Source organism: Hyaena hyaena, unplaced genomic scaffold (genome assembly GCF_003009895.1).
Source record: "Hyaena hyaena isolate Hyena2069 unplaced genomic scaffold, ASM300989v1 scaffold_82, whole genome shotgun sequence".
In the NCBI taxonomy this organism is placed as follows: Eukaryota; Metazoa; Chordata; class Mammalia; order Carnivora; family Hyaenidae; genus Hyaena; species Hyaena hyaena.
In genome coordinates, this window is record NW_024080713.1 from 3,684,453 (window position 1) to 3,828,631 (window position 144,179).

A 144,179-nucleotide genomic window follows, 5' to 3' on the forward strand; every position below is an offset into this window, starting at 1 on the left:
GGTCCCGTTCTTTCTAACCTCTGAGTCTTGCATATTCTGATCCCTTGGCTCAACATGTCTTTCCTTCTTCCTTGCCCACTCCCATCTATCCATGCCTCCAGTTTCTTTCTTGTTCTCTCCCAATTGTGTACTTTCTCAATGGCATTAGTCAGTGCTGTCTTGTCTTTTGTATGGTAGCCACTTGACTTCTTACATTCTCTGGCCATGAGGTCATGGGAACACCGCTCACATTCATGTTCTAGTGCAGGTTTGACCAGACTGCCTGGGTTTGCATTCCGGTTTTACCTTTTACTAGTCATATAAGTTCAGGCCAGTTACTCTTTGTGTGTCTCGGGTTTCTAGTCTGTGAAACTGGGATGACAGTTGCTACCTCAGAGGGTAGTGAAGAGGAGGAAATGAAATCATGCATGTGAATCATTTGACACAATGCATAGGACACAGGAAGCATGCTGTGCCGCTGTTGCCGCTATTCTGATAGTGCCTTGTTTATAGCACCCGTATCTCTGTGTGTCAAATTGGCCTGTGTTTTGGAAGTGGTTGGTGTTGTGTTTTCAGGGGTTGGAAGCAAGGACAGGAGGTGATGAAAGTTTAAGTCAGGGTGCTGTCCAGGGAATGGGGAGGAGGAGGTACTGTCATCACATTACTGGCTCCTGTGTCTGCTCAGCCTCCACGGCCCCCAAACAGACATGTTTACCTGACATCCTCAGGCTGGGGAAGGCTGTGCCACTAGAACAGCAAGCCCCTCTGGGCACCGTGGTCCTTGTACCTCAGTCTGGCCTGAATCATATCGTCTCATCCAGGGGCTAAACTTTTATTTTTTATAGTTTATTTATTTTGAGAGAGACAGAGAGAGTGTGTATGCACACACATGCACACAAGTGGGAGAGGGACAGAGAGAGGGAGAGAGAGAATCCCAGGCAGGTTCTGCACTGTCAGCGCAGAGCCCAATGTGGGGCTTGAACCCATGGACCATGAGGTCACGACCTGAGCTGAAGTCAGACACTTAACCAGGTGCCCCGGGGCTAAGCTTTTAAACTTACACTCAGGCAACAACACAGATGTCAGTGTACAGTACAGGGCCTTGTGCAAAGTAGGTACTTGATGAGGTGTTTTTTTTTTTTTTTTTTTTTAATTAATGAGTACCTACTGCATTCAGAAACTTGATTTGGGAGCGAAGGAGATACTGACATAATTGAAGGTTGCCTTGGGTTGGAAGTGCAGGGTCTGGGTTCCAGTCGTCGCTGTGAAGATGCATAATAATCTTAAGAAATGTAACTGACTTATTGTGTGGCTATTAGGTAACACCAAGTCTCCTACTTGTCTTATAGCATTTATCTCTTTATCTCCTTATAATGTATTGAGCAGGCACCATTTCTGTCTTCATCTAGGTTAAGGACATTGAGGCTTATGTGGCACTGCATCCTAAGCCATAAAGCAGACCTTGGCTTTGAATTCAGGTCTTCCCAATGTCACATCTGGACCTTTTGTCTCTATACTTATGCAAACCTCGCAAAATTCCTGGGCCCCAGCTTCTTCATCTGTAAAATGAGGTGGCAGTGCTTGGTGGTCCTTAGAATTGATACCAAATGCTCCAACCCACCTAGTCCCTAAAGCTGAGCAGACAAGCATTCGGAGGGCACTTCAGGCCCTTGCTGCTGTTGGGTCATTGTGAACATCGTTGAGATAATGTAGACAGAAAAGGCCTTGGTGCCCAGCTGGCCTCCTTGCTCCTTAGTTTCCCTTTCCTTCTTTTGGCTCTAAATTCTTTGACTCTGTGATGCCAAAGAAATATGATAGGTTGCTGTTTCCCAAAATCCGGTCTGCAGGGTTTGTTGGCTCCTGACAACATTTCTACTAAGGGTTGGTGATGAGAAAAATGAGGACAAGGAAGTGAACTGTTCAAAAAGATAAACTGATTCCATTTTAATAGTCTATAAAATGGCAATGATTAATAAATCGTGTCTTTAGCTTTTCCAGGTGTTATACACAATTTATAAATTTAGGTCCAATGGCCCAAATATTTTCCTGGATTTTCACTGGTCCATAAAAGCAACTAATTGTCTAGGAATCTAGGAATAACAGTTGGGGGAGGTGTTTTACACTATCGATGCTAAAGAGAATTTTTTAAAATTTCTGCTACGTCACTTACTGAGATTTTTGTAACTTAAGATACAAATGAATTACAAGAAAGACAAAATGAAAAACCACGCATACACAAATACCCACTCCATTTTTTAATTATCGGGGTCAAAGGACATAAAATTATTCTGTCAAGTTCAGCAAACCCTTCCAATTTTAGTACGTATTTCCTTGGCGACTGGCGACAACAGGCTTACAGAGCACACTTGGAATGGCACATTTGAGAGGGAGGCTGCCAGGAAATTTTGGAGCAAAGCTCTTAACCTGGGATTCATGGATGTAATTCAGAAAGCAAGTGAACTTAGGAAGGGCAATATTTATGTATTTTTTCTTTGCTAAAATCCAGCTGAAATTTGGTATGCCTTTCAAGTATAAAGTGAGGTCACAGACACTAGTAGTGTTAGAAGCACCTATGAATTTGGTTCCAAGAGAAGCCACAGTTACTTTTATATCATATTTTGAAGGTAATAGCAAGATACTAGTTACACTTATCACTATTTTGAGATTATAATAGTTGTTGGTCCTGATGCTAGATTTGTTAGCTAATATATCATTCAAGAAACACATGCATTATTATATTGCAATTAAATAATATATTCTAGTTACTAATTCAGTCGAATTTGTTTTCTTTGTATCCTTATGTATTTTGTCTCATGCTTTTGAAAATGTAATTTTAGGGGTGCCTGACTGCCTTAGTTGGCTAAGCATCTGACTCTTGATTTCAGCTCAAGTCATGATCCCAGTGTCATGGGATCAAGCCTCGAGTCAGGTTTTGCGCTGACAGGGATTCTCTCTCACCACCTCCTGCCCTCCACCTCAAAATAAATAAATAAATATTTTTAAAAGATAAAACATAAAAATGTAATTCTAGGAGAGGTCCTTAGGAGACACCAGATTGCCCAATGACCTCCATAGCACAGAAATGCTTGCAGACAGGTCTTCTAGGGACAAGAAAAGAAGAAAACTATTTTTAAAACATTTCCAAAATTATTTCCTCCAAATCACAAATCAGCAGATTGTGTTAATACATGTCAGTGGGACACTGCAATGGTTTACTTTTTTGCTTCTTATCATCTACTGGTTGAGTCAGTCTGTGTTCCTCTGCGAGGCACCTGAGCTCACTGTCCCCTGCTAAATTCAGCACCCGGAGGGGTCAGAGAGGGTCAGGGCAGTCACATCTCCCTCCAGGTTCTTTGGGATGTTCTCCGAAGAAAACCATGATTACTAATTAACTAGTGAGCCTGATCCTGAGAATGAAAGCTGGGCAGTCATTTGCATCTAAAACCCATTAACATGAACACAGTAACCACTCACCAGGGCTGTGGCTGCACTCTGTGGACTGTGCTCCTTGTTTTTGTCACTAGGCCATCCTTGGGGGACAGCGGGAGCAGTGGCAGTAGGCGATGAGGTAGGTGTGTGAGCCGTGTATTCATCTATGGCTCTAGAGGTGTGTGTGCAAGTGTGTGTGGATGGGTGCTGATCTCCTGTAGTCAGACTGCCCTTGCAGTTGGTGAAACACAGAACTAAACAGCAAACATAATTACACAAAAACACACTTACAACAAGATTCAGCTCATTTAATTATTTTCTTGCTCTGTGTGTGTGTGTGCGCGTGCGCGAGCATGCATGAACATGCCCACTTCTAGACCAAGGCTGGGTCTACAAGCCCTACTGTAGCTAAACCTTCGCGCATGTGTGTGTCGTGTGTGTGTATGTGGGGGAGGGTGATGAAAGAGTTAGTATTCGGGGTAGCAATTCTTCCTGATTCAGGACATGAGTTGGGGGAAGGGAGGCAGAGGGGTTAGAATAGAGCCTGTAGGAATATTCCTTCTGAAAGGATGCCGAGTTGTGATTAGCGAGTCCACTGTGGTCAGGAAATTGAGAAATCTATTGCTATCTCCATGAGTTGGGCGCCTTAGTGATGGAATAAAGAATTATTCTTGGGAAGAGTCTCAGGTAGTGTGTGAATTACAGGGACGTGGGCAGGCGTTGGTGGGCTGAGGGCTGTGGGGAGTGTGAGAGACTTCATGTAGAGTCTGGGAGGAGGGCTTGGAGGGAAAGACACAGGGCCTGCCCTGGCAGTCACGTGTGAAACAACGGAAAGGGGTGGCTTGCTGCTGACTGCCTCTCTCCAGTAAAGCCTGAAGGAAGCTGGGTCCTCACTGGTGCTAGACCCTTGGGGACATTTCCTGGCCACTGAGGTGGGAAGGAGGGGTTTCTGTTGGGGAAAGACAGGGAGGCCCAGATCAGTGCCATGGGCTCACTAGAAAAAAACTACTAGAAAAGGCTACCAGCGATCTGGTTGGTGATACAGGTCCCCAACGGTGGCTTTTATGTGTTAAAGGGACCTCCTGCTGTCCACGCAGGGCAGGACTGTCACTGGAACAGTGAGTGCACGTGTGCTGGGCAGGGTGGGAGTGAAAGGGGAGGGGTCCCTGGTTTGTTGTGCTGGGTAGGGCCAACGTGTATCCGGGAGCAAATGGCGTGCAAGGACATTCTGTCCTGTACCCCAGTTTTAAGTAGCTCATCACTATTTCACTGACGCTTAGATAGGTGATGCCAGTGATGTTTCTGTTGTCAGCCATTGCCTTGTAAAATGAGCTTTGATGAGCTGATAAAGTTACTTTACAAACTGCTCCCTAAGAGTGTAATACCCGTGAGCAGGTGGACTTAGAAGACATTTTCTGTCTAAAGTTGGTTCAGGAGTTAGCCGCAGAAGGTGATGAGGAAGATAAGCCTTTGCACCCCCTGGTGCTGGGGTCACAGTAGGCCATACCTGTCTTCTAGATATGATCCCTTTGTGGTCCAGATGGGGAAACTGAGGCCAGGAGGGGTTAGACAGTGGCTGGTTGGCAATGAACCAACCCAGTAAGTTTTGCCCAGGAATTTTGAGGAATAGCCATGACTGGCTGGACTCTTCTTTGAAAGTTCTTCTTAGTCTCTGTGAAACTAACCCTCTCTTTCCCACTAGATCTCTTGCCTTGTGTTATCAAAGGATTTTTAAAAGAAAGGCTTCATTATCATATGCAAATACAGGCACTGTATTTAGAAAATATGACAATTGATTATCCAGTTTTCTGAAATTACTTTTGATAGCTATTTCAACAGTTTGGGCCCCTACCTGGTTCATCTACTTGCTCTGCCTAAATAGTTATAAAAGTAACAGGAAAATGACCTTGGGCAATTATTCATATAATCAGTTTGTTTTATTTTTAGAAATGTTTATTTATTTTTGAGAAAGAGAGGGAGATCAGGGGAGGGACAGAGAGAGAGACAGAGGATCTGAAACAGGCACTTTGCTAAGAGCAGAGAGCCCGATGTGGGGCTCAAACTCACGAACTGTGATATGATCACCTAAGCCAAAGTCAGAAGCTTAACTGATTAAGCCACCCAGGTACCCATCATATAACCATTTTAATTCAGGAGGAAAAAAATTACTGTTGGAGTCTGCACAGTTTATGTAGATTAATAATTTGAACCTTCCAGTCAGCTTTTCCATGAACAGTCCAATTGAAAGTACAACCCTCACCCCCACTTTCCTCATCTTCCACCCTGTTTTATTTTTCTCCATAGCACCTACCACAGCCTAACCTAGAGGACAGGTATACTAATTTTGTTGATTGCATTTTTTTTTTCTAGTCACAAGAGCATAAGTCCCATGAGGGAAAGAGTTTTTATATGTTTTGTTTGTTGCTGTAGAACCAGCTCCTAGAAGAATGCTTGGCACATTGCGGGAGCTTAATAAATAATTGATGAGTGAATAAATAAACTGCTATCAGATCATCAGATCTACCTCCCCCACCAAAGACATAGCATTGATAACTCAGTGATGAATAGTCATGCAAAGCAAGCATCAGCTGCTTGTTCTTGGTCTCTTGGAGAATTTAATGCAGTGCCGTGGGCCATACACTTAAAGTGAATTGACTTCTATGAATGTTTACAAAAGCACTTTTAAATCCCCCAGGTGCTGTGGGGACTGAAATGTTGCAGAATTTTTGTTTCCTTCTCTTTCCATAAAGCTTCCAACCCCATGATTATCTCTGCAAAAACACAGCCATCTCCTGTCCATCGTACCTCCTCTTAATTTAGTGGCCTTAATTATTCAGAAATATATAAGTTTCCTGCATTGCATGACATTTGGAGTCAGACTCTCTGGTTTGAAGCTGAGCTCTGAGTGCTGACCCTTGGGCACCCTAACTTCTATCAAGCTCAGTTAAGTATTCGTAAACTGGAGATAATAACAGTTCCTCCTCGTAAAGTGGTTGTGAGGACTGATAGAAATAATGCACGTAAGTGCTTAGCCTTGTACTGTGCACATTCTGAGTACGTAGTTAATGACCCAGATACTATCTGATAAAACCTCAATCTCACAAAAAGCCTGAGCTGGTGTACAACATGGGGCATTATGACATCGACTACAGAGTAATGGTTGAAAGTTCCGGCTGTGGAGTCCAAAGGCCAGGTGTTGAAATTGTGGCTTTGCTTCTCTTATCAGCTATGTAGCATCAGGCAAGTTATTTGACCTTGCTAAAATTTTAATTTCCTCATCTGAAAGTGGGGCTGTCACAGTAATTAACTTGGGACTGTCATGAGGATTGCATGCAACAAATTATGTAACCTTTTAGCACATTCACTCAATCATCATTAGTTCTTTTTATCATTATTATCAAATTGTACACTTTTTGTTGTATGGAATAGAATATTTATTTAATTTATTTAAAATTTTTTATGTTTATTATTATTGAAACAGAGATAAACAGAGCATGAGTGGGGGAGGGGCAGAGAGAGGGAGACAGAATCAGTAGCAGGCTCCAAGCTCTGAGCTGTCAGCACAGAGCCCATTGCGGGGCTCGAACCCACAAACCATGAGATCATGACCTGAGCCGAAGTCAGGCGCTTTACTGACTGAGCCACTCAGGCACCCCTGGAATAGAATATTTAAAGATTGATAACAGACTGTCAAGTAACAGGTTGTTTAACATTTTTCTTTTAAAAGCAAGTAAGCAATTTAGATTACTTTCTTATTGTCTTTGCCTTTTGCCATTTGTCTCAATTTCATTTTCCTAAGTTGCATTCCTAAATTAGATTGTAGATTTCACCATCAAGATCCCTGTGATTCAGAAAGTAATGTCAGCTAGATGATGCTGAAGGTTTTTTGGTTTTTTGTTTTTGTTTTTTTTTAAGGTTTAAAGAAATGTTTCTCTTCCATAGTAGAAAATAATTATTGTTGTTCCAGGGGTACCTGGGTGGCTCAGTTGCATAAGCATCTGACTGTTGATTTCACCTAAGATCATGATCTCATGGCTCAAGGAGTCAAGCCCTGCATGGAGCTCTACACTGACACAGTGGAGCCTGCTTGGGATTCTTTGTCTCCCTCTCTCTCTCTCTCAAAATAAATAAACTAACATTAAAGAAATGTTATTATTGTTCCATAGAACAGGTAACCATATTTAAATATATGACACAGAAAGACTTTTGATAAGAGGCAGAAAGATTTTTTTAATGCAAGTGATACATTATTCAAGAAATCTTATTTATCCATGCCTATTAATTATTGATTGCTGCATGATAAATTACTCCTAAATTTCACAGCTTGAAACAAGAAATATTTTTTATTCCACAGTTTCTATGGGCTAGAAGTGCAGGAGCAGCTTAGCTAGGTGTTTCTGGGTCAAGGTGTCTCATGACATTGCGGCCAAGATGTCACCAGGGACTGTTGTCATGAGAAGGCTTGCCTGGGACTGGAGAACCCACTTCTGAGATGTTGCCCTTCCCTGGCTATTGGCTAACCCTCTCAGTTTCTCGCTGGTTGTTGGACCTTTACATAGGCCTGCTTGAGCGTCACTGTGATGTGGAAGCTGGCTTCTCCAAGAACTGAGCCAAGAAAAAGAGCAAGAAAATGATTCAAGAGAAATAGAAAGGAAGAAGCTGTACTGCCTTTTCCATCCTAGTTTTGGGAGTCACACACCATCCCCTCCGCCACATTCTGTTTGTTAGAAGTAAGTCACTGAGTCCATCCAACTCTCAAAGAGTGAGGGACAGAGGATTTGACTCCATCTCTGAAGGGAGGAGTATCAAAGAATTTGTGGACTTTTTTAAAAACCACCATATCAGGGGCACTTGGGTGGCTCAGTCAGTTAAGCATCTGACTTTGACTCAGGTCATGATCTCCTGGTTCATGAGTTCAAGCTTCCTGTTGGGCTCTGTGCTGACAGCTCAGAGCCTGGAGCCTGCTTTGGATTCTGTGTCTCTCTTTCTCTCTGCCCTCCCCTGCTCACATTCTGTCTCTCTGTCTCTGTCTCTCTCTCTCTCAGAAATAAACATTAAAAATTTTTTAAAAATGCACCATATCATAATTTTGAAAAATAATGAATTTTATTTTATTGCACACTTTCCTCAGTCTGTTCTATAGATATTTACACTGTTCTCAGTCTTTTGCTGTTATATATGTTTCATATCAGCCAAAATGAAAAACCCTTATCTGTACCTCGATGTACAAGTGTATTTGTGGGCTAAATGTCTACAAATGAAATTCTAGATTGAGTGTATGTCGTTTTAATAGTTTTTGTCAAATCTTCATTAAGTGTATGGTATTTACGGTTTGACTGTGTGTACAATGTGTGGGTACCTTTTATTTCACAGTGTCTCATACAGTGTGTTTATAAACATTGGAGAAACCAAAGATAAGCAATCTCCTATCTCATAGCTACTAGCAACCATCAAAGGGAAGAAGATATGACCACTTAGATGGGCATTCTGATAACTCCTGTCCTTGCCAGTGAACATGAGATCACTCTTTACCTCATTAGCCAACTTCATTATATCAGGCATGAAAGGTTATTAATTTTTATGGAATTTTATATGCAAGATCAATATTATGGGAGATTAATATTATAGGCCTTTGGGAGTATGAAGTGTTGGGGACAGAACAGGTAAGAAAGATTGGAATTGGGTAATTTAGGTTAGAAGACCCAAAGTCGTCCTTATAGGGAAAAGCACAGCCACATTTCCTTTCACAAATAAGAGGGTGTTATATTGACAAAGAGCAATTTCTCATCAGGGTATAGGAAGCAAATCTCTTGTCATTTAATCCTTGGGTGAAGGACTGTGCAGAATGTGGAGCTTGCATGAGGACACATTGATTGAGTGGAGAACGAAGCTGAAAGGCAGAATGAAACAGTAAGTTTAAGATTCCCAAGCTGGGAGCTTTAAGTTGGGGCCTGAGGGAAGAAGAACAGGGCTGTGATTTTTGAGTAAAGCTAGTGTGATGTACAAGGCAGCGTGGGGCAGGAGCTGTGGATGTGGGTGCAGAAAGTGGGTCTTGAACGGACAAGACAGACACTTTACCTCCCATTGTTTCTTCCTGACTTTCTGCACCTGGGCCTCAGGTAGTGAGTGACTCATCCAACACGTGAGACCCTAAAGCACTCAGCAGATAGGAGAGTAGATCAGAAAAGGTTCATAAAGGCAGCAGCCGGGAACACGCATCTGCCATTTCGTGAAACACTGAGTGAGGTGCACTGCCACACTCACTGTAAGTAAGTGAACATCTGTCTTAGGAGCATCCTGTTTCTTACCCAGCACCTACTATCTTGTCTCAGGCAAATAATAACATAATGACATGCAATGCTTTGAAATTTGAAGTGTTTTTATTTGATTTTCAATAAGAAAGTGATGATAGGTAATAATAACAATAGGTATTGTTAGTTTCATTTTTACAGGTAAGAAAACCAAGGCTCAAGGGGCACCTAGGTGGCTCAGTCATTTAAGTGTCTGACTCCAGCTCAGGTCATGATCTCACGGTTTGTGGGGTGAGCCCCACATCGGACTCTGTGCTGACAGCTCAGAGCCTGAAGCCCACTTTGGATTCTGTGTCTCCTTCTCTTTCTGCCCCTCCCCCATTCACACTCTGTCTTTCTCTCTCTCCTTCAAAAATAAATAAGCATTAAGAATTTTTTCAAAGAAAACCAAGACTTAAGGCTATTAGGGAAATTCTTTCAGCTATGACAGCAAGAAATAGTAGGGCAGGAAATCAAGTTCAAGTTCAAGTATTCTCATGCCCTATTTAGCATGTTCTTTGTTCTGAGAAGGATCACTTGGGGATAAGATGAACGAAAATACTAATGAAATATTTAGCACAGTAATCAACCAGGGAGTAAAATGTTATTGATCAATAAGTATTGATTATGCAGATTCTACCAGTAGATACTTAGGAAGGAAATAAATAGGAAGAAGCAGGCATAATTTTTATGCCTGGGATCTCACAATTTGAGGAGGAAAAGGGTATTGTAAACTTCAGGAAGTAGACACACCTTTGGGGAGACACCTTAGGAAAACTTATGCACTTGACCACAAATGAGCTGGGGGTAGAGGTAGAATGGGTACATTGACATACTAGAGGTGCTTTAACAAGTCTGATAATTTCACAAGGGGCCACCCATCCCCTATGACTCCCTCCAAATATGTTATCTGTTTTTTTGTCGTTACTGTCTCCAACTTATTTTTTGTCCCATTTTTTACTGTCCCCAATTTACACCTGCCACTCCTCCTCCCACTCAATAATATAGTGTCATATGATGTTATTAAATCCACTGATGAACTCAAAATTCCCAACGTGATTTTCAAACAGTAGTGGAGGGAACTGAATATCAAAGTCATTCGGGGAACTTTTAAAACTTACCCAGAAAGGTTCAAGATGATAGACTGATCGTAGGACTTAATTTTCCTTCCCAAACTTCCACTGATATTCTTATAAAGATGGATCAAATGAATCTGTAACACAATGGAAAAAGAAAAGCAGACATGCCCATTGTGGTGGGTACAGCAAAACAGAGAATATCTCAGCTCATAATCAGCCTGAGGAAAGGGGTCTATAGAGTTGGAGGCAGTTCTGCCCAGAAAGATCACTGGGCCCTGAGCTAAGAGTGCGGGGGGATAGAGCAACAGAGGGTATGAACCAGTGTTCAGTTATGAGTTTGCTTAATAAATGGGCTGTGAAGAGCATTATCTTCCAGAAAGTAGATTTACTAGTGTATGTTTTCTTTATAAAAAGATGGTTTACAATTCATATGAAAGCTGTTATTGATATGACAAATAGTTACAAAGGTCAGATGGAGAGGGAAGTGGCTGTGTATTCTGAAAAAAACCTCCCTAGAGATCTAGAGATACTGATTACCTCTCCTTCATACTTCAAAAATGGCTGATTAAAAGAAACCTTGGATCCTTTTGTAAAAATAAATAACTGCGTTCCAATTTATATTATTTTTTTATATCCAATTTTTTTCTTTTTCTCTTTTTCATTTGGACTCCTGTGGTTACTGGTGAGATTCCTGGGATGAAGGCATACGGTTTCTCATTTCGTCCCTCCTTTATCCCTCAGGAAAGAAGAACAAGGTCCCTGAGCAGAGACACAGACCATCTTATGGTGTTGTTTCCACTCAGTCTTGCTCCTGAGTCAACAAATACCCATTTAGAGCACTTGCCAGGGGCATCTCATGAGGGACTGTGGAGTTCTTCCCAACATTTTCCCCGTCATAGAGCACAAAGAAAATGATGGTGGCATCATCACGTTAACTGAAAGGGATCTGGATTCCCAGAAGATGCAACACTCAACAGGAGAATGGCCCAGTCCTGTGCTCTCTACCCCCGCACCACCCAGCTGCTCACAGAACCAGAGTCACTATCTCTGACTCTCAGGCTGAGAGGGATAACTCAGGGAAGGGTGAGCTACTCTCACTCACTGGCCTCTAGCAGCTTAAAACTTAGGAGAGGAAGATACACTGTCCTCAGAGTTATGAGTATAGATACAGATAGAGTGCTAGGGAGCAAGAGAGGGAAGGAGGATTAATTTTAAGTCTCAGAGGAATATTGTTTGAACTGAAGAAACACAATTCTGGTAAGTGTAGAAGGTAGGGTTGGGGGAGGGTGTGGGTTTTCCTGCAGTCATGAAGAGACCTATGCCTTTGGAACATAGACTTAGAGTGAATTTCAGCTCTACTGTTTATCATAGTTGATAAGTTTTATACCTTTCTGACCTCAGTTTCATTGCTCATAAAATAGAGATGGATAATACCTGTATTTCAAGATTATAAAGATTACCAGTAATATCTGGAACATACCTGGCATACAGAAGCACCAAACCTTAGCTAGAGTGATTATTAAGAGTTAGATTATAGGGATGCCTAGGTGGCTCCGTTGGTTAAGTATCCTACTTCAGTTCAGGTCATGATCTCATGGTTTTTGGGTACAGACTCCACACTAAGAATGTGGACCCTGCTTGGGATTCTCTCTATCTTTCCCTCTGTCTCTGCCCTTCTCCTACTTGCTCTCTATCTGTTTCTTTCAAAATCAATAAACTTTAAAAGATTTAGACTATAGATGATACCATTTCATCTTTAAGTAATGGAAGCCATTACAAGCTCTTGAGGCCTCAAAACCAATGGCCAATGGAAGCAATTCTCCTACTCTGCTCTTCTCCTCCCTTTTACTTTACACTTTTCACTAAGACTGATTCAAGATTCTGCTGATGTACAGTCTCCTATAACTTAAGGGGACACAAGAAACTAGATCAATGAAACTTATTTTAGAAATCATTCCATCATACTACCCAACTTGACAATGGATTTGTTCACTACTTCTATGTAAGATCTTATAGGGGAATTTCTCCATTCTGGCTGTGTATTGATTGTGACTCATCAGCTTCACTCTCTTGAGTGACACATTTCTGCATTATAGTATAGCTTCACAGGGTCTTTCGTGCTTTTGAAGCAGTGCTATATCTGTGTCTATAGATGTACATTCTCCCCAAAAATGTGAAAGACAAAGTATGCCCTTATCTAAGAGGCAGTGTGGTCATAAGGACAATCCTTAAGGTGGAAGTGAGGATCCCGAATTGTGCTGCAGACTTGTCTTGAGCCTTGAGAGCATGTCATTTAAACACAAAGACTCCCAGTCCTTCTTTCACTCGTAAAATGGAAAATTAGCCTCGTCATTCTTATATCTCAGTATTGTTGCAAATATAGAATGCAATCTGAGTAGGAAGTTGCATTCTATCTTAGGTCTACAGATAGGGTATTTCTATGGTTCTCAAAACTTAGCTTAGCTAATGGCATGTCAAGCTTTCCCTTTCAAAGACACCAAATGTTATCTAATAAAATGCCATTGGAATTTGATACAAGCAACTAAAAGATATGACTTAGTTAATGTTTGAGAGAGAGAATAACAGAATGTTAACCTGTAAAGGGGAAGCCTTCTAGAGAATGGTAATAGCGGGTCAGAAGAAAGGTGATAAATGCAGTGGTGACCACAGTAACCCTGGGAAGGATGTGGAGTAAGTGACGGGGGAGTTATGTTCTTTTCTACTCCTGGAGGGTAGCGGCACCTCTTAAACCAGAATGAAAATTATTCTTCGCAAAGGACAAAGTCCCACAATGGAGGCACCAAGGGAAATTTCTAGAAAGGACCACCTGCAAGGCATAATCCTCATCGGAATGTGCATGGGGTGCTTCACTCCATGTCAGGAAAGAACCTTAAACATGTCTGTGCATTTCTGGTCTAAAAGAACCTGCTCAGAGACCCAGTGCCAGTGCCAGTTACAGTCCCTGTTTTAACAGCTGTGAGTTCTTCCTTCTTTCAGGTCCTGTTTCTGTGTTGATCATCGCACTCACCCTTAGGAATGTGGTATTTTATTTTTTATTAGGACATTTGCCATGTTCCTGGGCTCCGTGTCTGGACCAATGGCATCAGTATCCATCCCGGGAACAGTCTAGCTGCTCTCGGGGCACAGGTCTCCCTGTATCTTCCCCTGGTGTGAGAAGGTTGAATGAGTGAGGGCTACTTTGCCTAATCCTCCCTTATTAGTGAGAGGTGTTTTGCCTACTGTAAGTACCTCACCTTATTTATCCATAAAATGAAGGAGCTTGAGTAACTATTGGTTCCACTTCTGGTTTTAACTTCATGGACACCATTTCTTTTTTTTCCTTTTTATATAGACTTTAATTCAATTTTCCTGTTTTTTTTTTAATAGTTTATTGTCAAGTTGGTTTCCATATAACTTAACCCAGTGCTCATCCCCACAAGTGCCCTCCTCCATGCCCATTGCCACCCTCCCTCCCACACCCATCAGTCCTCAGTTTGTTCTCAGCATTCAAGAGTCTCTCATGGTTTGCCTCCCTCCCTCTCCCCCACTATTTCCCCCCTTCTTCTCCCCCATGGTCCTCCGTTAAGATCCTCCTAATCCTCCTATACGTGCAAACATATGGTATTTGTCCTTCTCTGCCTGACTTATTTCCCTCAGCATAACACCCTCAAGGTCCATCCACGTTGCTACACATGGGCAGATTTCATTCTTTCTCATTGCCATGTAGTATTCCATGGTATAGATAAACCACATCTTCTTGATCCAGTCGTCCGTTGATGGACACTTAGGCTCTTTCCATGTTTTAGCTATTGTTGAGAGTGCTGCTATGAACACTGGGGTACATGTGCTCCTATGCCTCAGCATTTCTGTATCCCTTGGGTAAATTCCTAGCAGTGCTATTGCTGGGTCCTAGGAGAGTTCTAGTGTTAGTTTCCTTAGGAACCTCCACACTGTTTTCCAGAGGGGCTGCACCAGTTTACATTCCCACCAAGAGTGTAGGAGGGTGCCCGTTTCTCCACATCCTTGCCAGCATCTGGAGTCCTCTGATTTGCTCATTTTAGCCACTCTGACTGGCGTGAGGTGGTATCTCGGTGTGGTTTTGATTTGTATTTCCCTGATGAGGAGGGATGCTGAGCATCGTTTCATGGGTCTGTTGGCCATCTGGATGTCCTCTTTGGAGAAGTGTTCATGTCTTCTGCCCATTTCTTCACTGGATTGTTTGTTTTCCGGGTGTGGAGTTTGGTGAGTTCCTTATAGATTGTGGATATTAACCCTTTATCTGATATGTCATTTGCAACTATCTTTTCCCATTCTGTTGGTTGCCTATTAGTTTTATGGATTGTCTCCTTTGCCTTGCAGAAGCTTTTAATCTTGATGAGGTCCCAATAGTTTATTTTTGCTCTTGATTCTTTTGCTCTTGGGGATGTGTCAAGTAAGAAATTGCTGCGATTGAGGTCAAGGAGGTTGTTTTCTGCTTTCTCCTCTAGGGTTTTTATGGTTTCCTGTCTCACATGCAGGTCCTTTATCCATTTTGAGTTTACTTCTGTATATGGTGTGAGAAAATTGTCTAGTTTCATTCTTCTGCATGTTGCTATGGACACCATTTCTTAATATAGTTTTGCCTACTAAAATATGTTTATTATAATTTATAAGCCTATAATAAGATCACTGTTTCTGAAAAATAGTTGCATATCAGAATTATTTGTGGATTTTTAAAAAATCAGGTATCTAGACCTTAACCCCAGAGATTCCACATGCTGAGTATCTGATTTAAACTTCTTGCCAAAATATTTTAATCCCTACTGAGGATTTATAACAACTTTTGACATAGGTAAATGTGTTCTTTCTGTATTTGTTTGAACTTGACCATTCTCCCTGGGAATTCAGAGGTAGCCATCTGGTTAAGATGACCCATCAGTTACATTTAGTTGTAGCATTCACCACTTCTCATCCAAACTGTGGTCTCTAAATATTGTTTCCACTGAAAAGAACAAAGCTGCCTTGGAGATGTTTGATTAGAGACTGGGGGCAGGAAATGTGCAAAATGAGCCTAGGTCACCAGTTATAACAGAGAGCAAGGAAACTATCAAAGACTACCAGGGACCAACTTGAGCATTAATGATGATATCAATGGGTGGGTACAGATGTGTTTAAACCCATGAGTTCATAAAAACATTGGACACATATTCTCACTGGTCCTCTTTGGAGGATGGTAAGGCAACAACTCCTTATCTGAAGGCCAGAAAATAGAGTCAAACATTGATACTACTTCTTCTATATGAACTGTACCTTTATTTTTTATTTTTATTTTTTTTTACAGATATATGTATTTTATTTTTTTAATAGTTTATTGTCAAGTTGGTTTCCTGTACCTTTATGATCTAAGTAATATGAGGGGAATTTCTCTCCACAGTAATATTTCATCTAGTCTATGGTAGAGTCATAGTACCACTGTCACAACAAATTGAATAATGGATCTAAGAAATGCTTGCCAATGGCTATTAATATGACAAAGGGAGAATCTGCTAGATTTTATGTGTCTCCTGCTGATTGCATACCAGCTGTGAACTGTTCTTGCTAAAAAATCAAACCTGTATCTGGTCAAAACTCTAGAATCTTATCATTAATTTACAGGAAATATAAGAGTAGAGAAACATGTTAGTATACACACAGTTGCAATCGACAAAATCCAGATTGTAGGGAAATCAACAAAACAAACCTGTTGATTAAAAAATGTTTAACAGACACAAACCAATTACAGTATATAAATCTTGCTTGCATCCTGATGAAAGTAGAACAAATTATAAAATATCAGACAATGAGGGAAATTTCAACATTAACTAGATATTTGATGATTAAGGAATTACTTAAAAAAAATTTTTTGTATAGCAACAGTATGTTATTTGGCTTTAATAAAATTTATTTTTAATGCTTAAATATTAAAGAAAAAGATTTTTATGTAATCTCTATACCCATCATGAGGCTCAAACTCATAACATTGAGATCAGGAGTCTCATGCTCCACTGACTGAGCCAGCCAGGTGCTCTGATACTTTAATATTTTCAGATTTAAAGCTATCTAAGATTTGCTTTAAAATAATCCAGAGTTAGGGAGAGAAGTAACTGGGAATAAAGAAAAAATGAGATTGGCCATGAATTGATCTATTTTTTTTTCTAGGAGAGAGAGAGAGAGAGAGACAGCGTGAGCAGGGGAGGGTCAGAGAGAGAGGGAGTCACAGACTGAAACAGGCTCCAGGCTCTGAGCTGGCAGTGAGCACAGAGCCCGATGCAGGGCTCGAACCCATGAACCCCGAGATCATGACCTAAGTGAAAGTCGGACGCTTAACCGACTAAGCCACCCAGGCGGCCCGAATTGATTTTTTTTTTTTTTAACATTTATTTATTTTTGAGGCAGAGAATGAATGAGGAAGGGGCAGAGAGAGAAGGATAGACACAGAATCTGAAGCAGGCTCCAGGCTCTGCCTGTCAGCATAAAGCCTAATGCAGAGCTTGAACTCATGAACTGGGAGATCATGACCTGAGCCAAAGTCAGACACTTAACCAACTGAGGCATTCAGGTGCCCTTGAATTGATCATTTTTAATCCAAGTGATGGCTACATCCATAAGGGTTTGTGAGTTACTTGTTTTATGTTAGATTTGAGTTTTGCCATTAAAAAATTACCAGCTGTATATTAAATAAAACTTAAATCTTAAATTGTCCCCCCCCCCCTTTTTTTTTTTTGTAGATGGCAAGAAAGAAGTTGAAGCGTTTCACAACTTTGGAGCTTATGCTCAGTGCCCTTCTGCTTCTGATGTTTATCATCACTATTCCTCTGTTTGTGCTTTCAGCCGTGGATTCTTCAGAATCTAAAGGTAACCAGGACTCTGCTGTTCTCACTCTGTGTGTTGCTCTTCTCAGAGCAGAAACCTCAGAAACATCAGGGAAGTGATGCTCTCCTATCCGTTGGTGTGTGTGTGAGTGTGTGAGTGTGTGTAGGGAGGATATGATATGTGCCTTGCTGAGTCCCTGACTGAAATTGTGGCAGCCACTTAGGTATTCTCTGTAGGCTTAAGGTAATACTTTTATTTCCCAGTTAGCACACTGCAGGATTCCACAACTGACTCTTGAATTAAATTGAATAATTACTGAATTGCATTGAATAATTCTAACTTTGTTTAACAATAGTAATTAACCCTTATTAACTAATTACCCCTTGTATGCAAGGCAGTCAGGTAAATGTATACTCAGTTAAAGTATTTTAGGCCAAAATTCTGTTCTTTAAAAAAAAAAAAAAACACAACTACCAGAGTTATTTAATTAAAAGTTTATTGAGCTGTCGTATTCTGAAAGAGGGGCTGGGGTGTGCTGAGTGGTTCATCTAGGAACCAAGTGATGAAAGGTCAGCCTGTGGCTAGAATGTTTCTCTGTCCCCCCACCTCCATCCCAGCCCTGACAATTTCTACTTTTGTGGGGGGTTAGGTCAAATAATCTCAAAGGTTGTTCAGCTCTTAAAATCCTATGATCTTGAAGATGGAACCAAAATCCTTATGCAGAAACTGGCACAAATACAGAGTTCTCTTAATCCACCACTTTTGAATTGGAAAAGAAATAAAAGCTAATTAAGAGCCTCATTGTTTTGTCTTAATGTCCTTATTAACTTACCGCAGAGTGACTTAAAGAAATCTCACTTCCTTATTTTGGAATGCAAAATAAGTGTCTTTTTTTATCTGGCTGATTTTTAAATCTGAATCAAGGCCCCCAGGCAGGTCCTAACTGCCAGGTTTTAGATTGGTGGCCTCCCTTTACATTTTTTTGTGTGGGAGGCTTTTATATTTATGTAAGTATGTCATCACTCAGAAGTGTTCTGTTTTTAGGGAATGAATGCCTATTGACTGAGGCGCCAGAATTGAGGTTATGATGATTAGGGCAGTTACATTCAAGACAATCACATACACTGGACATGTTCTGTGTGCAAACCTATTGTGAACCGATCGCTGGGGGTGAAAATAAGGGACCAGAGCGGTCTGCAGATGTTTCTGTTTAGGGTCAGAGACTTCATACTTTAGATTTTGCAGGCCATATGGTCTCTGCCAAAACTACTTAATTTTGCCATTGTAGCAGATAGAGATAATACATTAAAAAATGGGTGTGGCTTTGTTCCAGCAGTACTATATTTGAAAATCAGCCTGTTACCTGATTTGGCCCACAGGCCATAGTTTTCTGAACCCTGGACTAGAGAAGGTGGATTTGATTCTTAGTGAATGCAGTCAGCTAGAACAAAATGAGGCTTTCTAAAGTGAAAGTGAACATTTCAAGGACACTTGAAATACTGAGTGAATTCCAATCAGTAGTGGAGTTCATACAATTGAAGGTGTTGAAAACTGTGGCGATATTGAATACCTGTGATATCTGTCTGATGGTCATTTTATGTTTGTTTATATTTGATTTTGGGATATCCCAGATCCTGGGACACCAGTTACCCCAGATCCTGGGACAGCAAGTACCACCCCGGGTTCTGCTGAGTGTCCAGTGGTCAGTGAAGTGGAACGGATAAACTGCATCCCTGACCAGCCACCAACAAAGGTTTGAATTATGGATCTTGTTTTCACAGCAGAGTTTATGCCGTTGGGTAGTTTTCGTTGTTGTTTATTTTTGTTGTTTTGTTTGTTATGTGTAACTCCCAGAGAATTGCTTGCATTGCAGCTACCGGTGGCTCACGCAGACAAATCCTGTATCTGTACTTGTATGACAGAACAGCTTTGGGAGAGGAAGAGCTAGAAAATTCCTTTGCGTTGACAGATTAAGTTAAATGTGAATTTCGGATAAACCAGGAATACATTTTTAGTATAAAGATGTCCCATGCAAGATTTGGGACTCATTTATATGAAAAATAGATTCGTCCTTTATCTGGCAACACTACTTGGTTACTGGTTCTCTCTCTTACCGCCTCCGTTTCTCACCTTTTCTGTCTCTCTTCCTCCTGTCATGATTCCAAAAGGTTATCTAGGATCTACAATAAAAAGTCATACACATGCGTGAAAAGTTATTTAAAATAAGGACAAAGTTTCAAGAGCCATGTTTTGGAAGGAAGATAATAAATACCAGATTAAAGACAGTGCTGGTATCTCAGTATTAGGGCAGTATTTCTTGATCATCTGCTGAAGTCCAGTTGAATATTAAGATTATAAAGTTCGTTGTATACACTGTGTCAGTCACTTTTCACCCTGAGAATGAATGAAAGGCAAATGTGGCCTTCTGAGTGAAGTCCACTGATGTGAAATGGCAAGTTTGTGTCAGACACAGACAGGGTATCTGCTGCATGTGATGCCTGAGCAAGTGGCACTCTCACATGTATCTCTCTAGCCAACCTGTTGTTGGTATACTCTGGAACACTCTGTGGTGCTCTTGAGATGGCGGTTTGGTTTATCTGAAGGTCCTAGTACCAAAAGACATTTTTTTTCTTCTCTATTTTTTCTCTCTCATACTTCTGGATGCTAGAAGTCCCAAGTCAAGATGCTGGCAAGGTTGGTTCCTTTTGAAGGCTCTCAGGAAGAAGTTGTCTGTGCCTCTCTTCTAGCCTCTGGTGGTAGCGGTCAATCTTTAGCATTCCTTGGCTTGTAGGTACATCACTCCAATTCTGTCTCTGTCTTCACATGGCTTCTCCCTGCGTGTGTGTGTCTTTTGTTCAGATTTCCCATCTCCGTAAGGATACTTGACATATTGAATTAAGGACTTACCCTACTTCTGTATGACCTCATCTTAACCAATTACATCTGCAACAATCCTATTTCCAAATAAGGTCACAATATGAGGTACTAAGGATTAGGACTCCAACGTGTCTTTTCTAGGGACATAATTCAGTTCATAACATGGCAAAGTCATAGACATGGGAACTGTGCAAAGGGGGAATTGTTACAACTTGAGCCTTTGGTGTTGACTGACTGGGCACAGATGCTGAGTCAGTGAGAAGCTACACAGTGAAGAGAGAACAGATGAGGTCAGTCATAAGGTGTGATGGACTGGGGTCAGGAGGACCGGGAAGTTAAGGCAGAGAAGGGAACCAGAGGCAGATGAGTAGCCTGGCCTAGAGAAGATGCCTAGGATTGGAGTGGAGCGATGGGATAAAACTAGTCAGGAAGTCCAGATGCTGTGTTGAAGGCAAGTGAGAGATCCAACCTGGTGCACAACTCAGGATCGGGAAATCCCCTGGATAGGACAACGCAGAGATCTGATCAGCTGTTACAGGGCCATAGGGCAGCAGCCTGGACATCAAGCCTGCTAAGGTAGGAAACAATTCCAGTTAGACCAAATTACCCTACCAAGACTATCATAGTGTCCAATCCCCTATAGCTTGGCATCTCGCCCTGACTGAAATGACCTTGGCCTTCTCTTGGATTAGTGAAGAGAGTTGCCTGATGGAAGTAGGAAGAAATGAAGCTGAACAGAAAAGGCGGATTTAAATTTTGGAAGACCTTGGAACTCAGATAGAGGAGGCTGGGTGTTGACGTGATACACAGCAGCTGGGAACCACCACTTCAGGCTGAATGGAATCGTGTAATAAGAAACAAAGAAAAAAAATGTAACAGACAGGAATAAAGGAAAAAGAAGATATCAGGGAGAAATAAAAAGCAGAGTGCTTTGGTAGGGGGCCATAAATGTTATAAAGTTTGGCATTAAATTAAATTTAATTAAATATTTTTCTTCTCATATATTCTTGTCAAAGAGAGAAGCCAAGTAAATAAATAACTGGAATATAAAACACAAGGTCATAATATATAAAAGAAATATGGTGAGAATCACAGAAGAGAAGAGATTATTATAAAAGAGAAGGTGACAATATGGAATTAAGTAGGATTTTGACACATATGGGAGGAAAGCAAAGTGAATTTGAGATAGAAGAAGTGTGTAAACAGAGTAACAGAAGAGGAAATTGTGGGGCACATGCATGGCATATCAAATGTCCCATATGGCCAAGATATGGGGTGGATACGAGGGAGAAGATAATGCCTGAGGCTATATGGTAGATTAGAGCTTGAATTCTGTTTCTCCCCTGCCTATTCCATTACATGTGGATTGAAGTCTGTTCCATTACATGTGGATTTAAACTGCCTTCCTGAACATGCTACTTTCATTACATTGCTACTTAAATTGAGGACTTACAGCATCCATTACTATTTATTGAGTCAAGTTCAGAAACTTTGGTCTGTCATCTATGACCCTATTCAACCAAACTTTGTGCCTCTAAAGCCACACATTGACCATTCTCCCATGCAGATGATTTTAGAAATAGCTTTCTAAACTTATCCAAAATCTATCCATTCTGAAAGAGCATATCACCTCCTACTTCTCCTACTTCCCTGTGAAGTTTTTTACCCACAATCCCAGAACCTTTTACCCCAAACTCCAGAGTTGAAAGATCCTACTGATGGCAGGGAGCAGAAAGACTTAGTCAGTTTCAGGTACCCAGCTCAGAAAAGAGACAGTAGATAGTAACTTTAAACTCCTTGATCGTCAGGATTAGAATGTATTGTATAAACACTAAAGATCAGGTTTACATGCTTAAAATAAACCAGCATGTGCTAAGTAGCATGTATAATCTGTGAGCTGGGAACAGTTTACAATCAAGTCTTTTCTGCGGATAACAGTAGTGCTAAGGTAATCTTTATGATGATGTTTGAAAAGTTACCATATTTCTTATTCACAAACTTTGTCATATTTTATAACAAACATACTTGATAATTATCTGTTTATTATTGACTTACTGGCTTGTGATACTTTTTGAAAATTTCCAAATTTTTTCCAATATATTTTGAGAATATCAAATTTTATGATATATCAGCAAGTAAATTGCATTTTATGAAGACCATTAAGGTTCTCCACCTTCAAAATCACTCTGTGTTTACAAAGCATTAGATAAGAGCCATTATGGGGTGCTGGGAAGAGCAGTGAGCTGTCAGGTCCTGCGTACAGACTCAAGTTTCTGCTTTATGCCTTGAATTGGGAGTAAACCCTTTGGGCAACAGCATGTTAGGGGAGCCCCCGTATCAGATTCCAGTTCTGGCTTGAAAAACTCTGGGACTTGCTCACAAATTCTTGTTTCCTTGCAGAATGTCAAATTTTCTGTTGGTGACATGAGGCAGTGCACTTAGGTGAAGTTATCCAGTAAACAGACGCTACTGAGCACATACCAGGGACTGTCTTCCCAAGAGTTTAGTAGAACAGTAACCTGTAATGTACCGGCAGATATTCTTTCGAACGTTCACAGTGGTATGATTCAGGGGACTGGAAAGTCTGGATCTTGGGAACTGCAGAGGTGTCATGTCTGTTTGAATGTCTATGCAGTCAGGGGCACCTGGGTGGCTCTGTTGGTTAAGTGTCCGACTTTGGTTCAGGTCATGATCTCACAGCTTGTGAGTTCGAGCCCTGCATTGGGCTCTGTGCTGATAGCTCAAAGCCTGAGCCTGCTTCGGATTCTGTCTCTATCTCTCTCTATCCCTCCCCCATTTATACTCTGTCTCTCTCTCTTCCTCAAATATAAGTAAACAGTAAAAAAATTTTTTTAAAAAGAGTCCGACTCTTGGTTTCAGCTCAGGTCATGATCTCATGAGTTCAAGCCCCATATCAGTCTCTGTGCTGACAACACAGAGCCTTCTTGGGATTCTCTCTCTCCCTCTCTTTCTGCCTCACCCCTGCTCTCTCTCTTTCAATATAAATAAATGAACCTAAAAATTTTTTAAAGAAAAATCAAGTCTATGCTGTCAGACTTCACTTTGGGATGGAAGGAAGTGCCCAAGTTAGCTTATAAAACCTGACTCAAAATACATGCACTATAGAATAGTCTGTAATCGTAGTTACATTTCACTGAGTAAGATTAATTTTACTCATTCATTCATTTGTCCAAATGTCCTGACTATAAAAATAGGCAATGTTTTGGTGAATAGAAGGTGATTTGGAACTCCTATATCATTAAGTGTTTTTTTTTAATGTTTTATTTATTTCTAGGAGAGAGAGAGAGAGAGAGACAGTGTAAGCAGGGGAGGGTCAGAGAGAGAGGGAGTCACAGACTCTGAAACAGGCTCCAGGCTCTGAGCTGGCAGTTAGCACAGAGCCCGACGCGGGGCTCGAACCCACGAACCGCGAGATCATGACCCAAGCGAAAGTCGGACGCTTAACCGACTAAGCCACCCAGGCGCCCCTCATTAAGTGTTTTTTTAACTGCTAAGATTTCTGCCACTATCTGAAAATGGTATATTCTTCCTTATTTTACGTATTCTCCTTGTACTGGGACTCTCTGGTTCTTTTTGTTCACAACATCAGGTTCTACTGGCCTTTTAGACAGTAAAGCCTTTGTTACCTGTAACAACAGAGGGCAGAAAAAATAACAAAACCAGATACTTAAAAAGTGTATTTATATTTGGGGGGCGCCTGGGTGGCTTAGTCGGTTAAGCGTCCGACTTTCGCTTAGGTCATGATCTCGCGGTTCGTGGGTTCGAGCCCCGCGTAGGGCTCTGTGCTGACTGCCAGCTCAGAGCCTGGAGCCTGTTTCAGTCTGTGACTCCCTCTCTCTCTGACCCTCCCCTGCTCACGCTGTCTCTCTCTCTCTCTCCTAGAAATAAATAAAACATTAAAAAAAAAAACTGTATAAAAAGTGTATTTATATTTGGATATAGAATCTATTTTATTTGAATTGTGCATCCAATGCTTTTGGGATCCCCTGAAGGCCGGGAATACAACTCTTGTGTGAAAAGCAGAAAAGCCATGAGCTCTGCTGCATCTTACCTACCCTCCATTCCCTCCATGTGGGACTAAACCCTAGCTTAACTAAAATGGCTCCAAGCATCCCACTTTCTTAGAGTACCGCCCCTCCATTTATCTACTTCTGCAAAGTGAGCTACCCCAGAATTTGTGGCTTACGACAACAATCATTGTGTTCTATCTCATGATTTTACGGGTCAGAGATTTGGGCAGGGATGGGGCTGGATGGTTCTCCTGTTCCACGTGGTGTTGACCAAGATTCCCTGGTGGTGCACAGTTGATGGCTTATCTGATCCAGAGGATCCAAGATGTCTTCACCCACATGCTCTGCACGTGGGTGAAGACGGCTACAGGGCTGGCCTCCCCTGGGCCCCCCTCTCTGTCATGTGGTCTTGGGGTCTCCCTCGCCATCTCAGGGGTCTTTCCCAGCAGGGTAGTTGTCCTCCTTACATGAGAGTGACAGAAGTAAAGCTGCCAGCGCTCCGGAGGCGAGGCCCTGAGCCCACACTGAGCCCACACAGCATCGCTTCTGCTGCTCTCTGCTGCTCACCTCAGGCAGAGGCCAGCCCCCATTCAAGGGCAAGGGCAAAGATCCCCCCATCCCCCTATGGGAAGTGTGTCAGAGAACAGCAGCACAGAAATGCTTATTGTGCTCAGAGTAGGTATTAGTAAGTGTAAAGCTGTCCGTGGGGTGCCCCGGATGGTATAGCTGAGCAGGATGGGGCAGCACAGGGTTAGAGGAGCCAGCACTGGGGGGAGGGCAGCTGGCGGGCCAGGTGAGCGAGACCCAGAGCAGACCAGAAAGGAGCTCGTCCCCCTTTCCTCCAGTGTGTGCTGGGAGGTTGCTCAGGCTGCTGACTCACTATGCCTGGGAGCCGTCCTTTGCACGTGTTTACATTTGCTCTTGCAACTTTGTCTTCTTGCTTTACTGAATGCTTCAGTTGCTGAGGTCCTGATTTTTTTTATACTCTTAGATCTGCTGCTTCCTAGTGACCTAATGATGCATGAATTCTAAGGCATGTGTAATCTTATCAGTAACTTATTTTCCACTCACGTTGTGGGACGCCATGTGGAATCACTTCTGGGGAAGTTTCTGGTCAATAACTGATTTCTTCTTTGGCATATACCTTTCACGGTGTCGGGTATGAGTGCCACAAAAGTTTGGGGTCTTTCCTTTCTTCCTATAACAGTAGTGGGCCATGTATTATCCTTTAGTGGTCTGCATTTTTCATCTTACTACTTCCTGTTTGCTGCTCTTTTCTGCCTGAATTGTACATGTCATGGCATTGATTTTTTTTCAAGCAGTCGTTTTGCGGTTGGGCTGCACATTAGAATCACAGTCACCTGGACTGCTTTTATAAGATACTCATTCCCAGGCTCCATCCCAGAGAATCTGACTTCATTCTCCCAGAGAGGAGTGCAGTCATGCTATTTTAAAATATTTGCCAGGTGATTCAAATGTACAGCTAAGATGAACAATTACTGCTCTAGAACAATGGTCCTGACATTGGTCTGTATCAGAATCACCTCAGGTGGGATGGAGAGGGGAACTAATAAAGACTGCCAGAGGGGTGCCTCGGTGGCTCAGCTGCTTAAGCGTGCGACTCTTGATTTCGGCTCAGCTCATGATTTCATGGTTCACGAGTTCAAGCCCCACATCGGGCTGTGTGCTAACAGTGTGGTCCGTGCTTGGGAATCTCTCTCTCTCTCTCTCTCTCTCTCTCTTTCTTGCCTTCTCCCTCTCTCTTTGCCCCTCTCGTGCTCTTTCTCTCTCTCTCTCAAAATAAATAAGTTTAAAAAAATCTGAGAAGATATTAAAAAAAAAAAAAAAAAAAAAGACTGCACAGAGTCCCAGCCTCAGTGAAATTGGATAGGGGCTGGGCTTTTGTGCTTTTACCAAATTTCCCAGGCGATTCTGACAGGGGCCACAGTTTGAGAGTTATATAAGATATATCTGACCCAAAGGGACAAGCTGTTCATTTTCCAGCAGTTCTTCAGGTTATTATGCTGGAAGGGATTCTGGTGAAAGTATGGAGTGTTTTCAGACCATCTTTTCATATTTTTTTAGGCATGATGGCTATAGACTTTTTGACAATCTGATATATAGATGCTTTGAAAATAATAATGAATTTGGGACTCAAAAAAAAGAGGGAGAAATTAAGAAAATGGGGATTTCTTTGTCATTTACACTTTAGTTTTGATCTTCTTTTCATAGTGCTTAACTTCCTTAAAAGAAGTATTAATAAGTATTTAAGATGTATAAGAATATATAACCACTATTCAGCTTAAGAAATAAAATATTATCATTAGAGAGGAAATCCTCTGTGCACCTACCCCTGTTGTCGTCTCTATTCTATTTAGATATAACCACACTTTTTTTCTTTTTAAAGTTTATTTATTTATTTTGAGAGATAGAGAGCAAGTAGGAGAGGGGCCGAGAGAGAGAGAATCCCAAGCAGGCTCTACACTGCCACCAAAGTGCCCCAGAGATAACCACATTTCTGAAGTTGTATTTATCATGTATTTCTCTGTATCTTTCCTACATACATAGATACTTGCAAAAAATATATGTGACCTATAAACAAAATACCTTTGTGCAATTTTTTTCACTTAACATTGTGACATTTACCTATGTTGGGATGTATCTCTTTTTCATTTATGCTCACTATGAAATGCTATATCAATATCTTCCTTTCTCTGGTTAATACAAGTGTAGTTCCACCCCCAATATCTTAGAACTGCAACAATGTTATTGCCAATATTCTTATACTTTTTTTACTTGTATATGTGTGACTTTGCATACACATATTCAAGTTTGCTAGACATTGCCAAACTGATCTCCAGAGTGGTTGTGCTAATTTGTTACCTCACTATCATTTCCCCAATACTGTGTGGCATTTTGCCATATAGAACATTACCAAATAGTATCTCAATGTGCTTTAGTGACAGTTCTTCTAAACACCAATGAGAGTGAACATATTTCAGTTATTTCATTTCTATGAATTTCTTCTTTCTGTCTTTTGTCCAATTTTATGTGGAAATGCTTTTCTTTGTCTTTCCTAATTGTACAAGTTTCTTGTTTGTGTTATTGTGGATTCTAATTCTTGTCTTTATCATGTATGTTGCAAATGTGCTCTATGGAGATACAATTAGAACTTTATAAATTTTATCATTACTAGCCTCTCAGCAGGAGACAAGAAGGTACTGAGGGCATTCTGAATGCTCTAAAGGAATATTCATTTTTATTATGTATTTTACTGGAATAAGTAATTCTAACAAATATGTTTTCATCAGGCTAGGATAGAAGATGGGTTTAATAATGAAATTTGTATGACTCTTAGCCTTCAACTTTAACTTTGAATGTGTTTTTCTTTTCTCCCCCCAAATTTTTCCTCATCTAATAAGGCAATTCCCCGGGGCACCTGGGTGGCTCAGTGGGTTGAGCATCTGGCTCTCGATTTCAGTTCAGGTCATGATCCCAGGGTCGTGAGATCAAGCTCCGCTTCTGGCTCTGTGCTGAGCATGAAGCCTGCTTACCTCTCTCCCTCTACCCATCTGCTCCACTCGCACTCTCTCTTCCAAAAATTAAAATTAAAAAAAAATTATAAAATAAGACAATCTCTTAACTGTTACTGACTGCCCGTTTAATCAGCTCAGATAGTCTCCCCACAGGAGCTGATAATTTGTAAACCCTGTATCTTGAGGCAACATTGGTAATCCATAAAGGGCTGAAGTGTGGATAGCTTAAACCTGAGCAGGAGAATTCAGAGCTCACTGTCGTCGTCTTTGCAATTGTAGCTGCTGCTGATGCCACAGTTAAATCCGAGGGTCAGTTCTGGGTGAACACCCCTCCCTTCCCAGGATGTCACATATTCTTTGTGGGTAAACTAACAGCCACTCTTTTCTCAATCTCCTTCACTGATTCCTCCTTTTCTTGTGACCTCTAAATGTTGCCAAGTCTCTTCTCTATCTGTACGCAATCTATGATGATTTTACCCAATGTCATGTTCTCCTCGGATGGCAACTCCCCCCACATGCTTACATACCCCAGTTTAAGTCCCCAGCTTAAATCACTTCCCAGAATTCCACATTGATCTGTGCCATTCCCAGTTTAGCATTTCCACGTGGACATCTAAAAGCTATTTCAAAACAAACATGTCAAGGGGCACCTGGGTGGCTTAGTTGGTTAAGCGTCCGACTTTCGCTTAGGTCATGATCTCACGGTTCATGGGTTCAAGCCCCGCGTCGGGCTCAGTGCTGACTGCCAGCTCAGAGCCTGGAGCCTGTTTCAGCCTGTGACTCCCTCTCTCTCTGACCCTCCCCTGCTCACACTGTCTCTCTCTCTCTCTCTCCTAGAAATAAATAAAACATTAAAAAAAAACAAACATGTCAAAACTGAACTGCTCATACACATACATACCTCTTATCTTGGTAGTGGGAACTCTGAACTTTCCTCCTTGCATTGGGAAAAAGGTCCAACTTTAAGAAGAAAATAAGGGTTCTAATATAATAATAACTACATTATAAATTTATTTCTTTAAATCTTCTTGGATTACTACCTAGTCAGTATTATGTCTGGAAATAATGATAATTTGGCTTTATTCTTTTTTTATATATTTTTACGTTTTTTTATTTTTGAGAGAGAGAAATACAGAGCACGAGCAGGGGAGTGGGAGAGAGAGAGGGAGACACAGAATCTGAAGCAGGTTCCAGGCCCTGAGCTGTCAGCACAGAGCCCAACGCAGGGCTTGAAACCATGAACTGTGAGATCATGACCTGAGCAAAAGTAGGGTGCTTAACTGACTGAGGAACCCAGGCGCCCCTTGGCTTTATTCTTTTTAGTCTTACGAATAGTATTTTTTTTCTTAGTATATTTTGTTTTTGAGACCTTCAATATAGTTTTAATTCTAAGAAATCATAAACATGGGTCACCTAGTATTTTTTAATATTTTAAAGGCAATATTTCTGACATTTCTCCATGTAGTAATATGCTTATTGTACTTATTAGGTAGATATCAACTCTCCAACTGAGGAAGTTACTTTTTATTACAGTTTGCTAAGAGTTTTAACATGAATAGCTGGTGAATTTAAATTACTGTAAGCTGTAATAAGTTATTACAGCTTTAATAAGTTATTGTGGTGAATTATGAAGGTGGGTTTTCTAATATCGAAAGATCCATGTATTTCTAGAAGGAGCACTACTTGGTCATTACTGAATATATTGCTGAGTTCTGTTGTTAATGTTGTGTGTCCTTCCTCTTTTTGGCTTTTGCATTTATGTTCGTGGATAAGACTGGGCCCTAGTTTTTCTTTACTTTCATGTCTCATTTTGGTATAAAATAGCTCCTTCTTGTTTTTTCTCTTGCTTTTTATTTAAGACTATTTTTTATGTTTAATTATTTTTTTCTTCAATAGTTTATTGTCAAGTTGCTTTCCATTAAACACCCAGTGTTCATCCTAACAAGTGCCCTCCTCCATACCCAACTACCCCCTCCCCCCGACACCCATCAGTCCTCAGTTTGTTCTCAGTATTCAAGAGTCTCTCATGGTTTGCCTCCCTCCCTCTCCCCAACTATTTTTCCCCTTCTCCTCCCCCATGGTCCACCTATACATGCAAACATATGAAGGACATCTGTCCTTCTCTGCCTGACTTATTTTACTCACCATAACACCCTCAAGTTCCTTCCACGTTGCTACACATGGCCAGATTTCATTCTTTCTCATTGCCATGTAGTATTCCATTGTATAAATAAACCACATCTTCTTGATCCATTCATCAGTTGATGGACACTTAGGCTCTTCCCATGTTTTGGCTATTGTTGAGAGTGCTGCTATGAAGATTGGGGTCCATGTGACCCTATGCATCAGCACTCCTGGATCCCTTGGGTAAATTCCTAGTAGTGCTATTGCTGGGTCATAGGGGAGTTCTAGTGTTAATTTTTTGAGGAACCTCCACACTGTTTTCCAGAGGGGCTACACCAGTTTACATTGCCACCAACAGTGTAGGAGGGTGCCTGTTTCTCCACATCCTCGCCAGCATCCAGAGTCTCCTGATTTGTTCATTGAAGCCACTCTGACCAGCGTGAGGTGGTATCTCAGTGTGGTTTTGATTTGTATTTCCCTGATGAGGAGGGATGCTGAGCATCGTTTCATGGGTCTGTTGGCCATCTGGATGTCCTCTTTGGAGAAGTGTCTGTTCATATCGTCTGCCCATTTCTTCACTGGATTATTTGTTTTTTCGGGTGTGGAGTTTGGTGAGTTCCTTATAGATTTTGGATACTAGCCCTTTATCTGATATGTCATTTGCAACTCTCTTTTCCCATTCCGTCGGTTGCCTATTAGTTTTATGGATTGTTTCCTTTGCCGTGCAGAAGCTTTTAATCTTGGTGAGGTCCCAACAGTTTATTTTTGCTCTTGATTCCCTTGCCTTTGGGGATGTGCCAAGTTAGAAATTGCTGCGGTTGAGGTCAAGGAGATTGTTTTCTGCTTTCTCCTCTAGGGTTTTTATGGTTTCCTGTCTCACATTCAGGTCCTTTTATCCATTTTGAGTTTATTTTTGTGCACGGTGTCAGAAAATGATCTAGTTTCATTCTTCTGCCTGTTGCTGTCCAGTTCTCCCAGCACCATCTGTTAAAGAGGCTGTCTTTTTCCCATTGGATACTCTTTCCCGCTTTGTCAAAATTTAGTTGGCCATACATTTGTGGGTCCAATTCAGAGTTCTCTTTTCTATTCCATTGATCTATGTGCCTGTTTTCGTGCCAATACCATACTGTCTTGATGATGACAGCTTTGTAATAGAGGTTAAAGTCTGGGATGGTGATGCCTCCCGTTTTGGTTTTCTTCTTCAATATTACTTTGGCTATTCGGGGTCTTTCGTGGTTCCATACAAATTTTAGAATAGTTCTAGTTTTGAGAAGAATGCTGGTGCAGTTTTTATTGGGATGCATTGAATATGTAGATTGCTTTGGGTAGTAATGATATTTTAACAATATTTATTCTTTCAATCCATGAGCATGGAATGTTTTCCCATTTCTTTGTGTCTTCTTCAATTTCCTTCATAAGTTTTCTATAGGTTTCATCATACAGATCTTTTATATCTTTGGTTAGGTTTATTTCTAGGTATTTTATGGTGTTTCATGCAGTTGTGAATGGGATTAGTTTCTTGATTTCTTTCTGTTGCTTCATTGTTGGTGTATAAAAATCAACCGATTTCTGTATGTTGATTTTGTACCCTGCAACTTTGTTGAATTCTTAGATCAATTCTAGTAGGCTTCTAGTGGAGTCTGTCGGGTTTTCTATGCAGAGTATCATGTCGTCTGCGAAAAGTGAGAGTTTGACTCCTTCTTTGCCAATTCTGATGCCTTTTATTTCCTGTTGTTGTCTGATGGTTGATGCTCGCACTTCCAGCACTATGTGAAACAGCAGTGGTGAGAGTGGACATTCCTGTCGTGTTCCTGATCTCAGGGGGAAAGCTCTCAGTTTTTCCCCGTTGAGGATGATGTTAGCTGAGGGCTTCTCATAGATGGCTTTTAGGATGTTTAGGTAAGTTCCTTCTATCACGACTTACTCGAGGGTCTTTATTAAGAAAGGATTCTGTATTTTGTCAAATGCTTTTTCTGCATCTATTGACAGGATCATATGGTCTTTATCTTTTCTTTTGTTGATGTGATGTATCAAATTGATTGATTTGTGAATATTGAACCAGCCCTGTAACCCAGGAATGAATCCCACTTGATCATGGTGGATAATTCTCTTTATGTGCTGTTGGATTCGATTTGCAAGTATCTTGTTGAGGATTTTTGCATTTGTATTCATCAAGGATATTGACCTGTAGTTCTCTTTTTTTTTTTTTTGCTGGATCTCTGTCTGGCTTGGGAATCAAAGTGATGCTGGCTTCGTAGAATGAGTCTGGAAGTTTTCCTTCCATTTCTATTTTTGGAATAACTTGAGAAGAATGGGTATTAATTCTATTTTAAATGTCTGGTAGAATCCTCCAGGGAAGCCATCTGGCCCAGGGCTCTTATTTGTTGGGAGATTTTTGATAACTGATTCAGTTTCTTCACTAGTTATGAGTCTGTTCAGGTTTTCTATTTCTTCCCATGTTAAATTTGGTAGTTAGTGTGTGTTTAGGAATTTGTCCATTTCTTCTAAGTTGTCCAGTTTGTTGGCATATAATTTTTCATAGTATTCCCTGATAATTGCTTGTATTTCTGAGGGGTTGTTTGTAATAAGTCCATTTTCATTCGTGATTTTGTCTATTTGAGTGCTCTCTCTTTTCTTTTTGAGAAGCCTGGCTAGAAGTTTGTCAATTTTGTTTATTTTTTCAAAAAACCAACTCTTGGCTTCATTGATCTGTTCAACTGTTGTTTTTGTTTTTTTGTTTTTTTCTTTCTATATTGTTTATTTCTGCCCTAATTTTTTATTATTTCTCTTTTCCTACTGGGTTTGGGGTGTTCTTGTTCCTCTCCTTCTAGTTCCTTTAGGTGAGCTGTTAGATTTTGTACTTGTGCTTTTTCTAATTTCTTGAAATAGGCCTGGAGTGCAACGTACTTTTCTCTTAGGACTGCCTTTGCCGCATCCCATAGAGTTTGAATTGTTGTATTTTCACTTTCATTTGTTTCCATATATTTTTTAATTTCTTCTCTAATTGCCTGATTGGCCCACTCATTCTTTAGTAGGGTATTCTTTAACCTCCATGTTTTTGGAGGTTTTCCAGACTTCTTCCTGTGGTTGATTTTAAGTTTCATAGCATTGTGATCTGAAAGTGTGCATAGTATGATCTCAATTCTTTTATATTTATTGAGAGCTGCTTTATGTCCCAGTATGTGATCTATCTTGTAGAATGTGCTCTGCACACTTGAGAAGAAAGTGAATTCCATGGCCTCAAAATGTAGAGTTCTAAATATATCTGTCAGATCCATCTGGTCCAATGTGTCATTCAAGTTCATTGTTTCTTTAGTGATTTTCTGTCTAGTTGATCTATCCATTGCTGTACATGGAATATTAAAGTCCCCTGCTATTAGCACATTCTTATCCATAAGATTGTTTCTATTTGTGATTAACTGTTTTATGTATTTATGTGCTTCCATATTCGGTACATAGACATTTATAATTATTAGCTCTTCCTGATGGATAGACCCTGTAATTATTATATAATGCCCTTCTTCATCCTTTGTTACTGCCTATACTTTAATGTCCAGTTTGTCTGACATAAATATAGCTACTCCAGCTTTCTTTTGACTTCCAGTAGCATGATAGATATTTCTCCATCCCTTTACTTTCAGTCTTAAGGTGTCCTCAGGTCTAAAATGCGTTTCTTGTAGATAGCAAATAGATGGATTTGGGTTTGTTTTTTTTTATCCATTCTGCTACCTATGTCTTTTGATTGGAGCATTTAGTCCATTTACATTCAGTGTTATTATTGAAAAATATGGGTTTAGAGTCATTGTGTTCTTTTTATGATTCATGGTTTTGGTGGTGCCTCTGGTACCTTGCATTCCTTGCAACATTTCCTTCATAGAGTCCCCCTCAGGATTTCTTGTAGGGCTAGTTTAGTGGTGATGAATTCTTTCAATTTTTGTTTAATTAGAAAGACTTTTATCTGTCCTTCTATTCTGAATGACAGGCTTGCTGGATGGAGGATTCTTGGCTGCATATTTTTTCTGTTCATCACATTGAAGATTTCCTGCCATTCGTTTATGACCTGCCAAGTTTCAGTAGATAGATCTATAACCACTTTGATAGGTTCCCCTTTGTATGTTAGGGCCTTTTTATCCCTAGCTGCTTTCAGAATTCTCTCTTTGTCCTTACATTTTGCCAGTTTCACTATGATATGTCATGCAGAAGTTCCATTCAAGTTACGTCTGAGGGGAGTTCTCTGTGCCTCTTGGATTTCAATGTCTGTTTCCTTCCCCAGATTGGGGAAGTTCTCTGCTATAATTTGTTCAAGGACTCCTTCAGTGCCTTTCCCTCTCACTTTCTCTTCTGGAATTTCTATGATACGGATATTATTCCATTTGATTGTATCACTGAGGTCTCAAACTCTCCTTTCGTGTTCCTGGATCAGTTTATCTCTCTTTTTCTCAGCTTCCTCTTTTTCTATAATTGTGTCTTCTAATTCACCTATTCTCCTTTCTGCCTCTTCAATCTGTGCATTGGATGCCTCCATTTTATTATGCATCTCATTTATAGCATTTTTAAATTCATCACAACTATTTTTAAGCTCCATAGTCTTTGTAGCAATAGTTTCTCTCATGTCTTCCATGCCTTTTACAAGAACAGCGATTAATTTTATGACTATTGTTCTAAATTCTTGTTCAGTCGTGTTGCTTATATCTATTTTGAGCAGTTCTTTAGCTGTCGTTTCTTCCTGGAATTTCTTTAGAGGAGAGTTCTTCTGTTTCATCATTTTGGTTAGTTTTCTGTCTCTTGTTATTTTTAAAAGCTTGTTATGCACTCTGCACCTGCGACTGTCCAGGGCCTGTCCATTCAGGAAGTATTCTTTGAATGGTGTCTCTTGGTCTCTCATGTTGAGACTTTGGTTATTTTATTTCCCTACTCGTAGTGGTATTTGGGACTCTCCACCATGTGTACTTTGGCTTGCTTTTTTGAGGTAGCCTTATTTCTGGAGGTTGGTGTTCCTGGTGGTCACCTTCTTCAGATGCCACTTTGATACTATGTAATGTCTACCTAAACTGCAAGCCCTCAACTGGTGCAGGAGGAGACACCAAGTCTGTCCTATGTTTAATTATTTCTGGGGGAGGGGAGTGGAGTGTGAGGTGGTGGGGACAGAGGATCTGAAGTGCAAGTTCTGTGCTGACAGCAGAGAGCCTGAGGTGGGGCTCAAGCTCTCAAACTGTGAGATCATGACCTGAGCCAAAGTTGGACGCTTAACTGATGGAGCCACCCAGTCACTCCATTACTCTTATAATTGTTAAGAAACATCAGTGTTGGGGAGGCCTCCATGAGGACTTGGGTAGAGCAGAGTTTGATCAGGTCTTAAACACTGTCATCAGCAGCTGGTTTCTCACCACTTCTGAGCCTACTTCACTTCTCTTTGTGTTGGTGTGGGAGCCTGTACCTATCCATCATGTAAAAAGTAAAATAAGCGGAAACATCTTTACATTTTTATGTACTTTGTCCACTAATTACTGAGGAGGCTCTTTAAAAATATTCCATTTTGTACCATATTCTTCAGTTTTGCCTTGTAAGATTCTTTAAAACTTTTCTGTAAACAGGTGAGCATTTTTTCTTCAGTGCATGTCAAGTCTGTCATGTCATAATTTCCTGGAGCATTGAGCCTTTTGTCATTATGTAGTGACCCTGTATCCTTACTAGTGCAATTTTACTTGAGGCCTATTTGTCAGGTAATGCTATGGTGACACGATCCTTCGGTTAGCATCCTACTCACATAGCATATCTTCCTCTTTTACATACTTTTGTGAGCTTAAATCTTAGGCATGGCATTTCAGCTGAATTGATTTCTAAGCAGTTATAGCTGAATTTATTTCTGTAAATGTAATATATCTTTGTCTTTTAAATTAAGTTTTTAAAACATGATAATTGACTTAACAGTTTTTTCTAAGGTGTTTTGCATTTGTTCTGTGTCTTTATGTCCTGCTCCCTACCCGTTCCCCATTCCATCCCCATCTACATGTTTTCTTTCCTTATTTTTTGCATGGAGATTTTTCCCCCATGAGTTTTCAATACTGTATTGGAAGTTATGCATGTTATATTATTTCAGTAGCACCTCTTAAACTTATTCTTAAACTTAAAATTTTCACATCCAACTCAAAGGGACATTTGTGTCATGGTTCTTCAGTTCTATTCATGTCATCATTTTTCATAGCTTCTGTCTACAACTATTTTCCTAGGTTTCACACGCTTTGTACTCTCTTATTCATGTGCACCAGGCTTCTCTTTCCACTTCCCATGACTGCTAGCTTCCACTGCAGGAACTGCCGCTTTCAAGTTGGCCACCAGAGATGATTCACTTTTCTGGCTGCTGCAGCCATTCTTTGATCTTTACCCTTTCCAGTTCAATGAAAACATTATTAAGTGCTGGGAAGCATGCAAAACTCATTCTGTTTAGCACCCTTTTCAACACCTTTCTCTTTTCCTGATGCACTGAGGCTTCATCTGAGTGGACATGGAAAAGAAAAAGCAAAAACTGCTGAATGAAGTTGGGTTTGCTGTGAAACCCAATTCCACAGCATATCATCTGCAGATGGACAGTTTTCCCTTCCTTAAATTGGTATCCACATAAAAATAAGCATGGGGGCACCTGGGTGCCTCAGTTGGTTAAGCATCTGACTTCTGTTCAGGTCATGATCTCTCAGTTCGTGGGTTCAAGCCCCGAGTTGGGCTCTTTGTGGTAAGCGCAGAGCCTGCTTCAGATCCTGTCTCCCTGTCTATGCCTCCCCGCCACGCTCTTTCTGTCTCTCAAAAACAAATAAATAAGCTTAAAAAAAATAAGTATGTGATTAGATCTAACTGTTCATATCTGTAAGCAATTGCTTTTTATCTTATCATTTGCAAAGCATGTCCTCCTGGCAAAATGCTTTACAGAAACTCAACCCAAAGTTAGAAAAAAGGCATCAGATACAGAGAACTAAGTTTTGGTCTTGCCTTCTCAATAGCTAACTAAACAACCTTTGGCGGGTCACCTCACCTCTGTGAACCTCTATCTGCCTCAGGTTCCTAATTTGTAAAATCTATGTAGTGGGGGTGTATTAGTTATTAATGGCATCATGACATTATCCCGAAATTTAATGGCTTAACACAAAAACATTCTTTTCTCACATTTTTTTTTATGGTCACAAATCTGGCTGTGATATAGCTGGGTGCTTTTGGCTCAGAGTCGTTTAGAAGACTGCAATCAAGGTGTCTACTGGGACTGTGACATGATACTATCCAGGCTCATTCATGTGATTGTTGGCAGGATTGAGACCCTCCAGCATTGCTGGATGAGAGTCACTGGCCAGAGACCTCCTTCAGGTCCCTGCCATGTGATTCTATCTTCAGTATGTCTCACCTTCCCAAAGCGAGGGCTGTTCTTTCTGTCATCTAATATTAACAGCAATACCCCATTGTTTTTGCATTATTCTGTTAGTTACAAATCAGTAGATCTAGTTCACACTCAGGAGGAAGAGATTTCTTTGTACTTTTTTATAGTCAACCTGGTTGCTTCTCTCAAATAAATTGGTTGATGTGAGAAAGGGATTGCATTCATTTTAGTTTCCACTGAATTCTTTTTTTTTTTTTAACTTTTTTTAATTCATTTTTTTTGAGAGACAGGGAGAACAGAGCATAAGCTGGGGAGGGACAGAGAGAAAGGGAGACAGAATCCAAAGCAGGATCCAGGCTCTGAGCTGTGAGCACAGAGCCCAATGTGGGGCTCGAACTCACTGACTGCAAGATCATGACCTGAGCCAAAGTTGGACATTCAACTGACTGAGCCACCCAGGCACCTTGTCCACTGGATTCTGTCTTTAATTGTGGTCTAAGGCAGGTACCTTTCTTAACTAAAAATAAGACTGTACTTGGGTTTCAAGGAACAATTACTTTCTACCTTGGGGGAAGTTGAGAGATTATCTATCTATCTATCTATCTATCACATATACATAACACACATATAATAGATATATTTAAAAGTCAAAGAAAAACTGATTTGATTTCAAAACTTCTGAATAAAGCAAGATCCTTTTTCTAAAAAACCAAAACCATTATAAATAAAGCTTCATTTGTAATTTTGGGTTACTGGTGATACACCTGTATTGTAGTTTAGGATATTTAAATAAATGTATCAGTTTTATTGTGATGGAAGATATGGGACTGCATTGTGGTCCTTATGTTATTATATAATCACAATAGCAGGAAAGAACATTGGCCAGAAAAGTTAGTCTTGAGTACAAGGTGTGCATTGACTGAGATATAGCACATTTCTCTAAATACCGTTGTAAAATGAGATTAATGATACCACAAGCTCAAATTTTATTTATAAGTGATAATGTTCTACAAATTACTTGACTAATCTTTTATTTCAGGCCACATGCGACCAGCGTGGGTGCTGCTGGAGACCTCAGGGGACCATACATGTGCCTTGGTGCTACTATTCTAAAAGCCATGGCTATCAAATGGAGGGTGACCTTGTGAAAACAAACGCAGGTAAGCCAGACAATGAGGCGGGAGCTCCAGATCCTCTGGAGGTTGGCTCTGCTTGTAGCAGAAGAAAGCCTTAGCGGCATGCAGAGTATCACCCTGCATGGCCACACGACTGCAGGTGACAGAAGGTGGGCGCTGCTCTAAAGCAAGGGCAATGATCTTTCAGCATCAGGGAAGAATCCAATTTTGGGAGTTAGGAGGCATGGTCTATACCTGGCTCTACCTTTATGTCCCTTGGTAACCTTGTTCAAACATTGGGAACTCTTTGGTCCCCAAGTTCCTAACTTTTAAAGTTTGTTTGTTTGTTTGTTTTGAGAGAGACAGAAACAGCACGAGTGGGAAGGGGCAGAGGGAGGGAGAGAAAATTCCAAGCAGGCTCCACACTGCCAGCATACAGATCACCATGGGGCTCGGACCCATGAAGCATGGGATCATGACCTAAGCCAAAACCAAGAGTCAGACGCTTAACTGACTAAACCACCCAGGAGCCCCCAAGTTTCTAATTTTTAAAGAGAGGAGTTTGAAGTTAGTAACCTCTGAGACTACTTACAACTCTAACATAATGTGATTTTGCTGATAGGGAAACAATTCCAATTTCATACACATTTTATTAAAGTTAGCTAGCCAATGTCAGTGTTTATGAACTAAACATCTCCTCTTCTTTCTCCCATACTAAAATGCAGAGGATAATAATGAACATTCTGGAGGTTAACAGAGGGTGACTACTTTGGGGAGGCTCTTAGCATATAGGAAGGGGCACGCTGCCTTTCCAAGGCTCTTGGCCTGATGGCCTTTTCTAATAAGGTCTCAATTCTCACCTCTCTTATCACAGAACCTGGGAGATGGTATCAGTTTATATATGACCTGGGAATGAACAGAATATATATATATATATATTCTCCTATATATAGAAGGCATCTACTGTCTTCCTTCAGTGTGATCACCTCCTGAATATATTTTATAGAGTCAACTGGTTAAACTTGGCATATATATATATATAAATATATATATATATATATATATATATACATATATAAATTGAGGGCTAAGTGTGTGAAGGGTATGTGGTTAACACAGAATGGCTGATGAACTGATTGAATGAGAATTAGGCCTTTGGTGGGGGAGAGATTGCCAGCAGATTTTGTAAGAGAGGCATGGTTTTTGGGGGAAGTGACAGCACCTAGCTTCCCGATCTGGCCCAAGGTAGTATGTGTGTAAGATAGGTATATATCTATCTCTTCTGTTTTGAGAAAAAAAAAAAAGGCTGACAATCCATTTGACATAAAGCTTAATTTTTATTGGCTATTGTTTGCTAGTTTACACTGCCAGCTGTGTAAACCTTTCCCCCTCTGCAAACTAGGATTCAAAGCCCAGTTGGAAAGGTTGCCTTCTCCATCTTTATTTGGAAATGATGTCAACAATGTCCTTCTCACAGCAGAATACCAGACAGCCAACCGTTTCCACTTTAAGGTTGTGGTTTCTTTCTTCTTTAAACATCTTTTTGAAATGTTCTTGTTGTCTACCTGATGGTTGCAGTTACTACAATATAGACAATGTTGCTAACGGAGGTATTTTTCTCTTCTGACATTATTCTTACCTAGTACCTACATGTTGAAGGCATCTACTGTCTTCCTTCAGTGTGATCGTCTCCTGAATGTATTTTATAGAGTCAACTGGTTAAACTTGGCTTTCATTCATGTGTCCTTGATACCTGAAATGTAGTCAGGAGGGAAAAGGCAAAGAATTTTCACAGCTGTGAAAACTCTGGAGATAGTCCTTCTCTGGAGACTTACAAGGTATATTTCTACCAAAAGACTAACTTGTGCCCAAGTGCTAACCATTTGAATTTGGTAATATATTGGGTGCATCTACCTCAGACATAATGCCATCTGGATCAGTGCCCGAGTTCAGTACCATGAGCATAGGCATTGGGGAGCATTGCTATTGGTAGGGAGGTTTCTATCCTGGAATTACTGAGAGGTTTCCATTTTGACTTTCTTTCCCTTCATGTCTCTGGGCAGTTAACCGACCAGAGCAAGGACAGATACGAAGTGCCCCATGAACATGTGCAACCCTTCAAAGGAAACGCTGCTTCTCCTTTGGCCTATGAAGTTGATGTCTCCAAACAGCCATTTAGCATCAGAGTGATCCGAAGAAGCAATAATCGTGTTCTGTAAGTTTGGAAAACCTTCTGGGGATCAGAGTAGGAAGGACACAGGGGAGGGAGGAAGGGTGCATGCATTTCATATTTCTGAAGGTTGTGAGCCCACTGTTGGTGTACAGACTCTCTCCAAATGTGTACTTTTGTCTACCTTCCTCTTTCCTCCCCCTTCTCCTCTTCCTCTTCCTGCTCCTTTTCTTATTGTTGTTGTTATTGCTAAGTATTTATTATACACCAGGCACTGGGCTGTGTCCTTTTTTTTCCCATTTTTCCTACTGTGTGATCATTTTTTCCTCTTTATTTTCCCCTTTCCTCCATCCATCTAACCACACGTCTGCCAGTAACTATTTACAGAACATCTCTTATAATGTAAGGATAGTATTTTGGTCATGCAGTAGAGTGTCCAAGGGAAAAAGAAGTTCTGATCTCTTGGCATCTATGGGAAAGCATCACAGAAGGGCAAATGGAACCAGTTAAATAGGGGATATTGAGTCATCCAAATGTAAAGGACACTTTTCTAAGAGGTCGTGTTCTGTCCACTCCACTTGCCCCTCTGTCCCTGCATTTTGCATTGGCGTCTAGGTTGGACTCAAGCATTGGACCACTCCTGTTTGCCAATCAGTTCCTGCAGTTCTCCACCCGACTGCCCAGTGCTAACGTGTATGGTCTGGGGGAACAGGTGCACCAACAGTACCGGCATGATATGAACTGGAAGACCTGGTCCCTGTTTGCCAGGGACACAACCCCCAATGGGGTAAGCGCTCAGGATGGGCCACTATGCACTGCAGGTCATAGCCTCATTCTTGACAGTCACTCCGAGCAGTAGAGAATAGTAGTTGAGTGAGATTCTAGGGGGGAGACTGTTGAGGTTTGAATTTTGCCTCTGCCACTGACCAGTTATGTGGTTCTGGACAAGTTACCTCTCTGTGTCCTTAGTTCCTCATCTATAAAATGGGGGGAATATACTTCCCTCATAGGGTTGTGATAGGAATTAAAGGAATTTATACATCCAGAGGCTCCAGAACAGTGTGGATAAAGATCATTGGAATGATTAAGTGATTCTTGTTATATAGTATCTCTCTTTACCAAAAGGACTCTTAAAAAAATAAGTATAATTTACTCCATTTAACAGGTGAGAAACTGAGGCTAAGAAATATCCCAATGTTAAAAAAAAAGTTTAAAGTAACAGAGATAGGATCTCATCCGTGGCCTGTCTAATGGAAAGCCCATGCCCCTTATTCTACCATATGCCTATCAGAAAGACAGAAAAGGTGATAAGTCAAAGCAGCTCACCTGTGAATGACTGGTGATGGTTATCTGATAAAGAGCCTCAGATCCATGCTACTCAAATGGGCATCATCATGTGAGAAATGTGGGCTCTAAGCTCCCTCTTCCATCTATTGAATTAGAATCTGCATTTAGGGGCACCTGGGTGGCTCAGTTGGTTGAGCATCTGACTTTTAAGTTCAGGTCATGATCCCAGAGTTATGGGATTGAGCCCCATGTGGAGCCTGCTTTGGATTTTCTCTCCCCCTCTCTCCTTCTGCCCCTCTCCTGCTGCTGCATGTGCACTCTCTCTCTCTAAAAAAAAAAAAAAAAAGAATCTGCATTTAAATACGATTCATATGTAATTTGTTTTCTTTTAAAAAATTTTAATTTTTATTTATTTTTGAGAGAGAGAGAGAGAGAGAGAGAGCCCAAGCAGGGGAGGGGCAGAGAGAGTGGGAGACATAGAATCTGAAGCAGGATCCAGGTTCTGAGCTCTCAGCCTGAATGCGAGGCTCAAATTCAGAAACTGTGGGATCATGACCTGAGCCGAAGTCGAATGCTTAACTGACTGAGCCACCCAGGTGCCCCCATATGTAATTTCTATGCACACCAAATTTTGAGAACTGCTTTTCTAGAGCAGTGATTTCAAGCATGACTACACATTGGAATCACTTGGAGAAATATAAGAAACTATCAGCACCTGCTCCACCCCCAGGAATTCTGTTTTAACTGGGCTAGGATGCAGCCCAGGTTGAGAACCACTGTTCTGAAGTCTGAAGTCTTAGAAAATCAGCTTAAGCTCTAAAGTCTACTGTTCTAAAGACTAGAAGACCGCTATCTTGAGTAGAGCTCCATCCAGTTGCACAGTAGAAAGATGCTTGATTCACAATAAGGCTTGATGGAGCTTTTGCACATGGGGTTAGATTAAGCCTCTTTGAGAGAAGAGATTTTTTGAACTACAGCTTAAAAATTCTTGTTCTCCCACATTTTAACAGATATCACAGGCTCTCACATTTCTACTAGATAAATGGTCATAACTGGCTCATTCAATAAGAGAACTCTAATTCACTTGGTCAATGCCAACTAAATGTAGACTTGACATTTTAAAGATTTATGTGTGTCTTCTTTGACAATGAGGTCCCCTTCAATTACTCACATGATTAACACTGATTTCTTAAGTCATTTCTGGCCATTTGTTTAGATTATTAGATGGTAATTTTTTTTATTTTTTATTTTCTTTCTGCAGGATGGGACTAACTTGTATGGTACACAGACATTTTTCCTGTGTCTTGAAGATGCTAGTGGATTGTCCTTTGGAGTGTTTCTGATGAACAGCAATGCCATGGGTAAGAAACTAAGGGAATATTCATGAAGACGTGGATAAAAGCAATTTTCAGCCCTATGATAAAAGGAATGGAGCTCTTTAGGAATGGCTGAACCATAGCTCAGGGGCTGGCATGTTCTCTGATTGTCTCTTGTCCCTACCTCATTACCGGTTGTTGTGTGGGAGCCATGAATAAGGCTTTGTCTTCTACATTCTGATTTTCCTGAATCTGGTTGCCTCTTTTGGAATATTTTTCTGTTGTAGAATTAAAACAACTAAGCTTATCATCCTATAATCTACTCAGAGGCAGTTTCTCCCAGTTTGTTCTTTTTCCTTCTTTAGACTTTCATCCAGTAGAGTGGTTGATATAAACTCTGGTAGGAAATAGTCAATTGCCCTGGGCCTAATGATGACAATTGCAGGCAGGGCTTAACCAGGGAGCTACAACTGAGAAGTTAATATTTCATTCAGATAATCCAAAGATAGCAAGGTAAAGTGCAGTGGCAAGGTCATCGACAGTAAGATCAGTTTGTTTAAGAACAAACATTTGCGGGGCGCCTGGGTGGCTTAGTCGGTTAAGCATCCGACTTTTGCTTAGGTCATGATCTCGCGGTTCGCGGGTTCAAGCCCCACGTCGGGCTCTGTGCTGACTGCCAGCTCAGAGTCTGGAGCCTGTTTCAGACTCTCTGACTCCCTCTCTCTCTGACCCTCCCCTGCTCACGCTGTCTCTCTCTCTCTCCTAGAAATAAATAAGAAAAAAAAAAAACATTAAAAAAAAAAAAAGAACAAACATTTGTGACATCATAGGATTCCAAAAAATAGCTATCTTCCCCATCTTTAAAAGTTTAGACTGGACCAATGATTCTTTCTGCTTATACCAATAACAGTGGATCTCATGGGTAATGAATCAATCACTACATGGGAAGAGGAGGTATATTAGAATTTCTCAGGGTTGATGGTGGGCATGAGATATTGATCCCTACCCTCTTCTCAGCTGAGAATCAATGGACTGGATAAGAGCTGCTCAAAGCATGGCTCACAAATAGTTCACAAACTAGGATGAGTCTAGAAATAAAGGAAACATCGCTATAGTATCCAAGGGCACACATGAACCCTTTTCTAGTATTTTTTCAAATTATTTTACAAAAGCATCAGGTTCCAAATAATTGCAAATTAAAAAAATAAAGCACTGATCCTTCACTACCGATTGTTTGAGACTACTCTAGGTGACCTGGGATGATTCTAAGATATCTAATAGTCTAAGAATAGACTGAGTTAGTGCAGGGATTGTACAATTATTTCAGAGTGTTGGAAGGAACGAGAAAACAAGTCAAGTGAGGCTTAAAGGGAGGGGTCCCAGGATCCTAGATATTCCATGTGAGTTGTTCTTGTGACCAAAGAGTACATTTCAGTAGATCTTGAATTTTGTTATTCTTTTATTCTCTTATTCCTAAATGCAAACCAAGGCTATGGGGAGACTTCACCTATAAGAACTGTGACTGGGGCTTAGAGGAATTTTGAATTTATAATCTCTGACTTGTTTTTAACTTAGCTTTTGCTTGATGTGAGATTAACTGAGGCTCAATGTGTCTCATTGGGTTCCATTCCTGCAGTGATGATAGGGTGTGGGGTGGAATGTCAGAGAAGAAAGACTTTTCCTTGTGCCCTCATCAGTGTAGTATTTACATGTACAACACGGGAATACAGAAGAATGCTCAGCCAAAAGTAACTCAGAGGGGTGTTTAGAATTTGGGGCTTATATTCCACCCTGATACGTAAATGGGAAGGGAAGAAAGGGAACTTCTGAAAAACAAAGGACTTTTTGGAAAGATAAATGAGCCCTCAGTGGGGAGATAGAATATTGTTGTGACGATGTCTGCTTGGGTGTGGTGCTGATGTTTTGTCTCAGGGAAGATTAGAGTTGCTCCAGGGGTGGGAATTTATGACAATCGAGTTCTGGAAGCCCAGCTTTGATGGTTGATAAGGGCCTTCGGAAACTCAAATGTTTTCAGCTTGAAATAACTTCCGTGCTGTGGACACACAGTTTCTAGTTTCTTATCTGGACCCCTTCAAGAAACTGATTGCTTTTTCATGGAAAGCCTGGGTCCTGACCTAAGGAGTGAAGACATGCCAGTCACCAGTTCCTGAGATCTGTCTCAGAACAAATGCTTTGCCTCTCCTGTGCTGCAAGGGTGGACCCAATCAGCAGAATGTGCTCTGTTGTATACAAAACTTGAGGCATTAGATTCACCTTATTACTCTTCAGATAATTGAGGATCCTGCAGTCTAAAACTTTGTATTAATACTCTACAGTAAATTCTAATATTTGAATATTTTGCTTTTAATCTTGCAAGAGGTAGCCCTCCAGCCCACCCCAGCTGTCACTTACCGCACCATCGGAGGCATCCTCGACTTCTATGTGTTCTTGGGAAACACTCCAGAGCAAGTTGTTCAAGAATATCTAGAGGTGAGCTTACGACATCATGGTTATGACTGAAGAAATAAATCCGAAATAGCACAAAGAAAAGTCAATTTAATAGGCAGGTGCGAGTCATAAAGGATCTGCTATTATAAGTCACTGCTATAAATCTGCAACTTAAAATTGACCCTGCCCTCGATGATTTATCATAGGGGCTAGGAAAATAGACTAACATTCTAACACTGAGGAAATGGTATCTTGGGAAATGGAATATGTCTTGTGCCCCCAAATCAATGCTTACAAAGTTTTGTTTAAAATAGAGTATTTGTGGGGCACCTGGGTGGCTCAGTCGGTTAAGCACCTGACTCTTGATCTTGGCTCAGGTCAGGATCTCAAGGTGGTGAGATCCAGCCAGGCATTGGGCTCTGCACTGGGTGTGAAGACTGCTTGGGATTCTCTCCCTCCCTCTCTCACTGCCCCTCCTTTGCTCATGCACTTGCATTTTCTCTCAAAATAAAACTTTACAAAAATAGAGTATTTGCTAACTTTTATTTCACATACTTCTATCAGCTCATTGGACGGCCAGCCCTACCCTCATACTGGTCACTTGGATTTCATCTCAGTCGTTATGATTATGGAACCCTACAGAGCATGAAAGAAGTCATGGAGAGAAACCGTGCTGCACAGCTCCCTTATGTAAGTAAGGCTTTAAACATCCTCCAGTAATAAAGGAATTGCCTTGGGGAATAAACACAACTGTTTATATTATCTCCCCCTGAGTTTTTTTTAAATGAATAATACAAAGATTTTTATATATTCAGAATGCTAGACATTTTGTTGGGCCAGCCATTCCTTTAAGGAACTAGTTCTTTTTAGTAGGAAATAGTAGAGATCACAGTTTTGGATTTTATTAGCAAAATTTTCTTATGCTCACTCTATTGACTACATTTATAGAATGTGTTTTGATTTGAGTTCTCAAAGGATTTCTTTCCCTAGTTTAAGTGAGCAAAAGCGTATAGTACATACACATAATAATACCATATTTTTGTATTTAGGATGGTCACATCTGAACATATCTGGTATATCACGGAGAGTGAGGTTTTTTGGAAGGTGCAATGGGAAAAGCCCAGTAGTGTCTGGATTAATACTCTTTCCTCCCCTACCCCAGACACATAGGTCCTAGAGCAAGAGTCCATTTCATTCTGGGCTTCACTATTTTCATACAGGCCAAATTAGGAAAAAATAAATGCCAAAGTGTCATAGACTCTCAGTCTAAAGTTCTTTCTTGTCTAAGCAAGAAAGCAGGACACAGGATTAAAACAGGAGATGGCTAACATCCGGGAAAAGACAAGAGTTCCGAATAAGGGTCCTTGCGCCATTTTTATTAAGATTAGAAGGCTTACAAACGCGATGGGTGTGCACAAAAAGACAATGCAGCAGTGAACATCAACTCATGGGCATAAGGGAAAGGGGGTTTTGTAGATATGCGGTGTTTGGAGTTTGGGTCACTGTAAAACAAAATCCTCGTGCCGGGCAGATGGGCAGAGGGTTGTTACCTGCAGGCGGGAGGCCTGCATCTGTTTCTCTTGGCTAGCCTAGGGGAGAAGACAGACAGGGCAACACACTTCAGGGGTCAACAAGGCACTTTTTCTTTTGTAAATCAGCTCTGGGCACCATCACCGGCAGCACAGTGTGGCGGTCTATAGTCCTAATCACCTGCTTACCTAACTTGTTCCTTCCATCCTGTGAGAGCAGCTTTCTGCTCTAGTACTAAATTGGGGGGTGCTTTGCCCTGAATGCCTAATCTTTTTTTTTTATTTATTTTATTTTAAAAAAAATTTTTTTTAAATGTTTTATTTATTTCTAGGGGAGAGAGAGAGACAGCGTGAGCAGGGGAGGGTCAGAGAGAGAGGGAGTCACAGACTCTGAAACAGGCTCCAGACTCTGAGCTGGCAGTCAGCACAGAGCCCGACACGGGGCTCGAACCCACGAACCACGAGATCATGACCCAAGCGAAAGTCGGACGCTTAACCGACTAAGCCACCCAGGCGCCCCTAATCTTTTTTTTTTTTTAAATAGTTTATTGTCAAGTTGGTTTCCTGAATGCCGAATCTTGCTTACCTCATATACCTTTGTATTGGGTGCCTCTGCACCCCTTTCTATTCTGGGGCCTTTGCCCCTCCCTCTCTATTCTGGGGGCTCTGCACCCCCTATCTATTCTGGGGTGCATTTGTACCTCCCTATCCTTGGGGGCCTTATCTTGTTTACACAAACTCGGTGTAAGCGTCCTATGGCTTTGTAATGCTTTATGCCTTGTTAACCCATGGGTGTAAACCACAGGATTCCTAAACTTATTCCCCACATCAAAGAAAAGTTGAATTACAATGAGAGAAGCAAAGAAGCAAAACGTGGGACACACAGTCCCTTCCTCACCCTTGTCTTGTGGACGGGGTAGGATTTAGGTATGGATATGTTTTTGATAGCCTTAGCGATTTGGTGTGATTGTTGTGGTTTGTTTGTTAGAATGGTTTTTAATGCCAGAGGGCCAGGCAGCGTGGCCAAGTGAAGCTGTTAACCTGATTCCAGGGGTGGAGGTCAGGCCTTAGGGAAACCATGGGTCCTCTGTTTGTGACATTACTATTGGAAAAGAAGCACCCAGATGCCAGGAACTGGTTCAGGGACCAGCACAGAGTCAGTGTGTATCGTGGCTAATAACAATAATATGACAGAGTCATTCGAACAGGGAAATTCTGGAGCACAAAGTTGTGGACTTGTGTATTCTTTCAGGACGTTCAGCATGCTGATATTGATTACATGGATGAGAGGAAGGATTTCACTTACGATCCAGTAAATTTTAAAGGCTTCCCTGAGTTTGCTAAGGAGTTGCACAGTAACGGACAGAAACTGGTCGTCATTGTGGTACGTGCTGTCCCTTTTCCTCCAGGTCAGGTTCTTGCTACGCCTTGTCATTACATCCACCCCCCTCTCCACCGCCTCCCAGTTCCCAACCTCCTTCCCATGTCTTGAGCTTGAGACTGGGTCCTTCATTGTATTTTTCCTTTTCTTAGGATCCAGCCATCTCCAACAACTCTTCCCCAAGCAGTCCCTATGGCCCGTATGACAGGGGTTCGAACGCGAAGATATGGGTGAATGCTTCAGATGGGGTGACTCCACTCATTGGGGAGGTAACTGAAGGGGGAGGTGGGGGCTGGTGCTGGCAGAGGGGCTGTGGCAGTGTGTGTGTGTGTGTGTATGTGTGTGTGTGTGTGTATAGTTGTCTTGTTGGACACTTTCAGATGCCTTATACATGCGGGGGATAAACTTGCCCCTGTTGTCTTAACCCCAGACGCCTATCAGCCATCTAACTCATTCCTCTCACAGCCAAGGCCCTTTAAACAGTAGCCTGCACACTGAATACCCTGTCCCCACCCTCACACCCCTTCCCTCCAGCTGACTGCAGGCGGCTGTCCTCTCCTCCATGTCACTGGTGCTGCCCCGACAGATGTCACCACGTACCTCCTAACCACCACATCCAATGGAACCATTTCATTCCACTTTGTACTCTGTTTCTTTGTAGCGTTTCACCGGTTTGACTACTTCTGCTTCAAACTTTTGCATGTCTATGTTTTCACAAGAGTGTTGTTTGTTGGTTCACTTCTTTTTTTTTTTCTTTTTTTAAATTTTTTTCTGAGAGAGAGAGAGAGAGAGAGAGACAGCATGAGCAGGGGAGGGGCAGATAGAAGGAGACATGGAATCTGAAGCAGGCTCCAGGCTCCGAGCTGTCAGCACAGAGCCCGACACGGGGCTTGAACCCACAAACTGTGAGGTCATGAACTGAGCCGAAGTCGATGCTTAACCAACTGAGCCACCCAGGCACCCCTCTTTTTTTTTTTTTTTTTTTTAGAGAGACAGAGAATGTGAGTCAGAGCATGGAAGAGACAGAATCTTTTTTTTTTCCAACTTTTTAAATATTTATTTATTTTTGAGAGAGAGACTGAGAGGGAGTGTGCATGAACAGGGGAGGGACAGAGATAAGGGAAGAAAGAATCCCAAGCAGGCTTCATGCTGCCAACATGGAGCCCAATGCAGGGCTCAAACACACAAACTGTGAGATCATGACCTGAACCAAAATCAGGGGTTAGATGCTCAACTAACTGAGCCACCCAGGCCCCTCCCTCCCCCACAGAGAGCAAGAATCTTAAGCAGGGTGGAGCCCAATGCATAGATCATGACTCTGGGATCATGACCTGAGCCTAAATCAAGAGTCAGATGCTCGGACTGAGCCACGCAGGTGCCCCTCTGCTGATTCACTACTTCTTCTAATTCTGGGTTGTTTTTTTTTTTTTTTTTTTTTTTTTTGTCCTGCTTGTTCACTTCTAATGCCTCTGCTGCCCCTAGTGCAGAGTGTCACAGAGAAAGTGCATACAGGGAATACAGAAGAGGAATTGATGCTGCGAACCCACAACTTGTTGACATTTTGATAGGACTCTCCTGCATTTGCTGTCCCAGGGTCTGGGCCTAGACAAACTGAGAGGGAACAGTGAAGCAGAGGTCAGAGGTGAAGATTAATGAGACAGGCCATACTAGGTCCATGGATTCATTCATTTTAGGACTTAACCATTTTTTATTATTTATTTATTTATTTTATTAAAATTTTTAAAATGCTTTTTCATTTATTTTTGAGAGAGAGAGAGTGTGTGTGAGTGGGGGAGAGACAGAGAGACACACACAACATCCAAAGCAGGCTCCAAGCTTTAAGCTGTTAGCACAGAGCCCGATGCAGGACTTGAGCCAAAAACTGCTAGATCGTGATCTGAGCCGAAACCAGACACTTAACCAACTGAGCCACCCAGGCGCCCCAAGGGCTTAACCATTTTTTAAACTACATTTTTCCTCAAGTGACCAATTGAGTCCTTCTGATGTTTACACACATCCAGAGTGCTACACATTCCTAACTGGAAAGAACTTGTACCTGGACACTGCGATTGCCGAGATCATATTAGGAATCTCCGCAAAGTACTCTGTTTTATTTTATATTTATTTAATTGACTCTGATCAATGTTTTTCTTTTTCTCCTGTAGGTCTGGCCTGGAAAAACTGTGTTTCCTGATTATACCAACCCCAACTGTGCTGTTTGGTGGGCAAAGGAATTTGAGCTTTTCCACCAGCAAGTGGAGTTTGATGGAATCTGGATTGTGAGTTCTTAATACTTCTGAATATTCAGTAAAATATTAACATGGTGTATATCTTTATCATTGAGTCAAGGAAGATACTGGGAATAGGAGGAAGGAATATGGCAAAATTTTAATATTCTCCTCAATCCTGGTATGTAAATAATCTTATCAAAACATGTAGCTTAGGATCTAAATCAGATCGTCAGACCTGGAAGTAAAATCTGAAATTAGTCCTTTATTTTCTGAGTCTAACTCTTTTAAAAATGAATGAGCTGAAAGAAGTAAAACTAGGTCATAGATGCCTTACATTGTCGCAAAGTACACAGATTGTTTGATTCCCAGTTTGGGGCTCTTTCATTTGGACACACTGGACAACTTGGTCAGAACCAAAGTACCCAGGTGCATGACCAAACTGACAGCCAGCTGTGGTAAGGACAAATGTCACATATAATACCAAAGGAAACCAAACACAAAGCAGCAGATGTTCAGCAAAATTGGGGGGGCTCTAGAGTTAAACTTTTTTCTATTTATAAGAGAAATGTAGAAAATTCTAACAAGACAGAAAGCTAAAAAGATGAAGGCAAAAATCCTCTAAAATGTTACAAGCCAAAGACATCTTTCATCGACGTTTTGGTGTGTATGTTCCTGGTCCCCTCAATTGCCCAGCTGTTGGCACAGGCTTGTCCTCTCACTCTCTCCAAATAGGTGTGTGTGTGTGTATGTGTGTGTGTGTGTGTGTGTGTGTGTGTGTGTGTGTGTGTGTATGGAGTGATATGTGTGTGTATTCGTTGCTAAATTTGGATATATAGAGAATGTGTAAGTTGATATATATGGAATGATATAAATTGAAATCTTTTTTCGCCTAATGTTTTTGGAAACTTTTCATTTTTTTTGTAATTATAGACATAGTGTTTTGAAGGGATTTTGAGAACTTTCTCGGTGAAAACTTCAATGGGTAGAGAAGACAGGAGCTTCTGTTTCCCTCCATGTGCAGAAGAACTGTTTAAAGAAGAAATATCTGGATCATTTCTTGGATTCCTCAAAAAGGGGGAGACAAACATCAGTACAACATAAGGGGGCATGTTACCTTTCCTTAGTGGTAGTTTTGTTCTTTGTCTCGTAGGATATGAATGAAGTCTCCAACTTCGTTGATGGTTCTGTTTCAGGATGTTCCACAAGCAACCTAAATTATCCCCCATTCACTCCCAGTAAGTCTTGGGGGTAGTATGATTAAAGTGGCAATGCATATTTGGCATTATTAATCCATAAGGACAGATATGAAGAATCCAGCAAGGGAGTTTGGACATAAATGTGCACAGGGAGAGGAAAATGTGAGTAATATATACAGGAGATTAGGAAAGAAAAATCGAAGCACACCATGCTTTCCTAAATGAGGTATAAATTCACAGTGGGCCGTCTGGTGTTTCTACCTACAGTCAGAGCTATTTCTAGGGGGAGGTCAAGAGAAGATCCAGTGCAGAAGCCAGAGGCTAACAGTTAGTTTGTGTTGCTCTCAAGTACATATGCCTGAAGGTCAGGGCTTACCAGAGAGAGAGCAGATACTGGGTGTGGTCTATGGATGAGGGTGAAGTCCCGTGATTTCAAGAGTGTGAAGAACAGACATGAACTGTAGGAAGAAGAAAAAACCAGAATCCATGGCCTTGAAGATCAAAGTCAGAGTCCATGACTGTGATGCTAGTGAGCTCTGATTAAACTTTGAACAACACCAATCAATGCTTAGGGTATGGCCCTAGAATTACGGCATTCATTGTAGTTTGAAGAAAGCTAGAGGCTCACAGACATATTTTAACTTGATTAAGGTAAGAATGAGGTGCTAGCATTATAGCATCTTTTGAATACTTCCAATCTGGTGAGAAAAGAGGACAATGTGGGTATCTGGGAGGCTCAGTCAGTTGAGCGACTGACTTGATTTCAGCTCAGGTTGTGATCTCATCATTGTCGTGAGATCAAATTCTGAGCTGGTGAGAGTCAGCTTAAGATTCTCTGGGGCACCTGAGTGGCTCAGTTGGTTGAATGTCAGACTTAGGCTCAGATCATGATCTCGTGATTTGTGAGTTCAAGCCCCGCGTCAGGCTTTGTGTTGACAGCTCAGGGTCTGGAGCCTGCTTCGGATTCTTTGTCTCCCCCTCTCTCTGCCCCTCCCATGCTCATGCTCTGTCTCTCTCAGTAGTAAGAAAACATTAAAAAAAAGAGAGAGAGATTCTCTCTCTCCCTGTCTCTCTGAGCCTCCCCATCTCATGCTTTCTCAGTTTCTCTCTTCCAAAAAAAAGAAAAAGAAAAAGAAAAAGAAAAAAATAAGAAATTGGGGCAAATGGGCCAGGGATTTGGATGGGGGGCTAAAGACTTAGCACTTCATTCTTTTGGTGATGGAACTATTTATGTTTTTAGTCTAAGGAAAATATGATAGTTAAATGGTTTTGGAAATATTAATCTGACATTAGTGTGCCGTATGAATTAGAAGATCAGTCGATCAGAAGTCGATCAGTTTCTTAATCAGCCATTAAGAAACTATTACAGTAGTTAAGATGCAAAGGTAATTTGGACTGGAATCAGAATGGTACAATGGGAGCAGAAAAGAATAGGCGCATGAAAGAGATTGGGGAGTCAGCCTTTATACTATCTTGTCAGTGGGGACAAGGAGTGAACCATGAATTTACACTTTCATCCAACATTTCTATTCTCAGACCACGTAATTTGGCTCAGTTTGAAGAATTCTGATTAAGTCTTGAGTCTAATCGAATCCTCCGGCTTCCAAATGCCTGCCTGTAGTCACACAAGCACGTGGGGTAGAAGAATGTGCATGGGTTGGCACAATTTATTTACATATCACAAAAACTGCTGCAAATGTATAACCTTCTGGCAATGTGGAAGCTGTATGATCCTTTACAGGATGGCCACAATAAACCCCAGAGTGCCACCGTTTCAGGTTCTGGAATAGTTAAGGCGCACGGAAGGTGCATCTCAGGCCATCATTGACTGGTCCCTGTTTTGCCCCAGGGATCCTGGATGGGTACCTGTTCTGCAAGAGCCTCTGCATGGACGCGGTGCAGCACTGGGGCAAGCAGTACGATGTCCACAATCTGTATGGCTACTCCATGGCGATTGCCACCGCACAGTAAGGCCACTGTTGCTATGAACTTAATACACAATCGAGTTATTGATCTTGTTAGATGCCAGGTGCCAATGTGTTGTTTTTAAAAACTCTGCAAGACAAATATGGTTATTAATACTGAATGAATGAATGAATGAATGAAGAAACTCCCTGGCCCACAGGGAAGAAGAAATCTGACAAATATTTGTGGAATGTATAAAATGAAAGGATGGATGAATAAATGAATGAATGGATGGTTGGAAGAAATAAAGAGAAATAACCTGACCAAGGGCAAACAGTTGGCACATTTTAAAAGCAAAATTTAAACCCAGTTTTGCATGAGACCAAGGCCCATCTATTTTCCCCTGTGCTACACTGTATAGACTGGGAGGGGGTGTGCCTCAGGGTTTTAGATACTAGCTCAGCATCCTTCTACTGGGCCATGTCCACCTTTGTGTATAGACTCAAATTCTACAGTGAGGAGTATGTCCTGAGAATTTACTGTACTTACTGTAATGGCGGCAGCAGGAAGCCAGACCAAAACCACATTTAGTCATTAGCAAAATCATAGCATAAGTTTAGCTTCCTTGAAAGATGTTTAAAATGTTATAGAGCAAAAGTTTTTAAATATATGCACAGACTTCTAAAATATAGATGATATATATATATAGTTACTTATAAAAGTACCTACATGTGCATCTATACATTTAAAACCTCTTCATATTACAAAATTGTGAGCAAAGTGTTTCTACTTCAAAAGATTTTCAGTTCCAAAAGGCTGTTTGTAAGTTCATTGGTTGGTGTATGTTTAAAATCACACAGTGTGAAAGATCCATGGACGTACGTCTAAGTAAAGTTAGATTTCACCTTTGTCCCATAAAAATTTTATACCTCTAGTTACTAACCTTTTCAAGGCTGCTTTTAAAACTCTTGGACATTACGAATGTAATAATGTACATAAAACACCCTAAGACAAAGCAAAGCAAAATGTGTACATACTTAAAGGTGCAGTCTGCTTCCACAGCATCTCTGACCCTACTAGGACGGAGCTGAAAGAGAACGAGGTATGAACTTTTTAGATCCTCAGCATTGTCACTGTATCTGCCAGGTTGAGATGCACTAAAGTCACATGTTGACTACTTAAGTTTCTCTCCCTTTCCAGAGCTGTCAATACCGTGTTCCCTAGTAAGAGAAGCTTCATTATAACCCGTTCGACCTTTGCGGGGTCTGGCAAGTTTGCAGCCCATTGGTTAGGAGACAACGCGGCCACCTGGAATGATCTCCGCTGGTCTATCCCTGGCATGCTCGAGTTCAACCTTTTTGGTATCCCAATGGTGAGTCCACATCCCAACCTCAATTCCCAGAAAGCCTCAGCCTAGAAAATTGTCAAAGCATAAAGCTCACCTGTCCTACCCTTCCTGGCCCAGGGATTTAATGTCTTGAGAACAATGGCTTCATCACATCAGTATGGCTCTGATACTACAACATTCTTTCCTGCAGTGTCTTATTAAGATAGAAAGTACAACCTTGATATGGTATCATTGGAATATTCTTCTATCAAAGTATAACATGCACACAAAAAAGTACACATACATTTTTAAGTATATAGTTGACGAGTTTTACAAGCTGAATACATCTGTGTATCCAGTACCCAGAGGAGAAAACATGACATCGCCAGGTCCCTAGAGATGGTTTTGATATCTTTTAGTTAAATTCAACATACGTATTTATGGAGCTCCTACTGTGTGCAAGGTACTAAGCTAGGTGAGCATAGTGAGGGTAGAGAAAAGTATGTTTTCTAGTTCCCCTAAAAGTTTGCAATTTATATGTGTGTGTGTATATATATATATATATATATACACACACACGCACATATATAAAATAATGTATGCTTACATATATTTATATATTATAAATAATTACATATATAATAATGATAAATATTTATATATTATTTATAAATATATATACAAATAATTATGACAAGCTCAGGACATATAAATTAAGCTTTGAGGGAAATCCTGAGAAAGAAACTTATTAATTCTGACAAAATTACAAGGAACACAGGGAATCAGGGAAGGGAGTTGGGGGGAGAAGCTTTATGGAAAATGTTACACTTGAGTTTACCCTTGAAAAGTGTGTTTATGTTATCAGACTCATGGGAAGGTCATTTTACGATTGAGAAAGAAACATGAGACAAAGCAGTCTTGAGGAGAGTTTGATGCATCTCTAAGGATTGGTTTGTAGGACAGGAGTGGTAAGTGATGCTAGAAAGGTAGGTTGGAACCACATTTTGAGGAGCCACTAGCTCACCTGTGAGGAGGCCCTGGAGAGTTTTGAATAGGTGAGTGAGACGGAATCAGATTTGGGCTTTGGAAAGTTAATTCTGATAGTGGTGTGGTCAAATTAATAATATCAACAGTATTTCTCATTCTATTCATCAAAAAGCTATTGTATGTCAAGTGTTTTACTTATATTATCCACATTATAGTATCTCATAAAACCCCGTGTAGCTAATAATGACCACTTTAACCCAGGGAGGAACTCACAGTCATCTGACAGTGAAGAGGGGACATGGGATGTAACCCATTTCTGATCACACTACATAAGTCTTCTCTGTAAAAGGTGGCACATTTCAGTCGGGAGCAGGATGATGGAAGTGTCTTTCCAGGTGGGTGCTGACATTTGTGGCTTTGCACTGGACTCCCCTGAGGAGCTCTGCCGTCGGTGGATGCAGCTGGGAGCATTTTATCCATTTTCTAGGAATCACAATGGCCAAGGCTACAAGGTGAGTCTCCCAGGAGACACGATCCAAATAAACTTGGCACACATCAGAGCTGGGTCTGTCAGCGACCTCCTCCCTGGCGCTTCACTTCGCCTAACTCGCCGTTAACCAGGGCCTCCGACGATGGCCATTAACATGCCCTGATGTCACAGGCTCTGCTATTGGCACTGCTGCATCGAGGAGATGGCAAGTCTGGGAAGGATTTTATCAAACGTCTGTGTGTTCGATCTACTTTGCTCATTTTGTAATGAGATTCAAATGGGGGAAACTTAAAAACGATTGAAAGGGCGTACTTAGCAATCCTAAGCATGATTGAGGCTGGACGAGCTGCGAGGTGAAGGGCACTTACTTGGTGAAATGATCTGCCCCTGCCCGCCTGTACTGCCCAGAGGCGAAGCTGGCACCGTAGGCCCCAGGTCCTCGGGAACGAAACTCATGGTTCTGATGAATGAGGTGTGGAGTTCTCCAGTTGCTTCTGTCATTCGTAGCTGGATCATAATCGCAACCTCTCCTTCCTCCCAGGCCCAGGATCCTGCCTCCTTTGGACCGGACTCCCTGCTATTGAATTCCTCCAGACACTACCTTACCATCCGCTACACCCTGTTACCCTACCTCTACACTCTCTTCTATCGGGCCCACAGCCGGGGCGACACGGTGGCCAGACCCCTTATGCATGAGTAAGTTCTCCTAATCCAAAGAATTTTATTTAAAAAAAATTTTTTTTACTGTTTATTTATTTTTGAGAGAGAGAGACAGAGTGCAAGCAGGGGAAGAGCAGAGAGAGAGACAGTGAGACACAGAATCTGAAGCAGGCTCCAGGCTCTGAGCTGTCAGCAGAGCCCAGCGTGGGGCTCGAACTCACGAACTATGAGATCTTGACCTGAGCTGAAGTTGGACACTTAACTGAGTGAGCCACCCAGGCTCCCACAAAAGGATTTTGTTAATGCAACTGGTGACGTGGACTGTTTCATCAAATATTGGAGTGAACAGTGAAATACTTCTTTTTTTAATGGGAATAGTCCATTGGTATTTGCAAGCCTAGTGCTGCCTACATACTATTCCTGAGGTATATATGTAGATGTAGATATAGATGATATAGATATAGATATAGATATAGATACATACGTATACATTTTCCTGAGGCATATATGTAGATATAGATATAGATACATAAGTATATGTATTCTTGAGATATATACATTTTCCCCGAGGTACATTTAAGTGTTTTAGCATCTTCCCTTGGGGATAGTAGACCAGTATCATGGGACTTTGGGGTCATTTCTTTGTTCTGCCACCAACTCTTTATCTTAGACCAATCACTGAAGTTCTGTCATCCTTCATTTCTTGATTCTTAGTTCAGAGGATTTGAGAGCTTGAACACGATGGTCTCTCCTGTAATGTCCTATGTTCAGGCCCTGGGATGAACCTGTCATTTATACACAAATAAGACTTTTACAGAGGATTTCTAGAATTCCAGCATTTCTACTGCCAGCCAGTGAGCATCTCCAACTAAACTCTAAAAAGGGCACTGAAGAAGCTTTCCTTGTCAAATTGCAGGGAACTCCCTTAGGTGTCTGATGTTCTAGACCCTCAGGCACATATCTTCCATTATTACTATTATTATTGTTGTTATTATTGTTACTCCTATTATTATACATTCATTATTTTCAATCAGTGTTTACCATCTCCTGGAATTCCCTGTTAAAAGGCAGATACCCAAAAAGAGAAGAAAGCAGAATTTTATTATCTGCTATTTGTTGTGATCACATCCAGTTCCTTCTTGATAGTCAGCTGAAGCTTTAAGCTGTATTGCTTATTTTACTTTTATTGCTTTTAAAGGGGCGTGTGACGAATAGACTTGTAGCCTGGGCCCTGCCTAGCATATGACCTGGAATAAGCATCTGTGTCCAGCCCGGGGGAGACGAGGAGGGTGCATGGGTTGGGGAGCGTGGGTCTGTCTGCCAGAGCACCAGAGGTGGCTGTAGAGAAGGTGTCCCAGAATAACTTAGGAGGTTACCGCAGGCAGGCAGCCCGCATGTTTTGGACAGTTGCGGGGAGAGATGTCAGGAAGCATTGGCCCAGATCTCAGTGAACGTCTCTCTGATCTCCAGGTTCTACAGGGACAGCAACACGTGGGATGTGCACCAACAGTTTTTATGGGGACCTGGCCTCCTCATCACTCCAGTTCTGGAAGAGGCAGGTGTCACACAGAGGCACGCAGATGGCCTCCGCCTCTGTTCCTGTTGCCCTCCAAACTCTCCTCTTCCTGGAACCATCTATCTTCTTTTTATCCCAAGCACGTTTCCAGCCTCCATGGCTGAGTCGGCCTTGAAGACAGTGTGCTGAGGTTTGGGGAAATTGGGGTTCTGTTACTTACATATATTTTTCTGAGTCTTTTTTCTTGACCAAGATTCCAACCAGTGTAGAAGCATCTACTGGTGACTCTGGGTTTATGGATGGTCCTATTCGTCATTAGATTCTCACAGCTCCTTGAGGTTGAGGCAGAATGGAGCAGAGGCCCAGCACCCTCTCTAACGTTGGATGGAATCGGGGTGTGATCGCTGCCTCTTCCTCTTAGCACCAGGTGGTCCTGGGCTGGTTCCTCATCTGGAAACGTGGGATCATGAAAGTACCTGCCACTGGGGACAGTTGGTAGGATTTCACAAGTTAATGTAAAGCTGGAATTTTGGCCACAACATGTATTTCAATATTATTATTATTATTCCTAATGTGATTCCACTGGGATTTTTCTTTGTGTTCCCAAGTTATTGCTTCTATTATTCCTATTAGAAGAAAGGCATGATTTGGTAACAGAGGAAAGAAAGGCTGTTTATGCTCTCTCAGAATATGGTGAAGAAGCTTCCTTGGGAATGCTAAGAAATTCATTTTATCCCCTTCAGCGGCTGCACCACGAAGAACAACATTTTGTTTTAATTTCAGGGTGCAGAGAAAGTGACGGCATATATGCCCGATGCCATCTGGTACGATTATGAGACTGTAAGTAGCTTTAACTTTTATTAATTCCTCATGACCACAGCTGCATAGACAGGGTGCCTCCCTGGAGAGAGGAACATCTATCCATGCACCGAAGAGTGTTTTTGATGGGTTTTCTGTAATTTCATAGCATAAGTCACTTAATGTCAGTCATGATGAGATCTGGAAAAAAACACTTTCATATACTTCATTCAACCTTAAGATAAGGGCAAATGGTGGAGGGCACCACGGGGAATTTCAGCTTGGTCAGGAGTCAGCTGAGTTGTTTAAAACTATCAGTTGATATGCGGCCTATGAACTGGCATAAATGCTCCCCCAAATTCCCAAGTGATGGCAAACACTATTGTTCTTAATTGTTTTTCCTTCCTCTTGTTCAATTGCCTGACTAGACAGTGACTCAGCTGGGTGGGAAAGGAGGGAGCTGTAGATAACTCAGCACCTGGAGAAGGAGGGGCACGGATGTGCTGTGGTAATAACGTGCTTGATTTGTGTGCCTGCCTCAGGGGGCCCGGGCGAGATGGAGGAAGCAAAGAGTGGAAATGGAACTTCCTGGGGACAAAATCGGACTTCACCTCCGCGGAGGCCATATATTCCCCACACAACAGCCCGCTGCTACCACGGTGGCCAGGTACAGTGCGGCCAGAGTTTCCTCTAAGCGGGAGGCTGCTGATAAAGCTGGTCATTGCCGTCCCCATCTGTCGCCCATGCAGAAGCTACCTGGCATGTAGGGAGGAAGGGGGTGGGGGTGGGAGGGGGTGGTCCTCAAACACTGTCCCTTGCATTTCCCTCAGCCTTTTCTGAGGAAGTTGTGATTTATAAGATGGATTTTGAAAGCACTTAATCCCTGTTCTTTCTTTCTTTTTTTTTTTTTTTAATGTTTTATTTATTTATTTCTGAGAAAGCAAGAGAGAGGCAGTGGAGGGAGGGGAGCAGAGGAGGGTCAGAGAGAGAGGGAGACACAGAATCTGAAACAGGCTCCAGGCTCTGAGCTAGCTGTCAGCACAGAGCCCGATGCGGGGCTCGAACCCACGGACTGTGAGATCATGACCTGAGCCGAAGTCGGCCGCTCAACCAACTGAGCCACCCAGGCTGCCCTCCCTTTTCTTTCTTAAACCCCCTGCATTCCTCCTCAAAAGACACTGCCTGCTGGGGTGGTCATCCTTGCTGGTTCCCAGGACCACTTGTTTTCGGACTGAAAGTTTCATGTCTCAGGAAGCATCTCATTCTGGCAAACGGGGACTGTGATCATCCTACCTGGCTGGCCAGATCACTCATCCATCGTTCTGTGCTCTTGACTCATTCACCTTCATTTCTAGGGACAGGGAGTCCACTTTCCATTCCCCTATAATCTCAATTCCCCATTTCTTTCCTCCCACAAGCCGTTTCTTTTTTATGATGCAAAGCAAAGTTCAAAAATTACTTGTTCACTTCAAATCACCCTCATACCCCTGATTTCTCCGTTCTAACTCTGATTCTGAAAGTATAGACTCCATCTGTACTAAAGAGGTACACAATCCTATCTGTCTCTAAAAGTATTAGCTTATTTGTTTTTAACAGACTGGGAGTTCTTTGGAGGTTAGAAATCTTTCTTTTCCTTTGAACTTTCCTTACTGCCTTAAATTTTCAAATTGCATACATTTTTAAATGATACTTCTACATCTAATACCAAATGGATTCTTTTTCTCTAGCCATTCAGCTTCAGGCTGTTCTGCATAGTGATACTAAAATTATCATACCAAGATGAAGATTTTTGACTTGTTACTCTCTTGCATGAAGTCCAAACTCTTTCATGAGTAAGAGTGTTCAAGGCCATTCACAATCTGGTTCCAAGTTAGCTACTGTGCCTCCTGATGCCTTGGAAGGCACACCTACAGACCAGCCACGCCCCAAATCTTGCGGGTCCCCAGACATACCCCTCTATCCAACTGTGTTTGGGCTTCTGCACTTACTACCCTCTCCAACATCCTTTGCCCGATACCTTCATAATGACTCTCCAAAGATTTCGTCTGCAAGAAATCTTCCTCAACTCTTCCAGCAGAGGGAGTGCTGCCGCTCCAAACTTTTAAAATACTGTTTTGTATACTTTTAATTATGTTTTGCTCTTTAGCTGATTTTTTTCTTTCCTTCTTTTTTTTTTTTAATGTTTACTTATTTTTGAGAAAGAGAGGCAGAGCTTGAGCGGGGGAGGGACAGAGAGGGGGAAGACACAGAATCGAGCAGGCTCCAGGCTCTGAGCTGTCAGCATAGAGCCCAACGTGGGGCTCGAACCCATGAGTGTGACATCATGACCTGAGCTGAAGTTGGATGCTTAACTGACTGAGCCACCCAGGTGCCCCATCCGTCTTAATATTTTTAAGCATTTAGATCATAGTTACTTTACACCTTGTATTTGAGAATTCTATGATCTAAAATCCTTTGGAGAATCAAATTATTTTTCATTGTTTTTGCCAACTCTCTTTCATGCTGACTTATTACCTTGTGTGCTAAGTAATTGTTGTGTATGTTTCGAATGTAGTGATCTTAAGGATCCAAAAAAAGGACCCTCCAGAATGGATTTGCCCATTTCTTCAGTTGTGAGTCAGGACTGCTGTCAACTTGAGGCCATCTTAAACTCCCTTCAAAGACCATGTGTTGGGTGGGTCTTTCAGGGTGTCTAGTGTCCTTCAGATTATCTAGTCCACCACACGGCTGGAAGTGTCATTCTGGACTCCTATAAGTCTTCCAACTTTTGTGTCACTCTTTACTTTCTGCCTGGATTATTTAGTGAATATCTTCCTTATGACATTTAAGGTCATCCATCAATAGAGTTGTGATCTATTCATCTTCCTATCCCTTAGACTTGCTAACAAACGAAAGCTACTTCATATATATGTGTTGAGTGAAAGCAGGTGATTTGGTTGATAACAGAACCTGACTTGCATAGGGCACAGTGGAGGGCTGACATGTGAAAGGAGAGAAAATGTGAGGTCAGTGATGGACCAGGGATTCCATATGAAATGGCTCTCTTTCCCCATCCTTCTCCATGCCTATCTACTTCACCACCTTTTTGAGTCATGTTTTGTGCTTCATACTCTAAAGTATGAACCAGAGAACTATAGGGTTTGATTTTGCTCTCAAAATGAAATAATAATCAATAATCAAATTAGGAAAGTTGCCATTAAGCCTTACTGAATTTTATTGCTTTCTGAGTCAAAACGGCTCTTAGGCGGGGAAAACAAATATATCCCCCCCAACCATAGTTAATACATCCCCTGCACGAATCATCTCTAAAATTAGGCTGAACCAATTATTGTCTAGGATCTCCTTCTCTTCTAATGGTCTGTTTTCTAAGGAATAGTTGCATCAGCAACTTTTATAGTAGCTATTGCAGTAATTCTGGCACTTAAATCCTGGCCTCCTACACGGATGCTTATTGCTAATGTTTGCAGTATTTCTGTCTCCTGTGATGTTATTGATTCTAGAGAAAGAGGCACCTGTTGATTTTGCTTTTGTGCCTGGAGAAAACCCAAGCCATCTGCTGCTAGTAACCTTTCCCATTTGAAATCTCATGGAAACATTCCCCGCTCGTTTGCCCAAGTTCTTTGAGTCTTAAGTCTTTGTCTCCCACCTAAACCTTGTCTCCCACAGTCGACGGAACCCTCTTGGTCTCATCATCGCCCTGGATGAGAACAAAGAAGCCAAAGGCGAACTTTTCTGGGATGATGGGGAAACTAAAGGTAAGCACTGTTATGACAACGTGCATCTGTGAGTTATGCCCTCTGGCCATTCAGCCATGGAAGAGGTCTCACCAGGCACAGCAGTGTTCATCACTCAAGACGAGAATTTTGGTTTCAGTTGCACTGTACACAGATAGTGGTAGAGCGACCACAGACAGAAGGAAAATACGTTTCTACCTTTTAGCATGCTTCCATCAGACAAGCCGTATATACAAGCTCTCATTTTATTGTCAACAGGCAACTGCAAGAGGTGTTTTTGAGACTATTCCTGCCATTCAGCAGAGATCTCTTCCCCCAAATACTTCTGCACAAATGTCAGTGATAGGAAACACATACCCATGCCAGTGAGGCAGAGTGAGACTATGTTCTTCTCATGTGCCTGGATCTGGCTGTGTTTCTTAGCACATTTTTCTGGCTCCAATATACTAACAACTCTTGTGGCTGAAGCTTAGGCAGTAGAGTCACTCCTGAGGCATATGCTTTAGAAGCACTTGGAAGGGAATCTTTTCAAGGGTAAGGTAGGAAGGAAATGGAGAATGGCAGCCTGGCCTCAGACTCTGTCTACAATCTTGCCATTCTCAGGAGGTAGCTTTCAGTGCAGCCAGGGTGAGATCTGTTCTCGGCGGGCAGGCCAGAGGCCTACTCATCTTTCTTTCACCTGCAGATACTGTGGCCAATAAAGTCTATCTCCTGTGTGAGTTTTCCGTCACCCAGGCAAGTAGCATATCTTTATGAATCCTAGGTGTGGGCTTTGTCTGACCATTAGCGCATGTATGTGTGTGTGTGTGTGATTGTTATTTATAGCTTCATATGCCCTTATGACTGTAGACGAGCACATTTCGTTTTGTTTTTGAAAATAAAAGAAATTTATTTTTTAAATTATTCTTAAAGTTTTTTTAATGTTTATTTATTTTTGAGAGAGAGAGGGCACAAGCAAGGGAGAGGCAGACAGAGGGAGACAGGATCTAAAATGGCCTCTACTCTGACAGTAGAGAGCCTGATGCAGGGCTCAAACTCACAAGTCAGACACATACGACTGAGCCATCCAGGTGCCCCTATTTTTTAAGTTCTTATTTTATTATTTTTAAAATATTTTTAATGTTTATTTATTTTGGGGGGAGAAAGAGAGCACGAGTGAGGGAGAGGCAGAGAGAGAGAAGGAGAAACAACCTGAAGCAGGCTCAAGGCTCCAAGCTATCAGCACAGAGCCTGATAGGGAGCTCAAACCCATGAACCACGAGATCATGACTTGAGCCAAAGTCAGACACTTAACTGACTGAGCCACTGAGGCTCCCCTTAAGTTTTTATTTTAATTCCAGTTAGTTCACATACAGTGTTGTATTAGTTTTAAGTGTTCAATATAATGATTCAACAATTCCGTATATCACCCGGTGCTTAGATGAATGCATTTCAACTTATGACTTAACTCCCAACATTGAATCATCCATGTTAGTAAAAAGAGCAATGATATGGATAAATCAAAGTCATCAGCCTTTTAAAATACAGTTTAAAAAACGTTCTCAGGGCGCCTGGGTGGCTCAGCGTGTTAAGTATCCGCTTTAGGCTCAGGTCCTGATCTCGCAGTTCGTGAGTTCAGGCCCCGCATTGGGCTCTAGTGCTGACAGCTCAGAACCTGGAATCTTCTTTGGATTCTGTGTCTCCCTGTCTCTCTGCCCCTCCCCCACTTATGCTGTCTCTCTCTGTCTCTCAAAAATAAATTTTAAAAAAATTTAAAAGAAATTTCTCTCTCTCTCTTTGCTCAGGGGAGTATTAAAATAAATTTGTACTCCTTGAGCTCACATGAGTAGAAACAGCTAAGGGGCATTCAAAGCAGTTTTGGGGATCTGGTCTAAGACAGAATATTTGAGTGACTTGACAATCTATAGGCAGACTTTTGTGCTTAATTGTTTTGCAGAACCGCTTGGATGTGAAGATTTTGCAGTCAACCTACAAAGACCCCAATAATTTAGTATTTAAGGAGATTAAAATTCTTGGGATCCAGGAACCTAACAATGTTACAGTGAAACGCAATGGTGTCCCAAGTCAGATTTCTCCTAATGTCACTTATGATTCTAACCTACAGGTAAAAATTCATTTTGTTGAGATAGTTTATCAAGAATTCATAGCTTATGGTGTTCCTTCTTGCCAAAGTTGCCTGGGTCCCTTCTGAAGGACCAGGGCACATTTTGAGGTCTGGGGTGGGGAAGTCAGAGGGTTAGGAGAGGAAAAAAGTAGGCAGTAGACATGAGCTAGATTGGATCAGGGAGGTACTGGAATCAGATAAAATGGCTTTTCCATCCCTATTCTTGTATTTGCCCCCTCAGTCTTCTGTTCTCTCTGACTGGGCCAGAGAGCAAAGTGAGGAGTGTGGGGAGCAGGGTTGGAGGAAAAGCGGGTCTGGATGCTGCTGGCTGAAGCAAGAAAGGCAAAGTGAGAGCTGGGATTCCCATTCATTAAAAATCTGAAGTGCATTTTTTTACATACATTTTAAAGAAATATTTCAAGTCAAATAATCTGATAAGCCTAGCTAATGCTACTTATTTGGTTAGATGATATTAAATAATAATAATAATAAACTTTTCATCATCATCAGTTATGATGAGACCTGACACTTTTGAGCAGGTTGTAATCAGTCCCTCTGGTATCTTATGTTAAGAGGAATCCTTCCCCCATCCTCCTTCACTCCAGGCCCTGTAGGTGATCAGGGAGTGGGGGCTGCTGGGTCAGCATGTTTGTGAGAGACCTTCCAAATCTGGAGTAAATGTGTAAACCTGGTATTCTCCTATAATGGTGTATCGATGATGTTGGCCATTTTGCCTTACAACATATATTGAGGATGCCTACATTGTGAAGTTAGAAATAAAGTACAATTGACCCTTGAACAGCATGGGGGGGTCACTGACCCCCCACACTGTCAAAAATCTGTGAATAACCTTTAGCTCCCCAAATCTTTGCTAATAGCCTACTGTTGACCAGAAGCCTTACAGATAACATAAATTATCGATTAGCACATATTTTGTGTGTCATATGAATTATATACTGTATTTTTACAATAAAGCAAGCTAGAGAAAAGAAAACGTTATTAAGAGAATCATTCAGAAGAGAAAATACATTTACAGTTCCGTACTGTATTTATTGAAAAAAAAATGTGCATGTAAGTGGACACGTGCAGTTCAAACTGGTTGTTGTTCAAAGGACAACTGTATTATATGGTTATTTATGTGGACAGCACAGTGCAAACCATTTGAGGAGTGCATATATGAAAACAAACTCAGTAAATATCTATTAAATAAGTTAATATAAGAACAAAGGAATTCTTAGTGCTTGAATTTGGGTGGTTGGGAGACATAATTTATACCCATAAAACTACCGGGGAAGGGGACAGACAGTCCAAAGCAACACACAGGAAATGTTAACTGATACTAATTTAAACATCAGAGCCCGATGGAGTAGCTGAGCAAAGCCATTGGGAAAGTCAGGGTTTGAGCTGGACTTTGAACGATGGCATATCAGGCAGAGATTCATTCATCTATAAGTGATAGGCAACTGAGCTAAATGGGACTTTAAACAAATTGGAATTTTCTTCCTCACGCAATAACAAGTTTAGAAAGTGGTCAGCTGCTGGCAGTGATCCAGTGGCTCAAGGCTGTCAGAGTTGATTGGAAGAGGCTGCTTAATACCAGTCACTATGGCCCTGTTCCAGCAGAGTAAAAGAAGAAGCAGGAAAGAAAAGGTGGAGGGAAGGAGCAGGCCCTTAAATCAAGAAGGAAATTCTGGGCCAGCAACTCCCAGTGGATATAGGCTTACCTATTAATGGTCACAGCTATGTTACATGGATTAAAAATTTAGTTCTTAGTCAGGAACTTCAATATTCCAAACTGAAATAGTGAGGAAGAAAGGAGCTTTATATAAGGCAGGCACTAGCAATGCATTCCACAACAGGGCACCATTTTCCTAGAAGAGCAGTTGCCTAGATAATGCTTTCAAAGCTGAGATATCAAAATAAGCCAATCTAAGGATTGAGAATAGCCTTACATTATTTAGTCTGTGAGTATTATATAGCTAGAATAGGGAGGAGATTTGTTTGGACAAATAATGTGTGGTTAGATTTGGGAGGGTCTTAGGCACCAAAGAGAGAAGGATCTGATTCTCAAAGTGTGTCATATGGATCCTTGAATCAGGGCTCTGGAGAATGGGATTTGTAGAGCAGGGAAGTTTAAGGTGAATTTAGTCTGAGAAGAGCCCTTGAAGAAGGGTGATTATCCTTAAAATGTGATTTTATAACTCTGGACAAATGCAAACGTTCACTATGGAAACTGCTAATTAAAGAAGAGATAAAAATATGTAGAAAATATTAAATATTTGAATTAGTGGAACTCAAAGAAGTAGGTTTCAGGCTTGAGGCTTTGCTCCTGGAGAAATGAAGAGGTTTGGATGTTAGAAATAGAAGGCACTGTAATGATTTTTCCAACTCCCCAGTTTTGCCTTTGCTGAAACTGAGGGCCAAAGAATTGGAATAATCTGGCTAAGTTTTCACAGCAGAATGGAGCTGAGAACCCAAGCCACATGTTCTTACTCCTGCGTTTTGCCACCACTCCAGACCAAGACGGGATCCTGGTCTGCAAAATGGAGGGCAAGAATATAAGCTCACAAGGTATGACCTCGTGAGCTTGTGCACTATGCTACAAGGGGGAATGCAGAAGACCTTCTTGACCAAGTAATAATGAGGAAGGAGAGCCAGGGAAGGAAAGAAAATGGAGGGGTGATGACAGAAGATTTTACTTGCCCTAATTCCCTTCCGAACATGATGTATAAGATTCGGACAGAGTTGGAACATTGGCTTCCTACTCCCTCCATATAGCTCTCTTTCTAGAAGCTCCAGTGGATTGTTAAGAGTCTGGTCTGGTTTCTATCTCCTCTTCTAATAGAGGTTTGGGATCTTGCGAGGGTTTCGTTCTGAGCATTAATTTCCTTGTCACAATCCCTACAGGTTGCCCTCATCACGGACGTTGATCTTGTCCTGGGCGAAGCATACACAGTGGAGTGGATCCCGAAGATAAGGGATGCAGAAAAAATAGACTGTTATCCCGATGAGACTGGTGCTTCCGCAGAAAACTGTATTGCCCGTGGCTGTGCCTGGGAGGTAACTCTGCTGACAGTGCTAACACACCTCGAATCCACAGCACTTCATCTCTGGCTTCATGCGCACAGCACCAGTCCCTGTGTCACTGCTCAAAACCCATAGATAGGAAAGATTTCCAAAAGAACCTGAGTTTTTATCTGACTGTAAAGAATCGATAGGGACTTCTCTTTTTGCAAGGAGACCAGGAATTTAAACTTAGGTTGCTACCAAAGAGTATCTGAGGCAGGGAGTGATGGTCTGGCTTTGTCTCCCTGTAAATTGCTTTTTTTTAGCCCCCTTATACTTGACCATTCTGGGACCACATGCTGAGCTGACCTTAGCTTTCCATTCCAGGTATCTAGTTCTCCCGGAGTCCCATTTTGTTATTTCGTCAATGATTTGTACTCTGTCGGCGACATTCAGTACGACTCACATGGCGCCACTGCTACCATTTCCTTAAAGTCTTCTTTCTATGCCTCCTCTCTGCCCTCGGTACCTGTGACCTCCCTCCGCGTGCAAGTGACCTACCATAAGAATGACATGCTGCAATTTAAGGTATGTGTTTATAGTACGTCTATGTATCAAGTCCTGGGCAGTTGGCAGTTCCATTACTTGCGCTAGTAAGGTTACAAAATCTAAAATAAGTGTGCCTCTCTAGCTCACCCTGCCCCAATATACTAGATCATTATCCTAGAGCACTGAGAAACCACTGATGGAACAGTGCTATCTGTTCTATTTTGAAAAGATCACTGTGTCTACTGTAAGGAAAATGGTTGGGAGAACAAGAGTGAAAAAGGAGGCTACCAGTTCAGTCATCTGTGTGGGAGACCAAGTATAGATCAGGAATAGGAAAGGAATTGAAAAGGTAGGATCACAGGATCTAGTGATGACTGCAAGTATGTGACAGGGGAGAAGGAGGCATCGAGAATGATCACCACATTTCTGGCATGTGTCTTGGTATGGATGGTGGTGCCATTACCTGGAATGGGAATGCGGGAAAGGCTTGGGCTTGGGCTTGGGCAAAATAAGGTGATGAGTTCAGTTTGGGATGCTGAATTCAGGGTATCTGTGGAATAGCCACAGAAGTGTAGTGATCTCTCTTTTCCTGTGATTTAATCACAACAACCGATTCATGACAGGCTGTTCTTATGACTATTTCTCTATTAAATTGTAAGTTTCTCAAAGACAGGAATTTCTCCATTCATCTTTGTGTTTCTGAAACTTGACATAGATCCTGGTATGTAGTTAGTACTCAGATATTTATTGAGAGAGTAAATGAAAGACATCAGGCATTGCCCAGAAGATTCTTCACGACTTGCTATCAACCTGGACTGTGGGTCCTCTTACATCTTCTAATGCAGGGAAAATGCTCTTTTATATTTTTGTCTGCACCAAAGCACTGGCTTGTGGTAGGTACCTAATGAGTTTGAAGAAAATGAATTTGGTTACATTTCCTGCTTTAATGCTTTCTTAGTCTGCCTCCTGATCATACCAGAGCTCTCTCCTCAGGATTTTTTATTTTTTAAGTTTGTCTTGAGAGAGACAGAGACAGTGGGAGTGGAGGAGGCACAGAGAGGGAGAGAGAGAAAATCCCAACCAGGCTTCACGCTGCCAGCTGTGGAGCCAGATGCGAGGCTCGAACCCACAAACTGTGAGATCATGACCCGAGCCAAAACCAAGAGCCGGATGTTTAACCAACTGAGCCACCCAGGGGCCCCAGGATTTGTCTCTTTTTGACCCTGCTTTAATACTCTGTGCTTTTGCATTTATTTCTCTATCAGGAATGACTCTATCTCCTTGCTGTGTTTGGTTAATAATAGCTGCAAAGTTTTTAACACTCAGCCTGTATTTTTCTCATGATATCTTCTCAGTCTTCCAGTAACTGGGTTAGGCATTTTCTTCTCTATAATCTCACAACACTCCTACGTAGCTCCACATTGGCACATGTCATCACCTGGGTATTGCAGGTACTTCTTTTACCTGCCCTTGGCATGTGAATTTCTTAAAAACAACAATTATTTCTTATTTGATTTAGTGTGTCTAGTGTCCAGTACAGTATTGGGCAGGAGTGAGTAGGCACTCAGTGAAACAATTTAGACCCCATTTTTAGCAAGAACATCTATAATTATTTTAATCAGGTAGAGTTGGTGTTTTTTGATGGATTTTTTTTCAATTCAGAGTAGCTTTCAGATATTCACATACACCTGCACACAAAGTAATAAATAATATATTCATACATACCAAACTGATTTCTAGACTGATTTTTCCAAGATATCACCAACGTCAAAGGGAATGTATTACTGTGAAGGGGCCTTAAAAATGATATATGACAGACTCAGATCAAAATGTTAAGTCTAATATTGTTCTTCGATATGGTAACTAAATTCCTGGTATCATGAGTTTCCAGAAGACAAAGAAATATTAGCATTCATACTCCATGTCAAAGATGCCAAGTTTCTGCTAAGGATATGGTTTTCCAAAGTATTATACTTTCCTAATTTTTCCCCAACTCACCCTAGATTTATGATCCCAACAACAATCGGTATGAAGTTCCAGTGCCTCTCAACATACCCAAGGTTCCATCCAGTACCTCGGAGAGTCAGCTCTATGATGTCCTCATTAAGAATCCGTTCGGAATTGAAATTCGCCGCAAGAGTACGGGCTCTGTAATGTAGGTGGCTCTTAATTGGATTCGGAATTGATGGTTACCTGCACATGCACTGCCAGGCCCATTGTCTTTGGAGATACCCTGGCTTAAAGCATCACACCCTCCATTTCCAGATTTATGAATACGTTACTCCTTTTGGGTGTGTTCTTATGAGAAATCTTTACTCCCCTGGCAATAATTACTGAGGCACTTACATGCACTAGGGAATCATTCAACCAATGTTTATGGGGTGGTTAGTATCTATTATCTCTATATTAGGTGGCTATAGACAACGAGGTCTCTCTTCTCATGCTAAAAATTAATGGCAGATAACAAAGATAATTTAAGTTAAAATATACACAAGGAACTTTAGATAGTGTCAACTGCTGTGTAGAAAAATAATAGGGTAGTCAAGAGTTATGGGGGGGTTGACTGCTTTTGATACTGTGGTCAGAGGAGGGCTTTCAGAGAAGGTGACATTTGAAATAGGACTTGGATGAAAAGGATCCACCCATGTGGATCAGGGAAGGGGAAGAACATGTCAGACAGATGGAAAAATAGGTGCACACGGTCATGAACAGGAGCAAGGTTGCCATATTAAGAGGTGGGGGATGTCCATTGTGGTTGGGGCACATTGTGGTTGGATCGCTCCAGATGTTATGTAGCAAATGGACTATAGAAGAGCAGCAGTGGGACCTCGGGCTGGTGTGGAGAGGTAGCAATGGAAGTGATGACACGTGATGGGATGTGGCATCCTGGAGAGAGAGCTGAAGGGAGGCAGTGGTGGAGGAAAATAGAAGAATGAGGGCTGGCTCCCGGGCTGGTAGCAAGTGCATCTAAGATCATTTTAATCAAAGAGACTTTGTGTTTGTTTGGCAGATTAACGGGGCTCTGGGTGGGAGAGGAATCAAGAGTTTTGTTGTCCTTGCAAACAGGATGTTGGCTGCTTGGAGCCAATAGGATAGCCCATTTCTTTTCCAAATACACCCTTTTGTGTTGCAGCTGGGACTCTCAGCTCCTTGGCTTTACCTTCAACGACATGTTCATCCGCATCTCCACTCGCCTTCCCTCCCAGTACATCTATGGCTTTGGGGAAACTGAGCACACAGCCTTTCGGAGAGACTTGAACTGGCACACGTGGGGAATGTTCTCCCGAGACCAACCCCCGGGGGTAAGGGCAGAGCACTGGGGATCTGTGTCTGCCTCTCTCTTCTCACACCGTGTACACTTCATGCTTCATCTTCCTGGGCTAACCTTCAATGGTCCCATTCTGCATTTAGACAAGAGGGTCGATTTGTTGCCAGCCTCCTTTGTTTTTCATGCATTTAGTTCATTGCATGGACCTTATCAATCATTTTTGTTAAGTTTCTTTCTCAGCCACGCCTTTTAACCTCTTACCACTTCTCCCCCATGACTCCCCCAGTACAAGAAGAATTCCTATGGTGTCCACCCCTACTACATGGCACTGGAGGAGGATGGCAGTGCCCACGGAGTGCTCCTTCTAAACAGCAACGCCATGGGTAAGATGATGCCAGCACCTCCCCTTATTTATGTGAACAAGTCATTCTTTTTATAAAAATTTTATTTAAATCCCAGTTAGTTAACATATAATATAGTATTGGTTTCAGGAATAGAATTTAGTGATTCATCACTTAGACACAACACCCAGTGCTCATCCCAACAGGTGCCCTCCTTAATACCCATCACCTATTTAGCCCATCTCTCACCTCACACCCCTACAGCAACCCTCAGTTTGTTCTCTGTACTTAAGAGTCTCTTATGATTTGCCTCCCTCTCTGTTTTTATCTTATTTTTCCTTCCCTTTCCCTATGTTCATCTGTTTTGTTTCTTAAATTCCACATATGAGTGGTATTTGTCTTTCTCTGATTGACTTTTTTCACTTAGCATAATATACTCTCATTCCATCCACATCATTGCAAACGATAAGTTTTGTTCTTTTTGATAGCTGAGTAATAATTCATTGTATATAAATACCACATCTTCTTTCGCCATTCTTCAGCTGATGGACATTTGGGCCCTCTCCATAATTTGGCTACTGTTGATAGTGAATCAGTCATTCTTGAATACTATTAGAATGTGTTGGACCTAGGGGTGCCTGGGCAGCTCAGTCAGTTAAACATCTGACTTTGGCTCAGGTCATGATCTCACAGTTCATGGGTTCAAGCCCCACATCAGGCTCTGTACTGACAGTTCAGAGCCTGGAATCTGGTTCAGATTATGTGTCTCCCTCTCTCTCTCTCAAAAATAAATAAACATTAAAAAAAAAAAAGAATATGTTTGACCTAGCTGCCTCCTGAAGTCAAAATTATTACCTTGGGGCAGTGTTTTTGTTTTTTATTTTCTATTTAGCCTTTCTGTTTATTTCAGTTCAGTAACATGTGGCAATAAGAGTTAACTCTTATTTGGCAAAAATATAAGAAGGGATGTAAGAAGGGATAGCAAGACGAAGCAAGTCCCAAATATTCTGGAGGTCAGCCAGCGGGAGCCATCTTTTTATTTTGAATTAGTGGTGAAGCTATGGGTAAGAGTGCTCACTAGGTGGGGTATGAGGGTGTGATTTATTGGAAAGGGGGTAGGAAATCAGGAAGTGAAGGGGAAAGCATGCATGTGAAAACTGGTGGAATCAGAGTAAGGTCTGTTCTTGACTTAATAGTCGTATATGAATGTCAGCTCCTGGTTTCGACATTATACAATGGTTATATAAGATGTTATCATTGAGGTAACTGGGTGAACTATACAAAGGAACTCTAGTACTATTTTTGCAACTTCTCATAAGTCTTAAACTATTCTAAAGTAAAAGTTGTAGCAATAATTTTAAAAGAGAAGAATGAAAAAACATATTATAAAATGATAATAAACCCAATGGCAAAAAGAAAAAAAATCCAAGGGTAGCATCCTGTAGACTTTCATTTAACTTCTTCAATTCTATGTAGGAAGAGTAAAAATACTTTTTCTTCATATTCTGTAATAAAGAGGCATTGGGGGAGAGAAAAAAATAAGAATTTTAGGGGTAATTCCTCACCTTGGAAGTTTCCAGCTTGACTGACATTTTCCTATATTTTCAGATGTGACATTCCAGCCCCTGCCTGCTTTGACGTACCGCACCACAGGGGGAATTCTGGACTTTTATGTGGTCTTGGGGCCAACTCCTGAGCTTGTCACTCAGCAGTACACTGAGGTAGGAAGGAATTAAACTGATCAAGTATTCACATAGTATATTCCTGACTTCCCAAATCCACATTTATTAGTATAGCTCTCAGACGATAACTGGAATTGTTGGTCTTTCTGGAAGATAGATAGACTATAAAATAAGGAGCAAAGAAGTATATCCCAAGAACCATTAAATTTGCAGCTTCTCAAGTGGTGCTACTGGTTGTGTTGGTAGTGGCAGTGGTGGCGGCGGTGGTGGTGACAGTGATGGCGGCGGTGGTGGTGGTAATGGTCTGTTAATGGTGATGTGTTAGAGGTGGTGGTGGTAGTGATGGAGGTGACGAGGTGGTGGAGACGTGGTAATGGTGATGGTGTGGTGCTGGTATTGCAGGTGTTGGTGATGGTGATAGTGGTGGTGTTGGTAGTAATGGCGTTCGTAGTGGCCATGACAGCAAAGCAGTAGCCACAAACATGTATATAACTTACTGTGTGTCACAGCTCATTTTACATATATTAACTCATTCAGTCCTTACAAGAACTCCATGAAGCAAATACTAGTGTTAGCCCCAATTTACAAGTGCAGGAACTGATGAATAAGAGGTTTTCACCTTCTGCATAGGGCCGCCTAGCCAGCAGGGATTGGAGCCTGGATGGTAAGTTAGGCATTTCACCTCTAGATTCAGAATTCTTAACCAGTAAGCTAGACTGACTCTAGGAATCAGAGTAAAATCAGATTTTCCAAACTTCTTAGGGAAGGAGGTAAGATCCAGCAGAAAGCTTTCTCCAAGGCATCCTTGTGGCTTTACATCCTCTCAGTTTCTCTCCGTATTTGAATTTGTTGATTATTTAGCTTGAGACACTGGAAAGATGTTCTTATTAACTTGTTGACAATTTCAATCCAGATTCTCCTTTTGAAGGACTAAATTTTCTGTCGATTTTCTAGTTGATCGGTCGGCCGGTGATGGTTCCTTACTGGGCCTTGGGGTTTCAGCTGTGTCGCTACGGATACCAGAACGACTCTGAGATTGCCAGCTTGTATGATGAGATGGTGGCTGCCCAGATTCCTTACGTAAGTTCTCAGTATATGGTGCATTGGCTCTAGAACCTCATGGCCAACACTAGCTGTCTCTGTATCTCGATTGGCTTGACTTGGGGGGGGCGGAGGTTTTAGAACTAGACAATTTTAAAACATTTAGTCAAAAACATCGTGGTATAGTAAAATGAAATGACTGTTGCTCAAACAGTCATTTTGCTTAATTAAAAATAAAATGACCCAAGTTCAGTCAGACCACTGTATGTGTAGATATAACCTCAGTTCCAACACCCTGCTGGTACAGCATGGTCTTCCTCGGCTTTGTGCTGAGGTTGTAGATAGAGCTCCAGTTTCCGGATGAAATACATATGGAAACAAATTCTGTCTTTCACTTGAGGGCAAGAGGGCTCCAATAATCAGAGAAATTGATCCCATGAACTTCTTACCTTTTTAATTTTCTTCTGCTTATTTTCTTGTTGTTTATAATTGTTGCTATTAATGATAAGCATAGCATGCAATAATCTATTTTTAATAAGAAAGCCATGTCTGAGAGCCCCCAGGATTGGATATTCCAAAGCAATTACAGGGGATTTTTTTTTTCAAAAGGTAGATTTGCCATCCATCCAGTTGTATTAGTACTGGGTAGTTTACATATATTATGTTCTCTGACAGTGAACCACTGATTGCTGGGCCCGCCATTTGGGGCAGGTCACCCCAATCATTCATACTAGCCGTTCACAAGGCACTTTCTCATCTGCTCTTTTCATTTATCCTCACAGCAGCCTTGTCAGATGGGCATTTTCATCTTTTTTTTTTTGCTAATTTGGGTTGGGGGTTTTTTTCTATTTTACAACTGAAAATTTGAAAATTTCCCAGAACGTGAAAAATTTCCCAGAAAAAGTCAAAAGGAAGTCAGCTGAAATCCACCATTAGTTAGTGGAGTGTGTTCTCACTGGGCACCTGGCCTTGTGTAACGGGGAGCCTCTCCTTTTCCTTGTGTGCTCCCGCAGGACGTTCAGTACTCAGACATCGACTACATGGAGCGGCAGCTGGACTTCACCCTCAGCCCCAAGTTTGCGGGATTTCCAGCTCTGATTACTCGCATGAAGGCCGCAGGGATGCGGGTCATCCTTATTCTGGTTAGTCCCCCTATGAGCGGGTGGAGCTTGTTGGGGAGAGTGCATGGGCTTTGGTGGAGAAAGCTTCATATGCGCTTGCTTCCATGTTACGAGCAGAGCAGAGAAGCTGAGGTTCAATGAGAAGGTGTATTTCCCAGGATGCACAGAAGCCCACAGTTCAGGTGGAAGTGTGTGCCCTCCTGTTTGAAGAGTTCTCCTTTCTTCTGTCCTGAGATGTTCTCTGGCTTTGCTCTTCTCACCTTCTTTGCTTCAATTTCAGGACCCTGCCATTTCCGGGAATGAGACACAGCCCTATCCTGCGTTCACTCGGGGTATGGAGGATGATGTCTTCATCAAAGCTCCAAATGGTGGCGGCATTGTCTGGGGGAAGGTATGATGGGAGCGGTGATCCAATAATCCCCAGCTTGGGGGTGGCCAACTGTTGGTGTGGTTGTGCATGTTGTTTTCGGGCCTTTTCCATTTGGGCTCTGAGATCAGAATGTCTCATTTTCTCAATCAGTATTTGTGCACCTAGTTGACATGTTTAGAGAATGTAAGTGTGTATGTGCATTACAGGATCCACTTTTCTCTAGATCAAAATCAAAGTATTACCACCATAGGACCCACGGTTTATAGTTTCTCAGGAAATACTATGTAAGATAAATTATCTGGTGCATTGCTTTTGAACAGTTTTCTCTCCACAGGTGTGGCCTGACTTCCCTAATGTCGTTATAAACGGGTCTCTAGACTGGGAGAGTCAAGTAGAGGTAAAGGGCCCCTTGTGGATGTGGGTGAAGTCTTGGCTGCCAGGAGGGTGCAGCTGACCCGGGAGAGCAGACATCCCTATGCCAGGGGTGGGGGCGTGGCGAGCAGTATACCCAGGGGTTTTGTCCCATGTGCTCATCTGTGTGACAGTCACTTTACATGTAATATTTTACCCCCAGCCCGGATGTAGGTATTCTCCTCCTCAACATAACTAGGATTCAGAGACCTTAAATTATTGATCCATGGTTTTAGGTGACCGAGTGATGATTTCAAAGCCAAGGCTGTCAGATTCCAAAGGCCCATGAAACTCCCACCTCCAAGAGATACTGTTTGCCCAGAAATAGTGTGTTTGTTGTTGTTCTTGTTTCTGACTCTCCGTGTTAAGCATGGTCTCCAAACCTTGTCTTTAGCAATGGGATCTTTTTCTCTGTAAATCTGTTTTCCACGGACAGCCTTCTCATCTCCACTCTTACAGATCCCTTATCCTTCCTTGGGTTTCTCAATTTTGCTCTTACCTTCAGTTTCCAGCCTAATGTTAAAACTTGCTCTCTCTGGGGAACAAGTGCTTCCTTGTCATGGCTCTTGGATAGGGATTTGAGGAGATGGACCTTGCTTCCTCTTTTCTCTGTTGCTTCTCAGAGGAAACCACTTGAAGTCTCCTGGTCCAGACCAGATGGACACAGGAATCTGTCAGGCCAGAGAAGGTCAGTGTCTCCTTGACAGACACATTCATTCATTTGTTTGTTTATTCATTCATTCATTCATCCATTCATTTATTCATTTTCTTTTTTTAGTATTTTTCCCCCTAGCACAACTGAAGTATAACTGACAAATAAAATTATGTATTTATTTAAAGTGTACAGTGTGGTGATTTGATACATATATATCATGAAATGGTGATCACAATCTGGTTAATTAACACATCCATCACCTCACATATTTATCATTTATCTGTGTGGGGTGAGAATACTTAAGATCTACAGTCACAGCAAACTTTAAGTATATAAAACAGTTTTTTTTTTAACTATAGTCACCAGGCTGTACATTAGATTCCCAGAACTTAGCATCTTAAAAATGAAAGTTTATACCCTTTGACCAGTATCTGCTCACTTCCTCCACCCCATGCCCCCTGGTAACCACCGTGCTGCTATCTGTTTCTATGAATTCAGCTTTTTTTTTTTTTTAATATTCCACATGTGAGATCATAAAGTATTTGCTTTTCTCTGTATAACTTTTTCATTTAGCATAATATCCTCTAAGTTCATGTATGTTATAAATGGCAGGATTTCCTCATTTCTCATGACTGAATACCATTTCATCACACACACACACACACACACACACACACACACACCCCACATCTTTATCCATTTATCAACTGACGGATGCTTAGGTTATTTCCACATCTTGGCAATTGTGAATAATGCTGCAATGAACCTGAGAGTACATATATCTCTAAGATACTGATTTCATTCTATTCAGGATAGATATCCAGGAGTGAGATTGCTAGATCACATGGTAATTCTATTTTTAACTTTTTGAGGAACTTCCATATTATTTTCCATAATAGCCATACAAATTTACATTCCCACCAACAGTGTGCAGGGCTCCCTTTTTCCATGTCCTTGCCAACAGTTGTTATCTCTTATCTTTTTGGTAAGAGCTATACTAACAGGTATAAGATGATATCTCATTGTAGTTTTGATTTGCATTTTCCTGATGATTACTGATGTTGTGTACCTTTCCATGTACCTGTTGGCCATTTATGTGATTTCTGTAGAAATATACCTATTCAGATCTTTTGTCTGCTTTTAAATCTGTTTATTTGGTTTTTTTTTAATATTAATTTTTTTATTTATTTTGAGAGAGAGAGACAGAGAGACAGAGAGCAGGGGAGGGGCAGAGAGAGAGGGAGATACAGAATCTGAAGCAGGCTCCAGGCTCTGTGCTGTCAAAACAGAACTCAACATGGAGCTCGAACTCGTGAACCATGAGATCATGACCTGAGCCAAAGTCGGACGCTCAACCGACTGAGCCACCCAGGTGCCCCATAATCTGTTTATTTGTTTTGCTTTATTTTTTGCTATTGAACTGTATAAATTGTATAAAAACTTGCATATTTTGGAAGTCAATTTCTTATCAGATATATATGGTTTGCAAATATTTTCTCCTATTCCCTAAGTTGTCTTTTCATTTTGTTGACTGTTTCCTCTGCTGTGCATGTGTTTTCAGTTGTACATCATCCCACTTGTTTTTTATTTTTGCTTTTGTTGCTTATGTGTATAGTGTCAGACTCCAACACTGCTTTCCTCCACCACTGCCTAGACCAATATCAAGGAGCTTTCCCCCTGTTTTCTTCTAGAAGTCTTATGATTTCAGGTCTTATACTTAAGTCTTGAAAAAATTCTTAAATGTTTTATTTATTTTTGAGAGAGAGACAGAGATAGAGTGCAAGCATGGGAGGGTCAGAGAGAGAGGGAGACACAGAATCTGATGTGGGCTCCATGCTCTAAGCTGTCAGCACAGAGCCCCACACAGGGCTCAAGCACACAAACTGTGAGATCATGACCTAACTGAAGGTGGACACTTAGCAGCCTGAACCACCCAGGTGCCCCTACGAAAGTCTTTAAAACAGGTTGAAGATTTTTTGTGAGTGGTGTAAGATAATGGTTTTGTTTCATTCATTTGCATGTGGACATCCAGTTTTTGTAACACTATTTATTGAAGAGACTGTTTTTTCCCCATTGTGTGTTCTTAGCCTACTTGTCAAAAATTAATTGATAGTATATGTATAGATTTCCTTCTGGGCTTTCTATTCTGTGTCATTGGTCTATGGATCTGTTTTTATACCAGTACCATGACATTTAAATCTTTATACTAGTAAAGGGTCCGCTTCAGCAGTGAAGAGTTTGGCTCTTACCATATGAGCCCCACGTTTCATCAGCCATTGAGAGCATTTGGAAATGTGTGGGGCAGTTTAGATTACTTCAAGGGGAGCACCAAATTTCATTTATTTAGTGGGATGTGACAAGGGATGCTCATAGTTTTGATGGCAAGGGGATGTTCCACCAAGAATTCTCCTGCCCCAAATACCAGCTGTGTCTCTAGTAAGAAGCACTCCATTAGGGAGCCATGATATGGATTTGATAGCACATGAAAGATTCTCAGTAGATAGAATAATTATGACTGTTTATATTAATGAAACCCATTTCATGAGGCCAGTGGAGACCAGAGCTCTTGATATCCAGGTCTGGTCCTGCTGAGGGGAGTATAAAACAAACAAACAAGCAAACAGCAGGAAGCCTGTGGAAAGCAGATTTCTGAGGCTGAAGCTTCGATTTACTTCAGTAAGTCTAGGACTGGGCCTTAGAATTGCATTTTGGTAGTATGCACACAGTGGGCTGTGGTAAGCGATCCTATGACTGACTACGTGCAGATGAGTGCATCATGAGCTGAGGCCAATGAAGATGAGGGCAGAAGTAATAAGGCAAGGGCTGAATATAGGAGGGAGGCAGAACCACAACTCTGGAGAATGGCAAAACATTTATTTCATGGGTAAGAGTCATCAGAGAACCTTATAGTGAGGTTAATGACTTAGCGTTGGTCAAATTTTTCACTTGGATCTCATAAGGGATTCAGTTCTGACTCTGGCATGATGGATATTGACTCTGTTTACCCTAGTCTTCCTTCCCCCTCCCCTATACCATGTTTCTAACTCTGCCTAAGCTGGAGCTCTGTTTCTAGTGGAAGGTTCTCTTGTTCTGGTTCCAAGTTTCTACCTCTATTTTCTTTTCTTTTTTTCTCCTTTTTTTTTTTATTGTTTATTTATTTTCAAGAGAGAGGGAGACAGAATGCAAGCGGGGGAGGGGAAGAGAGAGAGGGAGAGAGAATCTGAAGCAGATTCCAGGCTCTGAGCTGGCAGCACAGAGTCTGATGCAGGGCTCGAACTCAGGAACCATGAGATCATGACCTGAGCTGAAGTCAAACTCTTAACCGACTGAGTCACCCAGGTGCCCCTCTTCCTCTATTTTCTAACAAGAAGGCATCTCTGGGATGCCTCCTTTTCAAAACATTCTCAGTGATGTGGTTCCCTACCTCTCACTACTTTGTGAGCTGGACGCCTCCCTGCATTCTGTTCCATTTCTGTTATCTGCTTTGTGTTCCTATTTTGCCTTTTATCTAGAGGTATGGACTCCTACTTGCCTTTTGTCTGTTGTAAGAACTGGAGGGTTCCCAAACCAAATCCTCTTTCTGTGGTCCGCCCTCATGACTGCCCACCTCTGCCACCAGCATTACTTAGCTCTTTAACTCTTAAAATGCTCTGAGGAGCACAGAGGAAACTATTTACTGAGACACACAAAAGACCATGAGCTTCGATCACAAGCAACATGAGCTGTATAGAAATTTATGGGTATTTGCTGCTGCTCAGTGATGAGTATTCACAATTATGCACCAAACATTTATTTTATGTCAGGTTCTAAGCTAAGCACCGTGGAGGGTACAAAGCCCAGGCAGATTAGTATAAAACAAGGTCCTTGCTCTCAGAAACCTTACAATATAGTTAAGCTTTGGATCCACTCTCCAGGTTAAAATAAAGACACAGCTATTAGAGGCACCTGGGTGGCTCAGTTGGTTAAGCATCTGACTTTGGCTCAGGTCATGATCTCATGGTTTGTGGGTTGAGCCCTACATTGGGCTCTGTGCTGACAACTCAGAGCCTGGAGCTTGATTCAGATTCTGTTGTTCCCTCTCTCTCTGTTCCTCCCCTGCTCTCTCTCTCTCTCTCTCTCTCACTCTCTCTCAAGTAAATTTAAAAAACATTAAAATATTTTTTTAAAAGACACAGCTTTAAATATTTGAGAAAGACAGAGAGAAGGGGGGCAGAGTTAAACCTTCCCATTCACCTCCTCCTGTTATTTGACATTGCGATTTTCAAGTGATTCTGTAGCCGTAGAAAACATTTGCCCACTAGCTAGAGATCTTTTCCCTCATCACCTTTCCCCAGTGGGAATGAGACAGGAAAAGATCACCTGTATGTTTCTTTCCAGCCTGTTGACTGTTTCAAGCTGCAGTTTCTTCCTGGATCCTGTTTTGTCTATTTATTTGTTTGTTTGTTTAAATTCAAGTTAGTTAACATGTATGTAGTATTGGTTTCAGGAGTAGAATTTAGTGACTCATCACTTACATATAATATCCAGTGCTCATCCCAACAGGTGCCCTCCTTAATGCCCGTCACCCATTTCATCCATCTCTGGCCACCTCCCCTCCAACAACCCTCAGCTTACTCCCTGTATTTCCTGTTTTTTTTGTGTGGTTTTTTTTTGTCTTTTTTACAAATAGTTTATTGTCAAGTTGGTTTCCATATAACACCCAGTGCTCATCCCCACAAGTGCCCCTCTCCGTGCCCATCCCCCTCTTCCCCCCACATCCATCAGTCCTCAGTTTTTGTCAGCATTCAAGAGTCTCTCATGGTTTGCCTCTCCCCCTTTCCCCCGCTATTTCCCCCCTTCTTCTCCCCCATGGTCCTCCGTTAAGTTCCTCCTAATCCTCCTATACATGCAAACATATGATATTTGTCCTTCTCTGCCTGACTTATTTCACTCAGCATAACACCCTCAAGGTCCATCCATGTTGCTACACATGGTCAGATTTCATTTTTTCTCATTGTCATGTAGTATTCCATGGTATAGATAAACCACATCTTCTTGATCCATTCGTCTGTTGATGGACACTTAGGCTCTTTCCATGTTTTGGCTATTGTTGAGAGTGCTGCTATGAACATTGGGGTACATGTACTCCTATGCCTCAACATTTCTATATCCCTTGGGTAAATTCCTAGCAGTGCTATTGCTGGGTCATAGGGGAGTTTTATTGTTAATTTTTTGAGGAACCTCCACACTGTTTTCCAGAGGGGCTGTACCGGTTTACATTCCCACCAACAGTGTAGGAGGGTGCCCATTTCTCCACATCCTCACTAGCATCTCGTGTTCTCTGATTTGCTCATTTTAGCCACTCTGACTGGCGTGAGGTGGTATCTCAGTGTCATTTTGATTTGTATTTCCCTGATGAGGAGGGACACTGAGCATCGTTTCATGTGTTTGTTGGCCATCTGGATGTCCTCTTTGGAGAAGTGTCTGTTCATATCTTCTGCCCATTTCTTTACTGGGTTGTTTGTTTTTCGGGTGTGGAGTTTGGTGAGTTCCTTATAGATTCTCCTGTATTTCCTGTTTTATCCTTGAGGTGTGGTTAGGAAATTGCAGGACAGAAGTTGAAAGTTAACCATCTGGTATCTGTCCTTCTCTGCCTGACTTATTTTGCTTAATGGAGGACCATGGGGGAGAAGAAGGGGAAAAATAGTTGGGGAGAGGGAGGGAGGCAAACCATGAGAGACTCTTGAATGCTGAGAACAAACTGAGGGCTGATGGGGGTTGGGGAGAGGGGAAGGGGGTAGATGGGCATGGAGGAGAGCACTTGTTGGGATGAGCACTGGGTGTTATATGGAAATCAACTTGACAGTAAACTATTTAAGAAAAAAAGCCACAAAAAACAGAAAGTTAACCATTAGACATTAGTTAACTTATTAGACAGTGAGTTTAGGGTGTTAATTGCTACCATTCATGTTGATACAAAGAGGAAGACAGTCCACGAATGCTCCAAATGCTAAGAAGATGTCTAACTTATGGTATTGTCTCTTCTGTGCACTTATTATATTTCAAATAAGCCAAGAAGGTTATTTAGGCTCTGTTTGAATTATCTATCACTATGTAGTGCAGGGATGTGTATGAGTTATGCTCTCAGGAAGTGCCCTTTGGCTGTCTAATATCATTTTGGAGAACAAACACATTATGTTTAATTTTTACAGCAATACCGAGCTTATGTGGCCTTCCCAGACTTTTTCCGTAATTCAACTGCCACGTGGTGGAAGAGGGAGATGCGAGAACTGTACACCAATCCCCGGGATCCAGAGAAGAGCTTGAAGTTTGATGGCATGTGGATTGTAAGTGTCTGGGTTTATGTCTGTGCCCTTGTAGACAGGTGAGTTTCTGTCTTTGTGTGTCTAAGCTTATGTGATCATGATCTTTAATTAAGAGGGATAATAATCATCCAGGAAAGACTTTGGACATATCTGATTGCAGCTCCTCCAGTAAAACACAAAGGTGATTGCTAGGAATTTCTTGGAATCGAGCCCCGCCTCATACCTTGAGGGAGATTTTTTTTTTTTAATCTTCTAGCCAGTCATTCTAGAGGGCTTAATTAATCGTTCTAGTCAGTTCTCAGCTGGATTTGATGATTCTCCCTGGGCTGGCATGTACAAGATTTTTGGAAGGTTAATAATTTATTCACTGCTTCCTTGTCTCTGAGTTGACAGGATGTGATGGTTTTAAAAAGTAATATATATCTGTGTTTGACATTTCTAGGATATGAATGAGCCGGCAAGTTTTGTGAATGGAGCAGTGCCCCCAGGCTGCAGGGACGCCACTCTGAACCATCCCCCCTATGTGCCACGTAAGAGCCCTCCACCTCCCCTGTTGGCATGGCCTTGGCTACAGGCAGTGACCTGCACAAGGCCTGGCAGCCAGGGTTTATCCTGACTATACTGAGCACACCTTAGCTGTGTTGTGTTGTGTTTTATTTTTTAAATGTTTATTTATTTTTGAGAGAGAGAGAGTGTGTGAGCAGGGGAGGGGCAGATTGAGAGAAAGACAGAATCCTAAGCAAGCTCCAGGCTCTGAGCTGTCAGCACAGAGCCCGACATGGGGCTTGAACTCATGGACTACAAGATCATGACTGAGCTGAAGTTGGACTGAGCCACTCACCCAAGTGCCCTACTGGTGCTGTGGTTTTTAGGGGCCCAAGACGAGCACACATCAAGCACTTTACCCAATTGAGTGTGTACAAGTTATTGGCCCTATTGGGTGAATTTCTCAAATTTGTTAACATTAACAGTGGTAATGTCCACAAAGGATTCTAGAAGAGAGTTTCTTAATTCTTCAGGCTCATGTGAATTCTCCCACAGGAGTGTGTTGTGCTAACAGTGTGGGGAAAATAGCAGCTTCCCCTTATCATGGAGTTGATGGACTTTGGCACTAACACTTGTGTTCATATCTTGGCCCCAGAAATTAGACTCACTATGAATCGTACGACCTTCAACAGATGACTTGATGTTTCCAAGTCTCAGTTTTTTTGAATTGTAAAGGGAGATAGTGATATCGTTTTTATAGAGTTATAAGAATTATATGAAATGATTTACAAGAAAAAAGCTTAGGCTGCCTCCTGTCATGTGGTTAGGTAGGTGTTTGACAACTGTGTGTTCTCCCCCTTGCCCCTGCTTTCTTCTGGAGAACTCTGCAGGAGACTTGATGTTCAAAACACCTGTGGGTCCCATTGCAGCTCAGAACTGAGCACATTCCCCTGCCCCTGGGGAAGAAGGAGGACAGGGACCCACATAGGGGCAGATTAGTCTTGAGACCCAGTGCCCAATCCATTAAAGGGAGGTCAGGGATAAACAGGACTGGGCATGACATTTTCATCACTAGATCTTTCTCCTCAGATTTGGAGTCCAGGGACAGGGGCCTGAGCAGTAAGACCCTGTGCATGGAGAGTCAGCAAATCCTGCCAGATGGCTCGCTGGTGCGGCACTATGATGTGCACAGCCTGTACGGATGGGCCCAGACCAGACCCACCTAAGAGTGAGTGGCCCTCTCCCTTCTCTGGTCCACATGACCTGCAGATGAGGCCAGTGACTGGTGAAGTTACTCTGCTTTTCCTTTCATGCACCCTCTCAAGGGTTAAGAAGATTTTAATTATGACTATGTCACAGTTCTTATTAAGAAAACATGAGCATGGAGCCAGGCTCTGCGATCATAGTTAGGACAGATTTAAGTAAGACCTAGTTCTGCCAGTGAGAGACCTGACAGTCCTCGTGGAGAAGGCACATGTTCACACAGTGCAGCTGATGCTATGATTAATTACGAGAGGTGAAGGGAACGCAGAGGACTGGCTATCTCTTTCCTTAATTTCAAAAGTCACTCATCTCTGTTGGGTTTGTTTGTTTGTTTGTTTATAATTCTTGTTGGAGAGCTAACTAATGGACTACTGAACTAACACTATCCCATTTTGTGAGCTCAGTGAATGAATAAGAATGAATAAGAAGAATTATTCTAAAGAACCCTTATAAAGGAATTCACCTTCTTCCTCCCCAAATATCAAATCTTAGTACTTAGTAAATATGGAGTAAGATTTAGTCATTCCTCATTATTTTTAGGTGAGCTGCTAAGCTTAGTATAAAGTTCTTTGTAAAACACGCTGTAAAGGCAGAGCTGTTATTATTACCTCTATCCTCTAGAGTGAGTCAGTGGGGATGCCATTATGGCTCAGATTTCCGTATTTCCTCCAGTAATGGTTTTGTCACCACTCCTCAGAAACTCCAGGAGGAGAAGCTCTGTGGCCATTCCTCCCCTCTTCTGCCCCAAATCACTTCCTTGTTCCCCTCCATCCAGAGCTGTGCAGGAGGTGACGGGACAGCGAGGGATTGTCATCACCCGCTCCACATTCCCCTCCTCTGGCCGCTGGGGAGGTCACTGGCTGGGAGACAACACAGCTGCCTGGGACCAGCTGAAGAAGTCTATCATTGGTGCATGGGCTTTTCCAGAGGGGACTCTGCCAGTGGGAAGGGGGTTAGGAAACTTGATAAAAGACTCTTGAGTGGGGAGAAAAAGGCAGATGATGAGTACTGCCTCTGACATAGCTGTGGTCTCATTGCAGGCATGATGGAGTTCAGCCTCTTTGGCATATCTTATGTAAGTGTCGTTGGGGTCACTTCTAATCCCCAACCAGGTTGTAACATCTTTCAGAAATCAGCAACGTGCTTGTTTCATTCTACTTCATTTCAGACAGGAGCAGATATTTGTGGGTTCTTTCAAGATGCCCAATATGAGATGTGCGCTCGCTGGATGCAGCTGGGGGCCTTTTACCCCTTCTCGAGGAACCACAACACCATTGGGACCAGGGTAGGATGTTAGCTCATAGCTCAAAGGTTTTGTATCACTAGGGATACAGCTTCCAAATCTGAGCTACAATTAATGCATTCTGTATCCTCAGTGACATTTTCAACACCATTAAACCCTCATGTTTCTTGTTTGTTTTATTTGATACACTTATGTACTGTGAAATGATTACCACAGAAGGATTAGTTAACACCTCTCTCACCTCACAGAATTACCATTTCTTTCTTGTGGTGAGAACATTTAGTATTTACTTTATTAGCAATTTTCAAGTATATGATATAGTATTGTTAACTATAGTCACCATGCTGTGCATTAGATTACCAGAATATACACATCTTTTTTTTAATGTTTTATTTATTTTTGAGAGAGAGATAGAGACAGCATGAGCAGGGGAGGGTCAGAGAGAGAGGGAGACATAGAATCTGAAGACAGGCTCCAGGCTCTGAGCTAGCTGTCAGCACAGAGCCCGACACGGGGCTTGAACCCACGAACCGTGAGATCATGACCTGAGCCAAAGTCGGACGCTTAACCGACTGAGCCACGCAGGCACCCCCAGAATATATACATCTTGTATCTGGAAGTTTGTACCCTTTGACTGACACTTCTCCATTTCTCCCACCCTCCAGCCCCTGATAACCACTGTTCTGCTCTCTAATAGATTTGAGGTGATATTTCATTGTGGTTTTGATGTGCATTTCCCTGATGATACATGATGTTGAACATCTTCTCTTGTACCTGTTGGCCATCTGTATGCCTTCTTTGGAAACTGGAAACCAATAAGAGGAGGAAAACTGGAAAACCCACAAATATGTGGAAATCAAACAACCAGTGGGTCAAAGATAAAATCGAAATAAAAATTTTAAAATATCTTGAAACAGATACAAATGGAAACACAACATATCAAAACCTGCAGGAGGCAGTAAATGCATTTCTAAGAGGGAAAGTTTGTAATGATAAGCTCCTACACTAAAAAAGAAGAAAGGTTTCATATTAAAAAAAACCTGACTTTATACTTCAAGGAACTAGCAGAAGAACTAAGTCCAGAGTTACCAAAAGACCAGAAGAGAAATAAGTGAAGCAGAAAAAAGAAAAACAATAGAAAAGATCAACCAAAGAGTTGTTTCTTTGATTAGATAAACAAAATGAACAAGCCTTTAGTTAGACTTGCTAAGGAAAAAAGACAGAAGGCTCAAATAAATAAAATTATAAATGAAAAAGGAGACATTGGGACCGATACCACAGAGGCGCAAAGGGTCACAGGAGACTACAATTATAAACCAACACATTGGACAACCTGGAAGAAATGAATAAGTTCATATGAACATACGGCTTACTAAGACTGAATCATTAAGAAATAGAAAAGCTGAATAGATAAATAATGAATAAGGAGATTGAATTAGTAATCAAAAACCACCCCCCACCCCAGGAAAGCTCATATGTTTTCCCTAGTGAATTATATTGAAAATTTAAAGAAGAATCAATACCAAGACTTCGTCATCACTTCCAAAACATTGAAGAGAAGGGAGCACTCCCAAGCTCATTTTACAAGATCAGTGTTTCACTGACACAAAGGCCAGGTAAGGACACTACAAGAAAACTATAGGACAATCTCCCTCATGAATATAGATCCAAAAATTTGCAACAAAATATTAGCACACTGAATCCAACACACTGAAAGAATCAAACACCACGATCAAGTGAGATTTAACCATGGGATGTGAAGACAATTCAACAAACACAAGCAAATAAATTTGATAAATCACATTAATAGAATGGAAGATAAAATTCATATGATCATCTTAATATAGGCAGAAAAACATTTGGCAAAATATAACCTCCTTCTATGATGAAAGCTGTCAACACATTGGGTATAGAAGAAATGTACCACATCATTATAAAGGCCATATATGACAAGATACACCTGACATCATGCTTAAAGTTGGAAGCTTGAAAGCTTTTTCTCTAAGATCAGGAATAAGACAAGTGTGCCCACTCTCACTACTGGAAATCCTAGTTAGAGCAGTCAGGCAGGAAAAAGAAATGCAAAGTATTTAAATCAGAAAGGAAGTAAAATCGTCTCTGTTTACAGTTCATATGATTTTATATATAGAAAATCCAAAAGATACCATTAAAAAACTATTAGAATGAATCTATTAATTCAGTAAAGTTGTAGAATACAAAATCAACATACAGAAATCAGTTGTGTTTCTATACATGAACATCAAATATCTGAAAAAGAAGTAAAGCAATCCCTTTCATAGTAGCATCAAAACTCAATACAATTCTTAGGAATAAATTTAACCAAGGAACTGGAAGATATAAACATTGAAAACTCTAAGAAATTCGTGAAAGGAATTGAAGAATACACAAACACACAAAAGTAAAGATACTCCATGTTCAGGGACTAGAATTAACATTATCACAATGTCCATACTACCCAAAATGACTTATGTTTCAATGCAATCACTGTCAAAATTCCAATAGCATTTTTCACAGAAATACAAAAAAAAATCCTAAAATTCATATGGAACTACAAATGACTCCAAATAGCTAAAGCAATCCTGAGAATGAAGACCAAAGCTAAAGGCATCATGCTTCCTGGTTTCAAACTATATCACAAAGCTACAGTAATCAAACAGTATGCTATTAGCATAAAAATAGATGAATGAAATAGAATCAGAACTACAGAAATAAACCTTTGCACTTACTATGGTTTGAAAAGGGAGCCAAGAATACTCAGTGGAGAAAAGACAGTCTCTTTAATAAATGCTGCTGGAAAAACTAGATAATCACATTCAAAAGAATGAAACTGGGCTCCTATCTTATACCCTTCCCCAAAATTAACTCAAAATGTATTAGTAATTTAAATATATGACCTGAAATAGTAAAACTCCTAGAAGAAAACATAGGGAAAAAGCTACTTGACATTGTTCTTGGCAATGATTTCTTTGGACATGACATTAGAAACACAGACAACAACAATAAAAATAAGTAAGTAGGATTATATCAAACTCAAAGCTTCTGCCTAGCAAAAGAAACAATCAAAAAAATGAAAAGGCAGCCTACGCAATGGGAGAAAATATTTGTTGTTTTTTAATTTTTAAAAAATGTTTTATTTTTGAGAGAGAGAGAATGAGTGGGCAAGGGGAAGAGAGAGAGGGAGACACAGAATCTGAAGCAGGCTCCAGACTCTGAGCTGTCAGCACAGAGCCTGATGTGGGGCTTAAACCCATGAACCACAAGGTCATGGCCTGAGCCGACACTTAACTGGCTGAGCCACTCAGGCACCCAAATATTTGTAAACCATCTATCTGAAAAGGAGTTAGTGTCCAAAATATATAAGACACTCATTCAAATCAATAGCAAAAAGCCACAAACAATCTGATTTAAAAATGGGTAAAGGACCCACATAGACATTTTTCCAAGAAGACATACAAATGGCTAACAGGTACATGGAAAGATAGTCATGTCTAGTGAACCAGATTCCTCAATGTTGTTTACATTATTTTGTTTGTTTAGGCTGTGTTGTGCCAAATATATACCAAAAAGAATGTCTTATGGAGAAATTTCATCAGTCATCTTGGGAAAACTTCAGTGACTTCTTTCAGTATATTAAGAATATTTTAGTCTCAAAAAAAAAAAGTCTAAAAGAGATATTCTCAGTCTCATCTATAATCAATTTTAGTTTAGCTACATATGATCTTCATTCCTAATAAGCGTTCAGTGACTTCTTTAGATCCCCAGGTCCCCTTAGTGAGCTCTAAACATTCTTCTTTCCTCCTATAGAGGCAGGACCCTGTGTCCTGGAATGCAACCTTTGAGAATATCTCCAGAAGCGTCCTGCAGACCAGATACACCCTGTTGCCGTATCTCTACACTCTGATGCACATGGCCCACACGGAGGGCAGCACTGTCGTCCGGCCTCTTCTCCATGAGTGAGTGTCAAGCTGGGCTCCCAATGACTAAGGAATAATATCATTCTATATGGTGGCTCTTGAAGAAAAAAGTTCCTCCAAATTAAGTTAAAGACACAATTGCGCTTTGCCATAAGCTTTCTGGGCACAAACCATACATAATAATTCCTTTTAGCACAGTGTCCGTCATGCACTAGGTCCTTAATGAAAGACTACTGAATGAGAAAAAAAAAAAAAAAAAACTCAAAGGGATCCAATATAGCACAGAATAATTTCTTTCTACATTGGGCATATGAAGAGCTACCTTTCTTTCATAGCCGCTCAGGTCCCAAAACAAGGCCACATGTGAGGGATGAAGATGTGAGGGCTGAAGGCCATTCATGCATTTAAAACGTGCCATGGTTAATAAACATGGAGGAATTGATAGGTGAGAACATGTCTAAGTCCATCCATTTCTGGGGTTCGAAGACCATGATAGACAGAAAGTAAGTATACAGCTGGTTGAGGGAGACATAGGGAAAGAGGGAAGGAAGATGAAGAAGGCAGCTGGATTTCTGACTTGGGTCTGAACTTGAAGAGTTTCTTCAGGGTCTTGTCCTGAGGCCCTGTCTGGGTCCTGATTGTGGTACCTTGGTTTCTCTTTCCAGGTTTGTGTCAGACCGGGTGACCTGGGATGTGGACAGTCAATTTCTGCTGGGCCCAGCCTTCCTGGTCAGCCCTGTCCTGGAGGCTGTGAGTATGAAGGCTCTGATATTACAGCTGTCAGGCCCCGTGACGAGAGTGACAAGAGGCCTGGTCTGCTGGGGCTCCTGAGATGTGGTCTCTTATTCCATTAAAACACATTTTTCAGGATCGTTTGTACCATGTGCGGCATAATCGCGTTGCCAGCTAGCCCTTCCCTTCCTTCTGTAAGACATCCTCAGGAAGCAAAAGCCCTGTCTTCACTTTTTCTATTGATGTATAGACTTCTGATGAAAATACCAGCCAATTGCATTCTCCCCAAAACTTACTGCACTAATCATAATCCCTGAAGTACTGGGACCATAAAATCTACAAAAATTTTTTCTGCCCAAGACCCAAACTCAGTTTTTTCTCTTTGTATAGAATATGGGGTGACTATAAGTAAATGATTTTTCCCCAAAGTCCTGATATCCAAGGGCTTTATGGAAACTGCCAGTTTGGGGTAGGCAAATCTCCCATTTGGGGAGAAGAGAGGGAAGAAAGTCTTCCTCAACACTGCTGGCCTCTAAAGAGATGAGCATGTAGGTCCAAGTTCACTGCTATTGTTTTGATCCTTTTACTGTACAAATTGGTTACCTTGCCCAAGCCTTGTTTGTGTTTAATTTTAGAATGCCAGAAATGTCACTGCATATTTCCCTAGAGCCCGCTGGTATGACTACTACACGGTAAGTTTTTCCAATGATTCATACAACTTGGGAAAAATGATAGTGTGCACAGGCTTTAGCATCTGACAGCCCACTGGCCGAATTTCTGGTGCTATAACTCATTTGATGTATGATCTTAGACAAGCCACTTTTAACCTTGTAGCCTCAATGTTTTTCACCTCCAAGTAGTATAAGAGCACTCTCCTCACAGAATTGTTATAAAATAACTTATTTTGTGAGTGTTCTATATGTGTGAGTTTTTCTCTATACCACCTCCATTCACAATGGGTGTAATGGTAACACTAGAAGACACTTGAACTTGTTCTGTAAACCGTAGATTTTGTTCATATCGTCCCTTACGAGACTGCAGGTTCATATGTATAGAGGCCTTTCCTCTCTGTCTTTTTATTAAATGTCTCCTTCTATAGCATAGATGCTCAAGGAGTTGTTAAATGTAATCTCCTGAAATAAGCATAGTTGTAGGCAGTGTGTAAAATGCACGCGGAGGTACCGGACCCAACCCTTGTGTGCAGAAGCAATGCACGTGCATTCGGAAACGCAAGATGAACACATCATTCTCTGTCCTAGAACATTTGTAAGCTAGTCTGAGCCCAGAGACTCAGCTGGGAAAACAGGGCCTTTCAAAGGAGCCATAGGGCTGTCTACTCCCCTAGGGTCACAAGTCAGGCTTTGATTCTTGAGGGAAATCAAAGGAGGCATTTCCCCTCCTTGTAACTGGGCCTACCCTCCTGACTTTTCTGCAGAGAGCAAAGCAGAGGCCTGGAAATACAGCAAAAGGGGACCAGCAGAAAGGCAAGAGGCTGAGAATACTCTAGTTTCTTCAGTCAGTGGCTTTGCAGTGGGATTCGGGATTAGATGAAAACTATACAAGGACGATGAAAGTCTTCCTCCTCTGTTTCATGGAGCCCTGAGTCCTTCCCTGACACTCAGCCCACCACACACACTTTTTTTTTTTCTGGGCTGGATCTGCCCTCTGGATGGTCCTACATGAACCCAATCAGGGCTTTCTAGGAGGGAGCAGCCAACTAGTTTTAAGTGACCCCGCCTCTGTCCTGAATTTGCATGTTGACTGCCCCAGTCACTAACAGTCCATGATCCTGAGTACAGTGAGGATCCCTGGTGCAGCAAGTGAGGTGCCTGGGCATGAAGTTTAAAAAGGGACCCCTTCTTAAGGCTGAGCCCGCATTTGCATGACCCTGAGAGTTAGCACTGCCTTAAACTGTGCACCCTAGGCACCTGGCTTATTTCACTCTAGTCCCAGCCTGGCCCAGGTGCGAGCCACCTTACTGAGCTCCAGGTATGGGAATACTGGGACAGTTTCCCCACAGAGTTCGCCATCTAACCTGGAGCTGATATTTGCATGTCTTTAATACTAGTGCTTATGTACATAATCATATGTACTATATGAAAGAAAGTGATGTGTGAGAGCTAACAAAGGACAGTGTCCTGGAATGGCAGATTTTATACATGGCTTTTAAATAAAAGAGCTTTGGTTGAGGAAAGAAAGGGGAAAAATCACTTAGGAAGCCACAGATTGATGGAGTTAGACATTTAGAAAAAAAATTAGGTTTTGATGTAAAATTCAAATAAGATCCCACGGTTGGGATTAATGGAGAAGTGTATTCTTAGTTAATCTCCACACATTTTGGTAACTAGTTTTGTATGAGAGCAGAGATTGGCCAACTAGAAGCCACAGCCAAATCAGATTCATACCTGTTTTTATAAATAAAGTTTTATTAGAACATAGTCATGAACATTTGTTTGCTTATTATCCACAATAACTGTGCTCACAATACAACAGCAGAATCCAGTGGTTTCACCCGAGACCATCTGGCCTGCAAAGCCTAAAATACTTACTATCTGGTCCTTGATAGACAAAGTTTGCTGATTCCAGGTCTAGAGGATATACATACACTATGAGATCCAGTCCACCATCTGATCATGTGAAAAGGAACAAGTTACTTACTCAGTGTAAGGAGCACTGTGGAATGTTAAAACATGGCATCTGAATTTAGAAGAAGAGATGCAGATGTACTAGTTAAAGGATGAAAGACCCCCGGGGGAATATAAGATTGGAAAGGTACCTTGAAAGACATATAGGGAGCCACAAATACACTAGGAAAGTGGAAACACCTCCACTGGTAAAAAGCCAAACATTAGAGAAGGGCAAGCATTGGAAAATGGAAAGAGAAATTCAGCATTTTCCCTCTTTCCCAAGCCTTGGCCCCCCTTCTAAAGCTAACCCCCATTAACAGTCTGTTGTATATCTTTGCTGATAAAAATATGTAGATAGATTAGCATATGTGTATTCTTTTTTTATTTACACAAGTAGTGTCTTACTATACATGCTGTTAGGCTTCTTGATCAGTTCACTGAATAATAGTTCTTGAAGATCTTTGTATATCAGAGGGCTTGGAACTTGAACTCTTTTTGAACTTGAAGCTCTTCTCCCCTCCTTTTTAAAGCAACTTTATTATATTCCACTGTATGGAATCTTTTAGCAAACCCCTTGTGTTCTTGCTTTCTTTTTCTAAGTAATGGTACAAGGCTTCAGGAAACACCATTGTATCTGTATCTCTGTCTAAGTTGTCAGTAAGATTTCTGGGATTTAAAATTAGAAAGATATTGGCAGATTGCTTTCCAGAAAGGTTTTGCCCAGTCCTACTGACAGTTTACTGAAGCGCCAAGTAAAAATACTTAATATTTTAAAAGATGAAGAAGAAAGATGTTTTTACAGATGTTAGCAAAAGCATGGGAGAGGCTTGCACTTGACAATAAGAATGGAGACTCAAGGTGCCTGGGTGGCACAGTTGGTTAAGCGTTGGACTCTTGATTTCAGCTCAGGTCATGATCTCACAGTTAGTGAATTCGAGCCCCCACATTGTGCCCTGTGCTGATGGTGTGGAGCCTGCTTAGGATTCTGTCTCTCCTTCTCTCTGCCCCTCCCCTCCTTGTGTTCTCTCTCTCTCTCTCTCTCTCTCTCTCAAAATAAATAAATAAACTTAAAAAAGAAAAAAAAGAATAGAGACTCAGGTCCCCTGCTTGGAGCAGATGATTCAAGCACATCCTATTTCTGAACTAGGCTTCTTTGTTGTCATACAGGTTACTGTATGCTTAAATGAGGCAGGAGTTTGTGTGTAATTCATACAATTCCTGTTTCTGGAGTTAGCCTACGTCTCCATCTCTTTCATTCAACAGAACATTAAGTTAGCCTCAATTTCTGTCTTGTCTAAACAAGGCTTCCATCTTATCTACGCTGGCATGTGCTCCGCCCCCACCCATCACCCAGTAGTTACCTGAATTTCCAGACAGAGAAGAGGCTTAAAACAAGAATCCTCAAAGTAAATTGGCAACATTTCAGAAACAATTTACATTCCTATTAGCACTTCATGAGAGTGTTCATGTCCCTAAATCTTTGTCAGGTTTGACTCAGGCATTTAGTTGTTTTAATCTTTATATTCATCTTCGTATCACTCTTAAAAGCGATGTGGTTCCTAACACTCCTCACTGATTTGATTTGTGATTATCCTGGACAGGCCATTTATATTTCTGGTACCACACTATTCTTTTACTGGTTTCTTATTAATATATTTAAACTATTCATACTGATTTGAAAAGATATTTAGATATTTAGGTTGATAACATTTTGCCATATTCACTGGAAATGTTTTTCTACTTTGTCATTTGTTTTTTAATTGTTTCTAATTTTAGATAGAAATTTTAACTTTTATATAGTCAAATTAATGTTTTAAGTCACTGGAATGCATTTTATCAATAGTTAAAGGTCAGGGTATAAATTTTCCCTTCCAAATTGTCAAATTTACTAATACTTTTGCTTTGCTAAACTTACGTTATCATATACTGCTTTTTTTTTTTACACATCTCTATGTATGTGTAAAATATGTATCCTCTTTAATGCTAATGAGATTATATACAGAGACATAATGAACACATGATTTGCGTTTACACATTACATTTTTAGAGCTTATCTAAGATTTCCCTTTTCTATTTTTGATATGTTCATTTATGAATTGTTTATTCTGTCAGTACTGAACATTTTTTTAAAAATTTTAATGTTTTTTATTTATTTCTGAGAGAGAGACAGCATGAACAGAGGTGGGTCAGAGAGAGGGAGACACAGAATCTGAATCCGGCTCCAGGCTCTGAGGTGGCTGTCAGCACAGAGCCCGATGCAGGGCTCGAACCCACGAACCGTGAGATCATGACCTGAACTGAAGTTGGATGCTCAACTGACTGAGCCACCCAGACGTCCCTTTCAGAAATGTTCTTGATTGCTATTTTTGTATATTTTCCCAGATGACACTAAAACAATTTTATCAATCCAGAAAAGAGAAACAAACTTGCACTACATGATATGACATATATCATACATATCATTATATATATTATACAGTATATTAATATCTTATATATAGAAAGAAATGAAAATGTTATAGATTTATTCCTAGAGTGTATTGTCACCAAAAAAAAAAAAAAACATGTCTAAGAAGTTTTCATAGCATTACTTGTAAACTAGCAAAAAACTGGAAATAAACCAAATGATTAATAGTAAAATAGATAAACAGATTATATTCTATTTTTAAAAGTAATACAATAGGTCAGTGTAAGTAATGATCTATTGCTACGCAAGTAAAAATGATGAATATCACAACATAAGATTGAGCACTAATAGCCAGATACAGGAAAGTTAAAGCATGTATGAAATAGAAGTTCAAAAGCAGGCAAAAGTGACAGAAATCAGAGTAGTAGCTGCCTTTGATGTGGTGATTATGAGAAGAAATGGGAGAGCCTCCGGAGTGCTGGTGATATTCACTTCCTGGTCTAGTTGGTGGCTTAATGGGTATATTCACCAGTAAAATTGTACTGAGCTGTATACTTATGTTATTTCAAAGCTTACTGAGAAAATTTACATCCTCAGAGAGCTAAGAAGATGTACTGAAAACAAGAAAGCATGCTATAAGAAAAGGCATACTCACAAAACCTTGGAAATTAAAGGCATGATACAGAAATTTAAATTTTTGTTTAAAAACAAATTATAATAGCACCTATGCAGAAAATAGGACAAAAAAGCAAAGAGAAGGAAAGCAGGAGAGAAAAAATAAGGAAGTCCCATTTAGCTTTAGAACTACCAGTTTTTGCATGATTTTTTTGCTCTGTCTGATGGAACTTGGGAATAAGCAAATGTCTTGAGTGAAGGATAGATGGAGAATGTAAGACTCCTGAGGTGCCTGGGGAGCTCAGTAGGTTAAGCATCTGACTTCGGCTCAGGTCATGATCTCACAGGTTATGATCTCATGGTTTGTGAGTTGGAGCCCCACATCAGGCTTTCTGATGTCGGCACAAAGCCCATTTCAGATCCTCTGTCTCCCTCTCTCTGTGTTCCTGCCCCCCCAAAATAAACATTTTTTTGAAATGTGAGACTCCTATTTTGGTGGGTGCTTCTCATTTGTCCAGGAAGATGAGTCTTATCATAGCTGCCTTAGTAGCTACGAATTCCCATCCCAGGACTGTCCCGTCTATGTTGATCTAAGTAGCAGAAGCAACAGGCACCCTTACTGCTTGGCCCTTAGGCCTGACTTGTTTTGTGAAGTGGCAGGTGCCTTGAGGCAGGAAAGGCTGAGGTGCTTCACAGGTGGGGTCTGCTTCAGTAAGGCTAGGCCTTCATCTGCACTGATTCTTAGGTTCTCCAAATAAGCTACAAAACCCAGCACTTTACATCTCCTTCTCGAGTTCTTTGCCAGCCTCAGGCATGCCTATGTGATTGAGCATGCCGTGAAGTCTCCTCTACCCATCCCCCCTCCTTTCCGTCATATTGGACACTGTAGTTTGTAGACTTTACTTGGGAGAGGGGAGGCATGGGACTATTCTGCCTTGTCTTCTTGGTTACCCGGTTACCTATTTTCATGAAGCTTAAGAGCAGGCAATGTGTATGAATTAAAGGTTTTATCTACTTGTGGCCATTTTCTTTGCTTTCGGAGTAGAACATATGTTGGGTTTTTAAAGCAGTGCTTCTCCAGCATAATCAAGGACTACGCAGTTGATGTAGATTCCCCTGTGCAAAGGCATTTGGGCTGTCTATTTCTCAATAATGCTGCTTTAAAATTGTATCTTACAGTCATTATCTTAATGGATATTTAAGCAGGATTTCCTTAGACTAGCCTGGTCACAAGCCATTTGCAGGAAAGTAGACAAGCTTATGACACATTAGGTATTAGAAATGTAATCATGAGATTAAAATCACATCATATTTATATAATGTGTGGTAGAATGGAAATACCGTGGAGAGAAATAAAGAATTTGATAGGGAGATAACTTTCACAGTTTTAGATATGTTGAGTTTCACTTGACGGCAGGATAATCAATGGGGGCGTTTCATCTCCCAGGGGACATTTGGCAATGCCTGGAGACCTTGAGGTTGTCACATGTGGTGGTGGTGGCAGGGGGCATCTAGTGGGATAGTCACAGGTAAGCATCTGAAAAGCTAGGACAGCCCCCACAACAAAGAACCACCTGGCCCCAAATGTCCACAGTGCTGGAGCTGGGAAGCCCTGCCCGAGGTTGAAGAAATGTAGAAGGCCGGTGTCTTAGAAAGCAAGCCTGGCTCAGAATAAGAGAGCCTTGCCACACAGGAGGCGAAATAAAGACCTTAAACATAAAGGAAGTTGTAATGAGTTAAAGATGAGGATTTGTAAAGCGAGTCAGCTCCTTTCAATCCTATCTGTCAAATGGGAGTCAGGTGTTGGTTAAGTTGGTGGGAGGGGGCAGTGGAGGCCGTGAAGGGAGATGGAGCGGGACAAAGTGAAAGAAGACGTCTAGAAATGCCATTGCAAGGCGTGTACCAGGAGCCAACCAGAAGTAAGTAGCAGGATTGCTCAGCCTCCCCTAGCAGAACCAGGATGTGGGATGACGGTAGGTGCAGACCCACACTACCATCTCATGTCCTAAGTGGAGTAGAAACCCCAAAGGACATGGGGTCCTCCTGCGGTGTTGTAGCAGCCGTGCGAGCATCCACACAGCAGCCGCGTGAATGTCGAGAAGTGTAATAACAGCTGCGTGCTGCAGGGTCACGGACAGGCATCAAATTCAGGAAAGTGGACAAGGCATCTGGTAAATGCGTGTCCAGTGAGATCTGTTCACTCCCTCACCCTGTCTTACCTTCTTCTGTCCCTCAGGGTGTGGACATTAAAGCAAGGGGAGAATGGAAATCCTTGCCGGCTCCTCTTGACCACATTAATCTACATGTCCGTGGGGGCTCCATCCTGCCCTGGCAAGAGCCTGCGCAGAACACCCACTTAAGGTGAATGACTTGACAAGATTTCTCCTTTACCACCAGTTACCAGTTAGCTCAGATCCCAGTGGAGCCTGGCAATTTGTAAGCAGCGCCCTCAGGCCCAAAAGGAATTTTACTACTACAGACTGTTTTTGCTTGTTTGTTTGCTGTTGAGTTTTAACCTTTTTCAGCATCTGAGGTCTTTAACAATTGTTGACAATTTAAGTGGGTGAGATGATAGGTCTAATTTTTCACACTTGAAATAGAAATCAAACATGGACTAACCTGATTCATGCTAGTTTTAGAAGACTTTCTGCATCTTAATGGACTCTGCTAAGAAAACTGTGGCTGGAAGATTGCATAAGCCACATCACATCTGATGCTTGAGGCATCATATATAGGATTTTTAAATTCTAGGCCTAAGTCTACATAATAATTGATAATAGCTAACATCAAGTGAATGCTTGCTGTGTGCCTAAAACTCTACTAGTATGGAGGTTTCTGTTTGTAAATTATCTTTCTTTTTTTTTAATTTTTAAATGTTTTTTATTTACTTCTGAGAGAGACAGCGTGAGCAGGGGAGGGTCAGAGAAAGAGGCAGACACAGAATCCGAAACAGGCTCCAGGCTCTGAGCTAGCTGTCAGCACAGAGCCCGATGCAGAGCTCAAACCCACGAACCATGAGATCATGACCTGAGCCAAAGTCAGACCTTAACTGACTGAGCCACCCAGGCGCCCCTGTAAATTATCTTTCTTAACAAATAGAAAAAATAAACTCTGATGTGAGTACTATTATCCCCATTTTACAGATGAGCTAAGAGAGTTTTCAGGTGACTAAGAGATTTACTCAGAGTCACACACTTAGTAACTAGTTGAGCAGGAACTAAAATCCATGTCTGCCTGATGTCAAACTAAAATTCTTAGATCCATGCTCATTTAATTCAGGAAATTCTGTTAAAAACTGAAAAACTCAGGACATTTGTAAGTGGAGCTCACTGTACATGTGCTTAGGACATTAAGTCATGAAAAAAGAAAGATCACTTCAGGATTTTTCTCACAGATCCAGTGGGTTTGCCTGCAGTTTCTTCCATCCATCCTTTCATTCATTCATTCATTCATTCATTCATTCATTCATTCCTGACATAAAGTCCTATAGCCACTGGAGACAGAACTAGAACCAGATGACAAGTCTCTTGAATCCTACTACTACTGTCTTTACACCATGAAGCATTTCGGTTATGCCTCTATGAAAACCCTTGATTTGTGGCTTTGGTTTTAGCTAATAACTCCTCCTACCTCATTGCAGCCGGCAGAAATTCATTGGCTTCAAGGTTGCCTTGGATGATGAGGGGACTGCTAAAGGTTGGCTCTTCTGGGATGATGGGCAAAGCATTGGTGAGTAAGGGTTGCCTTGGATTCATGTCAATACCACTGACTCTGGGGCAGTCCTGCTTTTTTTCTTTTCCATGTTAAAACAATGTTGCATTCTGGGGCACCTGATGTCTCAGGCAGTTAAGCGTCAAGACTTCAGCTCAGGTCATGATCTCGCAGTTTGTGGGTTCTAGCCCTGTGTCAGGCTCTGTGCTGACAGCTCAGAGCCTGGAGGCTGCTTCGGATTCTGTGTCTCCTTCTCTCTCCGCCCCTCCCTTGTTCACATTCTGTTTCTCTCTCAAAAATAAATAAACATTAAAAAAAATGTTGCATTTTTAAACCTGGCCATTTGTTATTTTAAGTGCATAATACACACTGTATGTGATCTTTATGCCTCATGTAAAGGAAGCATATCTCTGAATCTCCCACCTTTACCCAACTGTCCTAATTCACTGTGGGAGACAGCAGTGTAGAAGCCATAGGAAAAGTTTCTTTGTAGCCAACTGAGATATACTTCCTTATGGTTTAAGTTCAAGGGCACGCTCCCTAATTGCACAGTTTACTATCCCAAAAAGAAAGGCAATGCCTCTATCAGCTGTGCTATTTATCTGGGAGGATTTTCCGTTAGGAGTTTACGGGAATTGGTAACCTTCTGGGAGGAAGGCTTCATTGCCATTAGCTATGTCTAAGCCAATGCTGTCCAGTGCAGTGATGGAAATAAGTCTATATCTGTGTTGCCCAATATGGTAGCCATTAGGTATAGGTGGCTATTGAGCACTTAAAATGTGACAAGTGCATCTGAGAAACTGAATTTTTAGTTTTGTTTAATTATGATTAATTTTTATTTAAATAGACATATATTGTGAGTGGTTACTATCAAGGACAGCACAGCTCTAGAGGGTTAGCCAACGCCCTCTGATTGAATGATAACAAACTAGAAAGAGTCCAGAATATGGGGAAGAGTGAGAAAGCCCCAAAGGTAGGACGTAGGGTCAGGACACCTAGACTAGATGCACTGAGCTCATAGCCTCCTAGGACAAAGAAGTCTTTTTCTTTTCTTTTCTTTCCTTTCCTTTTCTTTCTTTCTTTCTTTCCTTTCCTTTTCTTTCTTTCTTTCTTTCTTTCTTTCTTTCTTTCTTTCTTTCTTTCTTTCTTTCTTTCTTCTTTCTTTCTTTCTTTCTCTTTCTCTTTCTCTTTCTCTTTCTCTTTCTTTCTTTCTTTCTCTTTCCTTCTTTCTTTTTTATATTCTTTGTTCTCTGGAGATTGCTTTGAAAAAATTACCTATAACTTCTCAAGATAAGCTAACCAAGATACCAGTGTTGATGTTTGTGATGGGGGTGTACGTGCAAGTACACATATGTGTGCTTCTAGCAGGTGGAGTATGGAAATTCTAAGGTGGCCAGGGAGATGTTGGGAATGGTAGACCACAAGTAAGAGAAGTGGGTTTAGAATGGTGTCAGGAAACTGCATTATATGAGGTTACTCTGTTAGACACACTGGTACTCATTTCAAACATTTTGTGTATGGGCCACTGGGGTGGCTCAGTTAGTTAAGTGTCTGACTCTTGATTTTGACTCAGGTCATGGTCTCATGGTTTGTTGGTTCAAACCCTGAATTGGGCTTTGTGCTGGTAATGAGGATTCTCTCTCTCTCTCTTTCTGCCCCTCCCCTGCTTGCACACACGTTCTCTCTCTCTCTCTCTCTCTCTCTCTCTCAAAAACACTTAAACAACATTTTGTGTAAACAGAGTTTGGGGCAAAGTCTGAATATCTCACAAAATGGAACTCTATAAAGAAGAGTAAAAAGAAAAACAAAAAAAAATCACCCCTTCTTTCTCAACAAGCAAGGAATTAGAATTTGAGAACGTAGCTCCAGATCATGCTTACCTTTTTGCTTGTTTGCAGATACTTATGGAAGAGGACTCTATTACCTAGCCAACTTTTCTGCTAGCCAGGTGAGTGCGACTGATACTATGAAGGGAACAGAATTCTGCTGGCTTAGTTGGATGCTGGATATCATAAGGGCATAGAGCACCCCCTAGAATCCCTTCACGGCTCATCTCATTAATTTGTGTCTTTCCCTTCCTCTGGACTTCAGATGGACATTTAGTATACTGTCAGGAAGTTTTCTGTGGTTAAACCCATTTGTGCTTCATCCGTAATTTATTCCAGTTCACCACTGGTGAACAAATTGTTTCTGTGTTACCTAGCCCCTGTTCCTAACTTGCCTTGGAATGGCCTGCACATTTTATGACTTCTCTATGGGTAGAATTTAAAATATATCCTCATATATAAGGTTCCTGATAGCTGATACTCTTGGTCTCCTTAGAGTTCAGGGCTAGTCTAGAGACCCTGCAGGTGCTTAGCCGAAGCAAAGTTGGGTGGTAGTTGGAAGCAGGAGATAGAGGCCTGAAATTATGGCCTGCGTTATCCTACCCATGGACACCAGATGGTGACTCTCATGGTATCTCACTTCATGATCTACATTTGTGCCTTAAAAAAAAGTTTGAGAAAAATTTAAATGGATTTTTGCCTCTGGTTTCTTTTTATCTCCAATTGACAGAATATGATGCAGAGTCATATAATTTTCAACAAATACATCACAGATACAAACCCTTTGAAATTGGGCTACGTGGAGATCTGGGGAGTGGGCAGCGTCCCTGTTTCCAGCGTCAGCGTCTCTCTGACCGGCATGGTTATCACGCCCAACTTCACCTACAACCCTGCATCACAGGTTTGTGACCCCTGAAAAGTCCCTGTGGTATTTCCCAATCCTGAGATACCCAGGGCACTTCCTTCCTACCTCCCTTCCCTTCGGGAAGCCCTCTGTGTGTTCCGCGCATCAGTAGGAGACAGCATGGAGATGAAGGGAAACTTCCTGACTCATCATCACTTGGAATTGAGAGTCTGGAGCCTTACTCTCCATATATGTTTTCTTGTCTGCAAATTTATATAAAACTTTGCCTTTATTTCTTCAGCCTCAAAGATCTACTTCCCAAACAGCCCAAACTACCATATTTCTTCAAATATAAGACACCATCAAAGTTGCCCCATTATTTCATGTACCGCGATAAGAAGAAAAAGAGGATTACAGAAGTATGATACAATGCTTTAGTATCATTTAAAATTTCTACTCTAAACACACAGAGGCTTTGCAAACTTTCTTTAAACCAAGATTTTTATCCTTTTAATGTTAGTGATAATACAGAAGAAAATATTGGGTAGAGACACACAGACGTTGACAAATCTGAATCAAAGTAATTTAGACAAGGTAAACTCTGAATGTGAAGGAATACTAGAAATGCCCTAACCAATTTGTATCACATGTTTTATTATGCTAATTTTATGTAAATATTTTAAATTATCATTTTATTTATTATTATTTAAAATAAATATATGTGAATGAATGGGCTAAGGTATTTCCTCTGTGCTAGCAGAAGCATTGGTGATAGATCATTTCATAAAAATTCTTCCACTAATATCTATGGAATTTTCTCCAAAGCTAGCAATGTATTTTATATAAGTTTTCATCCTAGAACTCTCTTGATCTCACTGTCAGCTAGGATTCATATTCTTTCCTAAAATAATCTTTAAGTGGTTTGTAGTTCATCCATTCATAATACCAGTAATGGCAATGAACTTCGTGCTTGCACAGATAATAACCCGTTATGAGTACTGCTTAGCTCACAGTAATTCCAAGGCCATTGATTGCAAGACACATTCTGAGTTCATGAATGTTGTCTGTGTGGAAAGTGCGCACGTTGGCATCAGTGTAGTGTGGCATTTCCAACACCTAGCCTCGCCGTAAATGGATCTTTCTTTGTGTGTTTGCTTCTTGCTTTTTCCTAGACTCATTTTTTCTATCATAATCTTTCCTGATTACAAGGCCTGAAACAAAATTTTCCTCCAGTTTTGTATTCTTAATTAATTAATTAATTCATTTCCTCATATTTGCGGCTTTCTTGTTAACCAATTCCCTGAACCTTACCAAGAGTTCATGAAGGACTTTGCCCAACTTTGTTGCTGACCAATGGACTATTGCTGATCATGGACTGTTACACAAGCTCACACCTGCACCTGCAGTGACATGTATGGAAAGCATTTGCCTAGAAAAAAGCTGAACCATTGGACTTTCACTGGTCAACCACCAAGTCACTATGGGGGAATAGGAAAAGGAAGAAACCAAAGAAGCATGTGTGCAGTGGAAATAAGGGCTTCTCCTCCCATCTGTCTATGCAATTGTTTCTCTGCAGTCATTTGTATTACACTGTTTAGGGCCTATCCCTATCCCTATCCCTGAACTAGCTTTGTATTCCAAGAAATCAAGAAACACACTCCTCACCTTGAAATACGAGGGCTGCCTAATAGCAATGCATTGTAAAAGCAGCAGAGTGTCATGTGGACCATTGGCTTGCATCTGATTTGCTCGAGTGCAGGAAATTTCAATCACCAGATACTCACTACTTTTCCTTTTGGTTTCCAACAGGTGTTAAGCATTGATATGACCAGCAAAGACATCAGCCTCCATAATTTCATTTCACTGACATGGAGAAGCACTCTGGCTTTTTTATAGCAAGACACCAATTATGAATAGCTTTGAAACTACTTACAATTCATGCTCATAAAATTATTGTGTGTGTTAATTGGTTCATGCCCAGTATGGGTAAAGTATTTTATTAATTTTGTTATGTATTTTGTCTGTGTCTTACCCCAGTGGGATAAGCCGTAGGGAAGTATGGGAAATCTGTGGGTTGTCTGACTGTCCCTGAGTGATTAACATGGTAATGATGGCTTATCACACAATATCTTCTGAAGATGGACTGGGTCCATGATGAACTTGCATGTATGTGTGTATGTGTGTGTTTAATCAGGGAATGGGCCCCACTCTTGCTAAATACACAAGACAAATCTTGCCAGGTCAGTTCCTGGTCCTGGGGTTGACTAAGGCCTCAAGAAAGTATCCAGAAAGAACATCTGCTAGTTGGCTATAGCGAGAAGGGAGCAATTGCATGATATAAGGGGAAGGAAAGGAAACACAGGAAAGGTTAGCAGGAGGGGTGAGAGGAAACAGAAGATGGTGACAAAAGCAATCATTACATGTGAGAAGAAAATGCAAAAATCTCAGGAATAGTAGCCTCATGGGGAGGAGAAAGGAAGGAGCTGACTCACATGAACTCGGAGATGGGGCGGGGCAGGGGGACACTTAGCATATGGAAGTGGGGTGAGGATGAGATTTAAGCAGGCAAAGCTGAAGGAAGGAGTTTGAATGTAAAAAAAGTGTAACATAGTTTTGCAGTGGTGTGCTTTGAAATGTGTAAAATTATTTCTTTGCTTTGCACCTAACATATAACCACAGTTCACACAAATGCATGCAACTTAAATGCCAGAGAAAAATAAAACAAGGAAATTTACAAGAAATTGTGAACTTAGCAACATTTTTACCCTGGGTAAACTCCCCTTGGGGATAAGTCTTCTTGTTTGGCAAACCCTTGTAAGTTGGTCTTGTTCTCTTTGGCATAAAGTTCCTGGAGTCTAGCCCACTAATAAGATGATCAGATTTATGATTATCCACCCTTTCCTTCACACCTCCGGCATGGGGTGTTCATAAGATTGAGGTGTGTGGGAAGCGTGTACATGAGGGTCTGTTGCCGTTTTACTCATCATAGCAGCTGCTATATCTGGTAAAATGTCAACTGGCAAAAACAGAATCTATGACACTATGGGTTATAATTACATGAGATGGTTAAAATTTGGGATAAAATAATTACATATGAATGTTCAACAGAGATATTTACTTTTGGTATTCCTTGGAAATGAGTGTATTGGAAACAAGTGTGTTTACTTCCCTAAGTCTTTCTCTCTCTCTTTTTGTTTTAAAACACCAGGAGGCACTCATTGTGTCAGTGCCTGCCTAAGGTTAGAGCAAATAGTATTGTTAAATTGGCTTAATGTTCTAATTAGCCAAATAAGGGGCTCTTAGATGAGGGCTTGAGCTAATGATACAACTAGAGAAACATGGAAAAATATCATAGGACTCCTTTGATCAGAAATATGGGATGCTCAGGGCGCCTGGGTGGCTGATTTGGTTGAGTCTATGACTCTTGATTTCTATTCTGGTTGTGATCTCACAGTCATGGGACCAAGCTCCATCCCAGTTCTATTCTGGACATGGAGCCTGATTCAGATTCTCTTTTTCCCTCTCTTGCTGCTCCTTCCCCTATCAAAAAAAAAAATGGCAGTTGCCTGGGTGCTCAGTTGGTTAAGTGTCCTGACTTTAGCTCAGGTCATGATCTCGTGGTCTATGAGTTCGGGCCTTGTATTGGGCTCTGTGCTGACAGCTCAGAGCCTGGAGCCTGCTTCTGATTCTGTATCTCCCTCTGTCTCTCTGCCCCTTCCCTGCTCATAGTCTCTCTCTCAAAAAATAAATAAACATTAAATAAAATTTAAAAAATACACGATGCTCAACATCACTCATTATCAGGGAAATACAAATCAAAACCAGAATGAGATACCATCCCATACCAGTCAGAATGGCTAAAATTAACAACACAAACAACAGGTGTTGACGAGGACGTGGAGAGAGAGGAATCTTCTTGCACTGCTGGTGGGAATGCAAACTGGTGCAGCCACTCTGGAGAACAGTGTAGAGGTTCAACAAAAAGCTAAAACAGAACTACCCTATGATCCAGCAATTGCATTATTAGGTATTTACCCAAAGGATACAAAAATACAGATTTGAAGGCGTACATGCAACCCAATGTTTATAGCGTTATCAACAATAACCAAACCATGGAGAGAGCCCAAATGTCCATCGACTGATAAATGGAGAAAAAAGATGGAGTAGATACGTGCAATGGAATATTACACAACCATCAAAAGGAACAAAAACTTGCCACTTGCAATGACATGGATGGAGCTAGAGTGTATTAGGCTAACTAGAATAAGTCAGTCAGAGAAAGACAAATATCACATGATTTCACTCATATGTGGAATTTAAGAAACAAAACAAATGAACATAAGGGAAGCAAGACAAAAGGAGAGAGAGAAGCAAAGCAAAAAAGACAGAGAGAGAACAGTCTAAGGGTTGATGGAGGGAAGAGGGTGGAGGGATGGACTAGATGGGTGATGGGCATTAAGGAGGACACTTGTTGGGATGAGCACTGGATGTTGAATGTAAGTGATGAATCACTGAATTATACTTCTGAAACCAATATTGCACTCTATGTTAACTACCTAAAATTTAAATAATTTTTTTAAAATATGGGAAACTTGTTAGCTATCCTCTAATCCACCCAGGAAGGCTACCAGGAGGAAAGCATCATTCACTTAATATTTGAGAAATATTTTATGTTGTCATCAAGGACACATTGGTGGGAGTTAGCTCTGGTTGCCACCGAATGCTCAAGAAGAGGATTTCTGATGTGAGAATCCTGATCACCGCATTCCGGAGTGAGGCTGACTACAGCTGTAGTGTCATAGACCCCATTGGCAGTCTGATGAGACCTGTGGAAGCCCTCCGAAGAGTGATGTTCTTAGAGACATAAAATAAAATGCATACCATTTAAAAGGAATCCTGGGATGCCTGGGTGGCTCAGTCGGTTAAGCATCCACCTTTGGCTCAGGTCATGATCTCCCAGTTCATGAGTTCGAGCTCCACATCAGGCTCTGTGCTGACAGCTCAGAGCCTGGACCCTGCTTCAGATTCTGTGTTTCCCTTTCTCTCTCTGCCCCTCTCCCGCTCACGGTCTATCTGTCTCTCTCAAGAATAAATATTTTAAAAAGTTTTAAGGAATCCCAATATGTTAAAATACATTTATATGAATATTTTAACAATTTAATATAGTAACAGGTGAGGAATTTTTTAATTATCACATTAAATAATAAGATTGAGCAGTGGGCTTCATAATATCATAATTTCCATGTGATGGTCAGCATAAACAATATTTTGAAATATCTGCTACCATTCCATAATGTAATATGAAAATATCTATGATTCTGATTTTGACTTGTGTACTGCTAAAACTGCCGTGCTCTGCTATCCACATTTATAATCTAAGAAAATGCTAAATTTCAGTTCAAAATTAGTGAAGAAAGATGTATTTTCCCATCAATGCTTGCAGATTCCCTAAGTTATACCCCTTGGAGCTCTGGGGACCCTAGTTCAAGAATTCCTAGATTAAGGCACATCTGCTTCCCAGACTTCAGTTTAGCGACTTGGTGTCTTGTACCTGTAACAATTTTAAGCATTCCCAAGCCTCAGTTGGTCTCTTGTCTCTTGAATTCATTCATTCTTTTGGCTTTTAAATAGCCAGTTCCTGAGGGTCGTGAAGACCTTTAGTATAGGACTGAAAAGATTCTCAGCAGCTCCGGGGAGGGGGTCAGTGAAAGAACGGATCATGACTCCCTTGGTTCTCTCTTTGAGCAGAGTTGTCCTTCTGTCAGTAGAGGGTTGCATCCTGCCTCACTCCATCACAAGCGTTTGGTCCACTGGTCAAGCAATTTCTGCTCCTTTGATTTGTGTGAGAAGAACTCAGAAGCAATATTTAGGGTCAGGAGGCTTGGTTAGGTCACTCTGTCTCTCTGGGATCATGTTTCTTCATCTGCAAACTGCTGGTGTCAGATTAAAGCTGTGATTTTCAAATTCTGGAAAGGAGCTCTGTGTTGCTCTCTAGAAGAGGAAGGTGGATCTGAGCTCTGCACCCTGGCTTCAGCCATTTCACTCAATTACATACTGGAATTCCATTTGAGTAAAGAATTTTAAAGGGTGCGTGGGTGATGCTCAGTTAGTTGAGCATCTGACTCTTGGTTTTGGCTCAGGTCATGATTTCACAGTCATGGGATCGAGCCCCGTTGAGCATGGAGTCTGCTTGGAATTCTGTCTCCCTCTGCCTGTCTCCCACTCACATGCTCTCTTCTCTGTCTCTCAACAATAAAAAATAATAAATTTTAAATACATATGTAATATACATATATACTTAATATATTAAAATATATAATATATACACTTAAATTCTTTATTTGAGCAGAATATATGTACCCTCATAACATTTAATATATCATACTTATGTAAAAAGTTTGAAAATCAGTATGCCAGATAAGCAGTCCACAAACTGCTTAAATTTTGGTCCCAGGACCTCTCTATACTCTTAAAAATTATTGAGGATTCCAAGAGCTTTTGTTCATGGGGTTATATCTGTTGATATTTTTATAGCTATTGAGATTTATCATATTAAAACTTAACATAGTTCATTGTCCACCTGAAAATAATGTTATACTGAATGTTAACTAACTGGAATTCAAATAAAAACTTTAAAAAATTGAAATAGTTTTATTTTCCAAAAAATATTAGAAGAATTGCATTATTTTACATTTTTGCAAATCTCTTTAAAATATGGCTTAATAGAAAAATCCCCAAACCTCAAATATGCTTCTACATTCAATCTTTTGTGATATCCAGTGTTATTTAGCCTCTTGAAAATTTCACTGTACACTCAGAAAAGAAAGAGAGAAAGGCAAATGTCTTCTTAGTGTTTTTATGAAAATAGTTTTATCTCACACACCCCCTGAAGGAGTCTCAAGGACCTCCCAGAGGTTAGTCCCCAGAGCACACTTTAAGAACCACTTCAGAGTTTCCTCAAATAGTTAAAAATAGAACTACCCTAGGACCCAGCAATTGTGCTATTAGGTATTTACTCAAAAGATATCAAAGGGATACATGTACCCAGATGTTTACAGCATACTATCAACAGTAGCCAAATTATGGAAAGAGCCCAGATGTCTATTGATGGATGAATGGAAAAAGAAGAAGTACAATGGAAAATCACTCAGCCATAAAAAAGAATGAAATCTTGCCATTTGCAACAACATGGATGGGGCTAGAGAGTACAATGTAAGCAAAATCAGTCAGTCAGAGAAAAGATAAATGCCATATGATTTCACTCATATGTGGATTTTAAGAAACAAAACAAATGAACACAGGGGGAAAAGAAAGAAGAAAACCAAGAAACAGTCTCTTTTTTTTTTTTTTTTTTTATTTTACAAATAGTTTATTGTCAAATTAGTTTCCACATAGAAACAGTCTCTTAACTATGAAGAACAAACTGATGTTTACCCGAGGGAATGTGGGTAAGGAGATGGATGAAATAGATGATGGGGAATAAGGAAGACATCTGTCATGATGAACACCTGGTATTGTATGGAGTGGTGAGTCACTACATTTTACACCTGAAACTAATATTACACTATATGTTAACTAACCAGAACTTAAATAAAAACTTGGGAAAGAAGTAAGGACCACTACACCTGGAGACATATACACTTGTGACTACCTGGAAGCACACCCAGAAACATGGACCTTCCCTTGTAATTCCTGGCCAGCTATTAGCAGAAAGGTTGGAGTCTTTTGAGATATTCTCTTTCCCTGAGATCACATAATTCCACTTTATGTCTTTGTAGGTATGCCAAAATAAAGAAGTAACAATCTGAAAAGCTTTGACTAAAAGAGAAAGAAATTCATTCCATTTCTTATAAAAAGCATCCTTATTATAACATGACTTAACATAAATACCTACAAAGACAAGGTTTTGTTGGCCTTGGCAGATATGTGTCTGCAACATTCCGTTCTTGTCAATGCAGCAATATCACTGAGATTTTTGCATCTTGTCTTGGAGGATGGTGCTTTGAAAGTTAAGGATAATACATATTGTTGGTGTCTGACTTGACCATTCAACCATCTGCTTGCTTTGATCACTTTATAAGTTCTGCCAAGAGCTAACTTCACCATACCTTCTTGCTAATAAACAACTGGAAGATACTGGGTCACATGCTTGTTTCTTCCCTTCAAAATGCCTCTTTTTCATTGGTCAACACAAGCATATGACACAGTATCTTCCAGTTGCTAGTGAGCAAGAAGAGAAGGTAAAGTTAGCTAATTTCTACACTTTAGGAAACAGTATAGCTGTGATTGTCGGTCAGCACTGTAATGTAAATGATGTTGTAAACAAGCATGGGATATGAGGAGCCAAGAGTAAAGTATTACACAAAGAATAAAATGAACTTGTGTACCAATAAATCCCCTTTCCTGATCTCTTGCCAAGAGAGCCTCCCAACTTGAAATGAGATCCTGGTACATTTTCACTCCAACAAAGGCTCTCTTTTACTGGAATGAAAGATAAGGTAGATATGTCATTCCTGAAGTTCATCAAGGTAGAAACCAAGTTTCTGTGTGTTTGTGTGTTTGTGTGTGTGTGTGTGTGTGTGTGTGTGTACTTGCCATACATTGAGCATTTGAAGCAAACATAGACTGCTATGTCGACTATATTATTTATGGATCTTAGATGCCATTAAATAATGGCATGCCCCTATATTTAGTTATATATAGGATATCCAGTATCCTACATATACTACATATCCTGATATATTGCTGATGGGGCTGTAAAATGTTACCTGCCACCATTTTGGAAAACAGCTCTGCAATTCTTCATAAAGTTAAGAATGGAGCTACCATAGGATCCTGAAATTTCGCTTCTAGGTATATCCCATAAGAATTGAAAATATATGTCCACACAAAAACTTGTACATTCATGTTCAGAGCAGCATTGCTCATAGTAGCCAAAAAGTAGAAAAAACCCAAATATACATAAACTGATGAGTATATAAGCAAAATGTAGTGTATCAATGTAATTGAAAGCCATAGAAAGGAACAAGATACCAAGACCTGAGGGTATCTAAGACCTACAACAACAGGGTGGAATTTTGAATATATTATGCCAAGGGAAAGAAGCCAGACACAAATGGTCACACATTGTATGGTTCTGTTTATATGAAATGTTTAGAATGGGGAAATTCATAGAGATAGAAAGTAGATTAGTGGTTGCAAGGATGGAGGAGAGGAGAATGGGGAGTGAACATGGATGAATGAGGTCTTCCTTTTGGGATGATGAAAATGTTCTGGAATAAGATAGTGGCGATGGTTGCAAAACTCTGTGAATATACTAAAAACCACTGAATTGTACACTTTGAAAGGGTGAATGTCATGGTATGTGAATTATATTTCAATAAAAACCTGCATTGGCTAGCTTAAGAAGAAAACAATTTTTGGAAGATATTCGTGACTCATTCAAAGTCCAGAGGGCTAAGAGCGTCAGGTTTGTAGGCTACATGGCTAGGCACAATAGTCCAATTACCTGGTAGGAGGTTCCATTGCCCTTAGCACATGTCGAGCAGGCAGCCTGTACTTTCAATACTGAGCATAGAGTGCCACTAGGTCGCCTGTCCCTGCTGCCTCCAAAACAATGTCTCCTCACCATCCTGGATGCCATACGATACCTCCTTCTCTTCACCTTCTTCTGGGTCACAGGCACACTTCATTGACCCAGCACAGGCCACTTGTCTCTACCTTGGTTGAAAGGGAGATTGTGAACGAGAATTTCTAGCCTTTTCCTTGGGGAGGCATAATTCTCAAGGTGGAAAGTTCCTTAAATATTAGAAGTTTTCTGAAAATGCCCATCAGTTAAAGAACATGACAAATTTCCAGTGAAGGTGTCTTCAATATTATATAATTTCTACTTTAATGGTGCTTCTTTTATTTAGAATAATTGATGGGAACACTAATTTAAATTAGTGAATGGGGCACCTGGGTGACTCAGTCGGATAAACACTGGACTCTTGATCTCAGCTCAGGTCATGATCTCATTATCTCTCTCCTCTCTCTCTCTCTACTACACGTATGCAAGTGCTCTTTCTCTCTCTCTCTCAAAATAAATAAATAAACTTTAAAAAAGTGGAAAGCTGAGTTAGCAAGAGAACTTTGGGAGACAAAATGGAGAAAAGAACAATGTAGTGAACCAAGAGCTATTAATTTTTCCACTTCCATATTCAACAAATAGCTATATACTTAAAACTATCTATGAATGTTGGGCTAAGCACAGGAGATCCAGATACAAAAGTCAAGATCCAGCTCCTGAGCTCTTTAGGCTACATGGACAGTGAAGCAAGTATAATGTGACAAGCAAAGTAATTGGAGATGAACAGGAACACAGAAGAGGCATAACTACTAGAATAAAACCCTACCTTCCTCCTTCATTAACAAACAGAGCTTTCTCCAAGTTACAGGGAAAGCAAGGGCCCTTTTATGGTCAATTGGAAAACACTCGTCTCCTCCAATCACCATCGAGTTTACAGGGCAATAAATGGATCCTGGCAGAAGCTGGCTACATCAGCCTTGTCACCTTTGTTCAGTGCTCCTCAAAAACCACCGAGGGATAGACATAGCAAATAAAGGGATACGGCTATGAGGTGAGTACTTTTCTCAATGCATGTGGTGCTTTGAATAAGTAGTGTTCCTTTTTTCTTTTAAATGTCCCTGTCCCCTCTGCTAAATGATCTGGACAACTCACACTTTTCTTCTGGACCTGATATTTTCTTCCTTTCCCAGAGACTGTGAGGAGTGGGGATGAGATAGTACATGCAATTACAGGCTGACTAGAGAGATTGTGTGTGTGTGTGTGTGTGTGTGTGTGTGTGTGTGTGTGTGTAACAGATGGGGAGGGTTGAATGTGAGATGTTCCTCTCTCACTGGGGGAAAACAAAGACAGAATAAACAGGACCTCCTGGAAGCTAGGTAAAAGTGGTGTGGATTGGAAGGACAATGGATGCATCTCTTTGGGAAGGAAAGGAAATGGTATATAATCATTAAGGTTTTTAATAATTATCTGGATTTTAACTATTCTAAAATTGTGTTTGATGAAAAGTGGCTCTGGGTAGGGAGAGTTTCTGAGTAGGAAAGACTTTCTACCTTTCAGAATCCACACCTACCCACTCCCTGTCAGGATGGCAATAGTCCTGAGGCAGGAAAATGCTTAGGGTTGTCGCCAGAGGATCCTGAACGTCCTGAGCCACAGGTGTTGAGCCTACTCCCCTGAGAGGATTCAGAAGCTGTGGAAGAGGCACCGGCCTTGGTTTTCTAGAGGCTGGAAAGCAAAGTCTCCCCATGGAGAGGCACGGTGCTTGGAGAAGGGAAACAGAGTGACAGTGTGTTTGCTGTGATAGTGAGCCATGTGCTGTGTGTATAAGAAATGAAGTCAGGTGCTGTGAGCACATGGGGTGGGTTCCCCAGACTTCATTCACTGCCTGAAATTCCACCATTGGAAATATAGCCTCTAGATCTGTAAGCTCTGCAGTCCGTCCTCAGGTGTTAATATGAAGTCATGAGAGGTGGAGCTTGCTAAAAGAGAAAGGATAGTGGACCTATGTTGAAAGCAATACTTAATGAAACAAGGGATTGAAAGAAAGTTGAGGAAGAGCCAGAAACATCAGTGAAAACCAAGATTGAATGATAATCAAGGAACCCAAACTGGGAGAAATTCAAAGAGGAGGGAGTGGTTGATAGTGTTGGATGATTAAGAGAGTGCCCATTGTATTCAGCAGCTAAATCACTGGTGACCCTCGACAGGAGGAGAGTCATTTGAATATAAGAAACAGAAGCCATGCCAGTATTATGCAAGGAAAGTAATGTAGGCAGGGTGGAATTATCTTTTTGGAAAGTTATTTGTGGAAGGAAAAAGGAAGTTATGATGGTACTTAGAGAAGAACACAGAATCATCACCAGAGTTTAGGGCGACTTGGGAAATACTTTTTGAGAGGGGAAGAGCACATTCAGAGGGAGAGGTTGCTAATTCAAGAATGAGGAAGTATAATTGGTGAAACAAGCTTTTTGAGAAATTCAAAATGTGTGAGATCTATAGTATAGATACAAGGGTTATGCTTAGACAAGAGAAGGGAAAACTTGTCCACTGAGAAGAGGGGAAAAGATAAGAATTTACCTAGATATAGATCATTTTTATAGAAAAGTTTGGGTTGAGAAGCAGCAAGCTGAAATTATTTCTGTAAACTAGTTATTTTGTTTGTGATGTTGGAGATGACTGGGCTGAGAGTAAGAACATAGGTGACAAAGGTTGGAGGTTGAAACAAGGATCAATGTTTGAAATTTCCTCTGTGAAAAATGAGAGAAGGTGGCAAGATTGTCATTCAGTTTGAAGGCCCAGCATATTTGACAGATTATGAACCCAGGGACTTCTACACTGGGCTGAGTGCACAAAGCCAGAAGGCAGAAGTTTGGATCAATGGTTTCATTGTATAGGTTCAGTTAGCTGATAAGGAATCAAGGAAGATGTGGGAAATAAATAGCTATTGAGGCCTCCATCAAGGAAGGATAGTAGCCAGGAGGGATTAAGAGATCAAGAGGAAACAGAACACAGCAGAAGCCTCAATGTGATCAAAGAATAAGGGAACAATGCAAATGCAGTGAGAAAGTACAAGGGCATGAGCTTCTGCTCAGGAAATAGGAACTGGAGACTAAGAGTTCAGAAGTGGAACAGTTCTGGGGGGGGTGATAAATTCCAGGGAATAGCCAATGTGCAGGATAGTAAGAAGCGCGGTGGGGATGGTAAAGAGTCAGCCAAGAAATGACATGGTGAGGGCTGTCATGGAATTGTGAGGCATAGTTAGAATGTGAGATTTACTATAATTAGAGAAGAATGAGAGTAACTCCAGAACCTGACTTCATTTTGTAGATGAAGAAATGCACATCCGAAGAGCCAAAATACCCATCTGTTGGTATGCAAGCCAGGAGAAGAATTAAACTTCTTTGGTTCCCAGTTCACTACACACTCCAATACACAAAATGTTTTATAACATGGGTCTATGTATGCATGATCAATGAGCTACTGTGAGCCACAAAATTTATATGAGTTTGTGTGCTGTGACCATACAAACAAGCATTGTGCTGGAGATCAGAATCAGGTTCATTTTTGTTACAAGAGTCTTAACAGGCTTAGTCACTTCTAAACAGTTAAACTCCTTACCATCATGGAATAGGAATTAGAATAAGATGACTAAAATTCAGGTTTTGTTACTTTTTCCCTCCATGAGCATAACCTCCTCACTACTGCCCAGGGTGGGCATGAGGGTCAAAGTGGTATCTAGAAGGGCTTTGTGAGCCACATTAAACCCTCATCTCTCTCCTATACGCCATTCCACTCCTCCCTTCCTCCAGTTCTTTGTGTCTGATACATTCCTTCCTTGGACAATACTCAATCCCTCTGTATACAAAAAAGACAGGAGCCTTAGAGGTGTTAGATGCACAGACTAGAGTTCGTTATAAACACTGTAATGGATGGAAACCAATATTCTCTTGATTATATAAAGAGGAATGCGTATAATCAAGGCATCTTGCAGATGAGTTCACATTCTAATCATGATGCCTGTCTTTTGGATTGATGGGGTTTGTGGTTTGCTTAAATCCCATTATCTGTGTCGGTCTAGATGGCAAGGAATCTGAATGTGTTGGAAATCCTTCTGATCATCTTCTTCCTAATTATACTGGCCTTAGATATCTTCTTGATGCTTTTGGTGTTCCATGATACAGGTAAGGAAGACGCTTGTTCCTTCAGGGTTGGAAGGGTTGGGAAAGTTCCCTCTGGTTGCCAAAGCCATCATTATATTTATTTACTCTTCAGCAAGGCACCACATTGCATTATTCAAAATCCACATCCACAGCTAAACTTAAGTCAATTTTCAAAAGATGGGTATTCTTTTTCTGCAGGAAATGCTTTAATGCTAGTAATATTCAGGATCTCCTGATGAAAGTCTCATTTGATGAAATTTTAACAAGATGCAAAATTAGGCTCATTGGATTTCTGTTCTTAATCCAGTCATGAAGTAGTAGAGCCTTCGAATAGAAAGAACAATTGAGGCGAGAGTGCCCAATCCCATTACATCACAGAAAAGGAAATTACATTACAAGTAAGTTGAGGGCTGATTAACTTGGCCTAAATATATCCATTACAATTAGCTTCCAGCCCATATTCTGATTGAAATAGCTATGATTTCTTCATCAATAGCTTTGAAACTGTTCTCTCTCATGCAGAAGCATCAAACAGAATGCTCTCTACTCCAAGAACACATAATACTCTAAATAACAAAATAACAGTGTGTAATACAAAAACCTATCCTTAATTAAAACAGAATTTGAAGTTTCTTTTTCTTGCTGAAGTTCACTTTATAAATGGAGGTTTAACATGCATTGAAAAGAAATTGCAGAGCCTACCTCCTCAGTCTCTTTTCACCACTGTCCCCAGTAAACATTAGGGCACTTCTTAGGAACAATTATGTATTTGAAAGAAAATTTGAAAACCATGGATATAAACTATTTTTAGCTTGTTACTACTTTTTCCCTATAAAACTTGTTTTGGGTAACAAGTCCCATGAGATTATTCTCCAATATACATGAATAAGTAGTTTCTCTTAGTTAAAATAAAACTAGATTGTCACACCTGCATTTACCCTAAATCACACTCTAATTCATGCAGAATAGTTTACTTTTAACTGTTCAATAAACTGGGCTACTCTCAAGATGCTTTTTGAAGATATGTTTACATGAATTGAAAAGGAGGGGTTTTTTAATGTATTTTTTATGTGGTGGTAAGAACACTTAACATAAGGCCTACCCTCTTAATAGATTCTTAAGTGTACGATACAGTATTGTTATTGCATAATGTTGGACATCAGATCTGGAGAACTTACTCATCTTGCATAACTGAAACTATACGTGTTGATTAGCAACACCCCATTTCCTCCTCCCCCCAGGCCCTAGCAGCAGTCATTCCATTCTTTGCTTCTGTGAATTTGACTATTTTAGATACCTCCTATAAATGGAATCATACAGCATCTGTCCTTCTGTAACTGGCTTATGTCACTTAGCACAATGTCCTCCAGATTCGTCCATGGCAAATGACCAGATTTCCTTCCTTATTTCATGGCTGAATTATATATATATATATATATAAAATATATTAAATATATAATTAAATATATATTTAATATTTATTATTATTAATAGAGATTATTAGAGAGAGAGAGAGAGATCTCACATTTTCTTTATCCAGTCATTGGTTGATGGACACCTGGATTGTTTTCACATCTTGATTATTGTGGATAGCACTGCAATAGACATGAGGATGCTAATATCTCTTTGAGATTTTTATTTCCATTCTTTTGAATTATTCAGTTGTGCTGATAGCAGAAGTGGGATTGCTGGATCATATGGTGGTTTTATTTTTAATTTCTTGGGGAACCTCCATACTGTTTTCCACAGTGGCTGCACCAGTTTGCATCATTCCCACCATTAGCATACAAGTGTTCCAGTTGCTCCACATTCTCATCAACACTTCTTGTATTTGGTTTTATATTGCTTTTTAGATTTTATTTTTATTTTTATTTATTTTATTATTTATTTATTTATTTTTTACAAATAGTTTATTGTCAAGTTGGTTTTTGATTTTATTTTTAAGTAATCTCTACACCCCAAACGGGGGTCAAACTTACAATCCTGAGATCAACAGTCACATGCTCTACCAGCTGAGTCAGCAAGGCACCCCTTGTTTTCTTTATAATAGCCATCCTAAGGTGTGAGGTGATATGTAATTATGATTTTGATTTAAACTTCCCTGATTATTAGTGACATTGAGCATCTTTTCTTTCAGCCATTTGTATGTCTAGAGAAATGCTTATTCTAGTCATAGCCTATTTTTTAATCAGGTTATTCTTTTTTGACTTGGTTTTACTATTATGTTGTAGAAGTTCCTTGTGCATTTTAGAATTTTGCCCATTTTCAGATAGAGGGTTTGCCAATATTTTCTCCTATTTCTTATGTTAACTTTTCATTCTGTTGATGGGTTCCTTTGGTAACCAGAAGCTTTTTAGTTTGATGTAGTCTCTCTTGTCCACTTTGGCTTTTGTTGCCTGTGCTTTTGAGATCATACCCATAAAATCATTGCCAAGACCAATCTCATGAATTGTTTCTCATATGTTTTCTTCTAGGAGTGTTACAGTTTCAAGGGTCTTACATTTAAGTCTTCAATCCAATTTTAAAATAAATTTTTACTTAAATATATATACAAACAACTGTAAAGCCATAAAGGTAGGAGAGTTGTTTTGAGGTCTTTTTTGAATAGAAACAAAGGTCCTAAAGGGTACCTATTATGTCCACTGTTGACTCAAGCCTCAGATGCAATTCTGGGTTTTGACTGGCTCATGGAGCCTACTGAAATAGATCCTGCCTCTGATGTTACATTGATGGGTGGGGGAGAGGGGTTCACAAAAGTGATAAAAGCTAAAATAAGAATAGCCAATGTTGAGTGAAGATCTTTGTTCAAATGCAGACAATAATATCTTTCTAGTTTATCTCACAGAGGTCTGAAAATTAGTGGGGAAAAAAGCAAAAAACAAAACAAAACAAAAAACAAATGTGTGGGACAACAGCATAGCCCCATGTAAAAAATTAATGCTGAATCCCTACCTGATATCACATAAGAAAATTAGCTTAAAATGGATAAAAGTTTGACATGTAAGAGCCAAGCCTATAAAATTCTAAGAAGAAAACATAGTTATAAATATTTTGATCTTGAGTTAGACAACAGTGTCTTAGGTATGACACCCAAGACATAACAACCAAAGAAAAGATAGGCAAATTTTACTTAAAAAAAAAAAAAAAAGCAATCTGTTCTTCAAAAGACACCATCAAGGAAGTGAAAAGATAGCACAATGGATGGGAAACATATTTGCAAATAATATATCTGATTCTCGTATCCAGAATGTATAAAGAAATCTTACAATTCAAAACTAAAAAGAAAAATAATCCAGGTTTTAAAATGAGTGAAAAATTTGGACACACATTTCTTCATAAAAAAATCAACAAATGGCCAATATGTCATGAAAAAGATACTCATTATAATCAGTTTTGGGAAAATGTAAGTCAAGATCACATACTCTTCACTCCCAGTAAAATGTCTATAATAAAAAAGACAGATAATAACAAGAGTTGAGGATGTAGAGAAATTGGAACTCTCACACACTGCTTGTGGAAATGTAAAACTCTGGAATTTTTGTCCCTTTGGAAATAAGTTAGGCAGTTCCTCAAAACGTTAAAAAGATAGGGGCGACTGAGTGGCTCAGTCAGTTAAGTGTCTGACTTTGGCTTAGGTCATGATCTCACAGTTTGTGGGTTAAAGCCCTGCCTCAGGCTCTGTGCTGATAGCTAGGTCAGAGCCTGGAGCCTGTTTCAGATTCTGAATCTCCCTCACTCTCTGACCCCCCCCCCCCCCCCCCCCCCCCCCCCCCCCCCCCCCCCCCCCCCCCCCCCCCGCTCATGCTGTCTCTCTCTCTCTCAGAAATAAATAAAACATTTAAAAAAATTTTTTAAATAAATAAAATAAAATAAGTTAAAAAGACAGAGGTCAGCCATATTACTTAACAATTCCATTTCCAGATATATAACCAAGAGAATTCAAAACATATGTTCATACAAAAACCTGTATGTGAATGTTCATCGCAGAATTCTATGTAATAGTCAAAAAGTGGAAATAACACAAATGTACATCAACTTTGGAACAAATTTTTTAAAGTATTATATCCATACAGTGGTTATGATTGAGCCATAAAATGAAGACTAAAGTATTGTTACATATTGCAACATGGATGAGCCTTGAGAACATTATGCCAAGTGAAAAAAAGCCAGACACCAATGACCACGTACTCTATGATTCCATTTATATGAAATGTTCAGAATAGGTAAATTCATGGAGACAGAAAGCAGATTAGTGCAAAAGACTGAGAGAAGAGAGGATGGGAAGTGACCATGAATGGATATGTAATTTCTTTTTGCATGAAAATGTTCTAGAATTAGATAGTGGCTGGTGATACAACTTTGTAAAATACTGAAAACCATTGAATGAAAAAACTGAAACCACTTTAAAGGGGTGAATTTTATGGCATGTGAATTATATCTCAATAAAAAGCCACCAGACAAAAAGCAACTGTGTTTAACACTTATAGGCACAGGTAGATAAGCAGCTACTAGTGATCATTGCATAGAGAATTTGGCTGAGAAGTCTGTAACTCCGCCTACACCTTTTATGGACTTGTGATTACATTACCAATTTTCAACTTTTTCCTTTAATTCCTATGCAGGGACTTCATCTCTTCCGGACTGCCCAGAGATCCCTGAATCAGAGAGGATAGACTGTGTTCCTGGCCGAGTGGTGACAGAGGTCAGAGAAATAGGCTCTCTGCCTTTGGTCTACTGGAATCTATTTATCTATCTATCTATTTCTCTATCTATTTCTCTATCTATCTATCCTCTATCAGTTAAAGAAATGACTTTATTTCTATAGAAATTTCACTGATAGTAAAACAGTTTGTTCTGTCAGTAGCTGATTGGCATGGTGATTTTTGATAAAGCATTACTATTCACATGTTGATTAGCTTGGTAAGTGTTCTTGCCTATTTGAGGTGATCAGAAAAAGCCCTTTATACGTGTATATAAATCTGTGGACATTAAGAGGACATACAGTGATCTTTGAATATATATGTTTTCCTTCTGAACTCCTATCATTCTATTATATTTTGTCATCTCTAAGTTTTGCATTGTATTATATTATTTCTATTCCCATTTTCGTATTTTCCCCTATGTGTTATTTTTTTTCAAATTTTTACTTAAACTCTAGTTAATTAACATACAATGCAATATTGGCTTCTGGAGTGGAATTCAGTGATTCATCACTTACAGGCAACACCCAGTGCTCATCATAACAAGTGTCTTCTTTAATACCCATCTAGCGAAATCTCCCACCCTCCTCTCTCCATCAACCTTCAGTTTGTTCTCTCTCTTTAAGGGTCTCATGGTTTGTTTCTCACTCTTTCCTCTCCCACATCTGTTCATTTGTTTTGTTCCTTACATTCCATATGAGTGAAATCATGTGGTATTTGTCTTTCTCCCTTATTTCACTTAGCATTATATTCTCTAGCTCCATCCATATCATTGCAAATGGCAAGTTTTCATTGTTTTTTATGGTTGAGTAATAATCCATTGTGTATATCTACCACATCTTCTTTATTCATTCATCAGTTGATGTACATTTGGGCTCTTTCCATAGCTTGGGTCTTGCTGATAATGCTGCTATAAACACCGAGGTGCAATCTGTTCCTTCAAATCTGTATTTTTGTATCCTTTGGGTAAATACCTAGTAGTGCAATTGCTGGATTATAGGACAGTTCTATTTTTAGCCTTTTGAGGTGCAGCCATACTATTCTCCAGAGTGGCTACACCAGTTTGCATTCCCACCAACGGTGCAAAGCGTTCTCCTATCTCTGCATCCTTGTCAACAACTGCTGTTTGTGTTGTTAATTTTAGCGATTCTGACAGGTGTGAGGTGGTGTCTCATTGTGGTTTTGATTTGTATTTCTCTGATGACAAGTGATGGTAAGCAACTTTTCATGTATCTGTTAGCCATCTGGATGTCTTCTTTAGAAAAGTGTTCATGTCTTTTGCCCATTTCTTCACTGGATTATTTGTTTTTTGAGTGTTTAGTTTAATATATTTTTTAAGCATTTTGGATAATAACCCTTTATCCAATATGCTATTTGCAAATACTTTCTACCATTCCGTAAGTATCCTTTTAGTTCTGCTGATTGTTTCCTTCATTGTACAGAACTTTTTTTTTTTTTTTTTAATGAAGTCCCAATAGTTCATGTGTACTTTTTGTTTTCCTTGCCTTCGGTGACATGTCTAGTAAGAAGTTGCTACAGCTGAGGTCGGAGAAGTTGCTGCCTGTGTTCTACTCTAAGATTTTGATGGTTTCCTTTCTCACATTTAGGTCTTTTATCCAGTTTGAATTTATTTTTGTGTCTGTGGTCCAGTTTCATCCTTCTGCATGTCACCATCCGCTTATCCCAACACCATTTGTTAAAGAGACAATCTTTTTCTCATTGGTTTTATTTAAATGAAATGAGTATGTCAAGTGTGCAGAGGGTGGTGGTAGAGTAGATTGTGGGCCTGTGACTTGTTTGGAGTTATTTCTTTCTTGCCATATTTAGATAAACAGCAGCCCTGTGGAAGTGGGGAAAGCAAGGTATGGTCAAAGGAAGAGGATGAGGAACTAAGAGTGTTGGTTCATGGGGGTCTAAAATCCAGAGTAGAGGAGGAGTTCCCAGTGTTGCTAAATGTGTCATAAGTGTGATTCCAAGGATAGCTATGGGAAGAGTAAATGTGGGCTAGACTATGTATTCCTTGAGAAGAGAGGCAATCAAGCATATATGGATGACTGAGTCACTTGTAGAACTCAAGTGACTTGTTATAAGAAGAGCCCTCTAAAATTGTGTATTGGCAACAAATCACCCAAATGAACATGTGCTAAAAACATAGATTTTTTTTTTATGTTTATGAGTAGCTAACACAAGAATATCAGCTATTTGAACACTGCTTGGTTGCGACTTATGACTTTATCATAAAGGTTGTGTGTATGTAGATATTATTCCTTTCCCTCATATTCTATATTCTATATTCCATAATATCCTATTGGGATATTAATTAGGACCGCATAGAATTTTAGGTTCTATTTGGGCATTTTTTAAATGTTTATTTCTTTTTGAGAGAGAGTGAGACAGAGTGTGATTGGGGAAGGGGCAGCGAGAGGGAGGGAGACAGAATCCAAAGACAGGTTCCAGGCTCTGAGCTGTCAGCACAGAGCCCAATGTGGGGCTCCAACTCACGAACTGCAAGATCATGACCTGAGCCTAAGTGGGACACTCAACCAACTGAGCCACCCGGGCACCCCCTCCCCTTTTTAAAAGTATTTAGGCAATATTGATATCTCAATAACTTTGAATCTTCCCATTCTATAAACATAGGAAATCTCTCCTTTTCAACTCTTTTTTTATATATGTATATTTCTCAGTTGGGTTTTATGTTTCCCTTATTATGCATTTTATTATAGGTACCTGTGTGGCTCAATCAGTTGAGCATCTGACTCTTGATTTTGACTCAGGTCATAATCTCACAGTTTGTGAGATGGAGCCCCGCATGGAGGCTGCGCTGTCAGTGAAGAGTCTGCTTGGGATTTTCTCTCTCCCTCTCTCTACCCCTCTCCTACTCATTCTCTCCCTCTCTCAAAATAAATAAACATTTTAAAAATATATGCATTTTATTACATATGCATTATGAGGATTTTTCCCTAAATCTTTCATATGTTTAGTTTCTATTATATATACAATCCATTCTATTTTCCACCTGGTGCTTCTTTTATTATAATGATGATTTTACACTTATTGTATTTATTTTATTTTATATTTACATATTTATGTTCTTTGTGTCAGAATGTATTGATAAGATAATTAGCCAGCTGAAATTTCCTATTGTTTTTAAATGGCTTCTGTAGTTCTTCTTCTTGAGTTATTAAGTCTACATTTGTATTCTAGTTCATAGAATATGTACATGTTTATCTTTCAGTGATATTGCAAAATAGTTTTTCAAAGTATTTGTACCAATTTACATTCCCTCTAGCAGTATATAATAGCAGATGCTCTATATCCTAACCTACTGTTGGTCTTCTCTCCTTTTTCTTTGTTTTTAAATGTAATTTTAACTTTAAAAAGTTTGATATTGAAATATAGTTAACACTATGATCATATTAGTGATTCGACATTTCTATACATTACACAATGATCACCATGATAAGTATAGTTACCATCTTATTAAAATATTATTGACTATATTCCCTATGTTGTGTACCTCTCTCATGACTAATGGAGTTATACACCTTTTAATATACTTACCGGCTACATGGACAATCATATTTGTGATGCATCTTTTCAATTTCTTAACTAGTTTTTCTGTTGGGCTGTTTGTATTTTTCTTATTGCTTTATAGCAATCATTTATATATTCTGAATACAAATCTTTTATCAGATATATACATTGTAAGTACCTTTTCTTACTCTGTAGTTTGACTTTTAACCCATCGGTGTCTTTTGATGAAATGTAGTTCTTAGCTTTAATAAAATCCACTTCATCAAGTTTTAATATGCATTTTGTATTCTATTAAAAAATTCTTGCCTATGTCAAGGTTAGAAAAATATATTCTTATGTATTCCTCTAAAAGCATTGTTTCATTTTTCAAGTTTGGATTTTTAATCAATCTAGAATTGGTTCTTGTGTATGTTCTCAGGTAGGAGTCCAGAACATTTTTTTAAAATATTTAATAGATCCATCACCACCATCTTTTCCTCTCTGCATTGTAGTGGCAACTATACTGTAAATTACCTGTCTTTATATGTGAGGATCTGTTTCTGGAATATCTATTTTGTTCTGTTGTTAGTTCACTCTTTTGCCAATACCACACTTCTTTAATTAGTATAGCCTTATAATAGGTCTTGGTATGTGACCGTATAGGTCTTCTAAATCATTCTTATTTTTCTTCAAGATTGCCTAATTTATTCTTCACCCTTTAGATTTCTAAATACATTTTAGAATCAGTCAGTTTCTAAATCATCGGTTTCCTTACAAAATCTGCCAGAGATTTTATTCTGTTCACATAAAATGTGGAGATTAATTCTTGAAGAATTGCCATAGTTACAAGAGTGAATATTCTAATCTAGGATCATGATATACTTTTTCATTTATTGAGATTTTTAATTTTGAAGTTTTTAGTGTAGATGTCCAAAAAGTTTTTCCAAATATTTTCTAGCTATTTGATGTTTGACTTTATTTAAATAGTTTTAAATTTTAATTTTCCATTTAGCTGTTGTTGGCATGTTGACTTAAAATTGATTTTTTGAATAATGATCTTGTAACCAGAAACCTTCTTAAGTTTATTAATTATTCTAGTTTATTTTTAAACATTGTTGAAACATTTTCCCCCCAATATGCACTTCTTCTTCTTGTCTAGTAATGAGACACTAAGAATCCGTTTTCCTTCTTATTTTTCAATATAGTTAGAGATATTTTATCTAAAAGGCAATATGCAACTACAGTAAATTTCAAAGAATAGAACTTTCTGGGGAGTGATTTCAACTAAACAGAAGAAATAACTTTGTAATAAAATATTAACTATGAAGGTGAATTTTCTGATTTTGGAAGGAGGTAGCTACATGTCAATCACAGCACTTAAGGATCTTTCAGATGCACTTATAGCAAATAGAAGTTGGATTACATAATTTCCAAGTCAATTCTCAAATGCTATTTGTCAATAATTTGAATGGAAGACAGCATAAAAGTCTATCGGAAAGATAACTGGTGAATACTCTTTGGGAAACTTTGGTGTTAGAAGAAGAATAGAGAAAGGGAGATTTGTCATGAGTCAACTGCTGAAGATCAGGGAAGAGTTTATGAGGGTCTATATTACTGTCTGTGGTGGCAGTGGTAATGGAAAAGAAGGAGATGTATCTATGTCAAAGATTTGACCTTTGGTATCTGCAATACTCCAAATGGCTTAAAATTGAAGTGAGTTGTTATGGCAGATTGCATTCAAAAATACTGTATTTATCTGAAGGTATTGAATTTCTTGGCTTATTGCTTTTTATACAGGTCTATAAACTTTGGAACAGTTTATGGCAGTGAAACTGACCTCTTGGACTTTACCAACCTCAGTTTCAGAGGTAGCAGAAGGACTGAATGTCTGCCTCAGACTTAGGAATATCAGTTATCTAGAGGTTACCCAGAACTCACAAACTCTCCGCTGATCCCCTCCAGCTTATTTTGATGTTGTTATCTGGAGAGGATGGGGCAGGAATATCGACTGTATATATGGAGAACTAGTAGCTACATTTAAGAATATTTTATGGTTATGATGTGATTGCTTTGTTTATAATAGACATGAGACATTGGTTTAAGTTGTATTCATATTGTGTGGTTTTTCACAGCAATTACATCAGATGCTAGCATCTGAGATACCTTTTCCAAACGAGTAGTACTGTGACATATTATTTTGTTTCTTTAATCATAAAATTTATACTGGATACGTTCCCTTAAGAAGAAGGATTGAGACATTATAGTTACATACAGAGTAAAGTGGGAAAGTCCCTCCTTATTCATAATGTTCTCTCTACTTCCAGAGATATTTCCCAGAATCAATTCAATAGCATGGTGTGTAGCCTTGTCTTGATCTTTCTATGCTTTTGCATATATTTATGATTATATTTGCATACAAAATTGATTATCAATAGATATTACTTTCTTTATGAATATATATTTATATATTATGCACATATATTAATATGTTTTGTTTTAACACAAATTATGCTACATATTCTTTTTTAATTTGCTTTTTAAGTTTGGTGCCTACCATAGTGTTGGTTTCTCTCATGTTTGGTGGTTCTTGACTGTCATCTTTGTATATAATTATCTATGACTGCCTGCCCTATTTACCTTGACTCTCATTGAGTATTTAGGAGAGAAGGAAAGGAGTGCTAGAGAGAAAGTGGGTACTTGTCTCGCTATAAGGGGGGCTGGCTTATTAGCTGGTGCATTGCCATGGCTTCTGGCTCCTAGCATCTTGCCTAACTCCTTTAGCCTATAAACAAATACTTCAGGATGCCCATCAATTAGCCAGAGCTTACCAATAGCTGTAAGGAATGTCAGATTGGGCAGCTAAGTGTTCATACTGGAGCTTCCCAATTAATCATCCAAAACAATGCCCCCAGTTCTCTTCTACTTCTCCACATTGACTTGGCTTGGAGAAGTCAGTTCTTCTTCTCCTCTTGTGTTTTAAGCTATGAATATATTTTTCCCTAGAGTTGATAAAATCTATTTCCTGCGTTTCTGGTCTGCCAATTGCATTATAGCTTTTTATAATGGTTTTGCATTCTTTTCTTAATGATACTTCCGTCACCTCCTGTAAATTTAGTTGGGCAAAACGGTGGATGCCTATGTTTATTTCAACAATTTTCTGCCTATTTTATTTCTTTATTATAACAAAACCATTTTCATGGAAGTTAATCTTAAAGTTGTAGGACCTATAGAAAAAACGTCTCACCAAATGATACTCATTTCAAAAACCTGTAACCAAACCACTCTGAGGAACCATACATGGTTTATTTTTACCCTGTGGACATTGTGGATTTTTTGTCACCCTCTACTGTAGTTCTAACTTAACCTCTTTCTATTTCTCTTTGCTTTCGTTTTCCTCCATCTTAGAAATGCATTTCTTTATGCCATATTGTTCATCATTTCCATGACTCTTCCTCATGAGAAAGTCTAAACTGGTTTGTCTGATGTCCAGCTCACTTGTGGCATGAATATTGTGAGCCTCCAGCCTTGTTTGGCCTTGGTACGATGAACTTGTGGTTTTTATGAACCCTACATTGCTGCTCTCTCTGCTTGGAATACTGCTCCATGTTCACTTATCTAACCTCTCCTCGTGCATTAGGACTGGACTCATCTTTCACCTACCCAGAAGCCCTCCCCACCCCACTTGCAGCTTCTAGGCTGCGTGCAATGGCTGATGTGTATGTCCGCATTACTACTAGACAAAACTGTCAGTTTTCTGAAGGCAAGAACTGTTATTTATATGTATTATCAGCTCCTTGTCTGGTAGGTAGTAAATCCGTATTAGATGACTGGAAAAATGTGTGAATAAAAGAAGAATGAACATATGACTGAATGCAAAATGACCTATCTTAAATTCTTCTTGGAATAAAACTGATTATCACTTTTAGACAGTACTTTCTTTGCTTCATTTCGTACAATGTTAACACTGTGCCATTGTTACAGAATGTCTGCAGATGGATATATAAATGCTGCTGGAAGCCTGTGTCACATGCAGAAGCCCCAAAGTGCTTCTTCTCTAGGAACTGGGGCTATCAGGTCAAGAGTAGACAGAATGATACGACGACAGGTGAGTACTGCCCTAATGAGGTCCCAGAGAACAATTCTTTTCGACTCATAAACTAACTGCAAAATAAAGGCTAAAGCTGCTTCTCCTCCCTACCACTCCTAGGATTTACTGCCCACTTGACAAGGCTACCATCCCCATCTCTGTTTGGACAGGATGTCACCGACACCCTCTTCACAGCTGACTATCAGACATCCAATCGTTTTCATTTTAAGGTTGGTTTGGCGGTTACCACTGAATATATCTCTAAAGAATGCCATGGCCCTACTCTGGTTTCTGATCATTCTCCTTTAGACACTGCATAGAGGTATGGAGGCAGAAGTTGCCTCTGTTTCCCTCTGCAGGAATCTTCTGATGGGATGGGTAAGCTCTTTTGTACTTTGTGGGGGACATATGATTGGGTGATTTTTTTTTTCTCATAAGTCAGGAAACACAGGGTTAAGAAGTAGAAGCTATTCTCACTGAGAGTGAAAATCCTTTGTAGCTCTACAAGAAAGTGATCATTTTTTAAAAAATTTATTTATGGGGAGGGGGGGAGATTGAGCAGAGAAGGGCAGAGAGAGAGAATCCCAGCAGTGCCAACATTGGCGCCCAATGTGAGGCTCCGACTCATGAACCAAGTGATCATGACCTGAGCAGAAACCAACAGTCAGACACTCAACCGACTGAGCCACCCAGGCACCTCAGAAGTAGTCTTATCAGGAGTTGTTTTTTCTCTTTTTATTCTGACAGATCACTGATAAGGATAACAAACGCTATGAAGTCTCCCTTGAAAATACGAACCTGCTTGATAAGACTGTTAATGCCTCTGATTTGAACTATCACGTAGAGGTCATTCATGACCCCTTCAGCATCAAGATCATACGAACCAGCAACAGAAGAGTCTTGTGAGCTTTTCAGCACCCTTTGTGTATCTTTGAATATATAGTCTCAGTATCATTCACTCTGACTTACTGGGGGTGGGTGATGAGATAAGTATGATTGGGGAAAATATTTGAACCTCAAATTTTACTGTCAAAATTTTACTATAAATCGTTAACACTATTAATCTGTCATGACTGCAGAGCACAGCATACTAAAAGATAAATGTGCTGGTGTACTAAGTTAGATAAAAAAAACACTTGTAGTTAATATATATTCTGAAGTAGGAAATATCATTATTTTGGATTACCATTCACTTTGCAACTCAACTTCATTGTCTATCAATGTAAATTTTTATGTCCTGAGAAACTTGTCAGGAAGAACCTAAGAGTAGCCTGAGCATAAATCATAAATTGTGCTGCAGAAAATACAAGGGTTAATGTCAGTAAAACCTGTAGTCGAGTTCTGACACTGGCAAGTCACCAGTTAGCCTTGTGAGGTATCTCACCTCGGCCTCAATTTCCATCTCCGTAGAAAGGGAATCAGAAGGTCCACTGTTGCTCCGTATACTGAGCTATATTTGAGGCATCCAGAGTAGCGCCTGGCAAGAAGTAGATGCAAGTGTAAGGTTGCCTCTGCTCTCTTCCTCCAAACATCCAAACATGAGTTTCTGATGTCATGTCTCTGGTGTCACGCTTCTCTAGAAATAAAGAATCAGAGACACCCTAGAAAGGCCTCCAAAGGTAGTATGAAAGTGGATGAGAGTATGCACGAAACAACTGGTTTCGAAGTCAATAGGGAGAGGAGCAGACAGCTTCTTGGCAGAGACAGCTGGTTGGTGACTCTCGTCCTTACCCTGTGGCTCAGGTTGGACACAAGCATCGGGCCCTTGCAGTTCGCCCATCAGTACCTGCAGCTGTCTTTCCGGCTGCCCAGCAACGCTGCCGTGTAAGGGCTGGGAGAACATGTGCACCAGCAGTACCGCCACAACATGAGCTGGAAGACCTGGCCCATCTTCACTCAGGATGCCACCCCCACCAACGTGAGCCCCCCTTCTTCCTGCCTGGTGCTCACAGGAAGGAGCCCCTTCTCTCCTTTCCAGACAGTGACCTGGGGTCAGGCAACCCACAGAGTTACATCCGTATATTATTTTGCCCAACTTAGATCTATTTGTGCTGGAGAATACTAGTTCTTGAGGTTTATAAACTCCCGATTAGTAATAAATTAGTTTTTTAAAAATCTCACTTTTAAAGGAAAATATAATTATCCACTGTGTGACAGCCTAATATATACTAGAAAATCCTTCTGCAAAATAACTCTGTCAGGAATAATTGAATAGTACCTAGGGGAGAGCTTCAGCAGGAGCTATCCTCAGTAGAACTTTGGGGACTCAAAAGTACTTCTTTTGGCAGCTTTAATATTACTCAGACCTAGTGGACCAGAATCTGCATTTTTACAAGACCCACAGGGAACCACATGGATGTTAAAGCTGTTCTAGAGCAGTGTCTCTGAACTTAGCTGTGGAGAAGGATCAGTTCCTTTCTCTCTCTCTCTCTCTCTCTCTCTCTCTTTAATTCTAGGAAAATGAAACAGGATTACTCAAAGATTTAGAAAACATAAGCTTGGGTTTTAAATTGGAATGTATAAAATTACTCTTTTAATTTCTGTAAGAGTTCCTAAACTTTCTCTTGATTTTGGTACTTTCCTTGTTGCTCACTTACAGTAAGCGTGTGGGGAGGTTCCAGTTCGTGAAGGACACTTTGAGTAGCATTGATTGCAGAGCATGTCTTGAGGTCTCCATTGTGCTGACAGTGTTTCCTAAACCTGTGCAAGAGGTGCTGGTTGATGGACGCTGCAAGGGAGGGATGGGACTGAAGTTTTGCAATTCATATTCCACAGGAGATGAACAAATAAAACAGCCCGTTAACTGGTCCACCTACCACTATCTGATGCAACCAAGGGAGCCCACTTCCCGAATGAAACAAAGTGAAAAAAGCAATAGCCAGAACATTCACTAAAACACTTGCTCAAGGACCCTGACAAATATGGAATGCTAAGGATCACACTAAACTTAGCTTTCTATAGCTAAAAATTTCTTGAGTTACGTAATCACAGATTAAAATCTTGTGTTCCTTCCTCCCTCTTTTCCTTTTTTTCCTTCTTTCTCTCTCTCTCTCTCCCTCTCACTTTTTCACTCACTATTGTACACATTATCTCTTTTTATATCAGTGTTCATAACAGCCCTGTGGCAGGTTCAATGTCTTTTTCTTTTAAACTTATTTACTACCTAAGTATTATATAATAACTATAGAAAAAGTAGAAACTACAGCAGGCATAAAGAAGAAATTCAAACTTTCTCAAACTAACATCATCTTCTGCTAACATTTTGTTGTATGTCTTTGCAGATATTTTCCAAATTTAGAAAAATAACTTGACTGAGATACAATTTATATACTATAAAATCCACCTGTTTAAGTATACAACTTTTTGAGCACATTACCAGGTTGTGCAGCTATAATCCAGCTTTCGAATATTTTTTCCTTACCCCACTAGGATCCCTTATACTTTTTAAAGACCTGATCCCCTTTCCCACCTCAGTGCCCATGTCAGCCCTGGGCAATCACTAATCTACTTTCTGTCTGTATAGATTTGACCTCTCTGGGTGCTTCATATAAATAAGATTATGCAATATATGGATGGGTTTTTTTTTTTTTTGGTGTGTCTGTTTCTTTCACTTAGCATAACATTTATGAGGTTTATTCACATTGTAGCATGGATCGGTTTTTCATTTCTTATTATTACTAATAGTACTCAATTCCATTGTATGGATAATACCATATTTTGTTTATCCATGTTTCAAATGATGTTACCATTTCAAAACCTTTTTTTGAGAGAGAGAGAGCAAGTGGGGGTGAGGGACAGAGAGAGAGGGAGAGAGAGAGAAAGAATCTCAAACAGGCTCCATGTTCAGGGCAGAGGCCAGTGTAGGGCTCAATCCCACAACTCTGGGATCATGATCTGAGCCAAAATCAAGAGTCAGGAGCTTAACTGACTGAGCCATGCAGGCGCCCCACCAATACCTTTTTTGACACAATACTAAACTACATCAAGTATTGACCAACTACAGGTTGTACACAGATTTTGGTTTTTGTTTTAGGGCAAATAAAAACATTTTTAACATATACTACTATGATTTCCTATCATTTTTCTTGACAGGGCATGATCAATCTGTACGGAGCTCATACATTCTTCCTGTGCCTCGAAGACACCAGCGGCTCCTCTTTTGGGGTTTTTCTGTTGAACAGTAATGCCATGGGTATGAGGCTTCTTTTCATCTTGGCAGGGATATGTTTGGGGATGCAGCTTTTATAAAAACGACTTTCATGATCAGATCACTGTTTAAGCAAAGGTGTGTTTCACCTACACTGCTTCTATAGAAACAGGGACCCCAAAGTAGGATAACATGTTACAAATCCAGTTCCTGCTGAAAGCTACTTGCATTGAAAACTGCTTCAGGGTTCTCTTTGGATGCAATGTTTTCCATAATATTCTGTGGATAATAAGATCCATTGACAGGTAGGTCCCAAAGATACCCGTGGATTTCAACACGTAAACCAGGCTGTCAGTCTGTCTATAGGCACCAAGGCTGTGTTTCTCATAGCTCAATCCTTCCCCACTCCAGAAGCTTCCCCCTCTAGCTCCTGGACAAACAGAGCCCTTAATAAGGACTTATTTTTTTTTTGTAAATTATAATTAAACTCATCTAACTCCCAGATTCCAGATGTTAGTATTGTTCCACTGCCAGATTAAAATAGAATTAGTTCTTCTTTCTCTTAAAAATATCAGTTCTTTCTTGGTATTTACTCACTTAATATTATGATAAACTTCAGCAATCACCTAAAAAAAGAAACATGGGATTTTCATCTCTTTCCAAATGAGACTGAGATTGTTTTGGATAGCTCAGGTATTCACATTCTAGAGCGAAGTATATTTTGCAACCATGAAGTTCTAATGACTCTCATTTTAATCTTTTCAGAGGTCACCCTTCAGCCTGCTCCTGCAATCACTTACCGCACGATTGGGGGCATCCTTGACTTTTATGTATTCCTGGGAAACACTCCGGAACAAGTGGTCCAGGAATACCTGGAGGTAAGGGCTTTGCTTGCAGAGAGTTATAATTGATTGTCACTATCTCATACACTCATTATAAATGAAGAAGAAATTAAATTTATGTAAACTATCCGTTCCGAATGCTGGGATTGTGCGTCTTTCATTCATCGTGCGCTTATTTTGATGCACGTTTGTTGCATGCTTTCTGCATGCTAAAGAGGTGCTATGCAAGGCTTGCGAAAGGCAAAAATAAGTCAGATACCATCCTGTTCTCAAGGATATCATGGTCCATCAATGTGTGATCAGTCATTCCAAGATCAACAGCCACAAATCAGCAGAATGTATTCATTCATTCAATAAGGAAAATTTAGTGAAAAGAAACTATGTAAAAAGAACTGTGCTACTTAGTTTTGATTCAAACTATACAATAGGAAAGAACTTTAGATACCATTTAGCCTGAACTTCCTATTTTACAGATAAAAAACTTAGGTACAGAACGATGAAGTGACTTGTTCAAGATGACACACACAGGCATGTGAAATATGATCCCAGATACCAGCTAATTTATAATCAAATAGAAGTATGACACAGTCTTAAATAATTACAGTAGGCGACACCTTATAATAAGTGCCATTAATGATGTGCAGAGAAACGGTATGGGATTCAGAGGCACTGTCACATGGGGCGACAGCGGCTTCTAGGGATCAATGTGAGACAGGCTTGTGGCTGAGGTTTTCTTGGAGTGTTGGCTTGAGCAACTTGTAGGCTGGACTTTTTTCTTTTTTCAGTTTAGATTTATTTATTTTGAGAGAGATGGAGAGCAGGCAAGTGCGGGGCAGAGAGAGCGGGAGAGAGAGAGAGAAAGACTCCCAACCAGGCTTCGCAATGTCAGCGCAGAGCCTGCTAAGGAGCTCGAACTCATAGACCAGGAGATCATGACCTGAGCCAAAGTCAAGAGTCAGACGCTTAACCAACTGAGCCACCCAGGCACCCATGTAGACCCGGATTTTAAACATAGCCCAGTATTTCTTCAACTATCCCACTCATAATCCTATCAGTTCTGATTCCTTTTTTCCTTAGCACATACCACTATCTGAAATTATATTAGGCATTTATGTATTTCCTTTCATTTCTGTGAGAGCAGGAACTATGTTTGCTTTATGCCACTATATCCCAAGTGCCTACACCAATGCTTTACCACATCGTGAACACTCAGAAAATATTTACTGAGCGAACGAACGAATATTATTTTTTCCTCCCAGTATGATGCTATTATTCAATCATTTTTGCAAATCCCATTATTTTGTAATGTTGCAGTTGCTGATAACACATTTAGGTACTTAGTAAAGAAGGATATGAGTTGTAGAATTTTGCAAATCACCCTAGGAGATTACTCTTAGAATCTGAAATTTTTAGATCTGGGGGCTTTATAGAAAGTGAATTGGAAACACTTTTCTATGTTTTCTGTGTCAGATATGGTCCTAGAAACAGTATTTTTTGAAATGCTTAGCCGTGCATATATTTATTTTTTCAGCTCATCGGACGACCATCCTTGCCTCTCTACTGGAGTCTTGGGTTCCAGCTCAGTCGCAGGAACTATGGTGGCATCAATGGATTGAGGGCGGTTGTGAAACGAAATTGTGAGGCTAAGATCCCATATGTAAGTTGAAACTTCTCTTATCAGTGTAAGACACAGTTCCTATACTTTAGTTTTTGCATCTAATTCAATTTATTAGGAAAAAATACAAAGAGATGTAAAGTGGATGGATGGATGGATGGATGGATGGATGGATGGATGGATGGATAGATAGATAGACAGACAGATAGATAGATAGATAGATAGGGACATCTACTGTTAGAAATGTGCATGCTAAATTACCTATATTGTGATTAGAAGAGTATGGTTTAGGGAGTCATATGGATATGGTTTGGAATTTTACTCCTTCTGTCAGTGTTGGGCTAGTTAATTAAAATCTCTGAGTCTTAGCCTCCCCCTTTATAAAATGAGAAGGTAAGGCTGACTTTGGTGGACAGGTAGTGAGGATTGCCTTACACTTTGTATGGAAGGAAGGCAGCACAGAGGATGAACTCTCGTCAAAGTTAGCTGCTATTTGATAAAAGTAAGCAATACCTGGGGGTGAAACTGTTAACAAGAGCTGATGGTTATAAAAATGACTTAGAGTAAGTGAGTATCTGTTAGTGATCTTGCACACTCCTTTAAGATCTAGCAGACTCTGATTCCAAAAGCTCTATTGTTCCAAAGCTCTATATTTATGATGTTCAATGTCCACCAGTAAATAACTAATTACTAAGTGTATAATATTTGACAAATTCATCCAGGAGATACATATCGTTAATGAGGTTATCAAAACAATATGTTGAGCTAGATCTTTGGAACTGTGTTGCAAGCATATCTTTGGCTAGCATCCAAAGGAAGAGTGTGCAGGTGAAAATGACTTTGGCCTGATATCAGGACTTTTCAATCCCCTCTCAGTGCTGAAAGGGGAGCAGGCAGAGAGGTGCATTTTTCCTGTGAGAAAACATGACCACCATGTTGTTTTGGAGTAACTATGAAGTGTTTCATTTTAATGCTCCCATATCTGCAATCTGCAAGCACTCAATTGCAGGAGGAATCAGGTCAAGTCTGGCCACGTCATTATTATTTTATAAGTTGCTCTCACAATCATGGGTAACCCTCATTTATTGAACTTTGTACATAAGGTAATGGAGACACGCTGCATAGTTCATAACTTTTCTAAGGCCACTCCAGCTAGCTAAATGGCAGGACCAGGTTTCAAAAATAGTGCTTTTGATTACAAGTGGTATTGATTTCTTTCTTTTAATATTTTTTATGTTTTATTTATTTTTGAGAGAGAGAGAGAGAGAGACAGTGTGAGCAGGAGAGGGACAGAAAGAGGGGGAGACACAGAACCCAAAGACGGGCTCCAGGCTTTGAGCTGTCAGCACAGAGACTGATGCAAGGCTCAAACCCACAAAGCACAAGATCATGACGTGAGCTGAAGTCAGACACTTAACCGACTGAGCCACCCAGGCACCCCACGCAGTATTGATTTCAATCTCTCTCCGTACTTCTGATGGGAAAGATTTTTCTGGGGTGTTGCTGATTCAGAAACAAATGAGCTTTTCTCCTATGGGTTGGATCTTTCCCAGTATGTGGTACTGGAGGGCACCTGTGTACTAGCCGACTGCCCCGTGTTAGAACAGATGTGCTGCATTGGCAACAGGCCACAAGCCACATTTCCTTCAGGCCTGGAAGCTAGAGCCTTCTAATACACATGAGAAACACTTACTTAAAAGACCTTTAGATGTCTTTGAAGTTGTGGCAGATTGGGGGAAAAAAGGGCATCTGGAGTCACCTTTGACTCTTATCTCCTATCACAAAAGCCCCGTTTGCTCCCACCCACCCAAGCATACGACCTTGGGAAATGTCGCTCAACCCCTTCACATTTCAATCTTCTCACTGAGAATAACACCTGCCCGTCTCAGAGTGCTAGGCAAACGCTAAAATAACGTACGCCTGAGAGTTTGGTTAATTAAAGCTCTGCCCCTTTGTCCTTGATCTTTGTGAGTTATTACTCTAGCAGTTTTATAGACCAAGAAGACTGTTTTCTCTTCTTACTATATATCCCAGCTTAATGTTTAGGCTCCAGGTTTGCACGATGTTATAACATGACGAATATACTCACCCAAACAGACATTTAAAGCCCACCTGTTTTGTGTCAAGCATCCAAGCTCTCGAGTTACAGAGATAAACAAGACACAGTCCCTACCATCAAGTTCCTCCCAATACCGTATGACATGCATCTGTCGGTACAGAGAGAGAAAACTACAACCTAAGAGTGCCTGCATCTTTCAGAAGGGGCTACTTTACTTCTAAGAGGTAGCCAAGTCCTAGAAATTTGAGGATCATTGAGAAACACAGCTTCAGTTTTAGTGAGCAAATACCGGAGCCATGATACCTTCAGTGAACACAGGGGTATTTTCTAACTAGCTGGCTGTATCTTTCAGGACGTCCAGTATTCTGACGTAGACTACATGGAAGGGGGAAAGGATTTCACGTTTGATAACACGACTTACACTCATCTCGAAAATTTTCCCCAAGACTTACATAATCAAGGAATGAAATATGTAATCATGATGGTATGTTCAAACAAGTCTGTTGCCTCATTTTTCCTTTCAAAGTGTAAATGAAATTTACAAATAAAATATTTATTATCATATTTATTTTTTAGCATCCTGGAATCTTACGTAAGTCTGGCTACCAGCCCTATGACAGTGGAAGTGAGAAGAGAGTATGGATCATGGGGGACAATGGCTTTGCTGTTGGGCAGGTAATTTGCAAGAAAATCACTAAGTTACAGTCATCTGGGGGAAGTCTGTACTTTGTTATGAAAATGAATAGAAGGCAGTATCATTACTATCTTCATGGCTTTAGAGGCTTCCTTTATTACTTTTAGACCAATAGATGTCATAGCAAAGTAATTAAAATTCTGAAAGATTTTTAAAAATTAAAATATATTTGACCTACAACATTGTGTAAATTTAAGGTATACAATGTGTTGATTTGATACATATCTATATTGCAATGTGATTGTCATTGTGGTGATACCACTTCTACCACATCACGTAATTATCTTTTTTTTTTTTTTTTTTGGTGGTGGGAAAATTAATATCTAGTCTCTAAAAAACTAGCCCCTGATTTTCTAGAGTATAGATATTTGAGAAGCAATGTATTATTAGAAGAAAATTCATTTATTCTTAAAGTCCTCCTGCATCCCAACTTCCTTCTCTTTCCCAACACATTCAGCTATAATAATGCAGCAATATACTCATAGGCTAATGTGCAACCTAATGTCCTTTTATTTTACCTGAGACTTATAGGTAGAGCCCAGCCTTCCGTCCAAGCTAGCAGTTTCAGGCATTGGAGTAGGCTGATTAGAATCCTGTTTTCAGAGTACTTGAAGTCAAGTCATGTGGGCAACTTTCTATTCCAGTTACCTGCAGGGCCAGCCCTAGATAACTGGATTATGTGAGATTTCCTAAAACATACTTAATCTGAAAGTTTATGTGGCTGCAAGTTGTGTTACTCCTGGGCAGTTTACTTTTCAAAACTCTTTTCAGGGTTATCAATGCTCACTGAATTCCTATCTTTGACTTTGTTTACAATACTTAATTCTATGTGCTTTCTTCTTCATTGGGTCTAACCTTCCAGAAAATAGTAGAGAAGTTCCCTTCCTTCCCCAAACCAATGCTTTGCTATTACTGTTTTGTTTGAAGTGAGTTTCTAAAATATCAGGTAGACCGATATACATCTATAAGTACAAAATCAGAGGCCATGGACACATAAACATGATTCTGTTTACCTAAAAAGATTATCCAGATCTGTGAGTCATTTCAGTAGGACTCATATTTGAGTGGTTATAAAATTAGTAAGTTGCATATAATTAGAGGTAGTAGTCATGGAGGTGGGTGGAAGTTTATTATAAAGGCATTTGGTTAGAATGAAATTGGCTGGGCCTGCTCTAGATAGAGTGTTGCTGTAGGTGACTTCTTTACCACACTGCCTATTTCCAAATTTACCTCATTTGTGCCCTATCACCTATTCACTCTTTGGTGCCTTATCAAATAGTTCAATCCATTTAAATTGAGAATTTTAAGCTCTCACCTTGAGTTTTAAGAAGTCTCTGAATTTTATGTATATATTTTTTACATTATACATTTATATATTTTATAATATAAATAAACATTATGTCATATGTAACATAATATTCATAAGTAATATATTCATTATATACTCATATATATAATATGTATTCATTACATATATATTATATATGAATATATATTCATTATATTGCCTGAACATAAGATCCTAAATGGTAACCTATAAATTAGTTGGGAAAATAAATAACAATGTAAGCACAAAAGCTTGTATCCTATCAATTTAGAGTTTTCAATAATTTGGCTATAAGTTCTATCTTTGTGCTATTTCTGGAAAATGTTGAAAGCTACATTGATAGGAATAGAGAGGAAGAGAAAAGAGGATAAGAAATACTGGAACTGAATAAGAAGTCCAAAATTCATTTCACCATCTTATTTATTTATTTGTTTTCAGTAAGTTTTTTTTTTTCATTTAAATTTGCCAGTTAACGTAGAGTGCAATATTGGCTTCAGAAGAATTCAGTGATTCATCCTTTACATACAACACCCAGTGCTCATCACAAGTGCCCTCCTTAAATTCATTTTGCCATTTAAAACAGATTGTTTATATACCCAAACCAACATATTCTTTATAAACATCATTATTCCACACAGGTTTAAATGCTTTTTAATTTACACATTAAATGAATCCAATCATTCGCTCCTGAAATATTATCTAGTTAGACGTATGAGTATTTTTAAACAATTCTTCCCTCTGGTCTGACATAATGAAATGTTACTTTTGTGTTTTCATAGAGAAAAGACATCGATGACGTCTCAGTTCTATGATGACCAGTTGTTCTCTCTTTTCTTCTTTTGGTTCCTTGTATCTGTTTTACTATTTAGTTTTGGGGGACATTTTGATTCTGAAATGACAAGATGCATGGGGCTCCTAGCGGACAAAGCAATAGCCTGTCATAAATGTGTAAGTCACCCACCAGCCACACCAACTGCAGTGCCTTCTTTTTTGTTCTCTAGGGATATCCTGGATTGGTGGTCTTTCCTGATTTCAGCAATCCATTTTGTACTCAGTGGTGGAAAGAGCAGTTCATTGAATTTAACAACACTCTCAATTTTGATGGAGTGTGGATTGTAAGTTATTATTCCCAGATCAAACTTCTTTTGGAAATGGATGTTCCAAGATTTGAGAATGAGTTTTGTCCCTGATCTGTAATAAAATAGTCTCCTTGGAATAGTGTTTAGGGGCACCTGGGTGGCTCAGTCAGTTAAGTGTCCAACTTAAGCTCAGGTCATGATCTCACAGTTCGTGGGTTCGAGCCCCGCGTTGGGCTCTGTGCTGACATCTCAGAGCCTGGAGCTTGTTTCGGATTCTGTTTCCTCTCTCTGCCCCTGCCCAGCCTGTGCTCTGCTTCTCTCTGTCTCCCATAAATAAATAAAAGTTAAAAAAAATTAAAATCCTTTTACTTAATGCTGAGCTCCTATGCAGTGAAATAGACCCTGAAAACCCTGGATTTTAATTCTGGACCTGCTAACAACTGATTATTTCCTTTTTGAGAAAGTCCTTTGCTTTCTTGTGGTTTAAGCTTTTTCTTCCATTAACTGTCTTTCATCAAAAATACTGTTTTATTAGAGGCTATAATTGCTATTATTTGTTGCACTGATTCATTAAAATTTACAGTTAATTAGAGAATAATTTAATGAATCCCCTTTATTTTTTAAGTGGGGATAGCAGATGGAGGTATTTCTTTGAAATTTGGGGAGTTATCTCTGTTAGCAGGATTAGGCATCATCTTTTTTTTTTTTTTTTAATGTTTTATTTATTTCTAGGAGAGAGATAGAGACAGCATGAGCAGGGGAGGGTCAGAGAGAGAGGGAGTCACAGACTGAAACAGGCTCCAGGCTCTGAGCTGGCAGTCAGCACAGAGCCCGATGCGGGGCTCGAACCCACGAACCGCGAGATCATGACCCAAGCGAAAGTCGGACGCTTAACCGACTAAGCCACCCAGGCGCCCCAGGCATCATCTATTTTTAATCCATTTTGAAGAAATAGATTTGATCTCAATTATATCTTCATGTCCCTCACTGAGTAGAATACAGGACAGGGGAAATTATAAAATAGAAATATTCTTCTGTCTTAGAGGTTTTTTAAACAAATTTTTTAATGTTTATTTATTTTTGAGAGAGAGAGAGAGACAAGTGTGAGCAGGGGAGGGGCAGAGAGAGAGGAAGACAGAATCTGAAGCAGGCTCCAGGCTCTGAGCTGTCAGCACAGAGCCCGACACAGGGCTTGAACTCAGAACCCTGAGATCATTACCTGAGCTAAAGTCGAATGCTTAACTGACTGAGCCACCCAGGTGCCCCAAGGGTTTTTGTTTGTTTTTAGACACAGCACTGAAATAATAACAGCAACAATAACATTTATGGGTAAAAATCAGCCGTTGGGATGGTATTTCCCAATTAACTAATTGAATTCAAGGTATAAAAAGTAAAATGTGCCTGATGCCACCGAGAGTTGGAGGGCAGCTTAGACACAATCTAATCCAAAGGATGAAACAGATGTCAGGATAATTTAGGAAGATTATTCAAGACCCCAAAGTCAGTTGGAAAGAGACCCCAGGCGTGGGGCTCCTAGTTCAGGTAACATTCCCAAACACCTAACCCAAGTGTAGGTAACACTTTTCCTTGTGTGGCTTCTGTGTCTTCGCAGGAAATGGATGAAGTAGCCAGCTTTCTCCATGGGTCCAATCATACGTGTGAATCAAACCACTTGAACTTTCCTCCTTTCACTCCCAGTAAGTGGCCCCAAGGCCTGTTTAGAGCAGCCTCGGCAGCCCTGGTGGTGGCGGAGCACGGTCCCACTGCCCAGTCCAAGGGTCTGCAGACGGGGGTCCGTTCCTCTGCCGCAGGCGCTGCCACGCCCCTGGGTCCTGACCACCTTCTGGAGGCAGGCACAGAGCCCGGGGCGCGCGCGTGCGGGGGGGGGGGGGGGGGGGGGGGGGGGGGGGGGGGGGGGGGGGGGGGGGGGGGGGGGCGCGTGCCTTCCCCGCGGGGTTCTGTGTCCTCGCAGCCCCTTCGTGGTCTCCAAACCCCTGAGACGAGTGGTTCTTCATAAAAAGTCCAAACTACCTTCCATTGTTGTAAGGCTGTAATTTTGTTAAAATTTTTTCCCCCGCTCACTAGCCACAATTGAAAGCATCAATGGTCCCTTTTAGGTCTCTCTTCTTATTTTTTAATTAAAATTTTTTTAATGTTTATTTATTTTTGAGGGGGGGGTGAGCAGAGAGAGAGGGAGACGCAGAATCCAAAGCA

General features: G+C 40.5%; 2 protein-coding genes across 2 annotated transcripts in view; both read left to right on the forward strand.

Moving 5' to 3' along the window:
- The first annotated feature begins 11,797 nt into the window (after nt 1-11,797).
- On the forward strand, nt 11,798-106,143 carry MGAM (maltase-glucoamylase). Its single transcript, XM_039234021.1, is given in 48 exon segments — nt 11,798-11,814; nt 17,524-17,650; nt 19,240-19,361; nt 38,579-38,699; nt 40,057-40,166; nt 40,718-40,869; nt 41,440-41,611; nt 43,373-43,472; nt 45,805-45,917; nt 46,440-46,565; nt 48,657-48,788; nt 48,938-49,054; nt 50,951-51,064; nt 52,167-52,251; nt 54,062-54,179; nt 55,318-55,489; nt 56,827-56,943; nt 57,463-57,617; nt 59,052-59,136; nt 59,881-59,937; nt 60,438-60,562; nt 63,562-63,650; nt 64,315-64,364; nt 65,566-65,733; nt 68,641-68,793; nt 69,127-69,327; nt 71,292-71,443; nt 72,422-72,590; nt 72,843-72,939; nt 74,506-74,618; nt 75,534-75,659; nt 76,634-76,762; nt 77,022-77,132; nt 77,446-77,508; nt 84,369-84,503; nt 84,925-85,012; nt 86,058-86,196; nt 87,007-87,140; nt 87,272-87,306; nt 87,400-87,516; nt 91,300-91,448; nt 92,075-92,159; nt 92,777-92,833; nt 100,027-100,151; nt 101,431-101,519; nt 103,400-103,449; nt 104,058-104,228; nt 105,981-106,143. Coding segments are annotated over 47 exon segments (5,502 nt in total). The 5' UTR covers nt 11,798-11,814; the 3' UTR covers nt 106,068-106,143.
- Nucleotides 106,144-117,817: 11,674 nt separating this feature from the next.
- LOC120232971 (probable maltase-glucoamylase 2) overlaps nt 117,818-144,179 on the forward strand; it is a 78,607-nt gene continuing 52,245 nt past the window's right edge. Inside the window, 13 exon segments of the mRNA XM_039234017.1 lie at nt 117,818-117,920; nt 122,522-122,601; nt 130,097-130,220; nt 130,323-130,432; nt 130,950-131,104; nt 131,946-132,120; nt 134,295-134,394; nt 135,115-135,227; nt 136,723-136,848; nt 139,218-139,349; nt 139,442-139,540; nt 141,888-142,001; nt 143,578-143,662. Of these exon segments, the coding sequence (XP_039089948.1) occupies nt 117,818-117,920; nt 122,522-122,601; nt 130,097-130,220; nt 130,323-130,432; nt 130,950-131,104; nt 131,946-132,120; nt 134,295-134,394; nt 135,115-135,227; nt 136,723-136,848; nt 139,218-139,349; nt 139,442-139,540; nt 141,888-142,001; nt 143,578-143,662 (1,516 nt within the window).